This window comes from Acartia tonsa, chromosome 6, assembly GCF_053477335.1.
Source record: "Acartia tonsa isolate MP-2025a chromosome 6, ASM5347733v1, whole genome shotgun sequence".
Classification (NCBI taxonomy): Eukaryota; Metazoa; Arthropoda; class Copepoda; order Calanoida; family Acartiidae; genus Acartia; species Acartia tonsa.
In genome coordinates this window covers 25,319,911-25,427,602 of record NC_137265.1, presented here as the reverse complement: position 1 = coordinate 25,427,602, position 107,692 = coordinate 25,319,911, and the positions used below count along the sequence as shown (strand labels likewise).

Below are 107,692 nucleotides of genomic sequence, written 5' to 3'. Positions count from 1 at the left end.
ATTCTATACATTTTAATTAAAAATAAACCATAGTGAACTGTATAGTAGACATTTATTATAAATACAAAAACATGCATAAATATTATATTAAAACTATAATTATATGTTTAAAATCTTCAAAATTGAATTACATATACATAACTCTGTGCCGTGGCAGATAACCTCTTGAATAGTTTTTGCCACAGTTTTGACAATCTTGCCGTATACTTTCAATAACACCACGACCTTGTCCCCGTCTGCCCCTAGAAATCACCCATTAGCTGGAAAGTTAGAGTTGCCACTAACACTTGTTAGAACATGTCTAATAGCAGCATTTTCAGAAGGAGCAATAGTAGTAGCTACAGGGATACGTGCATATTGTAATGCATACTTGGCATGTGAATAAATTTTTGAGTTTAATGATCTATATTGGTAATGTAAAAGCTTTTTTAAGCCATCGTTAGACCCGTTTGATAAGGTTTTTGAGCGACAAAAAGTATTATGATGAGATATGTTTCGTGACTAATTTGCTCTTAAGATAGCCCAAAAATGGCACTTTTATATAAGGATGCTTGACATTTGCGAATTGTCAGGAATGTTAATATGTTAAAATGCGTTTGTGATAGAACACAAAGCATAAAAAAACTGTGGAAAGTTTGGTTTAGAGTAGTTAGTAGTGTCTGCAATTTATACAGAAATAGAATATCAATTTCTATAGTAAGTTCTAAATTGTTTGGTTGGGCGACCTTATTTCTCTTGTAAAGTTAAGTATAAATCATGACCATTTCAGGGAAGCTTCTAACTGTTAAAAAATATTTCCTCCCTTTTACTTTTCTTGGTATATATTGGTAACTAGAGGCTTTGCCTGTAGCATAAATGAGAGGGGGAAGGAGGAAGTAATATACACTAAAACCATTACAAGAAAAAACATAATCTTGGGCCCTCTGTGAAGCTTCTCTACAATAGAGAACTTAAAAACAGTTTAGTAGTTAGTCTTACAACCAAAAAAAATGCTACTTTATATACAAGAAATATTTGAATAGCTCCTTTTTCTCAATATTCGTTTTAGCCAATATTCATGCATACAAACTTCTACTTAGTATTCTAAATTGGAAATTTCAGATAAAATGGATGATAGAAGTCAAGGCATTTATTATGGGCTTCCATTTTCTGCATCCAGGTACATTGAAACTATTTTCTTGAGACGCTAAAATTGTATCTAGTGATGCTATGTCAGGCGTGTGACCAAGTGAAGTATATAGTAAGAATACTAATTACCGTGGCCTTAGAGACAAAGGTCGTATAATTAAAAAGTCGTCATGTTCAAAAAGTCTTTTATTTATGATTTGCATGCACATGATTTTGTCAACTGGGTATGTGTGAAGCAAAACCGAAAATTTTTGACACTGTTTAGATTAAAATAAAGTGCTGAGGGGTGTTATGATCAACAGGTGGCGTTGAACCCATGAGAAATGTATACACTCCCCTAAATTATTTTTGCCATGGTGGTGCTGACATCCCCATAGACCTTCCTCCGACACGCCCCTGTTTACACACACCACTTGAAATTGAAACAATGACATCAAGAGAAAAAAGTAATGCATCTTAATTTACATGATTGCGGAAAATTTTATATTTTACTAATTTTGTTAATTTGGATATTTACATAAAGATATCATTAAACTTATTTCATACAATGACGTCCAAGCTTTTTTTTTGGGGGGGGGGGTCAATAAATGTTTTATACATTTTTTACTCCCTTCTAAAATATTACCCCAGAGATAAAATTGTCAAATAAGGGGTTTAGAGACGATCAAGAGGAGGTGGTTGATGGGTGTCCCCCTAAATAAAAAGCTTGGACGTCCTTGGGGGGGGGGGGATCCTTTGAGTTAAATTAATTTAGGGTTTAGAAGGAATTTTAAACATCTTTGTCTCTAGAAAGAATATTTTTCCATAATATACCTTTTAAAAAAAGCTTTTTAAAAAATGAATTAACAAAAAAATATGACGTCATGAAATAAGTTACATCAATATATGGTATTACAAATCAAAAAGTTATTATCTTAATAGGTTCTCATCTGTTTAACACTATTTCGATTTTTTTGAGGCGAAGATAATCTATAATTTGAAATGTTCGTCTGTATGTCTGAAACGTTTTGGGGGAAACGTGATTTACTAGGCTCCTATTCAAGATAGACAGCTGAAATTTTTAGTGAAGGTTCCTTGGACATATGCCCATCTAATCTATACATTGTTTTGTCCAGCTGTCTGTTACTTAATACTAAATACTATTATTACTATTATTAAACATACAAAGTTTATACTCCAAAAAAAACTGAAGTGAATGAAAAAGCTAAAATATTCCAGTTTTGAAATTCCCATACTGAAAAACCATGTATAAAATTTTATTAGAGACAATTTTTCACAAATATTATCATAAAAATCATAAAACCAATACCAGTTTTGTTAGCCCGGGCCTTCGAACCCTACGCGGTATCAAAACTGATTTTTATCTTATAATTCTTTTTAATATCTTTAGAAAGCTGACTATAATACCATGCTATATATAACTATTATAGAATTATTATTTTATACTATCAAGGAATATTCACATTTGATACTAAAGAGTAGCTTTCACTTTAAACAAACAAAACATAACATTATCTTTTATCACAAATGAATTACTAATAAAACAATTTTTTTATATTTTGTCACTTGTACATAATGCTAGTATACAGATGAGTCAACTATAATGTTTTTATTAATGTAGTTGCGCAGCTACACTTTAATAACTTTAGTATGTAATAATATTCATAGCTTTTTATGTACTAATTTAAAGAAATGATACTTTGTTAATACTTTTTAGCAGAGCTACCTACTTCTCTAAAACTCAATATATCTGTCTGCACCGTTCTTTAGACCTTGCATTTCTTGTCATTTTGAAGAGAGGTTAGCTAAACCTAGTCACAGCTACTCTTTAATTCAATCTATCTGTAAAATTATTTATGATATCTAACCTTTTATTCTAGGCTGTTTTATTTACTAAGTATATTTGCGATAGCTTTTATTTAATAGATTCTTCCAATTTTTAACATTTACAAAACAGCCTGCTTTATTGCTTCAAGATCCATGTCAGATCTATATAGGAAATAAATGTCTATAAATGAGCTCAAGTTTTCCAAGGAATAAATGTTTAAAACTCATAGTGCTCCAATAATCATCATTAAAATCTCATTGACCAAAGCGATAAGACCTTTATTCTATTTGTTTATGGAATGAATAAAGTTTTTCGTTCCATGTTGATATTTGATTTACATTTAAGTATTTAATCTTGATTTAATAAACAAAAAATATATATTCATAATTTAGAAAATCTAAGAAAACTTTGTTTTAAAAGAATTCGATAATGGCGACACTTCCGTAGTGTTCAAACTTAAAACTAAAATTTTAATCATATTAACCCTTTGGTGATGGTAATGTAAATAAAAATTATAATTGAAGAAATCTTTTCAAAATCATTTAAAATATTAAATATTTACTTCTTTTTTTTAGAAAGTAATGGCGAGGGAGGAAAATTGAAATAGATAAATAGTTATGTACTTATAGAAAACTAGCCAATAGTGAGATAATTATATCGAGCCAACTCTAGTTATTCAATATTCATATGTACATCCTTGCTTAAGCATATGCATGTCTTAATCAGGGATTCATGGATGTAACAATGGAATGTATATTAATTCTATCCCTTACTTCTATACGTTTATCTCTAAGCTGGATCTTTAAATCATTTTAGTGGTGAGCCAGATCGGGGTGAGCCAACTTTCCACCAATGAGAGCACAGCATTTTATAAAATGCCGCGCTGTGATTGGCTGAAATTCGGCTCACCCCGATCTGGCTCACCACTAAAATGATTTTAAGATCCAGCTCTGTTCTTTATTTTTTTTATAAAAATAAATTGTAAAATAATTAAACCCTTATCTTTCTGGTGTAAATACACAAAATTAACAATAGTTACAATCTCTATGTTTACTTTTTTAAGGATAGAATTATTCTAGGGCATGAATAGCACAAAACCTGTCCTAGACCAAAGTTATATGCAAAAAATTATGTTTAGCCGTCTACAAGATACATACAGACATACTAAAAAAATACTGTTTATCTTTTATTTAATTTGCTTCAGCTTCGCTGTTTTGCTTACAAACATAATTGTTAGTATTACATAATTGAGTGATAAGCCAGTGATAAATTATTTCAAGTTTTTCAATTATATTAAATTCAATTTTTAATACTAGAGGACTTTAATCAATAATAAAGCACAACAAATATAGGTGGTTTAATTCAAAATAATTATAGTTTAAATTTTAAATGGGCAAAAAAATATTTCATAGCCGCAATTAAAGTCATTATAATAGATAATAGCTTTTAATAATTATGATTCATTACAATAGTATTATGATTTTAATGTATGTAGATGTTAATTGTATATACTGATGATACCATCTTGTAATATAATGTTCTTCTGATCTGCAGTGTGAATATGCATCATTTTGTTTGCCTCCATGAGGCATTAACAACATAAATTTAAAATTACTTCAATGGGCGATTTCTCTTGGTTTAGTTGTGGTACCCTCCCTCAAAATTAAAGATAAAATTCATCAGGACCTATGAGAAGCATTGTAAAGGAGAACCATATCGGTTCAGCAGTAAGCGATATCTTAAGCTATACACTCAAACTGACAAACAGAATACTACTTTTATATAAGGATGATTTAACAAATTTAAAATACATTTGTAAAAACACTTTTAAATAGAATTTATAGCTTGCCCCTTACACGAACCAATAAAGTAACTCCTTGTAAAAGTACAAAAAAGATGTAAATAATCAAAAATAAATGAAAATAATGGATGTAACCATAACTATTACCAATCATTGCACATTCTTGCATAATTATAAATTTCTAGTCACATTCATTGAATAAGTTGCATTTATTGGACATATTTCCCAATACCATTAATCATGAAAAACAAATTTGGTCACAAATTATTTCTAAATTCAGCCAAGATCTTCAAAAATGTAAAAATTAAAATTTCATTTTTATTTGATTATGAATTCTATTAGTTATTTATCACATCGCATTACAGAAGCTTTCTGCGGATATTAAAAGCAGGATTTAAAAGATCAAATCCAGTTTTGTTAAACTCGAAGAGCCAAAGGCTAACCAAACTGGATTTAATTTTATGATTTTTATTTTCATTTTCATGGAAAGCTATTATAATACGATACGATAATAAATATCTCAAACATTTTGTTTTGTTTTCTCCATGCATCTAATATTATGTTTAAAAACTTTTATTTTAGATATGGGAGTTCTGGAAATCTTCAGGAAGCATTATTAATATTTTTTTTACAACATCTATGTATAATTAAGGAGCTAATCTTTGAAAATAGACATAATATGTCCAGATGGTCCAACTTGAATTCGGATTCCATAGCAGACAAACTTTGTTGTTTGGTTTTACATTTGATTTATTAAAACAACAAAGTTTTTCGAGGATATAATATCTAGAAAGCTAACTTATTAAAGGTTTTGTCATATGTTTCATGCTATTTTAAAAAATAAATTTTTACTCCATATGATTTACCCAAGGCAAGCTTTATCTTAAAAGATGCGACTATTTATGTGAATGAAATGAAAAAAAGTATACCTTTTCCTACCTAAATCTGTACACAATTTTAAACAATTTAAATAAGTCTAGAACGTAGCTCTAATGTTATCCTATTGACTGATTTAGAGAGCATGTCTCTAGATTTTCCCTATTTTATAAAATTGGCCAATAATAGGCTAACTCAACATTTGCAAATAGATATGTGATTGTAGGTAGCGAAGTTTATGAAATTACAGCAATATTGTTTCTATAAAATACTCTTAAAATCATCATATGATCACAAAAAATTAACTCATAAAAACTTGAATGAAAATTAATAAAGGAGAAGCTTCTAACTGAATAATGAATTGATTACAGCATTATCAGTGCAATTATAGCAATGCAGATATTTGCAAGAATATACAGTGGGTTACATCTGTACATAATTATACTAATGCAGATATTTGCAAGAATACACAGTGGTCCACTTCTGGACAAAATTATAGCTATGCAGATATTTGCAAGAACACACAGTGGTCCACTTCTGGACAAAATTATAGCAATGCAGATATTTGTAAGAATATACAGTGGGTTACATCTGTACATAATTATACTAATGCAGATATTTGTAAGAATATACAGTGGGTCACTTCTAGACAAAATTTAGCTGTAAATAAATGTTTTTAAATAAATCTAGCAAATGTGACAGATGTAAGGAGAAGCCATTATAGTTGCAACTCAATGCCATGCAAAATAAATCGAAAAAGTTGTACAAAACAAGCTCTCCAAAAAAGCTAAAATGCTTACCAGATGTATTTTTTTATCAGGCAAAATTCGAAAAATTAAAAAAAATATTAGAATCCATTGACCATTAAGATTGTCCCTTTTACAAATTTTGGTTGATTGTGCGGAGAAATGAGAAAATTAGTAAAATATCCAATAGTTCACCACTTATACTTTGCATTTCTCAGATATTATTCAATTATACTGGGGATTTTATTGTACCTCTAGTTTTCTGTCACGATGCTGGTCTACAATGACAAGAGTTTGTCAATAAATCTGTAGTGCTTCTACAAATGAATATGGTAAAAAATACTTATGAGGCGTTGATAAAAAAGACATAAAAAGGGCCAAAAAACATAGATCCTAAAAGAAAAAGACCCAACGGACAAATGACCCAATGAGAAAGAAGGCCCAATGGAATAAAAGACCCAAAGAACAAAAGAATTAAAAGACCTAAATATGATCTTTCTATTTTTGTACTTGCTCATTTAGAATGACGAATAAATGATTTAAAGGAACTTCAAGGATTTTTTTTATAATGAGGATTTCTTTTAAAAAATCGACGATTTTTTATCAAAAGAGTAAATAATAGCCAAAATAATGCATCTAAACATTCCAATAATTTTAGGTTGTAAGTATTAAGAATATAATTGTTTGATATTAAAAATATTTGTTAAACTAGAGAGTCTTTATGTATAAAATGTGCACTGTACTAAAATAGATCCTGAAATAGACCCTTCCATCCCACCCAATATAAAACATATTACAAAAAAACCATTTAACTCTGAATTCTCTCTTAAACCTAAATATTTTTTATTTACCATTTCTTTTATGTTTAGTTATTGTTCCTTTGCTATTGTTTTATGTGTCCTGTATTTTATGTTTTTTAAGTTTAATTGTTTAATTCAATATAAAATTGGAGAGGTACTTAATCATTATGGAAGGTTCTTTACCTTCAAAACTTTCCTTGTTTCTTGGCACTTCCAATAAATTTATACTTTAAAGTGTTAAAAAGAAATGTCAAAACCAAATCAAAAGAGTTAAAAAGAAAAGAATTTTGTGCTGTTGGATAAAAAGGACTCAAGATTATATTATGTCATCTGATGTTGGATTTATAAGTAGCAAAGCTACTCTATATTTACTTTGTATGTCATTCGGTCAGTCAGTCTATGGGGGGAAACGTGATTTTTTCGGCTCCTAATATTTTTCTTGATATAGACTGATCAATTAAATTTGTCAAATTTTAGACGTTTATAATAGAGACATTATTAACATTATTCCAATGGTGAAGAATTATTATTTAAAAGAAATAATATTGAAATCATTTATTTTCTTGTACAACAATTTCAGTACTAATCCAATTAATCCTAAAATAGCAGCAATCGAATTTTTTCGGCCTTTTGTTATGACGTTGGTTAAGGTAGACCAAATATTTTTCATATATTGGGTTTTATAAATATTAACAGAATTTTCTGCATCGGGGTTGCTTTTTTATGACATAAAAGTGTTTAATATAATATTTATTTCCAATATGGTTAAAGAAAATTTCTGACATTCATAAATGGACCAATCTTCTGCTTTTACTTAGAATCTTTCTCAGTAATTAAAAAATTATAAAGAAATATTAGTAACGGTTTCTATCCATGCAACGTATATGAACGATACAGCTTGTAGTGCCTAATAAAAATGGCGTTATACACAACAAATGAAAACTGACAGACCAGTATACATTGTAATAGACCAATGGTAGAATGTATACGGGTCTATCATTGGTCTTTGCATTGTATGACGTCATTATTTATTAGGCACTATAAGCTGCTTCTAAATGAATCACGAATTTAATTACCTTTTAATACATTTGTATTAAAACACACAAATATTCAGTTACCTTAAACTTTTATAGATATAAAAGATTCTTATTCTTTTAAAAAGTAATAGCGGCTTTACCCCTAGCCTCTAGGAGCTTTCCCAAGAGGTATTTTATTCTTGTTTTTTTTTTGGGGGGGGGGGTGTCCCATCCCCCAAGGACATAGCTTAAAACTACCACAGACAAGTAAATATATTCCCTGAAGAGTAGAACCCAATCAGCGGTTACCGAGATCTTAAACTTTAGACAGACAGACGGACATCATTCTACTTTGTATTGTAGATATTTTTTATATTTTTGGAACCTTGTATTTTGATAATTTTGAACTGTGAGCCAACAACAAAAAATGAAAACAACCTTTTCCTGCAATAAAAATGCAGAATTTTGTTGTTTGCAAGCTAAAGTATTGAAACAAGGCGGGCTGTAAAACTTTTAATTTATTTAGATTTGGTAATTGCAGCAAATTTGTCACTTATTTTGGTTCTACTTTTAGGTGAATTGAAAATTAGAGTCAGAATAGTGTGTATTAAGTCAATATCGACATAAGATTATGAATGACTTTAAAAAACTTATGTCATGATTAATAAAAAAATTTTGTTTAATAACAGCATTAGCTCGTTTCAAATTTGCAATAAGAAATTACCTTAATTGAATATGACTACAAGGGTTCACCAACCGCCTGTCAGAATCAGGGAAATCAACCTTTAATAATTTTTAAAATCAGCTTTTAGTCTAAACCTTACCAAAAATTGACAATCCCTATGAAAAAAAAATTTACAACACATTCAAACAGGTTTAAATTTGAGGCTTAGTGGCGGCTGCCGAGCCCTGCTTTATATTGTAACCCTATAAAAACAAGCATGAATTTACCATTTATACAGTTGGTATTAATATCCGTTCATAACTTATTTGATGATAATGCTAAACTGGTTACAGGGATCACAGTTTCTAGACAATTTTTACAATAGCCTTCCTCAAAGGTAATTATATTATTTACGGAAAAAGTATTCTATATATTCATACATAACAGCTAATTGAACAACAATATCTTTCAGAAAATCTTTTAATAAAGTTTAGTAACATTTTAGGCTATTTTACAGATAGGGTAAATCGAAAATCGATTAATCATGAAAAAATATACCTTTTTGATATCATTTTTTTTTTAAAGCAAAACTTCTCTGTAACTCTGTTTATTCTAAAGTTTGGAATTTTCTTTAAATATTTCAAACTGAAACATATAGCATATGAACTAAAAATATATCTTTATTTGGCCTATTAATTAGTTTTATTTCAAATCCCCAACTATATAAATATATGTACATATTTTAGCCATGAAATAATTTCTTAATATTCAGGCCTCCAACAGATGTATTAAGCAGACTACACAGACCATCTACCGGATTAGGAATATTTTTAACGACTATTAATTATTCTGGTACCCAAAGTCTGAAAAGATGTTTTACAATTTAATTGTTCAAAACCTTAGGTAATTTTAATAAATCATGATTGGTTGGTTTAAACTAGCAGTGTTCAAACTTTTCAATCAATAATGATTTAAATTTGTTTTCCATTGTCTTTTTAAAATTTGTGTTGATATTTTTATCACAGGTTTTACGCCATTTTTATAAAGACTCAATGGATAGTGAAAAATCTTTATGTTCAGCTTAAAAGATATTAATGCTTTTTTATAAATAATTATTTTAAAAAATCTTTAAGAAAAAATAATTTAAAAAATATTTTGATCTAGCTCGCTCAAGTTCAACCCAAAATTTGACTACAACATCTATAGGCAGGAATAACAAAACCTGAAGTTCATTACAGACCAATTTAGTAACCAACCATTAAAACACCAAGCTATAAGTACATTTGTTTCATAAACTCTAAAATAATCTTTGTTACCAGTGCTTTTAAAGAAAGCTTCCCTGGTAGATGGGTCAACCTCAAAATGGGTTAAAAAATAATAAATAGAAATAGTTTACCGTCTGCCCCCTCCCAATATAAAATTTAAGTTCTTAGTACTGGAAAACACCCCAATCCCTAATTTCTAAAAATAAATGAAATGACTTCTCTCTTTAACAATGAAACAAGATAATTAAAAATCTAGTTATAAATTTTAAGATTAACTATTAAGAGACAAAGTTATATTGTATTTTAAAACAATTAATTTTGATCAGGGGAAAATTTATCATTGAAGAAGGGGAATTTTAAATATTTTTCTTTTACTTCTTAAGTAGTTGAACTAAAGTTTACTGCTAGGCCTTTAATATTAGAGAAGCTTTTATTTGTGGGTTTTTATGTTTAAAACTTTTAAATTCCCCCAACCTGTATAGTATATAACTTTGAAAAGAAACTTAAACAATGAAAATCTAAACTATTGTTCTTGGAATGTCAAATAAAACATAATTAATAATCCCGAAAGGGGACTTTTTCATGAGTGATAGGTTTTGAATTTTGTCTCATTTTTAAATTTTGTGAAAGGTAGTTTAAAAAAATGTTGTTTAAATATTTAGAAACATCACTTTTAAAGAAAATAAAAAAAATGGTTTTTATTTTTTTTAATCAAATCGTTGTTACAGTCACAATATATTGCTTTAATTAGTATGTGATAGTTTACAAGTTGTTAAGAAGCTTTTTAAAATGCCTATAAAAAATGACGTCATAGAATACAAATGACCAATGATAGGCCAATACACAAATTAAATTACCAATAGAGGGCCAGTATTCATTTTAATTGACTAATGGTTGGCAAATATAACGTCGTTTTGTATTGGAACTATAAAGGGATCATTGTCAATAATAAATTGCCGTTTTCTTTCTTTTTTACTTCATTCTTCATTTTTCTCTCTACAATTCTGTTTCTTTCTCCTTTATATTCCTTCTCTTTTTTTCTCTTATCATCTAATTCCTTTTATTCGTCCGTGTTTATTTCCCTAAGGTTTAAAACGCTTAACATCATGTTAGTGAATAGTCTAATTTATGCAGGGAATGAAGGGGCATTGAGCTGTTTATTATTGAGCTGTTAATTATAGTCCCCAAAGTATTATAATAACGTTTTTTATTCGTTGGCTTTACAACCTTGGTGACATTTTATGAATTTTGTTTGGTTGGTTCATTTAGTTGCAAGTGACCAAACGTTTCAACCACTAATAGTAATCTACAGAATGAGTAATTTTGCGTATCATGAACTTAAATTTATTTCCCGGAATTTTTCACCAGTATTTAGATAATTTGGACTAAATTAATTGTTTTTTCAATATTTTTTTTATATTAGCGGCTCACGAATAAGAAAAACGAAAAAAAAATTTGAAAGAGGGGCTTATTTTATAGGATCAATTTCTTTTGTTTATGGGAGGCTGATTGAACAATTTGCATCCTTCCCCAAAATAGTTATACATTTTCCCTCGACCTATAAGAAGCTTCACTGTAAAAGAGAATTATATCTGACTGGTGGTTAGCGAGATTTTTTGCCACACACACACAGACATACAGCCTCATATAAGGATACGTTACCAATTAAGAAAATGGACAATTAAAATGAAATTATGATTTTTCACATGCAAAATCCCTCTTTACCGTAAACAATATGTAATAGTACATTTTATGGAATTAATTAATAATTAAGAACCTAAATATTTTAGAAATATTGGGTCAAATATTTCTAAAATACGTTTATTAAACAATTAAGAAAAAAACAATATAGACCTTAAACAATAAAAACCTTTGAAAAATTCTTTGGAATCAGTTTTAAAAATTTCCATACTTAGGTAAAAGACTAATTTTTATTTAAAGAATTTTAAATAAGGCTATAAAATTCCATGAGATCATTGGCAACAGTGATTATCCAAGTGGCGTGAGCCTTTAAGGGATGAAAAAAGGGGGCAACCTTTCATCAACATCGGATACATCCTTGACTGTTTTATACAGACAAAAAATATAGAGTAGCTTTGATAAAGAGAAAAACTTGGAATGCGCTGTATTACTGCAAAATATTTTGCAAAGATTCTTCGTCTAGCCAATCAATCTAAAGTATGACCGCATTTTTAAGAGCATAGTTACTCTTTAAATTATAAATTCCTTTGCAATATATCTAATATGAGGCCGATTTTATATAACTTTTATGATACTTTTAAATTTGTTTGGGGCATGTTTTAAGCCAGTTAGTAGAGATGCCTACCGTAGTCTAGCAGGAATTTTTTTTATAAGGTTTTGTTATTTTGTCCAGCTCGACCAACTACTGCCATCCGCCGGTCAACTAGCCATCAGAGCGTAGACTTTGATCTCACTCCTAAGTAAGTAAATAATCTATCTATCTATTTATTGCTAGCGGAAGATCCCCTAGAGGCATCTAGGATTACTTAAGGAAAGGAAGGAAGGTAAAGTCAATTTAAATTTTAAAACCGAAAACAAAAAAAAGAAAACTTGCGGGAGGAGGGTGTCTTTTTCTATAGGGAAAATTCCTCTTAGGAGGTGGGGGACTGCCATTTACACATCCAGCAAATTTACAGTGGATGTGTTTATGCCAGTGCATTGGATGTATTTATGACAAACTGAATTTTTACTGTATAAATGACAGTAAAATCGATTCTCATGCCATAAATACATCCAACACTGGCAAAAACACATCCCATATTTTTATACATATGTCAAAAATACATCCGACACTGGCATTTACACATCCATACTTTTTCATTTATATGTCATAAATACATCCAACACTGGCATTTATACATCCATAGCAATTTAACACAAAATAATAAGAAAACACACTTGTACAGGGTGTTTCAATAGAAACGTCTTTTTTAAAATCTTAATTATGCATGGAAAATAAAACAATTATATAAAAAGCTTTATATATTTGGAAAACCTATTCTGGGACATTTATGTTTCAAATATTTGAAAATGATTTTTTCAATAAATTATGCCTTTAAAACCGGTTTTCCAAAGGCCTTATTTTTGAAGATTTACCGATTTAAGGTTGAGGAAAAAATGTGCACATTTTTAAATTCAAATTGCGCGGCTTGTATTAATAGTAGAAAAACGTCATGCATATCGTTCGAATCGTCATAAACTCTAGTTTTTGGAAATATAAGTACTATTAAAGTGCTATATGTAGTTTAGGAGCTACATTGAAAAATGTGAGAAATACTGAAAAGGTTTAAGAAATTTGGAACATTTTATCACGTAGCTCCTATACTATACATAGCAAATGAATGGTTCTTACATATCCAAAAACTAGAGTTTATGACGATTTTAACGGTATGCATAACGTTTTTCTACTATAAATACAAGCCGCGCAATTTGAATTTTAAAAATGTGCATATTTTCCAGAATCTATAAATCTGTAAAATCTTCAAAAATAAGGCCTTTGGAAAAACTGGTTTTTAAGGCATAATCTATTGAAAAAATCATTTTCAAATATTTGAAACATAAATGTCCCAGAATAAGTTTTCTAAATATATAAAGCATTTTATATAATTGTTTTATTTTCTATGCATAATTAAGATTTTAAAAAAGACGTTTCTATTGAAACACCCTGTATATTATTTGAGTTATGATATATTTGTCAGGTTAAAATAAAAAAAAACATTATGTGATGGATTGTTGTGACGATCTAGACCTTGTCACAATTCTATATATTGGTCTACCAAAATCAAACACCAACAAGTCAGACATATCCCCACTTCCATATTGATTGTGGGGTCTTGGAGGTCCTGTCCCTTGAATCCCTGTACTTCTATTGTTAAATCTCCTTAATAAATAAAAAAAAGATTAGTTTTTATTGTTTATTGAATTTGATTATAAACCCTAAACCTTATTTTATACCTCTTTGATATATACATATATAATATATATATTAATTAAAATACAAAACGTAAATTACAATTATTTTAATCCCAATATTATATATTTTAAATCGATAACAAGATCTAATGTAATTGTTTATAACCCCCAACTGTTTTGATATATACATTTTACATATTTATATATATACAAATATATATAAACATAAAAATGTAGTAAACTTTTACCTAATAATTTGAGGTTCTTCATCAGTCTCTTAGGCGGCTTCTTTTGAAGTATAACGGCAGCTTATAGTGGCCTTACAAAGTGCCTCACAGCAACTAAAGGTTCCCAGTTGTTTTTGTTGTTACAAAAAAATAGCCTCTGGCTCTGCCATAATAAAACAATGAACTAACAATAAATATATAAATTATAATATTATATAGCAATAATTTGACCACCTGCGGAAATGTATTGATGTTTTGTAGGGAGCATCTTGAGAAAAAGGGAAGTAAATAGGGGAGAGAGATAGGGTAAAAAGTTTAAGACCTATACATACTGTACAAAATATAATTAATTGTAAATAAATATTCATATGAATTAATCTAGATGTGTATTTGCCAGTGTTGGATGTATTTATGACATATCATTGAAAAAGTATGGATGTGTAAATGCCAGTGTTGGATGTATTTATGACATATAATTGAAAAAGTATGGATGTGTAAATGCCAGTGTTGGATGTATTTATGGCATGAGAAAAAGTAAGAAAACATTTTGCCAAAAATACATCAACTGTAAATTTGCTGGATGTGTAAGTGCTATAGCCCCTAGGAGGTTGATAGTTGATGGTCTGCATTGAAATAAATAAATTATATCCGCTTCCATTTTTGTGTTATAATTATTGATTTTTATTTTAGCTTTGCTGGAGGTGATTCAACAGGAGAGCTACACAGAATTGGCTCTGCTTCTTCTAAAAGGTAGATATATATTCATACATAGACAACATATACATAGATAGATACTTATATCTAGATAGATAGTTGTTTGTATAGACAAATTTGTAATCGAATACGAGGAAAATTCATGAATATAAAATTCTTTGGTAAAGTTGAACTAACATGAATATTATGCTAATATCATCCTATAGTATAAAGTATTATTTTTTTGTCTGTAACTTAAGATTTGTATAGCTACTAATCCACTCTAGTTTTCCAGTTTAGGGAAGCTTCAAATTTGTCTCAGAATGTTGTATGCTATTTTCTTTCCAGCTCCACACCCTTGAATACCAAGTTCCCAAATGTTAGGGGCGCATCCGTTAGTCTAGTATAAAAACTTGTAAGGTTTTCATTTTCTTAAGATTAAGATTTCAATAGCTAATGTACTGATAAAGTTCTTTATTATAGGGGACCCTCAGATAGGTTTTGGGATGGTTCTAGGCTGTTTCATTTTTAGATTTAAGCCTTGTGATGTTTCTAGGCTATTTTCTACTCACTTTTTACCCCTTTAAATACGTTGCCCCTAGATGCTAGGAGCGACGCCACTTTTCCTTAATAAATTACTACTTATATTTCTGAACAGTAGTTGAACATTCTTCTACAAAACTTAGCTGCAATTGGAAGTAATCTCCTTTGTTATAAAAAAGATATTTATTTTAGAAGATCATATAAGAATACCCACATGTTAAATGGATTCTATCAGGTGATAATTATTTAAATTAAATACAAATAATTTTAATTTTAAGCAAATTATTCTGAAGATATAAGTCATTTTTATTTCTTTTTCATTTAAATTTAAATTATAGTTGTAAAGTTTGGATAAATTGATTTACATTGCCAAATAATGATAAACAAAAGTTACCACTTTTGTAGTTTAAACCATTGTCTAACAGGTTGAGAGATAGAGGGTTAATAAAACTTTGAGAACGAGTATACTTTACTGTCAAATTTCAGCCTCCACAACCATATTTAGTTCATCTTAGATAATTAAAAAGGATATGTTCGCTACATATAAATACATCAATTCAATCTAATTTCTATTGTCTAGAAACCAATGAACGACAAGAATGACGACATTTACAATACAGGTAAAATACTCAAATTCGAATTCGGTCGAAACATGCGCGCAAAGATGCTATAAAAAGTTAAACCAAGAATGATGCATCTAATCGACACAAACTGACACGACTTTAAACAACTACCAATAATTATACATGTATTTTTATATTATTTTCCAGGCGGACCAGTGCAGAACCCCAAAAACGTGCTAGGAAATCAAATTTTAAGCAAATAGACCTAAACTACTGCAAATGTATAGTACAGCATAAGCAAATGTATCTAAATGCACCAAAAAAACTGTGTAATAATAGATATTAGCGGGAGGCCACAGACTGCACTCGGATATCAGAATTGATACAATTGACCTAAAAATAACTTTGGATTTACAAGAATTAGGCCTATTTAATGGTTCTAATATTCCGACTTGCTTAAAATTCAACCCTCCCCCCCTAAACCCTCTTACAATTAAGGATTTTATTTCTTAGGCTCCATTCTATATACTTTATAATACTAACAGAGGCTTTTAATTTTAATTCATGAATCAAGGTCAAATAAGAATTTTTTCTTGGTTTCAAACCTTGAAGATACAAATTTCTTCCTGTGTTTGCTATTTAGAAGCAAAATGGGACTTAACTTTAACTTGATCTTCAGTCTTTAATAATGTATTCTTTGGTGGAATGCTATTTTATTCAACAAGTAAACACTATACAAAATCAAGGTTATGAACATAATATTTGTATTTGTTGTAGGAATGGGTATGAACCCAGACTTTCCTCGTTTTGGAAGATCTGATACTTTTAGCTTTTTCAATGGAAAGTATCATACAGTCACCACAAATGTAAGGTAAATAATAATTCGGAACAATCATGACTATAGGTAGCACAGCTGTATAACAAGCCTTTTTTATGCAAATTGGTCATTAATTATGAAGCAAAAATGTGATCACATTCTTTTGTAAGACTTCCAAATCGGCCATTCTCAAAATACAGTCCTCTTTAGTATTTTATTTTAATGAAAAAAAGTCCTAATTAAAAAATCTCTTAGTGAATGCACCCTTCTGACAAATAGAATAAAATACTGCTCTGTACCAATACTAATCTTCCCTTTAAATTGTTGTAAGACCGTCCAACAGTTTACGAGATTTTGGATTACCTACACTAACAAATTACAAACAATTATAGTTTTTGATTAGTAAATATTTAGATCTAAAGGAGAGAGGCCCACTTCAGCTGCTCAAATCAAGTAAGATTTCATTATTAAATCTCCAAATCAAGATTATTTTCTGTGAATGGGGGGGGGGGGGGAGTTAACCCTTTACCATATGATTTAATTCGTATGGTCGAGACTGCTGTTTATAACTATGTCAAAAGTCAAATTACCCAATGTTTTCACGACCCTTATCTAAAAGTCATAACAGTGCAGTGTGCATGTACCACCTGTTTATGGGCCAAGGCACTTATCATAGCAGTGTAGTATAAACTAAAGCTGTCACCATTTGATGGGATTGAATGGTGTTAGAAGAAAAAATGTAATTTTTACAGAATCAATTAAAAGCATCCTTAATATAGATTAACTTACTGTATAAAGTTATGTTATTTAAATAACAAATTATTTTGTATAAATTAATTTAAACAGCAAAGAATTTGCAATAACAATTTTTTTCACAGAATCAATGGACAATAACTTATATATATATAAGAGTTTACCATAACAATTTTTAATATGTAGAAAAAATGGGCTACAGTCCCTTTCGTGGGGCGATTCGTCGTATTTTAAAAATGGCTTTTGATAGGTTATTTTAGGTTAGGTTAGGTTAGGTTATATTTGGTTAGGGGATTGCCCTGCACGGTTAATCAATTGGCCCCGCAGGGTTAGAGCCCCCCGCAGGGGCTAGAAATAGAAGAAAAGCTACTGTGAAAATACGAAGAAACGTTCCTTAAGGGCGTTAAAAAACGTTGTTACAATACTATTTCACACCACGTAGACCTTAAGAAAGCTTTTGATTGTAGCTGAATAATATATATTACAGAGATATGGATAGAACACAGTAATAGTGTCTGACTGATTATGACGTAACAAAAAAAATTAGCCAATGAGGGGCCACTATAAATTTTACCATTGGTCAATAACGGCCTCTCATTGGCTAATTTTTTTTGTTACGTCATACCCTGTCAAAATGTTTCTGCCAGCTGGCTAATATAACGATACTTTTCCCCTACCCCTTATGACATTACCATCAACCCATGGAGGAACGTATTTACCAATATCTGAGTACTATATTAGCAACCTAAATTACCGACAATAATTTCCCAGTCGCAATATCCACTTATTTTCTATCCAATTCTAGAGAACAAATGATGCCTCCACCCAAAGCAAATGCGGATGTAGACCACAGATTTTTAGACCATAAGTACGAGTTTTAATTAATAGCGTAGATACATTATAACTAGGATTTGTCTATTCCGTATATGGCTTTCTCGGTTCGTACATAACTTAGTTCAAATTAACCAATTCTAAACGTTCATGTGATTTAAGTACAATCATAAATTTGGTCAAAGTGTTGTCAACTGTTTTGTAAGCTTTTTTAGCAAGAAGCAAAAATAATTACATTTTATCGTTTTGTTAGAGGTTAAGTTATTATTTGTTGATATACCTTTCAAAATTTTACGTAGAATCCTAAAAACAACAAATAGAATGTAGAATCAATGCTTTGAATGGCCTATATCTATGGTGATAAATTAATGTACATCCCCTATTATGAAAGACTTAATACCCCCGCTGTAGGTTACTGTTATGGGTTGAAAAGTTTGGACACTGTCGGTTTGAACCAACCAATTAAGATTTAATAAAAGTATTTAAAGTTCATAAGTTATCGAATTAGAGAACATATTTATAAAACTTTGGAAACCAGTATAATTCACATTCCAATGTCCCCTCCCATCCTCCCTGCCTACATCCTGATTGCAAATTAAACTTTTAGACGTCAAGTCATTAAAAACATGAAAATGTAAAAATAAAAAAATTATATATTCATGTTATACATGCTTATTTTAATTATGTAGAATTTAAAATTTTATAATTAAAGAAATTTCCTAAAATACTGCTAATTTTTTAATCATTACCAAATTTTAACCAAATATCTAGTTTTGTTTTAAATTTTACCTTCTAATTAAAAAGGTAGAAGAACACTTAGATAAATTAAATTATACTCTGTCTTAAACAATTTACAAATTAAGTATTATGTTAACTCGAATTTCATAATTAAAACTGAAAGCGAATATTTCTACAATTATAGTCTACACATCACAGTATATTAAACCGTCATAATGTTGTTATCTATAATACAAAGTAGACTAATGTCTATCCGTCCGTCCATCTGTCTGTCTCTCTGTCCCTTAAAATCTCGGTAACCACTGAACCGATCGGATTCTACTCTTCAGGGAATATACCTACTGGTCATGTGGTGGTTTTAAGCTTTTTTCTTGGGAGGTGGAACACCCCCCACCACCCCCCCCCCCCAGAAAAAAAATCCCCCCTATTTTTTTCCAAGAATTTTTACGAATTCGCCATTTAATCTCGAAAATTTGCGATCCATTCGCATTTTTTCGACTGGGTAGGTATTAGAAAATGTAATTATACCTTTTGGGACAAAGCCCCAAGAGGCTAGGGGCGAAGCCGCTAGTAGTGTAAAAAGTATTTCCATTCCATTTTTAGTTAATAAATACTATGATTGTTTTATTTCCTACAGTTAATGTAGCATGTTTACATCATAAGCAAAATTTTAAAGGTTGATCCCAAAACGTCCTTTTTAGGTAAAAGAAGGGTGTTTCGCTCCTCTTATTCATCTATCTACCGTATGAAAATCATGCGTCAGCCGTTTAGAAGATACTTAGGAGTAGACAGTGACAACAGACAATCATTATGATACTTTTATATTTTTTTTTTTTTTTTTTTAGAAGAGAGAAAAAGTTTACCGAAGATATGAAGATTAGAGATTGTATTAACTACAGATATTAAATAGTTTATAGAGTAGCTGCGCATCTTATGTCAATCAAAATTAAAGTATTTCTTGTTCTACAGTTTATGATATATAATTGATATAAAATATACAAAAGGGGACAACTGCCATAAATCGCAAAATCATAAAATCTTCGATCCTATTAAAAGAAGAAGTTTTGTTTGTTTGTAGATTAAGATCTTGCTAACCACAGTTTTCCATATTAGAGAAACTTCACATAGCTTACAGAAAGGTTTTTGTGTAAGTTTATTTCTGATTTACTGCATTACCATCTATTTTTCTGCCCAAAACCGAGGCCCTTAGTGCTGGTGGTGAAGCCACTAGTATCTACTTTAATACAAAGTAGAATTATATCTGTCCGTCTGAAGTTGAAGATGTCGGTAAACGCTGAACCGATTTGGTTCTACTCTTCAGGGAATATTCCTACTGGTCCTGTGATGGTTTTAAGCTATTTTTTTGGGCATCGGGACTCCCCCATCCCCTAAAAAATAAAAGAACACCTCCAGAAAATTATTTGTTTTCCTCGCCCACCTAATTTTTTTTCGTTTTTATTTTCATTGTACAACCAACAGTTATATATAGGAGTGTGAGTTTCCAATACTTATGGAGGCAAGGGGCGAAGCAGCTGGTATAATATAAAATATGTTGTTTTATCTGTTAGAGCTGAGTAAAAGATCTAAGCTATTTTACTGGCGGGCTAAAAAACCGTAATTACAAAATTGTGTTCTAATTTTTAATATTTACTGGGTCATTTTCAAAGAAATTTAAAGCGAATATACGAACACCGTAAAAGTGTCTAAATATGACGTCAGAAAAAATTAACAACTAACCAATGTGAATACTGGCTTCTCATTGGTTAATTGTTAATTTTTTCTGACGTCATAGTCAGACACTTTTACGGTGTTCCGAATATACTTTAATTATTGTTTCGGAAAGTTTAATGTCTATAGAAAATAGTTTTAATTATATAATTATGTTTAAATATATTAGATAGAATAAATTATTAAAATGTGTATATAATAGTATGTTCAATTCAACAGAAAATAAATAAAGCATATTTAATAACTTGTATTCATTAATCCTACATAGTAAAATATGGAGAAATTTGGAGAAATTTACAAGGATGATTACGTCTTTATAGCTTTTTTTTCCACTCGACTCTAAATAAAGATAGAGGATAGTAAGAGGGGGGGGGGGGGGGGATAATTAGAAAGAGATACATATATATAGCAGAGAATGAAAGAAAGAGGGGACAATGGACTGTTCATTACGCTAGTCTCCAAAGTTTTATACTAACGTTTTCTTTTTCGTTGACCTAACAACTATGGGGACTTTTGATTTGTTGGTTAAGTAAGTTGAGTGTTCAAACGTTTTAACCACAAATTTTTATCTATTTAAGGAGTCATTATGTGTATCAGCAATTTACAGTTTGTATTTTTTCAAAATTGTATTGCTATTTTGTGTAGGCTTCGTTGAAACACATGTAAATAAATAGCCTCATACCAATAAGGCCTCCCTCATGACCTCCATCAAGGAGGTATTCTGTTTCCTGGACGGACAGAGATATGCTAAGGGGGGGGGGGGGGTTTAATGCAACCATCTCGTAATCAGTGATTAAAGGGCACTTAGAATTCGAATTTCGGTCTGAAATTTTGCATGAGTAATCCTTGGTAGGTCTATTTTCCCTAAATCGAACAAAAAGTTGGAAAAGTAACGGCTGGCGGCTGGCAGCTCAGCCGTTTAGCCGTTTTTTGCCTATTTTCAGGGCAAATTCATCATTTATTACGTAGGAATCAACTTTTAAAAACACACTTTTGGTTTAATTCAAGGTAAATGATAGCAATAACCATTTTTTAAATTTCTAGTACCAGCTGCTAAACGGCTAGAACCGGCTGAAAACGGCTGGGAGCTGCCAAGAGTATGAAGGGTAGATATGGCTTGTGACGTATCTAGGGGTAGGTTTTTATGGGTGCTGAGCTCAAAAATACTACCAAAAATTATGGTGGCCCATCCATATGGCAGCTGGGTAACAGCTGCAGCTCAGCTGGGAGCGGCCAAGAGTAGAATGAGTACATAGGGCTTGTGACGTGTCTAGGGGTAGGTTTTGATGGGTGCTGAGCTCAAAAATACTACTAAAAATAGTGGCGGCCCGTCCATATGGCGGCTGGGTAACAGCAGCAGCTCAGCTGGCAGCGGCCAAGAGTAGAATGAGTAGATAGGGCTTGTGACGTGTCTAGGGGCAGGTTTTTATGGGTGCTGAGCTCAAAATTGCTACCTAAAATAGTGGCGGCCCATCCATATGGCAGCTGGGTAACAGCTGCAGCTCAGCTGGCAGCGGCCAAGAGTAGAAGGAGTAGAATGAGTACATAAGGCTTGAGACGTGTCTAGGGGTAGGTTTTTATGGGTGCTGACCTCAAAAATACTACCAAAAATAGTGGCGGCCCAACCATATGGCAGCCGGGTAACAGCTGCAGCTCAGCTGGGAGTGGCCAAGAGTAGAATGAGAAGATAGGGCTTGTGACGTGTCTAGGGGTAGGTTTTTATGAATGCTGAGCTCAAAATTACTACCAATAATAGTTGCGGCCCATCCATTTTGCAGCTGAGTAACAGCTGCAGCTCAGCTGGGAGCAGCCAAGAGTAGAATTAGTACATATAGCTTGTGACGTGTCAAGGAGTAGGTTTTTATGATTGCTAAGCTCAAAAACAATACCAAAAATAGTGGTGGCCCATCCATATGGTTGCTGGGTAACAGCTGCAGCTGTGCAGTAGCCGTTTTTTGGGACTATTGAAGGATAACCAAATATTGAATATTTCAGTATTGATTAAGTTGTTAAACAGCTGAAATTGGCTAAGAACAGTTACCAACAGATAAAAGTCAAAGTTTAAGACATAGCTTGTGATGTGTCAAGGAGGATATCAAAAAATTTATTATTTCAGTAGAATTAAACTTCTCCCAAATAACATTATAACTTTATTTCATGGACATATTACTAGTAACACTTTTTTAATTTCTACATTTCACTGAATACTATCAAAAACGTCTGAAAAAAAGTTATCAACAGCCAAAAGTATATGTTATAGATATAGCGTAGTATATGAAATTTCTAGGGGTAGGTTTTTAACTTTTTATGGGGGTGTTGAGCTCAAAAATACTACTGATAATAGTGGGGGCCCATCAATATGGCCGTTGGGTAACAGCTACATCTGAGCAGCAGCTGTTACCCTAATGCCATATGGATGGGCCTTTCTATTTTAAGGGATTATTGATAAGCTTGGCACCTATAAATCTTACCCAACACATTACAAGCTATGTCTTTAACTTTTACTTTTATCTGTTGGTAACTGTTCCCAGCCAATTTCAGCTGTTTAACAACTAAATCAATACTGAAATATTCAATATTTGGTTATCCTTCAATAGTCCCAGAAAGTGCTTAGAGCTGAGTCTTAAACAACGGCTTACTGCACAGCTGCAGCTGTTACCCAGCAACCATATGGATGGGCCACCACTATTTTTGGTAGTTTTTTTTGAGCTTAGCACCCATAAAAACCTACCCCTTGACAAGTCAAAAGCCCTATGTACTCCTTTTACTCTTGGCTGCTCCCAGCTGAGCTGCAGCTGTTTTCCAGCTTCAATATGGATGGGCCGCCATTATTTTTGGTAGTCTTTTTGAGCTTAGCACCCATAAAAACCTACCCCCAGACACGCCACAATCCCTATGTACTCATTCTACTCTTGGCCGCTCCTAGCTGAGCTGAAGCTGTTACCCAGCTGCCATATGGATGGGCCGCCACTATTTTTGGTAGCAATTTTGAGCTCAGCACCCATAAAAACCTGACCTTAGACACGTCACAAGCCCTATCTACTCATTCTACTCTTGGCCGCTGCCAGCTGAGCTGCAGCTGTTACCCAGCCGCCATATGGATGGGCCGCCACTATTTTTGGTAGCATTTTTGAGCCCAGCACCCATAAAAACCTACCCCTAGACACGTCACAAGCCCTATCTACTCATTCTACTCTTGGCCGCTGCCAGCTGAGCTGCAGTTGTTACCCAGGGGGGGGGGGTTTTAATGCAACCATCTCGTAATCAGTGATTAAATGGCACTTAGAATTCGAATTTTGATCTGAAATTTTGCATGAGTAATCCTTGGTAGGTCTATTTTCCCTAAATCGAACAAAAAGTTGGAAAAGTAACGGCTGGCGGCTGGCAGCTCAGCCGTCTAGCCGTTTTTTGCCTATTTTCAGGGCAAATTCATCATTTATTACGTAGGAATCAACTTTTAAAAACACATTTTTGGTTTAATTCAAGGTAAATGATAGCAATAACCATTTTTTAAATTTCTAGTACCAACTGCTAAACGGCTAGAACCGGCTGAAAACGGCTGGGATCTGCCAAGAGTATGAAGGGTAGATATGGCTTGTGACGTATCTAGGGGTAGGTTTTTATGGCTGCTGAGCTCAAAAATACTACCAAAAATAGTGGCCGCTCATCCATATGGCAGCTGGGTAACAGCTGCAGCTCAGCTGGGAGCGGCCAAGAGTAGAATGAGTAGATAGGGCTCGTGACGTGTCTAGGGGTAGGTTTTTATGGGTGCTGAGCTCAAAAATACTACCAAAAATAGTGGCGGCCCATCCATATGGCAGCTGGGTAACAACTGCAGCTCAGCTGGCAGCGGCCAAGAGTAGAATGAGTAGATAGGGCTTGTGACGTGTCTAGGGGTAGGTTTTTATGGGTGCTGGGCTCAAAAATGCTACCAAAAATAGTGGCGGCCCATCCATATGGCGGCTGGGACACAGCTGCAGCTCAGCTAAGAGCGGCCAAGAGTAGAATGAGTAGATAGGGCTTGTGACGTGTCTAGGGGTAGGTTTTTATGGGTGCTGACCTCAAAAATACTACTAAAAATAGTGGCGGCCCATCCATATGTCGGCTGGGTAACAGCTGCAGCTCAGCTGGCAGCGGTCAAGAGTAGAATGAGTAGATAGGGCTTGTGACGTGTCTAAGGTCAGGTTTTTATGGGTGCTGAGCTCAAAATTGCTACCAAAAATAGTGGCGGCCCATCCATATGGCAGCTGGGTAACAGCTTCAGCTCAGCTAGGAGCGGCCAAGAGTAGAATGAGTACATAGGGATTATGGCGTGTCTGGGGGTAGGTTTTTATGGGTGCTAAGCTCAAAAAGACTACCAAAAATAATGGCGGCCCATCCATATTGAAGCTGGAAAACAGCTGCAGCTCAGCTGGGAGCAGCCAAGAGTAAAAGGAGTACATAGGGCTTTTGACTTGTCAAGGGGTAGGTTTTTATGGGTGCTAAGCTCAAAAAAAACTACCAAAAATAGTGGTGGCCCATCCATATGGTTGCTGGGTAACAGCTGCAGCTGTGCAGTAAGCCGTTGTTTAAGACTCAGCTCTAAGCACTTTCTGGGACTATTGAAGGATAACCAAATATTGAATATTTCAGTATTGATTTAGTTGTTAAACAGCTGAAATTGGCTGGGAACAGTTACCAACAGATAAAAGTAAAAGTTAAAGACATAGCTTGTAATGTGTTGGGTAAGATTTATAGGTGCCAAGCTTATCAATAATCCCTTAAAATAGAAAGGCCCATCCATATGGCATTAGGGTAACAGCTGCTGCTCAGATGTAGCTGTTACCCAACGGCCATATTGATGGGCCCCCACTATTATCAGTAGTATTTTTGAGCTCAACACCCCCATAAAAAGTTAAAAACCTACCCCTAGAAATTTCATATACTACGCTATATCTATAACATATACTTTTGGCTGTTGATAACTTTTTTTTCAGACGTTTTTGGTAGTATTCAGTGAAATGTAGAAATTAAAAAAGTGTTACTAGTAATATGTCCATGAAATAAAGTTATAATGTTATTTGGGAGAAGTTTAATTCTACTGAAATAATAATTTTTTTGATATCCTCCTTGACACATCACAAGCTATGTCTTAAACTTTGACTTTTATCTGTTGGTAACTGTTCTTAGCCAATTTCAGCTGTTTAACAACTTAATCAATACTGAAATATTCAATATTTGGTTATCCTTCAATAGTCCCAAAAAACGGCTACTGCACAGCTGCAGCTGTTACCCAGCAACCATATGGATGGGCCACCACTATTTTTGGTATTGTTTTTGAGCTTAGCAATCATAAAAACCTACTCCTTGACACGTCACAAGCTATATGTACTAATTCTACTCTTGGCTGCTCCCAGCTGAGCTGCAGCTGTTACTCAGCTGCAATATGGATGGGCCGCCACTATTATTGGTAGTAATTTTGAGCTCAGCATTCATAAAAACCTACCCCTAGACACGTCACAAGCCCTATCTTCTCATTCTACTCTTGGCCACTCCCAGCTGAGCTGCAGCTGTTACCCGGCTGCCATATGGTTGGGCCGCCACTATTTTTGGTAGTATTTTTGAGGTCAGCACCCATAAAAACCTACCCCTAGACACGTCTCAAGCCTTATGTACTCATTCTACTCCTTCTACTCTTGGCCGCTGCCAGCTGAGCTGCAGCTGTTACCCAGCTGCCATATGGATGGGCCGCCACTATTTTAGGTAGCAATTTTGAGCTCAGCACCCATAAAAACCTGCCCCTAGACACGTCACAAGCCCTATCTACTCATTCTACTCTTGGCCGCTGCCAGCTGAGCTGCAGCTGTTACCCAGCCGCCATATGGACGGGCCGCCACTATTTTTAGTAGTATTTTTGAGCTCAGCACCCATCAAAACCTACCCCTAGACACGTCACAAGCCCTATGTACTCATTCTACTCTTGGCCGCTCCCAGCTGAGCTGCAGCTGTTACCCAGCTGCCATATGGATGGGCCACCATAATTTTTGGTAGTATTTTTGAGCTCAGCACCCATAAAAACCTACCCCTAGATACGTCACAAGCCATATCTACCCTTCATACTCTTGGCAGCTCCCAGCCGTTTTCAGCCGGTTCTAGCCGTTTAGCAGCTGGTACTAGAAATTTAAAAAATGGTTATTGCTATCATTTACCTTGAATTAAATCAAAAGTGTGTTTTTAAAAGTTGATTCCTACGTAATAAATGATGAATTTGCCCTGAAAATAGGCAAAAAACGGCTAAACGGCTGAGCTGCCAGCCGCCAGCCGTTACTTTTCCAACTTTTTGTTCGATTTAGGGAAAATAGACCTACCAAGGATTACTCATGCAAAATTTCAGACCGAAATTCGAATTCTAAGTGCCCTTTAATCACTGATTACGAGATGGTTGCATTAAAACCCCCCCCCCCCCCCTTAGAGCCTGCAAGTGGTTCAGAGGCTGTATTATGGCCAACAGCGGTTATATTGGTTATTTTGATTAAATGTATAACTTACACATGTACGCTAGTCCAGATTTGATTTTCAATACAAATATTGAAAAATTATTGATTTGTTTGTTGTTTTTTGTAAAGAAAAAAATACGCCTCACCCTGTATATTAGATTAGATTAGACAGTTTATATAATTCTGTTAGAAAATTTAATGCTAGAATATTTTTTAATTGGTTAAATATCATATTGTAAATTTGATTTATTTAATTGCATATTTTGTAAATAAATGGTATTATATAATAATTTGATTTCTCGTATTCATTCGAATCCGGTGGATAGGAACCGGTTCTCATCCATACGAAAAAACTATGTCTAGCATCGTATTATATCCAGTTTTCTACGAATATAGAAATGTACAATCATAAGATTAAAACTAGTTTTTTTAGCCCCGAGGTGCCGGAGGCACCGGCTAAAAAAACATTCTATATCCGCGAAAAACCGTTTATTTTACGATACTAGAAATAACTTTTAAATAATCCTTATATTAAAATAAAAATATGTCTGTATGTTTGTGTGTACAGAAGGATCTCGCTAATCAGTCAACCGATATGGTTCTCCTTTACAGGGTAGCTTAGCTTCAAAAGGTCCAGGGAGGGTTTATAACTAAATTATGGGAGGGTAACACCACCTTCCCAAGAGAAATCGACCCTAGAAAAAAATTATACCTCTCATTTTTTTCTTGCTACTTTTTCTTTTTAAAAACACAATTGAAAATGGAGAGGTCGACTTCCCCCCCTCTGTAAGCGCCTCTAAAGGCATCTAGGGGCGTAGTTGCTAGTATAATATAAAGTCTGGCCGAGATACAGTCGTTTTATTTATAAATATTCCAATCTTCTTTGCATACTAATCAGTAATCATTATAAGATTTATCGGCCTATTGATTATTATTTCACAGTGTATATTCTCGCTTTTAATAATTCATTTTGACTAGCAGAAATTGTTTAATATTTAATTTTAAGATTAAAACTTTTTTCAAATGTTTCAAAATATGTAATACAAATTATGGAACTTTAAAAAAAGATTAGATTTATGACATTACCAAACTTTAGAACAGCTTAAAAGACCCAGCTGTTGCATAAAGTTATAAAAAACTTTATAGATTCGCTGCTCTGTTGCCGAGCCCAATCAGACTGGTATATATTACCTTTTACATTTTTTTTTCGAGACACCATGTATAATGTTTTGTTTTTAATTTTTATCTTCTTTGTAATTCACTAAACCTCCCCTAAATTATATTTAAGTTTAAAATTGATAGAACATTTTCTGTAATTTGAAGATCTATCGGTCCAGTGGTTTTATAGGTTCTAGGTAGAAAACATACACCAGACGGATTTACAGACACATAACTATCTAATACAATTTTAGATATGTATAAATTGTTAAAATCTTTAGGTTTGATAATTTTTCAATTATATTTTTTACTAGAAAATGTTTTTTTCTAATTGGTAGGAAAATTTACAACTTTGATTTAATGCTATTACAAAATTTTGTAACTTTTTCTGTATAAATAAATTTGGACAAAAAAACTGCGTAATTAAAAGGTACTTTGACTGGGTTTTACTTAAAGTATCTGAAACGGGCATCTTTTTTTAAAAGCGAAGCTTTTCTATAATTAGGGTCGGTCCGTCCGTCCGTCCGTCCGTCCGTACGTCCGTCCGTCCGAGATAGATAGCTTTTATTCGTTAATTTAGGCATGTTAGAATTGTCCTATCGATTTCAAACTTTGCATGATGATTCCTGTAGTAGTTGGGTACGATTTAGAAAGCGTAGCAACTCTATAATCATTACCAGAATGTCCGTACGTCCATTTTAAACATGTTGATTTTTCTACTTTTTTAACAACAAATTTTCAAGTGTTTTAATTATCCGTTTGATCTGATTTTTGGTATATTGATTCCTGGGACAACAAAGAACAATATTATAAGCGAAGCAACTCTATAATCAAGTCCAAAAATGTAAGTATGTCCATAAATATTATCCTGTTTTTAAGCAGTTTTTCAACAAATTTACCTACAATTTTGATTCGACATTTATACATTTATGTTCCGATTTTTCAGTTCAGATACTATACAAGTGTTAATGTCCGTTTGTCCTACCATTTCAGTGCTTCGCTTTTATGGATGTTGTCATCCTTGTTATATATAAATCTAGATAAGGCTTTGTGGATTATCGCCATTTTATCTGTTGGAGAGATGTCGGATTCGCGTCCCCAGACCGCATCAATACTAAAGCAATGAAGGTAGAATATACGTGGATATAATGACAGAGGGAAAATTTTTTATCAATTTAGGATGCTACTTTCCCTGTCATTTATTAGTCAGTTTGTTCATCCAGTAGGAGGGGAGTTTCACTTTATTAGAGTACATGATAATCTGACATAATATCCAAATAATCATAAATGAACTAGAACTGTATAAAATAGTACCAACTGCCGCCCGTTCAGGCGTTAGATATTTGGAGTAAGAGAAGTGGAAAGGCTTAGCCATAAATTAGGTATTGACAAGTGATCCTTAACATGGCCTTTGATAGTTCAATGACTGGGAGTCATCCTTTGACTCTAATTTAATTGAAATGTTCCTTTTATTTGATATGACTTTAGTCATTGCAGATATAGTGCAATATTTGTGTTTCGATCTAAAAAAGTCGCAACAAAATTGCGATTAAAAATCACGCAACCTTTACTCTCCACCCATAAAGTTTTAGTATAAATTATCTAATTCTACAAGTCTAATCTTATCTTAATTGTCAAGGGAATTTATGGGAAGAATTGAAACTTGAATCCACGTCATACTAAAGACGCAAAAATCGTTCTCTACAGATTATTTTGGTATAATAATTTTATGGATAGTAGTAGTAATGACGCCTTTTAAACAGCCAGTACAAACTGAAATACGATCTGTATACGGGAAATTAATACTCAGTACTAATTCTTCACAAATTAAACAATAATAATAAGAATTCATTCTTAGATACAAAAAATATAGTTTGGCGGTAAAAAGTGGTTTTTGAAAGTGAAGCCACTCTTTGTGATTTTTTTCGGCAGATATTACAGATATGTAAAAAAAAAAGATTTATTGAGATTCATTTGAACGATGGTTTTTGTGAAGATTCCTGTGTCCCATAAGAATTTGCTTCTGAAATTTCCCAAGAAGATTCCCCCAACGAATAAGCAACTCATCTATAACTTACGGGGTGCTGCCAATTCTAACACTAGCAAATATATAGTCATTGTATTTATTACAACAGTTAGTGTGTTTTTGTCAATTTCGTTTTTTGCTGTATTTTTGGAAATATTTTCTTTTCCAATGTCAAAATTACACCTTTACCGCTGTCATAAACACAGTTTTATTGTCATTTTCACACATGAAATTCAATGACTTATACTGTTAATTCTGTTTCGGCGTTTTAGGATAGTATGATTAATATCATTTTTGTGCTAGATGTTTTTCTTTACTCTTGACGTAAATTTTTTTTGCATACTTTCAACTTATAAAATAATTAAATATTTTATGTGCAAATCTTTAAATTTACATAAAGATAAAGATTAGTTAAGATAATGACATCTTCTTATAAAATAGAGCGTTTCTCCTTTTAGAGATATTAGTGTAATTCCTTACATCTGATTAAAAATTTAGGTACGTTGGAATTGTCGTTTTCACTCCGTTTTCACCTATGATAAGCTTCAGGGAAGAAGAGAACCATATCGGTTAATCGGTTAACGAGATCCTTGCTACACACACACCCAAAAAGCACAGACATCCTATTTATTTTATATACTGATTACATTTAGTGAACATCACTAGAAATTTTTCAATATTTTTACAGAAAAGATTTATTTTAAACTAAACCTTTTGTTACTGCGCTACTTATGAAAATACTTGCCCTCGTCAATTTTACATTAGAGAAGCTATTCTACAACCCCCTTGTTTATTATTTTAGAGGAGATGGAATACGCAAGGTTGCTTTGAAAGATAGACGGCTGATGGTTTAAGGTAAGATTTGAGCTACCAATGAACATCCATGATATAAAAAAAATCTTTTGGTCAGTCGATCATTTGGCTATGCTTTTGAGATGTACTATTTTTAAAGTGGAAATGGATATTATTTAGATGCTATTAGAGATAGAAAGCTTAAGTTTTATGAAAAGATTCTAATGAACAATAAGAATCTGACTCAAATGGTCTGTCGATTTTGCTATAAAATGTAGTGACCAATAGGCGGTTTCTTCCGTAATACTTTTCTTTTAGATATATTTATAAGGGAATAGGATCATGGAAAGAAAACGTAGTAGCGAGTTTAGTCGTAAATGTTTAACTAAAATGACATATCAAAAGCTACTGTGAAAGTGAAATTACGACGAAACCCGCTACTTTCCATGATCCGGGAAATGTGATTTATTTCGCTTACTAGTAAGTTGTCATTCTTGTTTTGTAATAGATGTAATTTTATATTGGTAAAACATATCATGAATTTCGGTGAAATAAATAGTCAAATTACAAAATTAATTAAATAATATATCTTCATTTTATACATATTATTCTTTTGCTGTAGATTTTTTTTTAAATATTATCTTATGTCATTTTGTATGCCTAAATTATTATCCCTATAAAATCTTTAAAAGTAGGTAAATGAATAAATCTTGAATAAAATTTTTAGGGAAGCTTCAAATTGCACCTTATAACTAGTTCAGAACAAAACATTTCTACGTTCAGAACCTAATATAATTGCTTTGTTGTTAAAAATCAAATGAGAACAATTATTTTTCTCGTATTCATTCGAATCCTGTGGATAGGAACCGGTTTTCATCCATACGAAAAAACTATGTCTAGCATCGTATTATATCCAGTTTTCTACGAATATAAAAATGTACAATCATAAGATTAAAACCAGTTTTTTAGCCCGTGCCTTCGGCACCTCGGGGCTAAAAAAATGGTTTTTAACTTATAACTGTACATTCTATATCCTCGGAAAGCTGTTTATAATAGGATGCGAGAAATAACTATTCTTGCCTAAGATGACGTGTAAAACAAGAATTCCTTGCCAAAAAATGGCAATACTTAAAAATGCAAATGATCAATGCTAATGAAAGACAATCCTTTAAAAATCCAGTTTCTCTCCCCCTTCAAGTTGAATGACTGACGCTTCTCTGCGTTTCGTGACAAATCTAGTAGTTTCCTATTTTTTAAGTTCTGTATCTATCTTGAAAACCCCCTCCTCATAAATCTCCAATGTTAGGTAGAACAATTTCTGTCTGTATATATGAAGTTTAAGGTTTCGGTAACCGCTGACAATGGCCATATTAGGGTTTTAGGTTATTTTTTTACAGGGAGTGAGACAACCCCCACCAACAAATGCCTCTCTTCTCCCTCCCAAAAAAAAGACAGGTAATTTTCAAGAAAGACTACAAAAAGAGAAGAAGAGACACAAACTTTTATAGAGTAGAATTGTTTTTTTTACAAACAGTGCAGCGCAGGAAAAATTTAATGGTGCCTATTCAAAGTTAAAAGGAATTTGTTAAAGATCCTTCAATAGAAACCTGTTGTCTCATCCCTCCCTCCCTTTTTGATGTCTATGGTTGTTTACCCCTCCTTCTAATTCTTTTTCTAAAGCCCCTAAAGGTCTATTTCCCTCTCAATTATCTGAAATTTTTGAAATCGTAGTTTTATTTTAAAAGTCCAATAAATCCATTTTATGCTTTGTTTTATTACAGTTTTAAAATCAGAGGCTTGCTGTTTTTAATTTAACTAAGTAGACAGTGCAGCGCCTAGTGTGCGTGCGTACACCTTACAATACCACGTAAGCACGCACTCACACACACACCCATCATACACAAAATCATACACAAAGCGCATACCGGCATCAAAATCTAGGGGAAACCAATTTCCCACCTCCAAGTCTACTCCGCTCCCCTTTCCAACCCCCCAAACCCCCCTGTTTCGACCATTGAAGCGTATTTTGCGTCTACCCCATCCCCATTTTACATATCTTTGCTATTCTACCTTTAAAATATGTGCTATAAAAACAGAAAATAAACCATTTTGAAATAAAATTTTAGAATTATTATTTTCTGTTGTAAATAATTTTAAAATAGTTATTTATCGCATTGTATTAGAGACAACTATCCGCAAAAGTAAATTGAAAATTAAAATTAAACTATTATTAAAACTGGTATCAAAATAATAATTTTTCATTTTATTATTCGTAGAGAATTTTCTATAATAAGATACATGATTTTTTTAGTGTGACTTAGAACCGGATAATAATCAAAGCCATGTTGAAATATCTACTTATTCCAAATTGTATTTTACTGAATTTTTTTTATTTGCTATTTTTAAATCTATGCATTATTCTATTAACGCTTTTTAAGGAAGCACTCCTTCCTTGTAAAGTCTCGTACATACATATAGATAGATGGGTTTGTTTGAAGCAGTCAGAGATAACCTGTCAAAGTGAAAATCTCAGTGAAAGTCCATATATTTAACATTGTCTGCTTTTTATAATATTTATTATCATTTAACAGGATACATTTGCAATTCATTTTTTAGGTTAAATATTATGTTGTTGTATATTTCATTTTCCGTACAACGTTTGGTATGCCATAAACATTTACAGTATGCCTTAACTTCCGCATATGATCACATCAAGTAAATTTTTTTGTTTTTGCAAAAAAAAGTACAAAATTTCAAATAATCAAGGAAACTTTCTAAAGTGCATATAAAAAGGGGGACAAATTAAAAAAAGTATCCAAAATGACGATATATTATGATAATCCATTACTATAATATGACGTCATGAAGGATAATTCGACCAAACGTTTATCTCTTTTTTTATAGGCACTATAAAAAAAGCTTCTTTATTAAGGGAAGGTGTTTCATATTGGAAGTTTAAAATGAGGGAAAGGGCAGCTTTAGGTGCTTTTATAATATATGGTTCTGATGATTTTATAACATGATACATGTGATTTGAGGAAATCTATGCACACCCTTTTTTTCAAGGATAAGTGGTCACTGAATACATTTTATGTTATAAAAGTGTGAATCTTCATTTTATATTGTGCATTTTTAGAAGCATCAATTTTACTTTGTTCTCAGATAAAAAAAAATAATATTTATAACTATTTTAAGCTTAAGTTTTACAAGGATAAAAAATCAATGAAAACAACTAGAAGAAATCGGACATACGTACATTGATGATTTTGAAGTATTATTGCTATATCTTAAGAAACTTAAGTTTAGATTAATTGGGATTATATGAACTATCTTACATTTTAAATGGTAATCCTTATAATAAAGTAACAGGATGTTTGTTTGTCTGTGTGTCTGTACCGAAGGATCTCGCTAACCACTGAACCGATCGGGTTCTCCTTAACAGGGTAGATTCTCTTAGGTCCTGGGAAGGTTTATAACTTTTTGGGGGGAGGGTACCACCACCCTCCCAAGAGAAATGACAAAAAAATTTAAAATCTTTTTAATATCTGGAAGACTTCAACGTAACATTAAGAGGTATCCGTAACATAAAGAATTATCGTAGAGACTTTAACAAACAAAAACATTTAAAGTGCCACTAGAGGCCTCTAGGTGTGTAGCCGCTAGTCATAGATATTGTACCTAATTGTACTAAGAATCGAACTTGCAAAAAATATCATGGTTAAAAAACCTATTAAATGTTTGGTAGTAATTACATGTTATTATTCTTCATTTTTACAGGAATGTAATATTGATAATATTATGCCCAAAATATGAATATTGTTGTCATTCTTTCTATTCTTTATGATTATAAGTGACCCTAAAATTAATTAATAAGGGGTTTGCGTGTACTCAGGCGGAAGAAAAAGAAAGTGGGCAAAAAAAACTAGAAATTCTTAACCGATTTCATTAATTTCAATTCACTTATTTTTGCAACAAATATATGAGTTCGTAATGGTGGCAAAGTCCTTTTCGTCTGTAAATTATAGGGATGGCAGTTGATTAATTAATGCATGCTAAAATCGGTTTACATATTTCAAAAAATTGCATGGTGATTCCTAAATAACAAAAGTGTTTTTTAGGACGGTTATGTAAACTGTTATTAGCTTAGCTTCTATTTGATGCGCATCAAAATATATTTTATTTGACAAATATTTGTAAATGTACGTTTGTCCTGTAATACCTTATTTTTAGATTTAATTTTTTATCTGGAAGCTCTTCATAGTGCCTCTAAAAAAGACGACATACAATACAAATTACTAATGATAGGTCAATACACAGACTAATTACCAATGGTAGGCCAGTATGACGTCATTTTCAAAGGCACTATAAAAAGCTTCTTAATATGTTGTCATCCTTCTTGTGTTTAAATCTTTAAAAAAAATAGAAATATTTTTATTATTGTGTTTGTTAAAAGTTTTAGACTTAAATGTATAAAAAGATTGATCTCTGAACAGCTGGGAATAACATCTATCATGTAAGTTTATTTTCAGTAGTGAATCTACTCTATTGCCAGGGTCTGCACGTCCGTATGCAAGATCGAAACAATAAGGTGCTATATGATGTAAATATGATATTTTCTATTCTAATAATTAAAGCTGTATATTTTTTTGACATTTTTTTATAAAATTTTATTTGCATTCGCAAGTCTTTAAATCCATAAACTCTGAAGAGGCTCTAAAATGCAGAAGTACATCTTCCTTATCATTAAGGTCTGCGTATTCCTGTCCGAACCTAAAAAAATCTATCATTTTCCAAATGCTAATGCAAAAACTTTCATTAATTTTTAAAAAATATTTTGAACTTTTGATTACATAAACTGAAAATTATAAAATTTTCATATTTAACTTCCTTTATTACGTTATATTTCATGCCATTTTGCTTCACTGTAAAATGGAAATTGACGCAAAGCATCGCAAATTCAAATAGCGCGAAGCAACTCCACAAAACTTATTGTGCGTTTGTTTATTTATGTTTTTGAACTACTAATGTTTCTACTAAAGATAAATAAGGAAAAATAAAATAAGATTGAAAATGTTACAAAATTTCAACTTTATTTACGACCTAAGAATGTTTAAAATTTTAGCACTACTATTGATAATCCCAAAGTGAAAAAAAAAGATGCAAATTTATTGCCAAAACATCTATACAGAAGATTGCATAAAATTTGCGAACAAATATGCAAGTTCCACGTGTAGTAAGGGTTTATTTAAGCAATCCAACGAGGCACTCCTTAATTTGTCTTGATTTTTTAAAGCTTTTTTAAAAGACTTGTTTTAAATATTGTCTACGTTATCTAAGGGTAGGACTATGGAGTAAATTATAATACAAAGCATAAGAATGTTTGTCTGTCAGTCTGTAGAAGCTAAATGATGGACCAATTAGGTTTTAGGCTATAAGACACCAGTTGCGTCCCACCCCCTTTTTGAGCGAAGCCACTAGTATTATAAAAAGTTTAGAATAAGGGTATCCAATGTACTTAAGTACAACAAAGACAATGATTTATAAAAAAAAGCAGCAAAAATATACATAAATTTTTTTATACGGACATACATTTTTACTGTTACATCAAATAAATTTTATACTCAGGCACATAATATGAACTAAAAAGGACGTATGTACGCACAGACGGACAGATCATAAAATATAGTAGATACTCTGCTATAGATTCTTATTATTTAATGTAAACTTTTGGATAGGCATAATCAAAAATGCTAATTATACTGTGTAGCAGTGGCGTGCGAACCGAAGGGGGCATTTGGGGCAATCGCCCCCCCCCCCTAGCGACCGAAACGCCCCCCCTAGCCACCGCCCACCCTGCCCCCCCCCCTAAATGTTGAAAAATTATCCATTTTGCCCCCCCCCCCTGGTAAACAAAAATGCCCCTTTTTGCCCCCACCCTACAAAAAGCAAAACTATCCCAGTTTCCAAAAAAAGATCAAGAAATACTCCAAAAAAAAGACAGATTTTATTCATTTAACCTTACCAAATTTTTAATTAGTGTAGAAATTAGGTTATAATCTTTTTTCACTGAACATAACAAACCAGGTAATAGTAAGTATTTTATTTTGTATAATATAAACTTTTTACCAAAGAAAATTTTGTACATCCCCAATGATGATACACAAAATTACCCCTTATATAGATTACAATTAGTGGATGAAATGTATGGAAACTCAACTTAATTAACCAACCAATCAAAATTCCATTAAAGTCCCCAAAGTTGTTGAGCCAACGAATAAGAAAATTTTATATGAAATATTGGGGACTAGTGTAATAAATAGCCCAAAAACCCCTCCCTCCCTGCATATTTGAAGAAAAAAATTCCAAATGGTTTCTGCTTTTTATCACATTGTATATTTTGTTTTTATTTCTATAAAAAACATGTGTAAACAACAAATATTTAATCAAAAAGTTATTTTATATAAAAAAGAAACAGCGTTGATATTTATCTAAGCCTTTTTCTCAACACTGTATGTCTGTCTAAATGAATAACTATATATGATGTCATTTTATTTTCAGGATAAATTTATATTTTTTTTGTGTACATACCCTTACAAAAAGACATGTTTTTTTTATGGCAATTTTCATTAAAAACCCTTAAAAATAACTACACTCTATATTCCTAACTTGATAAAATACGCCAATTTTTTTTAATAGGTTTATTCATCATTCCTGCTGAGATTTTATAAAATCCCCTTCCACCCATAAAAAATGTTTTGTGGTGGGGGGAAGGTTAAATTATCTTCTGTACTTTTTTTTGAAGATGCTTTCTAGCTCCCTTCCCTTCGGTCATTGCAGGGTGGGGAGAAGGGATGGGGGAGAAGAGATGGGGGGGGGGGAGATGTGGGATATAAATGGGAAATAGGGATGGGGAAGAAGGGATAAGAACTAGAAGGCCCATAATTATATAATCCCACCCCTTAAAACGCCCTTATTTAAAATTAGTATATATATTCAAAATGCCCCCCCCTAAATCAAAGTGCCCCCCCGGGGCACTTTGATTTAGGGGGGGACAAAATTTTACAAAATCTTCAAATTGCCTCCCCCTAGACAAAGTGCTTCGCACGCCACTGCTGTGTAGTATTTATTAAGGTGAAATAAAAAAATAATCGAAGACAATATTTTTTATTAAAGTATTGCTATCAAATTCACAATAAGTAAAATTTACTTTTTTTGTATAATTTGATGTATAATGTGATATGATGAAGGAAAAGTTTGAATGATTTGCATTTGAAGATGACAAGTAACTTTACCACTCAGGGTCAATCTAATAAAATTTCCGGTAGATTCCTCTTAGTATTATTTTTAGCGATTTCAAAAATTTGAGTACCCCCCCCCCCCCCCCGACAACAAAATAATAATTTAAGTAAACTATTATTAGGTTGGACAGGAGGAAGGGAGGGAGGGTATATAAGGCGAGACACGAGCCTTGCCTTGCCTCCTTAGTCAACCATGCCAACCAGCTTAGGATCTCAGTCCCTCGCTACAAGGCAGTCGACTAGCCAACAGCTTCAAGCTTTCAGTCTATTTATATACAACCCCCTTATCCCCGCCCCCTTTATGTTCTCCCTCTCGTCCGCTACGTGTCCGCGTTTTTTTACTGTATTGTTTACCCCTTTCCTCTCCCATCTGACCAACAACCCCCTTATCCCCGCCCCCTTTATGTTCTCCCTCTCGTCCGCTACGTGTCCGCGTTTTTTTACTGTATTGTTTACCCCTTTCCTCTCCCATCTGACCAACAACCCCCTTTTCCCAGTCCCCTTTATGTTCTCCCTCTCGTCCGCGTTTTTTTAGCAAGAACAATTTTATTTGTGGGTTGCGTAGCAATATTTAAAAGAAATAGCCTAACCTAAAATAGTTTTTTGAAATTTAGAAAATTAAAGTACCCCCGACAACGAACATCTGTGGCCGCAGCGCTCGGCTCCCTAGCCTATAACCTAACCTAACCTAACCTAAAATAGTTTTTTGAAATTTAGAAAATTAAAGTACCCCAGACAACGAACATCCATGGCCGCAGCGCTCGGCTCCCTAGCCTATAACCTAACCTAACCTAACCTAAAATAGTTTTTTGAAATTTAGAAAATTAAAGTACCCCAGACAACGAACATCCGTGGCCGCAGCGCTCGGCTCCCTAGCCTATAACCTAACCTAACCTAAAATAGATTTTTGAAATTTAGAAAATTAAAGTACCCCAGACAACGAACATCCGTGGCCGCAGCGCTCGGCTCCCTAGCCTATAACCTAACCTAACCTAACCTAAAATAGTTTTTGAAATTTAGAAAATTAGAGTACCCCGACATCAAGTTGTGGACACAGGAAAAAGGCAAGCTTCAATTTAATTCAATAACGTGTCCGTGCTGTGTGGAGAAGCCTCGCTTCGCTCGGCTTCCCCACACAGCACGGACACGTTATTGAATTAAATTGAAGCTTGCCTTTTTCCTGTGTCCAAATCTTTTCCTCCTCCCGCAGACTATCCAGACTGTCGGGGGGGGGGGGGGGTACTCAAATTTTCAAATTGATAAAAAATTTTGTAACAGGAAAACGCCATTTTCCCTTTTTTCGCCCATAGACTACCCACAAAACCCCTCTAAATTATAACAAAATAAATTTATTGATACTTAAATGATTATATTTATCCTCGGAGCCGCTCAGCCATCTCGAAACTGCTAAGTTAGTTTCAGCTGTTTTATCTAAGCTGTTTTAATAAATATAATAGCTATATATTTGCTTAGGACCCACGATGGCTGCAGCTAAGGCTACTGAGCTCTGTTTCTTAGAGGTTGAATTGCACTGGAAAATTTCGGAGGGGAAGGGGGGGGGAATTATAAATTTATTGGGAATTAAGATATTTTGCTTGTTAGACTAAAAGTAACAACATTATTGTTGATATATTTATTAGTAACCGTTCTTTCCCTCCCGGATTTTTACTTTCTTGTTATTTATAGGTTAAGGTGCTGGCTACTGTTGGTATGGTGTGTGTACCTGACAAGTCACGTGACCAATGTGACAGCTTGTCAGACTAGATCATCCGATGATTTGGAACGAAAATCAAGTCATAAGGTACTTGTAAATTTTGTGTAGTTTTAATATGTTTACCATGTCAATTGTCTTTATTATGTAATTTAATAAATATATTCTAATTACACAATCCATATTTTTATAATATTAATATATTTTTTCCAGTAAGGCCGATTATTATCCGCTTGATTAGAAGTGGTTATCAGCCGTACTGAAAAATCAAGTACTGCATCGTATTACAGACAATTTTCCACGAATATTAAAGAAAAGTCGTTTGGATATTATAGTTTTATTTTTTAATGCCCGCAAAACTGTCCATAATGCGATGTGATAACTATTCCCGAAATGGTGACGACACTTACCGTTTGCAGAGATAAAAATTTTCCTAGGACCGAAAAAAAGATAAACTGAACACGATAAATGTTGGTTTAGCGTTTATTGAGATCTTTTATTACAAACAAACAGCATACTTCGAACCTCTTTTATATTGCTTCTTACATAATTTTTTATGAATTGAAATATTTGTAGATTGAAGAGCCTGTATATCATAAAGAAAGTAAGAACAATGATGCTGCCAGCCAAAACTCTATTCCAGAAACAAAGGTACAAACGGCATTTTTACTTAAAGAGCCATTTAAATGATCCTGAAATAATTTGAATATAAAGGGGGAGGGGTTAGTTTTTCGTTTGATTTGTTATTATCTTTGGTTAGGTTAGGTTATTTTGTGTAAGAAAGAACCGCAGGATTAGGTCCCCTGAAAGGGATAGGCATTTAAAATAACTAATTCCCCACCCATCCATTGTTTTCAGTTTTTATTAAATAATGAGCAGGTTTCCAGAGCTCTGCAGTCACTTTTCGGGAAAGCACCTAATAAAGAAGTTAAAATATATTGAATATAAAAGTAGCGAGGCATAGAAAAGGTAGCCATGGGAAGCTTTAGATATTTCATTTATATTACTTTAAACGTTATGAAAGGACGGGCAAACAGAATAGAGTAGTTTTGCTTCTAGCAAAAGTGTAACAAATTAAATAAACAATATAATAATATATCTATTATTGTGAGAACCACAAAAACAAATATAAGTTATAAATATTTGATATGTGAAGTATTTAATCAATAAAAAAAAAACCATGGAACTTATTTTTCTTTATAAACATATAAGATATGAAAATTTGATGACTGACACACAGTAGACTGAAAATGAATAATATAACTTTAAAAAGTACAACCATATTTAATTGTGGTAATACTGATTTTAACAGTTAAATCAATGATTGGTTTTAAGAATTTTTAGTTTTGTACATTCTAACAAATAAGTCATTTTAAAAATGAGAAAAACCCACATATACAAAATATATTCTGTACAAAATAAGACCGCAAGTTAACCTCGTAAGAGACGTGTATTCACTTTCGTATAATAACGCATCTGTTATTAGCAAAATTACACAATAGCAAATGAATAAAAATGGGTGTGTATAAGCGCGAACAAAGAGTAAGGAACATTTTGTGCTTTTTTGACAATATGCACTTCTGAAGATTTAAAAATCTTCTATTTTTGCGGAAATGAATGCTCTTCAAATTAAAAACATAAAATTGTTTTTCAGGATAAAGATGGAAATGTAGAAAGAGAACGCGAAGCAGGAGAAGTAAAGGTATACATTTTATTAACTTTACAGCTACTCTATAATTCAACTAGCAGCTACGCCCCTAGAGGCCTCTAGTGAGACATAATTTTTTTCTTTTTAATCAATGTGAAAATCAGCTGTTTACAAATAAATATCATTAAGGCGCTATTTTTATATTTTTGGCAAATTCTCTTGGAATGGTGATGGCACCCTCCTCAAAATAGCTATAAACCTTCCCTATAAATCTATGAGAAGCTACACTGTAAATTAGAGTCTAGAACCATACCGGTCCAGCAGTTAGGGAGTTCCTTCGGTACATACAGACAGACAAAGGTCCTGTTACTTTATTATAAGGATTAGCGGCTAAACCTTTTGCACTAGGGGCCCTGTGCTCAAATTGAGTATAATTGTAGAATGAGCGGTTCTCTCGTTTGCAAGCTATTATCGGAATACATGTGCATACATACAAACAGAAAGACATCCTGTTATTTTATTATATATGATAGAAACTTTTCCCAATAAATCATTTACCCTGTGAGGCTTTTAGAATATCAGTGAGTTTTTCCTGTTTTTCACAAACAAAAAAGTTATGAAAAATCTGTTTCTTTATTTTGTTAACAGGTTTTATTTCCCTCTCCCAATCCCCCTTCAACCATACTTTGTTTTTTGAATTTGTAATGCATTTTTTTGTTTTGGCTGGATAAAAAGGGTTATTAGAGACCCACAAGATAAGGCTTCCGCGAAATTAGAGAGCTTTACAGGGCTTAGAATATAGTTTTCCAAATATGAGTTCAATTATTAAGACAATCTATTATATCAAACAATCACATAGTACCTTAAATAATAGCTTAATAATATTTTAGTTTAAATTTATTGATTCTTAATAATATGGCGAGTAAGTCTTTAACTTTTTTTCTGTTCCTTATTTGTAAAAAAAATTATTCCTTAAAATATATTTTATGCACTAATTATCGTAATGTACTTTAATAATTTTGTGTTCATGTATTTGACTCCTTTCACCAACTCTTTGGGAGGTTATAAGTGCTCCTCCCAAAAAACAATAAACAAGATTAAGGAGGACGGGGGGGGGGGGGGGAGGTATCCCCCATCTCAAGTGGATAAGTCACTAGAGGCTAGGGTTGAAATAACTCAAAAAAACTATGTATCACTTCAGAAATTGTATTATCTCACATATAGGTTGGTAAGAAATGGGAGTTTCCAGTGGCCCAACTCAAGCTTGGAAACATCTGGGGTACTGTTGAAGAATCCAGGTATGGTAGAACAATTATATCAGTAATAATTTGTTACCTATAACAAGCTATGCGAAGCGTGTTAAAAAATCTAAATTTGGTAGGCGGATGATTGGTTTAACAGCGTTTTACTTGTACTTTTATATCTGCGTGGAGATTAATTTACTACTTATAGCATTTGTTGATATTGAGCTACATAAGTGAAAATCTATGGATATTTAACTACTCCTGAGAAAAATTGTGGATATTTAACTACTCTTAGGGAAATTGTGAATTTTCTAGTACAATTGAGCAAAATGATTATTATAATATGAACTAATGAATAAAACTTAATTATACTTTTTTAGGGGTGGAAAACGCATCCTTGCCTTCCGTGGTATCCGCCATGTCCTTCCGCCAACAGGTGAACGGCGATTCCGTCCTCCTGTGCCCGCCACCGCCAAATGGGCGGGCGTAGTTGAGGCGAAGAAAAACGGTCATGTGTGCCCGCAGCATATGGCAACTAAGCCAGATATTTGGGTCGGGGACGAGGACTGTTTGTGGCTCAGTGTTTTTACAAGGTATCAGTTATTATTTGAAGAAGACGGGGAGGGGGGGGGGGAGGCATTAGGATATATTCAAATTCTTTAAAAAGTTGCTTAAATCACCAGAAGGATTATAAATTACTTCAAAGCAGACAAGAAGTAAATAAAAACAAATAGTAAAATTGATTTTAAAAAAAGATTAAGAGAAATAAGAAAACTCAAATAGATGGGACAAAAAAAAAGTATGATTAGTTAGTTATCGCATTGCATATAAACAGCTCTCCTAAGATGTCTTTTCTTTAAATTTTTAATGAATGAAAGATACAGTTTAAAATTTCAATGCAGAAATTATGAAAAATTAAAATATCGCGAAAGAAGAACCACTTTAAATATCTTAAAATGAACTAATTTCGACAGAACAAAGATTAGTTTTTAATAAAATTTTAGAATTTTTGCAGTTAGGAAACTTATGAATTTGATTTTTATGCAATTAGATATTTGGTAGTGATAAAGGGATATGCCAATGGAAGACAAACTACCCCCCCTTCGTCCTCTAGCGATTGATAAAGTATCTGCTTAGTTTGAATAGATTTGTTGTTAAGACTGTTGTGTATAATTATGATGTAACGTCATAGTTAAAGTGGACATCAGACTGTAAATACAAAGTTTTATAACCAAATTATCTTATAAGTTAGCTCAAAATTTAGGGTACTTTTATGATTCAAAATACGAGCGATGAAGGGATTTTTTGACGATATTATATCTCTAAGAATAGCTTATCCTAAGAAATTTTACTATTTTTAGCTTACTTATTAAATGAATTATAAAAAATATCTACCCTATTGTATAAAAATGTGCACACTTTTTAACCAATAATGTGGACAAATTGTTCTTACAGTTCCTATTAGTCGAATAAAAACATTGAGAGTCTATTTTTTATTTATTGTCAACACGATGTTAAGATTGAACATAGGGGTGGAAGATTAATTTATATGTTCCTTTATTCCTGACTATTAGAATCAAATACCATATTTGGAAATTAATTTTGAATTGCTTAATATTTTCCTATAAACTTCAAAATTTATTTTATTGCACTGATATTTTGAGTTCATGTTAAGATTATTTAATAATTGCTTAATAATAACAGGGCGGGAAGGAACATTAACCCTTAACGGTCGGGGGGGGGGGGGGGCGTTGAACGCCCCCCCTTCCGGTTTTTTCTATCTCATTTTCTGTGTGTTAAAGATAAAGAGCCCATACTGCTTGACTTTTTAAGTATGGGTATGACACACAACTGAGAGTTGGAATTTTTTGAATATCTCCATCCTGGCGGGCACAGGATGCCAGCAAACCTGGCAGGGTCATCCAGGTAAAGAGCAAAAATATTTTTTTGACTAAAACAAAGCATTTTATCATACCAAAATACTAAAAAATCCTCTAGTAGTACATCCTTATATGAAATACAGGTGTTCAAGTCACTTTCAGGTTCCAGGTATGATCCTGCAGGTCCTGATCCTCCAGGTCTCCAGAAATCTTTAAAAGGCTCCTGTGGCCGCAATTTTTGACTTAAAGACTTCAAATTTTAAACTTAAGCTTTTCTTACATGTCTACATAACGTATTAAAATTTCATGAAGATCCGCCGCCGTTTTCCCGCCGACCGCCGACTGCGGCGGCTGGCAGCTGCCAAGTACAGCTGCGGCCGCTGAAATTTATATTTTGATATTTCTAATGTAAAATTTACATAAAAATAAACATTTTCTGGGAAAGAATTTTTCTTCTAGCTTCAAAAATAAGAAAATTACAGCCGTTTGTAATTTTTGAATAAAAAAAGACCTAAAAACAAAGGTTGTTAAATAAAAGGGTGAAGGAAGCGAAAATTGACTTTGACTTATAAAAGGTCGGAAATTCATTATCAAACAGGGGACTTGCACAAAAAAATTTAGACCTCTAGCTCTAATAGGAACTGAGATAATTAGGGGGGGCGTTGAACGCCCCCCCCCCCCGACCGATTAAGGTGCGGCAAGGGGCCCGACTGTAAAGGGTTAAAACTATAAATCACACTGGTTCCCAAGGTTTACTAAATGTGCTCTCTTACTGGTTTGCTTATAAACTTTGGGTATTTTAATCATTTTTTGATTTTTTTTCAAACTAGCAATGTTCAGTATCGTTGATATACAGAAAGATTCATTTTTTAATTAATCGTACAGTCTTCCCCCTGCCTTGAACCGTTATTAGTAACAAAAATTGTTTATCTTAATAATGGACGCAATCGTTCTTGTTTTGTAGCGCAGCTACACAATATGCTGTAGCATGTTCGTACAAACGAGATTGTTGTGTAGAGCTACTATTACTGTAGCTAAATATGTCTTATGATTTTAAACTGTTTTTAAAGCATTTTTGAAAGGTATATTAAAAATATACTCTGACACCTGTAGAATCATACTGCAGAGTAAAAAAAAGAATAATAACCCACTTAAAGAAAAATGGGATCTACTGCAGTTGCTGGTAACGAATATTGCCAAAAATCTATGAATTTTAAAGGCTGCTAGCTTCCAAACGGCTGAATGTACAGATCATGCCCGCACACTGTTTTAAGCGGCATAAGAAGGCCTACAAATAATCTGGAATAGCCCTAAATCAATAATGCATAATTATCTCGCAGTGCAGAGAAATGCGCGAAAAATGCCCATTTTACGCTTTTTTCGGGTATAGTCCTTTCCACGACATATCTCCATAAGGAGCGATTCTTCGTAATTTTAAAATGGCTTTTTATAGGTTATTTTAGGTTAGGTTAGGTTATATTGTGTTAGGTGATTGCCCCACAGGGTTAGGTAAATGGCCCCGCAGGGTTAGAGCCCCCCGCAGGGGCTAGAAATTGGAGAAAAGCTACTGTGAAAAATACGAAGAATCGCTCCTTATGGAGATATGTCGTGGAAAGGACTATACCCCTTTTTTCTTCAGTGAAGCTTTCCCTGTGCATCATTTGATCTTGGCTATTAGGGTGGGTTCATATCGGAATTAGACAAAGCGGGGATATGCAACAGATAAAATTAACCTTAAAAACATTTCTGACCGAAAAAGAATTTTAAAAAATTGAGTTTTAGAACACGACCACTTAAAAATATAATGCATTACTTATTAGTATGCGAAGACGACATTTAAATTTTTTTTTGAATCAGAACTATGGCTTCATGGTGCTCCCTGGAAAGGCCTTGAGGAGCTGAATTAGGAACTTTTGTCCGTTTCAAAATATCTCGTTCCTAGCCTTAGAAATCACTAAAAAAACAAAAATTTTTAAGGTTTGTTGAGAATTGTCCAATTTGTAGAGGTTTTTTAGATTTTCTCAGGCTAGGAACGAGATTTTTTGAAACGGACAAAAGTTACTGACTCAGCTCCTCAAGGCATTTCCAGGGAGCACCATGAAGCCATAGTTCTGATTCAATAAATTTTTGACTCCCATTTACGAATAGCTATACAATTGAATGTCTGGTCGTCAGCGGTATTAAGACTTAGGATAAATTTTAAATCATCCAGAGGTGTATTATATCTATATAAATTGAGTGCAGATCCCCGCTTTGGCCTCAGAAAAAAAATGTCCAAAATCGACCCACCCTATTGGCTATTTCAGATTATTTGTAGGCCTTCTTATACCGCTTAAAATGGTGTGCAGTTAGGATCTGTACGTTCAGCTGTTTGGCAGCTAGCAGCCTTTAAAATTCATAGATTTTTGGCAATATTCGTTACCAGCAATATTTTACCATGAACTGCAGTAGATCCGAAAAATGCTCTGTAAGCAAGAATTTCACCTAAAAAGGAAAGACACATAAACATTCAACCAAATGGACCAAATGTATTTAATATCCTAATAAAAATTGATGTGGTTTGTTATTCTTATATTCAACTCTGCAGTATGATTATATTATACAGGTATCAGGGTATATTTTAGATACTTCTTTAAAAAATGCTTTAAAACAGTTTAATCTATATTTTTACTTTTTACTTAAAGACAATGTAATTTAATGTTTCACGTTACACTTGGATCTAATTGTTTGTGTTTTCCAGAGATTTAGCAGTGAACCGACGGCGTCCTGTAGTTGTCTGGATTCATGGCGGTAACTTTGCGCGCGGATCAGCTGCTGAGTATGAACCTGATTATATTCTAGATGAAGATGTCGTCTTAGTTACTATTCAATACAGGTAACAAAAAACGTTTTTGTAAGGGAAGGGAAGGTGTGGGTTCTTTTACTTTCAAGCTTTGTGGGTTAGGTGTATTCCTTTTCAATGTTTTTGTTGTTTTTATTTTTTATGTTTGTTTTAAAAAATTCAAATGTCCCCTTAGACTAAATATACAAAAATGTACAATTTGTGTTAATCAAAATTATCTAAAAATGTTTACTAGCATAATCACAAGAGAGCCAAGTAACAATTAGATTCTTTAAATAGCAAAACACAATTGACACCACTAAAAAAGGTTATCATGCTGATTTTGTGGACAAAAAAGGAGATATTTAAAACTTGCATTGCATATATCAGAAGAAAAGTAAATTCTATGAAATATATGCTGTATAAATGTATATAGTTATTATAATTCTACACAATATATTAGTACTTTGATCACTAATTAAAAGTTAAATTGTATTGGATGGTGAACCGCCTTTATTTTCCTTGAATTTGTATTTCCTATAGGTACTATGATTCTAATTTGCTTAGCTTATAAATGCTTCACTTATTAATTTGGGAATTAACTGTCCTTTTTTATCAATTACTAAAATCATGAATGATGATTGATAGAAAAGATTCTAAAATAGTAATATTTTTTGTCTTTCTTTTATCAATCTATAAATATTAGGTTTTATTTTTTTACTTTTTTTTATCAATCTATAAATATAGAGGTTTTATTCATTAATTTTTTATTTCACGTCATTAAAAAAAACAATAAAATTAATAAGAACAAAGAATTAAAGAAGTATTTTTAAACTATGATAGATTCTTCTAAAAATAAAACTATTTCTATGTGACAAAAGTCAAGATACTAATATGCGAAGTTACTCTACAAGTCACTGATGTCTGTCTGTTTTGCATTTAGGCCTTTATCTTATATCTTATTAGGAAATCACGCTTTAATTACGCTACCAACATACTTCTTTTTGGGAATTGTGATTTTATGCTTTTTTGTTTATTGGGACAATATTTTCTATTTAATTAGTAAGCTTGAAATTTGTGGTCTCTCCCCTTCCAGCCATTTTACCATTCTCATTTTTTATGTGCGCTGTTTCTAGTCTTCTGGTTATTTTCTGATTGTCTCTATAATAAAATTTCATATAAATTTTACTTTTTTCCATATGATTTTTTCTAACCTTATATTTTATTAATTAGATTACCTATTTTGCATTACTATGATAATTGTCCTAGTTTTAATAAGTATCATTAAAAATACAATGAATTTTCTCATTAATTCAAGTACAGAAACATTATTTCAATGATGACAAATTTTATAGTCAAATAAAGGAATATTTACTTTGTGATTGAAAACAGGATGTTTATTAAGAAAATTCGTATCTCAAAGACTTCAGTTGGAGATGCTTCAATGATAAAATCATACCTAATACTCTAAAGAACCTTCTTTATGTAAAATCAAGTTATTAGAATAGTTCAACCATGTAAACTATTGGTGTCAAAAATCTAAAATCAAAATGTTTAAATTGGATGTACTGGTGTTCTGGTAATATTTGTAGAGTTGGTACACTTTCTGAATTGTACATTATTGCTAAAAGTATCATAAAGCAATGTTTGAAATCGATATAGCGATTCTTACTTGTATAGAATAACCATTAGTGTCAACTGTAACGATGAACGAACCGACCCTAATTTAAATTTTTAAATTTTTAAAAAAGCTTAAAATTCCCAAAAAGTATATTTTAATAATTCTTTAATGAAAATTTTAATGACGTCAGTAACTCTAATATTGATTTTCAATATTTGTACTATCTTCAATTAATTTTTTGATCCTATACTAGATTTAACCAAAACTATTTGATTTAAATGTATTTACTATTTATCCACTTCTCTTCAGATTTTTTTCCTTCAAAATTCTTTTGAAAAAAAGTTTCTTTGAAAAAAAAGGAATGTTATTATGTTGCTAAGACGGGTATACAACAAAAACGTTTGGCCACTAATATTTATAACGGGAAAAAAAGGGATGCTAGAAAATCAAAGGATAATTTTGTTTCATTACTTGTATAGGCTATGATTGTTTATTACCTTAGTTCCCAAAGTTTTATAATAACGTTTTCTTATTAGTTGGCTTAACAACTTTGGGGACTTTAGTAAATTTCAATCAGTTGACTGTTCAAGCATTTAACCACTAATTTTAATCTACAGAAGGGGTAATTTTGTTTTTCATCATTGGGGATGTACATTAATTCCTCGGCCATCGTATTATTCCCTTAGAACCCTGTCTAATACCAGATATTTGTAGGCTAGGAATGTTTGGGTTCCTGTCCAGCGAGGATGCAGGCCTACCTGGAAATTATGGAATGTTGGACCAGGTGGCTGCACTACAGTGGGTCAAACAAAATATTGAAGCATTCAGGTAAATAGTTTTTCCTTATGGCTTTGAAACAGATTAATATCCGCTGGATTATATTAGAACCGGTTTTCAGTCATACTGGAAATTTATTTATAGCGTCGTATTACAGACAATTTTCTACGGATATTCGATAAATTTTAAAAGCTGTGTAAAAAACAATGAGATAAATAACTATTCCAGTGTGGCTTCCGAACATAATGATATTCGCTTAATTAAAAGGGTATTAAGTCATGCTGAAAAAATCATGTATTGCATCGTATTATAGAATTTTATAATATAAAATTATTATCTTAGATTAAACCATTTCATTTGTCCGGGCCTTTGATCAACAGAACTGGAATAAATCTTATTTTCTTTATTATTTTACTACCTGTGGAAAGCTGTCTATAATACAATGCAATAAGTAACTCTGAATTAACCAAGGATATTGATATATATAATAGCAAAGTAGAAAAATAATTATACTTTTAGATCAATTACAAAATATTATTTTGTCTATTTTCAAATGGTTTTTATTTTCTAGTATTTGAAAGATACTAGATTTAGACGTTTGTTCAAAGAATGAACCTCCCCTAATACAAAATATCAACAAAAAAACTTAACTTTCTTATAACCCACTTCAAAAACAATGATACCATTATTAAGTTATTGTTGTTTTTCATAAATTTTCATAAATATTAAATTGTTTTTTTTACCTTCCCTTTTTAAATCGATATACAAAGAAATAATACAAAATATAAAATTCATTCAAAATAAAATAAAAACACTTCTAAATATATTTGTTGTGGGTGTTTTATTGTTATGTTCATCTTTCCGTAATATTATCTTTTTAAAAGCAAAGCTTTTCTATAATCAGGGTCGGGCCGTCTAGAATGGTTAGCTCTTTTCATTAATTTAGACATGTTGGAATTTTGTTGTTGAAAGCGTAGCCATTCTATAATAGTTATAAAAATGTCCGTACGTCCATTCTAAACATGTTGATTTTTAACTTTTTTAACAACAAATTTTTATATGATAGAATTATCCGATTGATCTGATTTTTGGAATACTAATTCCTAGGACAACAAAGTATAATGCTATAAGCAAAGTATCTCTATAATCAAGTCCTAAAAATGTAAGTATGTCCTTAAACATTACCCTGCATTCAAGCAGTTTATCAACAAATTTACTTTCAAAGTTGTTTTGACTTTTTTACATTTGTATTTTATTTTTTCAGTTCTGAACCTATGCAAGTGTTAATGTTCGTTGTCTTACCTTTTTAGGGCTTCGCTTTTATGGATGTTATCATCCTAGTTTTTATACACAAACAGCAGGGAGTTAAATACAATTTTTAAGGAATTTTGTGCTAATTTTAAAAGTTTCCTTTTTAAGGATCTAATTAGATTTTTTTCACAAATATAATTTTTGCAAAATAGTTATATAGAGATCAATATTTTGCTAGTTGACTATTAATTTACCCCTCTCAAACACATTTAATGGAATAAAAACCTTGCGGTATTCTTTTTTTTTCAACTGAACCTAACCTACATTTATCTAACTTCTTAATATGAATTAATAAATCATTTACACAATGTTTAATTTAATGTGTCTACGAAGAGAAAAAGTCAATACCAATTTTTTTTCAGTGGAGATTCGAATAGAATAACCATAATGGGTCAACAGGCTGGTGGTGCTTCTGTTCATTATCATATACTGTCTCCACTCACCAGAGGACTATTCAACAGGTAATCATCCTGATGAAACTTGAAGTTATGATATCAACAAAGGTATCCTTATATTTATATAAGTAACAGTATATTTGTCTGTCTGATCTCCAAAACAACTGATTCCATATGTTTCTCCGTTACAGTAAAGCTTTTCAACACCCTCCCAAGAGAAATCGCCCCAAATAATGACCCCAACCCTAAAATATTAAAAAAATTATGTGTGCCATAACAACTTAATTTTACAAATTGGTTTTCACAGAAAATAGAGGTACAATTGGTAGATAAATATTAGTGTCAGGTATCCTATAACATTAAGTAGTAAGTTTTTTAGTCTGTAGCTTTATATCTCAACAATGCTGATCCTAATTAATTGTACTTTTCAGTGAATTTTTAAAATGGATATTTTTAGGCTATTTTCCTGACCTCTACTCCCGCCCTCCCATGGAGGCTAGGGGGTGAAGCAACTAGTATTAACAATAAATAAAAAAAACTCTATTCTGTTGCATTCTATAAAATTTTTGTAAGGATTTGTAAATCCTGACAAAGTAAATATTCAGAGCCATCTCAATGTCTGGTTCAGCCCTGTGTTGGTGGGCCAGCCTCAAGCGTCCCCTGGAGAGGGCCAGGAAGCTGGCAAAGTTGGTGGATTGTCCACAGGATGATAAACAAGCCCTGGCTAAATGCCTCAGGTATTGATATGCATACAGATCTCTTAAACGGCTAAACTGATCTTTTATGGAAGTTTAGTAGTGGTCCTGGGCAGGTTTTAGGCTGTTTGACGGGGAGTTTAGATTCTAGATGCGCAACCTATAGGAATAATGTAGGAAGAGGACATTGAGCTGTATATTACACTAGCCCCCAAAGTTTTATAATAATGTTCTCTTTTTCGTACTGGCTTAACAGCTTTTTTTTATTGTATTTTAATCTACAGAAAGGGTAATATTGTGTATCATTATGGGGATGTATGTCAATTTATGGGCCATTGTCTTATCTCTTTATATTCATGGAAATAACAATTATAAGATAGTTTTGAATAGTTTCATGTTGATAAATTTATTAACAATAGATGGTTAATTTACCATATAATTATAATATGCAACTTATGACGTGCCCTCACTTCCGCTTATTATTACATCTGCATAGTGCTTCCATCTTCGCAAAAAGTAAAAATTGGTAGTTTGTCAGGGAGGGAGGAGACAACGGTTTGTTTATTAAACAAGTCCCCAAAATTTTACAATAACGTTTTCTTATTGAATTGTTGAATTTTTAGTGTTTTTTTTTCATTAAGTTGAGTGTCCAATCGTTTCAACCACTAATTGTAATCCACAGAAGGGTAGTTTTGTGTAACATTATTGGAGATTGTACACCAATTTATCGGTTAATGTCTTATCCCTTGAGATCCTTGTAGTTTATGCTGTTGTAATAATCAATATGAAACTCGTGCTCAAGTGAATGACCACTGCAGCTCATGCAGCACATGCAGCAAATATGCAGCAAATATCCGGTTATCCGGCCAAATTACCGGATATCCAGCCGGATAACCGGCCAAATTATCACATATTAAAGTAGCAAAAAAAATTTCTTCAGAAATCTTATATAAATTTACATAAAGTTAAACTTGTTCAGAAAAAATGTTCTTCTAGCTTCAATAATAAGAAAATTATAGCCATTTAAAGTTTTAAAAAGCAGAGATTTTTGGAGTAAAGTATAAAAAATTATAGAGCCGGATATCCGGCCACACCGGATATCCGGCCCAACCCTAGTAAATAGTGATGCCTTCTCACGTAAAGAAAAGTTGGAAGCCAAATCCTTTTTCTTTAGATAGAAAATCCCTGTGCTGGTAATGTAGAGTTTCATAACTACAGATACTTTGAAGTTTAGCTTCTATATAGCTTTTACCTTATATGCAACTAGCTAGTCACTTCGCCCCTTTCCTTTAGCAAACCTTTGATTAAACTCAATTTTAAATTCATATTAACTCTATTTCATTAGGATTCAAATATTTTGAAATATTCAATAAAAAGTAATTTGCTGTACAAAAATAGCATTTTGTTTTAAGTTTAGCTGCGTTACTATTAATCAAACAAATTAGGTAAAAAACTTTTTAGATGGAATAGAAAATAAGCAAGCTAAAAGAAAAATGCATTGCATTAGAGCTACTATACTTTTTTATAAAGATTTATTTAGCATATATGAAAGACTTTCTAAACCTCTTAATAACTACTTTACTAAGAAGGTTTTCAGTGAAGCTTACCCCCAGTTCCCTTCCCTTCTTTACCTTTTTTACTTTAAAAAAGGTTTGTTGACTTTTGATTGACTGTTAATTTGTGTGAAATTTATGAAACACTTCTTAGCCTTTTAAATTTTTTTTCTTGTGTAAAAATTCTATATTGGACGTAATTGTCATTGTTGAGAAAATATCACTCTGATATACTCTTTATATAGCAGTGTATTTCTATGCAGTATATGTTAGGGATGGAGGGGACTTTTAGCTGTTTATTATACTAGTCCCCAAAGTTTTATATTAACGTTATTTATTCTTTGGCTTGACAACTTTTGGAATTTTCATTGAATATTTATTGGTTCGGTCATTTAGTTGAGTGTACAAACGTTTTAACCACTAATTGTAATAAGGGATGATAATTTTGTGTATCATTAAGGATGCAGACCAATTTATTGGCTATCGTCTTATCCCTATTGATCCCTGAGAATATGTCCACTTTTCCAAGATTAAAATGTCAAGGAAACAAGAATAGTTATTTATTGCATCGTTTAATAGACAGCTTTCCGCGGATATTAAAATGAAAAAAGATAAAATCAGTTTTGTTAACCTCTTTTTATTAGTGTTATATTGACATTCGTGGAAAATAGTCTGCAATTCGATGCATTAACGTTTTCGAAGCAATACTGAAAAAGTAAAACTTTTCTACTTTAATAATTTATGACAAGAATTTAATTCTATTATTGGATGTTATAAATTTCAGCTGCGACGTCACCCAACTATAACTTTGTCTGTCTGTCAGTTCTTTTATGACCCCATGGGGGAAATAGCATTTACTTGGCAGCTGTTAAAGAAAGATGTCCGAAGTTCTTTTCAAGTTTGAAATAACCTGTAAGGGTAATGCTTCTTATGGATTTTGTAATATCCTTGTTAAATGTTAAATCTATGAATTTTGAATAATTTTTGTTAAAAATCACGCAATCTGTATTCTTACAAAAAGCTTGAGTAACATTTACATTTGTATTAAATTTTAACATTGTATAATCGTCCTATTAAATTAAAACGGGTTAGATTACAATCCTACATTACATAAACAAGGATGAATACTTATAAGTAGTGTAGCACAGCCAAGTTACATTTCAGCGAACACAGTAATAGTGTCTGACTGATTATGACGTAACAAAAAAAAATAGCCAATGAGAGGCCGTTATTGGCCAATGGTAAAATTTATAGTGGCCTGTCATTGGCTAATTTTTTTTGTTACGTCATAATCAGTCAGACACTATTACTGTGTTCCATTTCAGCCTTCTGAATATCAGCTAATTAATATTTTTTTTACAAAATTATTTATGAGCGTACAGACAAATAGTTGGACAAAATTAGAACTATTTTGACACACAAATCTTCACAAGAAACACCATATCTCCTAGATCATTTGCAAATAGACTTTTTCTATTAGTGTAAATAAAATTTACGAGTTACGATTTGGCTGATGAGCGGAGAGACAGACAAAATAGCTTGAAGAGTAGCCTCGCTACCAAAACATAAGATTTTTAGTAAAAACGCGAAACCAAATGTCTCAAGCACAATTGTGGGATGAACAGACAAAGTGAATTATAACGCAAAAACTAGTAAGAACAGCAACTACATTTAGCAATCCTATGAACAGAGTAATTCTTAACCCTTAACGATCCAATTTTTTCTATCTCATTTTCTGTGTAAGAAAGATAAAGAGCCCAAACTGCGTGACTTTTAAAGTATAGGTATGACAAATAACTGAGAGTTGAAATTTTTTGAATATCTCCATCCTGGCGGGCACAGGATGCCAGCAAACCTGGCAGGGTCATCCAGGTAAAGAGCAAAAATATTTTTTTGACTTAAACAAAGCATTTTATCTTACCAAAATACTAAAATATTCTGTAGTAGTACCTCCTAATATTAAATACAGGTGTTCAAGTCAATTTCAGGTATGATCCTGCAGGTCCTGATCCTCCAGGTATCCAGAAATCTTTAAAAAGCTCCTGTGTAAAATTTTAAACTTAAGCTTTTCTTACATGTCCACATAACATATTAAGATTTCATAAAGATCCGCCGCCGTTTTCCCGCCGACCGCCGGCTGCGGCGGCTTCTAAGTACAGCTGCCGCCGCTGAAATTTATATTTTGATATTTCTAATAGAAAATTTATATAAAGATAAACATTTTCTACAAAAAAAAATTCTTCTAGCTTCAAAAATAAGAAAATTACAGCTGTTTGAAATTTTTAAGTAAACAAAGGACCTAAAAACAAAGGTTGTTAAATAAAAGGGTGAAGGAAGCGAAAATTGCCCCCCCCCCCCCCCCGACAAATTAAGGCGCGGCAAGGGTTGAGGGTTAATGTAGAAGTAAGTAGGTCACAATCATAAGGACAGGGATATTTCATTTGATAAAAATTTAGGCGATTTCACACAAAATGCCTTGTTGAGCACAGACATCCCCCATACCATCCAGTCTTCTTGATTTTTAAATAATAAAAAAATGGGGAGGGGTAGCTTTTCGTTTTTTGTGTGTTTTACTTTTGGTTCAGGTTATACTATGGTAGCCTGGCATGATGAGGCCCCGTAGAGATTAGACATAGAACCTCCCCCCCCCCAAAAAAAAAAAAATTAAAATAAATATTTTCAATTTATTTGAAGATAAAGGGAGGAGTTTTGTGTGAAGGCATCAAAATTTGGTTTGTCACTTTGTTATCTTTTTATGTCTTAACTGCAGCAGAAATTAAACTGCACGGCTGTGACTGCTTCAAAGCTGCATGTTTAAGTATAACAGCTTTTGAAAAGGATTTCTGAGTTACTGAGCAACGCAGAAAGCTGGGATTAAAATAGTTTTTTTTATACAGAAGAAATATCCCCTCCATGTGGTACTATGTATTTCAATTTTCTAATCTAATCAGCAACACATCTATTTTTGTCACGCCATTTTCACCCAGGGAAAGAGAATGATATTCTGACAAACAATTCTAAAGGAAAATTTCCCCACTACCCCCTTCACTTTTCCTCCCCTTCTTACCCACCCTTCTTCAGTTACGTGAAACAAAAATGCCCCAACCATACTTTAAAAGGTTTCGTGATTTTTTTTTGTAGAATTGATTGTTAGAATAGGTACCCCTTATTTTCACCTACAATTCAATTTAGAATAAAATACAAGGACAGAAAGGCAGCTGCGATTAAGCCGCCGATTTATTATAATCCCGTTTTGTAGCCTAAAATTTTCCAGAACGGACGAATACCAAAAATGTTAGAATCTGAAGTATTATAATGTAAATAAAGGTATATCACATGTTTAACCTTAAAACAGCTATATGCACTTAAAGGTTTTTGGCCATTTTTCACAAGAATTTTTATTGAAGACAACAGTACATTAATCACACTGTTATATCATTACAAAATAATATACATTTTATAAACATATGACTCATATCATAAAAGTTTGCCAACTTCTGAAATTTTAAATTTTATTTTATTTCATTAATTTTACCATTTTCAACAAAACCTGGTATATTCAATTAAAAAAGCTTTGCATCACTGCTGGAATTTGCTAAAAATCACTTGCTTTCATTTGTACGCATAGTCCCTTTACTTTAGCCGTTTTTCTGTTTAATTGTAATTTATGTTTTAAGAAAAATTTATTGGATGAAGCCATCTCTGATTATTAAGAATACACTCAAAATATACTTTCTGTTTCTATGGTAAAACTATTAGTTAATAAATAATGCACTAGAAAAGAATAAAATCACCCATCAAATACAAATAACAAGGACGAAAACATCATCATCGAAGCATGGAATAATAATAAATAATAACATTCGAACGAGGGTTTATGATATTTATTGCGTATTTTTAAAGCATATCTCAAATAGCAGCTAAATAAATTCTATAGAAATTCTAATGTGGTTGTTTAGTAAGAACTTAAAACAGCCAAAATAAATCCCAGTTCTACCGTTACCTTGAGACAGACATGCGGACAGACCAAGGGAGTTATGGAGTTGATGCGCTACTAAAAAAGTTATCAAGTATGGATAAGAGATATTGCAAGAAAACTTTTATCTTCAACAAAAGAAAAAAAAACTTTTTGTTCATTTCAAAAGAAGTCTTCTATTATGAAAAATACTCTTTTATACAAAATAAAACATTGTTTAATTTTCTGGTAGCAAAGCTTATCTATAAGTGAATGTTTCTGTCTGTCCTTTTGCTTTGTGTGTTTATTTGAGTTTAAAATTATAATCCTTTTTTTATTGGCTTAAATTATGAATTTGCCTTCTGATTGGTCACATTAATGTACCTTTATCAAATCAGCATATACAAAAAGAATTGTTCAATTTATTATATTCATTTTGTTTTCTTTAAAACAAAACTGTTTTTTTTGTCTAAAATAATAATGATTTTTTGGAGTTTTGAAATATATCTTAACTTTTACAGATACGCTTAAATTGGCCATAACCTAACCATCCTTGTTTATTTGTAAGAATGGAAAATTTTAAACTAGAAAAATCGTGCTTTAATAAGAGTAAATAAATAAACATTTGAAAGAAAAATCTTTTTATCACTAGGTGCTTTTTTACTAAAAATAAATTAAATAATTAAAATAAAATAAAATTAAAAATAAAATAATAAAATTAAGGGTAGATACTAACCCCCAAACAATTATACATATTAAGCTATAAGATCTAGTTATGTATAATGTTTTAGATCAGAAGGAATATACTATCCCTAAGCAATGGTTAAAATATACTTTATCCATTTTACCATCCAAAAATATTAATTCCTTTGAATCTGTACTAAATAATTCAACTCTTCCCTAGAAACAAGTATTTCTTTAAATAAAGAAGGCATCCTGTTACTATATACAATTTATTTTTAGGGAAAAGCCGACCGATGCTTTGATGAATACACACCCCAACTTTTATGAATGGAAACATCTGGAGGTTAATCAAGAACCTATGACCTCATGGTCACCCAGGTAAAACTTTTAGGGATAGAAATATCTGGAGGGGAATCAAGAACCTATGACCTCATGGTCACCCAGGTAAAACTTTTATAAATGGAAATATCTGGAGGGAAATCAAGAACCTATAACCTCATGGTCACTCAGGAAAAACTTTCCTGAATGGAAATATCTGGAGGTTAATCAAGATTCTATGACCTCATGGTCTTTAATGTAAAACATCTGTAGATGAATCAATATTAACTAAGATTTTGAGACATGTTTTTTCACTATTTCTAAAAGGGTCACACGCCCCATATTTTTACACATCTTATTTTGCAACATTTAACCATCTAAAAGTAATATTTACCAATCTTTTTATTTTATTTTCAGAGTGGATATTGAAGCAGCCATTCCTTTTATGCCCCAGGTATAATTTTTTTGCAGGGATTTTTAGGCATGGGACAATGGATAATTGGATACAACTAGTTTGAAAATTTAATAAAAGATATTTATAAAACTTTGAGTACCAGTTAATTTAAATTTCAACCCTGACTTATTTGGACAAAATTGTCCTGTTTTGTTCTAACTTTTGAAAAAATGAACTTTTTAGGAACCTATTGATTTGATTACCTCTGGCAACTTCCAGCATGTTCCATACATCACAGGTAAAATTTATTACATGCTAGGTCAGACATGTTACGTTATTAACATGAATAAAGGCCGCGGTGGGAATTCATTGACCTATAAACAGGTTTATAAATCCTTAACATATTCAATTATAGCTTTGCTGCACGATTGTTTTCCCATCAAAGGGTATTCTAAAGTACAATTAGTTACATGATCTATGAACCCCGTATTACTGTCTTACACACTTATTGAATTTAACCAACCAATGATTTTTTTTATTCAATCTTAACCAGACAAATGCCATCTAGCTAAAAAAGATGCGTAGATTTCATCTCTGGCAACCAGAAAATCCGCAGAAATCGAATTAACAAGTTCCAAAAAAGTTTCATTAAAAAAAACCTTACACCAAAAATAACAAACAATAATTATAACGACGACTTAGTTTCTTTTTCCTGTTTAATACTAATATTGAAACTAATTTTCAGGCATGCATGTTTGTTGGTATTGTACTTTTTTTAGAAACCAAAATACAGACATATTTAAAACTACGAATTGTATATTAGTTACTAGAAAGATTATATTTTTTTTCTTGCTTTAAAACAACTTTTTGTACATAAAAACCCGTAATGTCTTCATTATTGACACAAACATGCATGCTGTATAGTTTTAAAAATGTAGTCAAATAAAATACCTGATTAGAATACAAAGCAAGAAATAAAGGTTATCAACTCCCTATGAGCTTTTTGTGTTAAATAGAATTATTAATAAGAATAAAAGAGTTTCAAAAAATAGTAAAATAACAAAATGTTAGGTGAATTGTTAATATTAAATCAATCAAAAAATGTTTTACATTCTTATAATTAATTTCAATAAAACATATATATGCTCAACAAAGGTTATTTATAATTATGAATTCTACCAGACTAAAATATAAAAGGGGAAATAGTTTATGAAGACGACACAAAATGATTTTAAAAATTACTTATTTTTTTCTTTTTTTTTTAATCTTTAACAATTTTAATGTTTTTATTATGTAAATATATAAAGTATTATTCAAACTTAAAGGATTTAATCTTTTTCTTTGTAATTTATATGTCTAAACAGTGTAAAAATGAAGTTCTGAATTACGAATTTTCAAATCATTAGATTTCAATACAGTTTATTATAGAAATAAAGAATAATTTTAACAAAAAAACATTGCTACAAAAAGGCTTACTGTATTATTAATCTGACCTAATTGTATAATTGCATTCATTTTGTTTATTTACCTTGAAAAATGAGTGTTTAAGTGCTGCATTGGTTAAAATCAAACCTAAAAGTGCTCCTTATTCAGTGACAGAGTGAAAAAATATATACCTTGTTTTATAGTTTTTGATCTCTTTTTTTATATATTTTTATCTGATATGTATATCAAAATTTAAAAGTATCAATTTCATTAGATATTCATACTTTGCTAAAACGTCTTGGTTACTTTTTGCACTATATTTGCTCTAAAAAGGATTCTTTATCTGACTTTCACATTTAAAATGAAAGATTTTATGCCAATTATTATGTTGACTGTAGAAAAAAATAATTATTTTGTTTATATGCAATTTTCTATAATAAAATGTGAGAAATGCCTTTTTTCACATGTAGGGCGAAAAAAGTAACACTGAAAATATTTTTTATGTCTTAAGCATGTCCTAAACTCATGGATAATAAACTTTCATAAAAGATTTATTTCAGAATATGTCATTTAGGGCATAAAATTAATTTCGCAAATTAACATTGCAAATGTTTGCCAATAACTTTTAAAAATGATTTCTGCGGATTTTCTAATTTACATGGGTGTTTTCTACACATTTTCCCCTTTCTAAAAATACCTTCCTCATAAAGATTGGCTTCCGGAAAGTATATACTTTCCGAAAATGATATGTGCTTAGAAATCAACTTAGTGACGTAACAAAAAATTGAGGGATGAGAGGAGAGGTGGGAAAGGAAACCCCTAAAAAAGGGATGGATAATAGAACTGGTGGGATGGAAAATAGGACTGATCGATAATTTATAATTTATAAAGAAAATTTAGGAAATAATGTTACAAAGAGTACAAAATACTATAATTTTTATACTCTTTGTAAATCTGTTTTTATCTTTCTTTATTTTTCCTTCCAAAGAAGAATTAATATAGATTTTCTATAAATAAATATCGGGTATAGTCCATTTCGTAACATGGCACCTTATGGGGCGATTCTTCGTATTTTTCACAGTAGCTTTACTCCTAACCTAACCTATAAAAAGTCATTTTAAAAATACTACAAATCGCCCTTTAGAATAAGCAATAGTAATTTAGATTAATTTAAATTTTTAGAGCAAACAGTCATTTGTATAATTTATCAAGCTTCTGTCAGCATAATATCTATGACAAATATAAATCATTATATGAGGGAAGAGGAGTGAGGGGGGAACCGCTTAGTTGGAACGTATTGTTTTAATAGCGGCGATTTACATTGAAGGAATATATACAAAAATTCAAAGCAGATCCAAATCGGTCCAGCGGTTAGCAAGTTCGAAACATATTGTATGCCTTCTTCAATGAATATTTCTCTTTTTATGTAACCCCTTTGTATTTTCCCTAAATTTTGGGGAAAAAATAAGGATGACAACGTCCATAAAGGCGAAGTTCTAAATCGGTAGCAACGAACCTAAACATTCATTAATTAAACTGAAAAATTGTAATATAAACCCTTAACGGTGCTTCCCCCCCCCCCCCCTCCCCGACCGATTAAGGTGCGGCAAGGGGCCCGACTGTTAAGGGTAAATATATAAAAGTCGAAACAAAATTGTAGTAAATTTGTTAAAACTGCTTAAGTAACGCATATCGTTTAAGGACATAATAACATTTTTAGGAATTGATTATAGAGATGCTTCGCTTATAATATTGTATTTTGTTGTCATAGGAATCAGTATTAGCGAGTAACTGGTTAAAAATTTTAGATCATTTCTTTTATATATTTCAATGATTCAGTTTAACAAATACAAAACAAGGATGAACCTCCATAAAAGCGAAGTTCTGAAAAGGAAGGAAAACGAACAATAATATGTGTAGAGTGTCAGAACTGAATAATCAGAATATAAATGTATAAAAGTCGAATTGTACGTTTTGTTGAAAAACTGCTTTACTACAGGATAATGTTTAATACTTACATTTTTAAGACTTGATTATAGAGATGCTACACTTATAACATTATACTATGTTGTCCTAGGAATAAGTATTTCAAAAATCAGTTCAACCGGATTATTATATCACATAAAAATTTGTTACTAAAAAGTTAAAAATAAACAAGTTCAAAATGGACGTTTATAATGAATGATTATAGAGTTGCTTGTCTTTTTAAATCGTACCTAAATACTATAGGAATCATCATGCATAGTTTGAAATCGATAGGACAATTTGAACATGCCTAAATTAACTAAAAAAGCTAACAGTTACGGAGGTATATACCCTAATTATAGAAAAGCTTCGCTTTAAAAAGGATAAGAAGATGAAATTATACAGTCAAACATTTTTTTATTTTTAATAAACTTTATAGTGTATTCAACATTTAACAACAAAGATGACAACATCCATAACAGCAAGACCATAAAATCTCTTAATTACTGATATTTAAATAAACATCATAAATTAATATAAGCTTTGTTATCCGGGACCTTCGGCCCCTTGGGTCTAGCAAAACTGGTATTAATATTTTTATTTTTATTTTCTACAGAAATCTGACTGTAATACGATGAGATATATAACTATTAATATACAAAAAAATACATTTTATAATTTATCACAAAACACCCTTTACGAGGCGTTGCCACGAAAGGGACTATAACCGAAATTTCTTTGATTAATAAGCCAGTATTTTGGAAACCTATATACGATATCTTATGATTTCTATTGTTCAATGCCACTGAATTTGGCATCCAAAGACCAGCAAATAAGTGCCCTTTTGATTTTGTTAATAGAAATAAACCTTACTGATATCTGTCTTAGCTTAAAATGTTGGGGGAAGATTAATTTATCATCTATTTACATTTACTTATACACGGAAATCTTTAGGGGTAAGACAATGGAAGATAAATTGATATATGTCCCTAATGATGATACACAAAATCATTCATTCTTTAAATTAAAATTACCCTGATCTAATTTCTAAATTAGAATCCAAGGTATTGTTGTTAAATACAATAATAACATAAATTTAATATACATAACATAAAAATCACAAAGGTATTTATAACAAAACGATAATTATTAAATTTTTAATTTTTGCTAATGAGAAATAATTAGTATTCATTCCTACTTAATAATATAGAAAGTTTGTGGTGAATAAAGTTAAAGAGTAGTTTCATGAAATGCATTTGAAACGCATATTTTTTGCTGGTTAATGGGTTAAACTATATTTATATATATATCTTTGAAAGAATTTCAATTTTCTTCCACATAGTTTTGAAAATATCAAGACTTGAAAATCGTCTTTTTGTGATATATGCAATTTAAAAAGATGATTTTCAAGTCTTGATATTTTAAAAACTACGTGGTAGAAAATTTAAATTGTTTCAAATATATGCCATATAAATGTAGTTTAACCAATTAACCAGGAAAAAATATGCGGTTCACTAAATTAAGTTCAAATGCATTTCATGAAACTACCCCTTTGCATTTTACATCATAGATTGGGGCAAATTTAGGTCACTATTTTATCTATTTGTGAGGAGACTATATTTAACATTTAAAAGTAAAACTCCTATAAAAAAGTTACCCCTAATCCGCAATTGTAAAAAAATTTAAAAACGGAACATGAAACTTAATGTCATGGTTTAACTGTCCCCCTTTTGAATTTTCAATATAGGGGAGTAACTGCAAAACTAAAAAAAATATAAAGGATTCCTTGTTAGCAAAAACTAGCATAAAGTATTTATAAATCGACTGTTTGATCTTCGATTTATAAAAACTTTCTGCAATTGTGACACGTTTAAAATTTTTTTTAAATAGTACCAGTTTTTCACTGGGCTTGGACCATATGTGGGGAGTTTGGTCAGCCTCCAGCATGTCTGCTTGAGCAAGAACATCCATCTCTGAAACACATTACATGATTTTAATAAAATAACCAGTAGAGATGCTACTTTATAATTGAAATGTAAGTATGTTCAATGTTCATGTATGTATGTCTGAAACGTATTTGAAGAAACGTCATATTCTCGGCTTATATAAGTGATACAAGGCTGAAACTTCTTGTCAACATTCCCATTAATATGAAGCATAATTAAATATAGCATATCCATGGCGGTCAGATTTTAAGCTACTTTTATATTTTTCACATATTTTCCCATATCTTTGGTGTTGCCCACTCGGTTATGACAGAAACTTGAGACAATATATTTGAAAACACATAATCTGGTATAAATAACTGACAAGGTAAAGGAATTTTATTTTGTAAAGGAGACAAACTCTATTGCTTTTTCATGATGATTAAAAAATCATTTATACTCTACAAGATTTTAATGTAACACTAGCACTAGTATCAGCATGGGCTTTCTTTTCAAAAAAGGATGACAACATCCATAAAAGCGAAGCCTTAAAACAGTAGGACAAACATACACTTATATAGTGTCAGAACTGAAACAGAATATAATTGTAAAAAAGTCGAACCAAAATTGTAAGTAAATTTGTTGAAAAACTGCTCGATACAGGATAATGTTTATGGAGGACATACTTACATTTTTAGGACTTAATATAGAGTTGCTTCGCTTATAACATTATATTTTGGTGTCCCAGGAATCAACATACTAAAAATCAGATCAATCGGATGATTAGATCACATAAAAATTTTATGTTAAAAAAGTAAAAAATCAACATGTTTAAAATGGACGTACGGACATTATTGTAATAATTACAGAGTTGCTACGTTTTCTAAATTGTACCTAACTACTAAAGGAATCACCATACAAAGTTTGAAATCGATAGGACAATTCAAACATGCATGAATTAACGAAAAAGCTATCCGTCTGTGACGGACGGATGTATTGACGTACAGACCGACCCTAATTATAGAAAAGCTTCGCTTTTAAAAACAATAAATTATTTTACCTCGCATTCTCTCAAAGCAAGAATGCATGGAGGCCCTACCAAACTCCCGCATGTTGTATCTTCCAAAAAAACTTTCAATCTAAAAAATAATATTAATCAAAGTTTTATTAATAGCAAAACTTTTCTATGCTTAGGGTCAGTCAGTCCATCTGTCGGTTGTATTAGGCAGAGGACCCCATTTGTTAATTTAAGCAATTGATTAAAGCAAAACTTAACAAAAAAAATCAATGCCACATAAGAAAGTTAGCTCTTTTGAAATAACATTTTACCATGAAGTGCACCTGAGCAAAAAATTCCTTAATTTAGGTAAATATGATAATCATATAATAATAACAATAATGACAAATCAAACCCATCTTATCAAAAGCGAAGCTTTTCTATAATTAGGGTAGGTCTGTCCGTCCGTCAAGGAGAGTTAGCTCTTTTCGTTAATTTAAACAGGTTAGAATTGTCCTATCGATTCTAAACTTAGCATGCTGATTTCACTTTCGCCCCCCCCCCCCCTTTTTATATGATCTAATTATCCGATTGATCTGATTTTTGGTATATTGATTCCTGGGACAACAAAGTATAATGTAATAAACGAAGCAACTCTATAATCAAGTCCTAAAAATGTAAGTATGTCCATAAACATTATCCTGTATCAAGCAGTTTTTTAACAAATTTACTCACAATTTTGCTTGGACTCTTTTTCATTTATATTAGGATTATTCAGTTCTGAAACTATACAAGTGTTAACGTCCGTTTGTCCTACTGTTTCAGTGCTTCGCCTTTATGGATGTTGTCATCCTTTTGGAGATAAAAATATGTTTTCAGAAATAAGAAAAGCAAGACCAATCATCAATTATGAGGTTAATTGTTATACTTTTCATAAAAAAATCATGTTAAGAAAAAAAACATATTTCTTAGTTTTTCTGTCAATAAGAAGGGGAGGTAGGTTGTGCTAAAATTCTCCGTAAAGGTGTGAATTTTAAGAACTTAAGATAGAGGTAGAACTCTTAAATTTGACATGGCGGTTGCCTTAATGGGGTATAACGTGGATATGTACTTTATTGTACTATATTTAATCAACTCCCATACAAAAGGGATAGTTTCACAAAGTGCATTTAAAAAAAAATAGTGAACTGTAAGTTTTTTCTATTTTAAATAACGTAGTAGTGCATAATATAAAGTTATTGATTAAAATTAAGAGATTTTACCAGGGATTTTCCTTAAAAAATGAGTTTTTCATTTTTATTTTCAACTTTGTTGCGTGTTATATATGACAAAAACTTTTTTGTCATAAATACAACTTTAGATAGCATTTACTAGTTAATAGAACTTTAAACTTTTTATACAACAAAATACACATAACAACAAAGAATGACCAATAAAATATTCAGTATGGTACTTAGAGTAGTGATCTTTTTATATGTCTTAGTAGAATATATTAGGCATTTGATAGATATGATTGTGATAAAGAATTTTAACATTGACCTGACCAAACTTTTTTTATTTGACAATATCTAAAAGAGTTAGTGATTTGCAACATAAATTACATGAGAATGGTCTTTTTATATATATATATGTTGTATGGTTAGTTGGTATTTCCGCGTGAGATAATGTGTATATTGTAAGTACACCAGACGGTTTTCTTTATTTTTTTTTTTAAAGAATCTATAGAAAACCTGTCCTATAGTGAACCGGACGTTATTTTTTATGTTTTTTAAGTAACTTGTCCCAAGGGGAACCCCTGTTAAATTTTTTTATAACTCTTGTGAAATATGTGGAAAAATATTATCTAAAATTAGTGTTTTGGCTATACATATTTGGAAAAAAATAGACCATTCTCATGTAATTTATGTGGCAAATCTCTTTAACTTTTTTCGATATTGTCAAATAAAAAAAGTTTGGTCTGGTCAATGTTAAAAATTCTTTAACATATAATCATATCTATCCAATGCCTAATATATTCTACTAAGACATATAAAAGTTCACTACTCTAAGTACCTTAACTCTTTAAATACACTTCATAGAACTATCCCTTTAGAGTTCTACTTCTATTTTAAATTCTTAAAACTCACACCTTTAGGGAATTTTAGCACAACCTACCTCCCCCTTTATATATTACTGTTATTAGGAGTAAGACACTTGAAAATCGTAAAACTGATCTAAAATCTTACCATTGGAGGTGCATCCTGTTCAATCCAGGCCTTGCCCGACTCCTGCTTGATGATGGTAGCGGTCTGACCGCCAGGCAGAGTGTACAGAGTAGCATAGTCGTGGGGGAGAAACATTGCCCACCATGTCCGGAGAGTGTGGGCTGGTGGACACCGTCTCAATCGAGGCCGGCTCAACTTTCATCTCCTCCTAGAATAAAATAGAGATGTTAGACAATGACATACAACATGTATATAAGTTAAGCAGGGCGTCCAAGGGGAAAAGGATGTTAGCCCCCTTCAACCCCACCCAAAAAAAGGTCCTTACTCTTAAATGTTTACTTAAAAGTTATTTTTTATCTTAATTACCATTACGAGAAAATATCCTTTGACTATCTTCTAATTCTAAATAAATCAATGCAAAGAAACGCACTGACAAACATCATACTTTTTTGTTATATATAAGACAAATTTTAACAAAAGTAATCACCTCATTTACGAAATCATTCAAATCAGCAATCGTGTTTGTTGTGTCCTGTGTAAACTGTAGCAGAGATCTTGACTGACCAGGGAGCGGGGGCATCTTTATAGCAGCCTAAAATAAATTTTAGGAAAAAAATATTTGGAAAGCAAAATGTAAATAAGTAGGAAAAAACACTTTTCATCCATAATAAAATCCAACTCACAATTTATACATATTCATAGAAATAGATGAAAACTGGCAGCTATGTCCAAAGAGGCCTCTAGGGACACTCTAGGTTGGGGGAGAGTGAAGTCGGCGCTTCCCCATTTTCGATTTTAGCTTTTAAAACGTCGACCGTTTTTCCTTTTTAGTAGCGAAGCTACTCTATAATTTGAAATGTCCGTCTGTCTGTATGTCTGTATGTCTGAAACGTTTTGGGGGAAACGTGATTTACTCGGCTCCTATAAAAGATAGACAGCTGAAATTTTTAGTGATTAAATAAGTCATCATTCTTCATATTTTCACCAAGTTTCATTGAGATATGTCAATTAATTGGGGTGCTAGATCGATTCCTAGATTTTTAAGTTTTCATGATTTTCTCGATTCCTATTACAGATAGAAGTCTAAAATTTACAAGGATCAAATAAATTCCAATTCTGCACACTTCTATAAAGTTTTGGTGAGATTTGCTTATTGGTTGGGGTGCTAGATCGATTCCTAGTTTTTTAATTGTTCAAGCTTTTTTTCAACTCCTAGTCCAGGTAGATGGCTGAAATTTTCAGAAATTGAATAAGTTTACATTTTACATAATTCCACAAAGTTTTTTTAAGATTTAGTTATTGGTTGTGGTGCTAGATCGATTCCTAGATTTCCACATTGCATTATAAATCATGAAAGGTTTCGTGATTTTATGTAAATTTTTATTTTGTGTTTAAAAACTCTATAGTTTATTTTGGATGTTCTTCCATGATTTTTGAGCTTTGCTACTTATGGATGTTGTCATCCTTGTTTTCTCTATTGCTATGAAAACAAAGACCCCAGGGAATTAATTTTTAAATCAACTTCTGGCCCAACAAATTATCAGAGGAATAATATATGTTGAAAAGTTACAATCTTATATTCAGACAAAGAATCTATTCTCAATAAACGGCTTGAAATTTTCTCAAAGTGCATCCACAGAAAATATCACCTTCTTAACCCTTACAGATCGGGCCCCTATTCCCACCTTAATAGATCGGGGGGGGGGGGTCATATTGACCCCCCCCTCTATCTCGGCTCCTGTTACAGTTAGAGACATAAAATTTATTTCTGGTGGTTCATGTGTATTTTTGGAGAAAATTACTTTTTCTAGTCATAGCGGTCAGACCGCTCCTTAGCCGCTTTTTAGCGGCCAGCCGCTAAATATTAAAACAGCTGTAGAGCAGCCAATATTGCAGCTAGGATGACCAAATTTTAGGACGAACTTTTATTTTTCATAACAAAAAAATTACTTTTTCTGATCATCACCGAAAAACGGCAAATAACGGAAACCGCCATTTTCGGCGACTACGGCGGTAAAACGGCGGTTGGCGGCGCCAATTAATATTTTTATCTGTTTATTGTTGCTCAAGGATTTACCAAAAAAAATTTTAGGTCTCTAGCTGTAATAGAAGCCACGATATTCATGATATATGTCTGTAGTAAAAGCCGGACAAAAATCGGTCATAAAGTCGGTCAGGGAGCGGTCAAACGGTCATAACACTACTTTTTTCAGAAGGTCATTGATATCTAAGTATTCACTAAAAAAATTTTAGGTTTCTACTTTATTCACAAAAGTCATAATGTAGAAATTAAGATTTATTTAGAATTTTTTTCTAAATTTGGTGCCACCTAACCGACTTTGACCGGACGCCACGACCAACACAGACCAGATATCCTTATAAGATCAACTCTTTCCGATGTATAATTACTAAACTTAAAAAGTCATGAAGTCACAACTCTCTATCTTACCTACAAAAAAAAATGACATTGAAAAAACAGAGGGGGGGGGGGGTCAATATGACCCCCCCCCCCGATCTGTAAGGGTTAAGAAACTGAAGAATGTAGCTGTTCAAAATTAGTATTTTTTATGAAGTATGTAAAATGGTGAAAAATCGCCTAAATTTTTTTTAAAATCATCTAATTATGTTTTAAAAATCAGTATCTTTCTGAAGATTGCGAAAGCGTGATACTTTAAGTTAAAGATAAATAAAATTGAAGTAAACAAGGATGACAACATCCATAAAAGCAAAGCACTGAAACGGTAGGACAAACGGACATTAACACTTGTATAGTGTCTGAACTGAATAACCAGAATATAAAAGTGTAAGAGTCGAAGCAAAATTGTAAGTAAATTTCTTGAAGAACTGCTTAATACAGGATAATGTTTATGGACATACTTACCTATTTAGGACTTGGTTATAGAGTTGCTTCGCTTATAATAGTGTTCTTTGTTGTCCCAGGAATCAATATACCAAAAATCAGATCAAACGTCGATAATTAGATCAAATCAAAATTTGTTGTTAAAAAAGTAAAAAAATATGTTTAAAACGGACATTCTTGTAATGATTATAGAGTTGCTACGCTTTCTAGATCGTACCTAACTACTACAGTAGTCATCATGCAAAGTTTGAAATCGATATGACAATTCTAACATGCCTAAATTAACGAATAAAAGCTATCTATCTCGGACGGATGGACGGACAGACCAACCCTATTTATAGAAAAGCTTCGCTTTTAAAAACGTTGTTTTACTATATAATATATCTACAAATATATATATCAAATAATATGAAAATACAAATATGAACAGTTAATTCTGAACTAAACCGTTTTTACACTTAAATTTTAATTTGCTTGTAGATATTAAGACAAAAATTGTTTTAAAATTTGACATTGTACCTTTAAAATTATATTTTATATAATAATCTAAACTGTATATAATTCACAAATATCTTCTCATTAATTGTGTACAGACTGATACTGAGACCAAAACACTGTCTGTCGAAATACACACAGATGCGCGGGCACTAACCAATTGACCCTCGGCTAGCATACATTTACTACCTCCCCCTTTTTTGGAACGTCTCTACTTTCTCACCAAATAATATTAAACTTAACATACCATGAAGAGTGAATTGTTTAATTCTTCCTTCCTTTTTAACTCCGCCATTTTTTCATTGTATAAAGACTTTCTTCCCATTTTTTACTGAAATGCAAACTATTTTTTTTTGGAAATATAAGAATGATTCCTCTTAACTTCTACATATAGTTAGGAAGCTACATGGTAAAATGTCCCTACTGACGTAAACATTGACTTGCGAGTATATTAAAAAATATTGGAGAATAGTGTGTGCAAAAATATAATATTGTACTTTGTTGTCCCAGGAATCAGTATAGCAAAACTCAAATCGATCTGATAATTAAATCATATAAAAATATGTTGGTAAAAAAGTGGAAAAATCAACATGTTAAAAATGGACGTACGGACATTTTGGTAACGATTATAGAGTTGCTACACTTTCTAAATTGTACCTAACTTATACAAGGACCAACATGCAAAATTTGAAGTCGATATAAAAATCTAACATGCCTAAATCAACGAAAAAAGCAATCCATCACGGACCGACCCTAATTATAGAAAAGCTTTGCTTTAAAATGTATAACAAAAATGGTCTGTTTTTCTTGCCAAATCCCCGGATTCAAAAATCAAAACATTAATCAGCTGTTTCAACTAACCTTCAATTTTAAAGATATTATAATAAAAATTTTTATGCAAAAAACGTTGATTTTGTTAAATAAAAAGTAAGCAAAAATATTATACAATAAATATTAAATATTTTTTTATATTTTTTAAAAGCAAAAAAAATCTTAATTTCGGAGCTATATTAACAATTCTTAAAATCTTCATACTATCGAAACATCCTATTATTTTTACGTCACACTGATAATTTCTAAGACACTAATACGGTGTTCTCATTAATACAAAACGTATCTAATTCTTATTTATGTCTCGTGTAAATATTTGAACAATAGGTTTATATTCTCTATAATAATTAAATATTCTTATACAACTGTGTTCAAAATTGTTATTGTTTATGTATCTGTATTATTTTCTATACATTTTTATTGGTTTCCCCTTTAAGTGCTTACTAGAGCACACAAAACCTCATCTCTTTACTTTGAACAAATTGAAGGATTGGCAGTAATGCTCGTGGATATCCCCGAAGGGTTAGGCATAAAGGAAAATAAAACTACTCCCTCCCAAAGACGTCCATATTTTTTTGGTGGGGATTAAAAAATCTCTTGGGGGTTTGGGGTAATCTTTATGTCACAAAGACAAGGACGTCCATAGCTTTTTTTGGGTGGGGAGGGTAAACACCTTTATCCCCCCTTCTTGGACGTCCCTGCTCCCTCCCCCATTATTTTAAAATTAATGTAAGAATAAGGTTGGGGGATTCCTGTGCTTACTAAAATCTTTGAAGGACAGAACCGTTTTTTCTTTATAAATTTACTGAAAACATGTCATATGTACATATCCTAGAAAAGAAAAATATACAAAACTTTTAACCTAAATTAGTTTAGCAGGTTTAAACCAGTTTAATAGTTTCAGAAATACGATTACTATTTTGTCCATATAAAAAGAGATGTGCCCAATAACAGTTAGGTCCTTGAAAGGGGAGCAGAAAATCCCTTTTATTGGTACTTTTTTCCTAAAAGTGTTTAACGAGCAAAGGAATCCCTACCTTTTTTTTAAAACAAACTGACATGAGGGAGGGGGGTGGGATTGGTTTTTCTTTCATGCCTAACCCGTTCGAGGGCCTAACCCTGAAAGACCTGTGGTGCGCTTACTCTGCTGAGCTACCCTGTTTACAATTTAGCTTAACATAAATTGACTTAAAGTATAATACAAGAAAAACTACCCGCCTTTATTTCAATTTATTGGGATTAAAGGGGGGTTTTGTGGCCGACTAAGCACTTTAAGGGACCCCATCTTTATATCTTTTTATGTAACTAGCACTTTATGCAACTACACATGGTCTAAGCACTTATTTATTTTAGGAGTAACCGATGATGAAGGATCTCTGAGAGGTTCAACATTCTTCTCAGATCCTGCGGGTGTCAACGAATTCCAGGAAAAGTTTGAAACACTTGGTAAGTTGGAAAATTATCTTTTGTCATCAAAGTGGACTTGTCATACATAACTCTTTCCAGCCCCTTAATTATAAATTTATAGAAAGTTGTATTTGTGGTTTTTCCTCTAGGTTAGGTTAAGAAGTTTATTACAAATTATAAATCATGGGAAGGTAGTGATAGTGCAATTATCGATGCGTCCCCAAAAGTCACAACCACGCATCATTCACCCACTACCTCCTATTATTTTTCAAAACTTTGGGTATCATCCCCCTTGAGCGGGGGAGGGTATGAACTGTTTACTATCAATATGAGAGATTTTAAAACAAGTAAACTTAACTCCTTTTTCACTTTCAATAGACCATGATTTTAACTATTAAATTAAAACTTTTGTTATATAAATGTATGGACCTAGATAAGAACCGGAAAGCTTTATGTGATTTCACTTTTAATCTAAATTACGGTTATATAAACATAATCCTTATTCTGTGTTTTTTTTCTTCTAAGTTTGGACATTATCTCTAATCCGCAAAAATGAGAGAATGTATTATCCTAATTTCAAAACTTTCATCACTGTGCACGCTTTCCCATAAATTTTCTTCCTTTTTGTTTCATATAAATGTCAATTTTGCCATTTGAGGTTTATAACATATTCAGTAAATGTAAAGATTTATATATAATTTTCTTCTAGGTCCCCTAATGTTTGGATTTCATGACGGACAATCCGAGGCCCCTAAAATAATGGCTAAAAAGGTAAATATTATCTTTTTTTGTGGACATTTCTGTCGGGATGGAGTCAGGGATCTTAAATAGTTAAGCCCGTTTACGGGCCAATGGATCCCCTTATTCTCAATATTAGTGTCACGTTCCAGACAGGGAAGCAGTGGTTTCCATTTTTAACGTCCTTACTAAGACGCAGTTGGGTCCAGACTCGAACCAGACACCTCTGTAGAGAAAGCAGGCATTATTTACTCCAATGCCGCAGGTTTTTTACTATTAAAATTACTTTCAATTATTTAAGATTATAGATTAATTTCAAATCTCTACTTTTCTTAAATTAAATCTGTAATTAATTTTATTTATTTTATAATTTATTAGATTATTAATTATTTGAAATATCATTCTCAATAACGAATAAGATTTTATAATTTATTATTTTTATAGAAATCAGATTTTATTTTTTTTTCTTCTGAAATCTTTAGTTGGTTTACTTTCAGAATTAAAAATTATAAACTTTTAAAAACGCAAAAAATTCTCGAAACCTGATTATAGAGTATCAGTGCTACGAATTAATCTTATTTTTAGAAATGAAATGAAAGGCTTTCGGCAAGTATTTATTTTAAGTTATTTAATTTTCAGATTGACGCACATTTAAAAATAAAAGCCAGGGATCTAAAGAGATAAGACAATGGCTGATAAAGTAATGTACGTATAATGTATATCCCCAATAATCATACATAAAATTACACTTTCTGTAGATTGCAATGAACTAGTGGTTGAAACGTTTGGACACTCAACTTAATAAATAAACCAATCAAAATTCAATAGAAGCCTCCAACGTTGTTATGTAAACTCATAAGAAAATGTTTTTTAAAACTTTTGGAAACTAGAGTAATAAACAGCCTCCTCCCCGATTAAAACCCAGGAAACCCTAAAAATTTTTCAACGTTTTACCTGTTTCATTTTGGAACACATCTATGGTTTTTCCAGAAATAGCTTTTTACCGAATTGACAGTTGAGATGTCAGCCATGGTAAAATTTCTAATGATTAGATGATCCAACAACATTCCAAGACAAGTTTCATCCTTAAATATCAAAATAGATAGTTAGTTTTACCAGGGCTAGGCACCCGCCTGTAATTCTCAGAGAATCAACCTTTACAATTTTAAAAATCAGCTGGAAGTCTAAACCTGACACAAAAAATTGCAATCATTCCTTTCAGGTTACGAGATATTGAATTAAGTTCTTCTAAATAACAGATAGATTTATCTAAATGGGCAAAAAAAGCTCTTTTGATTAATTTAGATTAAATGGAAATTCTATTTTATTGGATTTTTTGGTTGATGGTGTTATTTTTAGTTTAAAACTAAAAGTAATACTTTATCATAAAGCCGGAAAATAAATCTTACTTTATATCCTTACTAGCGGTTTTTCCTCAAGAGGTAAAATCGGGTAATGTAATTCAACTACCCCCTCCTCAAGTGTCACTAGAAGCCTATAGTGGCGTAGCAGCTAGTCTTAAATATAAAATTAACATGATGTGTATATCTGTCTTTATATATTGAATGATCTCGCATACCGCTGAAACTATAAATGGAATCGTCATTGGAGATACCCCCCCCCCGCCCCCCCCCCCTGCATTGTTTTCTTATTTTTCATTGGCTTTATATTCAACACTAATCGTTTTCATCTATTATATAACTACCAAATGAAATAACATACCAAAATCTTGCATCACCCCTTTTCTCTAGGGAAGGTCAGGAAAACAACTATAAATCATCTCAAGATATCTATGAAGCTTTCTGAAGAGTACAACTAATTCGGACCAGCAATTATCAAGATTTTTAGCTTCAGACAAATAAAACCTTACCAAGTTACTACTTTACGTAATATGTACAATTTTTTAGGTGAAAGATTTTTACCTTGCTGACCAAGAACTAAGCATGTCCACAGCCTCCCAGCTTATTGATGCAATCTCTGACAGCAGCTATGCTCATCCTATTGATACCACTGGAAAGGTAATTAACAGAACACCCATTAATTTTTCTAAAAAAAAGATGGCAACATCCACAAAAGCGAAGCTCTGAAACGGTAAGACAAATGAACACTTATAGAGTGTCATAACTTATTAAGAATAAAATAAAGGGTGTTTAAAAAAAACCAATCGCTCACAATTTGAACCACCATAAGTACTTCAAATCTTGGAGATAGACCCCATAATGTTTAGAGTTTTTGATGGGGCATGTAAAAACCTTTCTTTAGACACCTTAAACAGGTTTCTACCTCAATCCTAGCCAATTTGGGATAAAAAAGACAGACCCATCCAACATTGAGGCATGGCGGCTCTGTTTAAATCTAGTTCTTGATGTTTGTCAGGTCTTTCTTTTTGATGCCAAATTGGCTAGGATTATGTTAGAAACCTTGTTAAGGTGTCTAAAGAAAGGTCTTTACATGCACCATCAAAAACCCCAAACATTATGGGGTCTATCTACAAGATTTCAAGTACTTATGACGGTTTGTTCTTTTTTTAAAGAGACAAATTTGGTCTTAATACTATTATAAAATATGCACTTTCGGCGTAGGGCAAATTTCTCTGCAAGGGCTAGGTTTCGAGCTGTAGTGCTCTGGTAGGGTGAGTAGATTTAAAATTCAATATTGTTTTATTATTGTCATTGCTTGGGCATGAATTGTATTATTTTTTATTTGTTTTGGACAAAAACTGTAAGGTTTATATTGAAAAAAGTGAAGCGGTTGTTTTTTTAAACACCCTTTATGTACAAATCTACACAAAATTTAATGTAAAATACAAAATATTGTTAAAGGACATACAATTTAGGATTCAGATTATAGAGATGCATGAACAAATGGACTTTTTGATAACGAAAATAGAGTTGCTACGCTTTCTGCGTACCTAACTATTACAGATAAGGTCATGCAAGATTTAAAATCGATAGGACAATTCTAAAATGTCTGAATCAAAGAAAGAGTTATCCATAAAGGACGGAACGACCCTAATTATAGAAATGCATTACATTGACTTTCGCAAAGCGTTTAACATTTATTTTCTTTTTATTTAGATCCATGCAATGAAAAGCCGTGCACCTGTTTATGTCTACCATTTCGGATACAGGTCTAGTAATTTGATTTTAGTATCTAAGCTCATTGACGTCCAAGGGGGGGGGGGGTAATGGGGCGATTACCCCCCCAAAAAAAATTTTTTTTTCATTTAACCCCCCCTCCCCCCATTTAGGAGGGGGTATTTACCCCCCCCCAAAAAACAATTTGGGGGGGTAAATACCCCCCCCAATATAAAAAAAATCTCTAATAAAAAAAATTTTTGCGCGCTTCGCGCGCATTTTTAATACTGTATATTTAAAAAGTTTAAATTACCCCTAAATTAATTAAACTAAATTTACCCCTGCTAACAGATTTCAGGAGGGATAATCCCCCCCCCCTCAAGTAAATGTTACCCCCGGGGTAAAAATTTTTGGGGGGGGGTAAAAAAAATTTGCAGCGCGCTTGGCGCGCCATTTTACCCCCCCCCCCCCTTAAAAAATGTTTATCCCCCCCCAAAAAAAAAGCTTGGACGCCCATGTCTAAGTTACCATATAAATTAAAATATCTGCCAATTTTGCTGTAGTTTGTTATTCTATGATAGAATGTGATTTCTTTGTTGATATTAAAGATAGATAACTGATTTTTTTTACATAATTCTTGTCCACTCTAAAGATTTAAAATGGATGGCCAATTTCTAAGAGAAAAGTGTTATTTTCTCTGTTGCTAATAAATATATAGATGTCGTAGATATTTTTTTTAAAATAATTTTTTTTAATGAAACAGTTTGTTCTAAATAAAAAATAAAAATACCAATTTGATGTATTTTTTCACCTTTTCTCAATCAAATTATGAAAAGGTTATTACATAATATTAAAGTAAAATCTCTTAAATTGCACATTGAACCATCGATAAAAATCTATTTAGGAACTTGAATCATATTTTCTTAGATGTTTTATCCTAACCTAAAATAAAATAACCTATCAAAAGCTACTGTGAATATACGACGAAACGCCCCTTAAGAGGCGATGTCACAAAACCAACAATACTCGAAGTTGCCTATCCCATTCGGAAGTCGAACCTATTTTGGGGTTGTAATGGGATTTAAATTTTTAAAGAAGCATAATTTAGTTTGATAAACTTAAAGGGATACATTAGTTGGTGACTAATTTTTATTGATAGGATCTTACCCTTTTACTTTATGGTACTTGAACTAAGTTGTTCCATTTTGCATGATAAACAAAATAAGTTTTAAAAGTTTTGATAAAATGCTTGACATTAATTTAATATAATATATGTTTATATTGAATTCTGATTAAGGTAAGCTCTTGTATAACAATTCAGTCATTTTTGTAGCTTTAAGAAACTGCAACTCATATTGATTTTTATCCTTCCGAATTTTCAAAAAGGCTTTTAGATCGTTTAATTTCGTGGTTATTAATTTAACTAAAATCATATTTTTCAGGGGTCAGTTTTCTATGACCCAGTTGAAGCCGAACCACTATCCCCCGGAGTTGACTGATAGCGCTGCTGCCAATGCTCAAGGAAACTATAATCATAGATATTTACCCTATTTTAGGGGACCTCCTGAAAATCCATACTTCAAGGGATGTGTTTGTGTGTGTTTGTGGGGGGGGGGGGGGGTTAATTATTTAACCCCCGTGCCATCTCGGTGACCATAAGAGATATTAAAACAAAGTATAAAGCAAAGTTGATCGAGAATAAAAGTATTAAAATCAATTTTACCTTCCTTGAAACTGTATTTACCGTTAAAAACGGCGATAACGGTAGAAAACCTAAAATAATAAATAGTTAATTGGAAACATTTTTTTTCTTCTGAAAGTGGATAAATCTAATATGGGAGATGGTATGTTAAGAATTAGTAGATTTTTCAGAGATCATTATAATTAAAATAATATTTTCATGATTATATTTGTGTATACAGGTTCAAGTCCCTACGGGGTGAGTAATAGTGATGATCTTATGTATCTATTCCCAATTATGACAGGAAAGGATTTTAAACATCGAATTAAGCAACAATTTGAAAGGGTTTGCCAAGTATGTTTAATTTGAAAATAGTTTAAATAATGATGCTTTTTACAATGCCTATAAAAAATGACGTCATACTTGCCTACCCCTTGCCAATTAAAATGTATACTGGCCTGCCATTGGTAATTTAGTCTGTGTATTAGCTTACCATTGGTCATTTGTATTGTATGACGTCATTTTTTTTATAGGCTTCGCTGTTAGGACTTCCAGACAAAGTTAAAGCAAGGAAGTATTTGATTTATGTAATAGCTTAAATACAAAGCCCCGAGACCTACTTTAAATGTTCCGCTCTGTGTTGTTATCAACTGTTTCATATAAATATATTAAATAGGTTTAAAATAAGTTTAAAATCCTTAAAACAGGTCTATTCCGTCCTTTGAACCCTGAAGATTTGATATTTTCTTCAAGATTCATCAAGCTAGTTTCAGCTTTTGCCACGTAAGTATCATTTCTATTGTACGATTATATTTACGTACGTACGACTGACTGAATGATTGTCTGACTAAAAGAGATTATCTAGAGACGCGCTCTCTAAATCAGTTTATAAGAAAACAGTGGAGGAACAACCCGGTCATATAATTGGTTAGGATATGTACACATTTCAATAATTTTTTCTTTTCATTCGCATAATGAGTCAGCTATAAATTATCGCATAACTTAGGATGAAGCTTCGTTAGGTTAAATTATATGATGTATAATTTCTCCGCTTTTTAATGTGAAGCTTATGTCTAAACATTATGAAAAGTCAGCTATGAATGGTCGAATTTCTCAGAATAGCGTCGGTTTCGTCGCTGGTATTATTATAATGAATCGTGTATAAGTTTGACTAATTTTTTGGGTCAGACGGACCATCTATATATATATATATATATATTATTTCTATTATATGACCGTAAATGTGCCTCTAGAAAATTCAAATTACACTTGAAAAAAGTTTCTATGTCAAGAAAAATTAAGTAAAATGATAAATAAAATTTATTTTGATGATGATTATTTTTCTTTCTTTTTTTCCATAGAATTAAATTCAATGAGTTACAATTCAATTTCTATAAAAAAGCAGAAAAATTAAAAATTTAGTTTAATTAATATATTTCTGAGCAAAACAGTTCTTATCTAGGTATTTTAAAGAACTGTAATATTTAGTTATTACATCGTATCATAGACAACTTTCCGCGGATATCAAAATGATTAAAACTAGTTTTGTTAACCCCGAGGGGCCGAAGTCCCGGGCTAACACAATTGGTATTGATTTATGATTTTTATTTTAATATTAGTGGAAAATTGTATTAAATACGATGCTATTCATAATTTTTCAGTATGCCTGATAATAATCGGTTTCGAAGGCATACCGCTGCTACCTGCCATTTGAGGGGTAAAAACCCGAAAAACTTGCTCATACAGTTAATAATATCAACATTTGTAAACAGCTGAAAAACTAGAGATAATTTGGGGCGTAGATTCACCACCTTTTGTATGGTGCCCCTGTACATCCTTTTGCTGATATTCGACACAGGAAGAGGGTTAAAACCAACTCCAACTCCCATGAAAAATTTTATAACCTCCACGTTTTTTAGAACTGGAAAACCGGAGATCAATATGGGCGAAGAATTGCCCCCATTTGTATGGGACCCTGTGAATCCTGCTAATATCTCTCACCTGGACATTGGAAATGTTATTGAGATGGATCAAGGACTGCCTAATCACAGGTCAGATAATTTAGATTTTATTTAGCAGCGCTGGTAATACTTACCTATATTATATTATTGTCTTTTGTTTTTATTCGGTGGGGATGTTTAACTAATTTCTATATGTGCATAATACAAGAAGGAGCTAATAGTGTTCACAAAAAAATGGACATATGTTTTAACCTTTGGCCGAACTATGCCGATTGACGTCATATAGGTTTTCCTTGGCCTTACATTTTTAAAGGAAAGTGTATGACGTCGAATACCGAGCCTAAATCATATTCTAGTCTTATAAGTTTCATAGAATCTGGTCTATTAGCTATTGATTAGAATTTAAACTGTATAATAATGAATCATTTTTTCCCAGACGTATGAGTTTTTGGCAGTCTATGCCAGTGTACTGGAATTGCAATAGGGAGGCCTACGCTCCAGCCCCACCCCCAGTAAGAAAAGAAGAATTGTAAATCGAAGGTTGTAAAACCCCCTCAATGATATAAATTTTAAATTTCCACTTGTTTAATGTAGATTTTTTGCACATTTTTTTTTATCATTTTTCTACTTAAATCATACTAGGATTGGTTAAGATGGTAAAAGATTCCCACAAGTTATATCAAACCTGAGGGGTAGAAAATTTAAATGGGTTAATTAACAAATAGTAATATTTAATATTCGTCATGACTTCAATTTTTTAAATGTTCCTTAAAGTATATTACTTTACTTTGTTATCGTTATTGTAATATAAACTGCCCAAAATTTACCATAAATAAAAAAAGCTTTAATTTTATGATAAGTGCCATTTTTGATGACAGGCATATTCAGGGTTCGATTTTGTACAGTTTTTAAGACCAAATAGTAATTTACCTTTAATTTTTAATTGTTATTTGACCTTGGCTTTTTTAAAATTTGGTGTATTTTTGGACTTATGTGTATATATCTGTCAACCCAATTATTTTTAAAAACCCAGCTTATTCTATTTATTATAATGAATTTTTACAGCTAATGTATTTTATATGATAAAATGATATCCAAATAATGTATTTATTACATATAAATGTCAAGTAGTTTTATTATAGTATTTCATTTCGTGTTATGTTTTACCAATAATAAATATATTTTTAAAGTTTGAATGGCACTATACTATAAATATCATATCATGGTATGTGTTTAATTGCAGGGATCTAAAGGGATAAGACAAAAGCCCATAAATTGATGTACATCCCCAATGATGATACACATAATTACCCATTCTGTAGATTAAAATAAGTGGTTAAAACGTTCGAACACTCAACTTGATTATCCAACCAATTAAAATTTACTAAAGTCCCCAACGTTGTTTAGCCAACGAATAGGAAAACGTTATTACAATACTTTGGGGACTAGTGTATTAAACAACCCATTGTCCTTCCTCTCTCTCTGGTTTTATTGTTTTATTTTTAGAAATATTGTTAATCTTGAATTATTAATGATGAGAGAAGGAGGAGATATTGGACTGTACACAAAGTTTTATAAGCGCGTTCTCTCTGCGCATTTGGAAACTTTAAATAAATCTTGATTGGGTGGTACAATTATTATCCCAACAATAATTTTGATTTTGTCCATCATAATTTAAGGTTGTACAATGTACATCAAATTATCGACAATTGTCTTTGGTTGATGTTTGGTTCGAGTCCTGCTTAAGACCGCAACATAACTAAAATCTTTTTTAATATGATTACTACTACTGCTTTGTTAAATTCATGCGGAAGGTGGCTTAGACTGAGTGAAACTGAGGGTGGCTAAGGCTGAAGGAAGCTGAGGCTGAGGGTGGCTTAGACTTTTGTGGATTAGGGTGGCTGATTTGAAATTTGGTGGCTTAGGCTGAATAAGGCTGCGGCTAAAGGTGCCTCAGACTGATTAAGGCTTATGATATCTGAAGCTAATAGTTGTGGAGACTGGTGAAAAGTTGGGTGATTAATTGTAATTTGGTGGCTGTGCCTTGTTTGTGGAAGCTAAGGCTGCCGAGCCTTTAGAATTACGAATAAGGAAAACTGACTAGAATATTAGAATACTGTAATATGTCACATCAAAAATGGGATTATAAAACTTCATAAGAGATTAACCCTTTACAGTCGGGCCCCTTGCCGCACCTTAATCAGTCGGGGGGGGGGGGGGGGGGGGCGTTCAACGCCCCCCTTATTATCTCAGTTCCTATTAGAGCTAGAGGGCTAAATTTTTTTGTGCAAGTCCCCTGTTTGATAATGAATTTCCGACCTTTTATAAGTCTAAGTAAATTTTCGCTTCCTTCACCCTTTTATTTAACAACCTTTGTTTTCAGGTCTTTTTTTACTTAAAAATTTCAAACGGCTGTAATTTTCTTATTTTTGAAGCTAAAAGAAAATTTTTTTTCCAGAAAATGTTTATTTTTATGTAAATTTTACATTAGAAATATCAAAATATAAATTTCAGCGGCCGCAGCTGTACTTGACAGCTGCCAGCCGCCGCAGTCGGCGGTCGGCGGGAAAACGGCGGCGGATCTTCATGAAATTTTAATACGTTATGTAGACATGTAAGAAAAGCTTAAGTTTAAAATTTGAAGTCTCTAAGTCAAAAATTGCGGCCACAGGAGCCTTTTAAAGATTTCTGGAGACCTGGAGGATCAGGACCTGCAGGATCATACCTGGAACCTGAAAGTGACTTGAACACCTGTATTTCATATAAGGATGTACTACTAGAGGATTTTTTAGTATTTTGGTATGATAAAATGCTTTGTTTTAGTCAAAAAAATATTTTTACTCTTTACCTGGATGACCCTGCCAGGTTTGCTGGCATCCTGTGCCCGCCAGGATGGAGATATTCAAAAAATTTCAACTCTCAGTTATGTGTCATACCCATACTTAAAAAGTCAAGCAGTTTGGGCTCTTTTTCTTTCACACACAGAAAATGAGATAGAAAAAACCGGATGGGGGGGGCGTTCAACGCCCCCCCCCCCTGACCGTTAAGGGTTAACATACAATTTGATTAAACGATGAAAGGACTATAAAAAATTTTCCAAGAAAAATTTATCTTTAATTTACGCTGATGACATCAAACATATTTGTTAATTTTTCAGGGCACGCCGTATGCTTTTTAATTTTTTGTATGTTTCTAAAATGGGTTAATCGGTCTATGCTAAAAAAATCAAACTATCATCGACCGTACCCTCCCCCTAAATGCACGGTAGATCCTATAATAACAAAAGCTTATCAATCATAAAGGTTGCTATCAGTCAAATGTCTGTTATCTCGCAGCATACATAAACGCGCAAAATATGATTTTTACGCTTGTGTACTTTTGTCAGGCGTTACATGAACTATAATGGATCTTGGCTATGTCAGAGCATTTGTAGGCATTCTTATATTGGTTATAACGATCTGCGGACAAAATATGTATTTTTTCCGTTTTCCGTTAATGGATGTAGAATATACGTGGATATTATGACAGTGGAAAAATTGCCATAAATTTAGCTGGCTTACATGGAACTAGTTTATTGTTCGTTTTGTTCATCCAGTAAAAGTGGAGCGGATGGGATAAAGAGGTGAATTCGTAATTTCAGCCTGCTGCAAGTTTCATTTTATTAGAGAAAATGAAAATCTGGTGTAAGATCCAAGTAATAATACATCCATTCCTTATAGGTTCTTAGTTTTAAATTTTTTTTTCGATTTCAGCAACTGTGAAATAGACAGACTTTCATAAGTTAATGATAGAGTAGACTTAATATTCAATTCAAAATGCAAACAGTTTTTTAAGTATTTATTATATTGGATTAAATGCAGTTTTTGAGTAAATAAGATTAGATATATATACTTTATTTAGAAATGGTTAAATATATTAATAATTCAAAACTACTGATTATTTAAGCTGGAAAGTTCTGAAGTAGCAGGATGTCTGTCTGTATATCAGGACACCAAGCAACAGGATGACTGTCTGTTTAATTAATACAATGTATTAATTAACTATGCACTTTGAAGGGGTAGAATATCTGCCTATGCAAACTAGCTAAAGTAATAGGATGTCTGTAAATAGCTGAATTGGTCTTAATAAGACTCGAACCCAAACCAGATAATGTTCTGTGTTAGGACTCTCAATATCAACTGACTATAATATATTTTCTCTTTATTCTTTCTGAAAGCAATTGAAGAGTAATTAAGAGTAACAACTAAAACATGTCTGCAAACTTAAATATATGACATTTACCCCCTTCTGAAACCATCCAGCTAGGCATGGTTTCACCATCCATCAGGCTGATCCAACAAACTGGGATCAACGTCTTCACTGGGTGAACCTACATCGAAATTAACCCCGGCCTCAAGTCCTTCATCTCCTTCACCCACTGGAGGAGGAGTGTTCAGTGCCCCTCCACCAACCTCAGCCGAGACACCCACTGTTGCCGCCATGACCGCATTACTCGCTGCAGCAGCCACTGGCCCTCCTACAGCAACCATCACAGCATCATCTACAGCCGCGGCAGTATCATTCGCAGCCGCCACCTCTGCAGCAACCGCTGACCCATCTGCCGACATTGCCACCTCCATCTCAACACCACCAGCGACCTGAACACCTCCCGGAACCATCATCACCCCGTTGTTAGCCTCAGCACCGCCAGAAGTCCCAGCCTGTTGCAGCTGCCAATATGCCGCAGCCGGTAAGTCATTGTTTATTCTGCGCTGGATCTCGGACAACTCGCTTAAAATATTAGACAGGTGCCTTTGCACTTCAGCCTCCTTTTGCGCCATCTCAGAAATAGCCTCTTGAACCTTAGTTCCCTGCCCTGCCAAAACACTTTCTACCTGTTGCCCCACCTGTTGTCCCAACTTGGTTGAACTACTTTCCCAATTATCAGCCACTGCTGTCTGTACACGCTGTACCAGATAAGAAGCCTTTTGTTGTGCAGTAGTAGTTACCATTTGCTGGACTTCCGTATCCACCTTCCTAATACATTCCATTAGATCCTTCTTATGCGTGGCCAACATGTCTTTAATCCGTTTATGACCGTCTGTCTGCCAAAGTTTCTGTGCAACGTTCAAACTTTTGACTGATTCTTTTACAGCCTCACGAATTTTTTCCTCAACCATAGGCTTTAAAGTTACAGCAACAGAATTACTGATTCGACCTATATCTTCATCACTGAGCGGCGCCAAACCACGTCTGTCATTCTTGCGCTCAGCCTTATTCCTCTCGACTTCAGCACGCAAATCTGGTAACTCCCTCTTCTGTTTAGGTCCAAAAGAATCTGCCCCAGCAGGACGCTTGACCACGCCCCTTCTGGAAGTACCTTCCCCAGCATCATCATAAGCCTTGCTGGCTCCCTTAGTCCTGACCGACCCAGCAGCCTGTTTTGGCACAAACTTACCAAACCTACGCCGTCCCTCGCCAGAACTGGTATCTGCCACCTTTTGTTCAGGCTTGTCCGTTGGAGGCTCAGCCCAACTGTCTAGCTCCGAACCACTCTGTTCACTAGGCAGACGATCCCGGGAATCAAGCTCAACCTCAAGGCCCACGTTGCCAACATCGTCCTCGTCATCGTACCCAGGCTCATACCTGGGCGACTCTACCTCATACTGCCTCCTCCGAGACCCTTCTCTATCATCTCTTCTATACACAACATGCCACCGATTAGCTCTACCAGCATCTCAACAGACGGCTCACGCTCCTCCCGCCGTCCAGACGCCCGCTGATACCGCCTCTCGTTTCCATCTCCATTTCCTGATAATAATCAATAATTAAATGTTATAATATTTTAACATTTTGCATATATAAGACGACATTCAAAACGAAATACTTTACACAAATTATATTTATCAGGGATGCCAAATTTAAATTACTGCCTCCCCGAAGGATAACGAGAAAATTTAATGCAGTTACACAGTTTTCCCAAACAACCAACACACAGCAATCCAACAACCACCCCCGCAGCACCAATCACAGCCATAACAAAATGCTGCCAACTATTAGTCAACCAATTAATCGAGGTATTATATAGATGTACAAACCAATCTTCTGTAACCTCTACAACAAAAGCATGTGAATTAGCAGCCAATTCCGAAAGTTTAGCCTCTTCCACAGACTCCAACACCTGTCCTATCTCTCCCTTATCCAACAGATGCTCAAAATTCAACGGTACCTTCAGCCAACTATCCTCCAGCCGTTTAGTCTGAACCAGCTGCATTCCTGCCCCCTTGTTGCCCAGATATAATCCAGGTTTAACCCTCACAAATACTGGATTTTTCCTGCACTCAACAGCCATCAACAAGGAAACATTTTTAACTAATCTTGTAAACGGTTCTACAGCAACAATTCTATTGTCCATGGACAAAGAAAAATGACCAAGATAACACGGCAAATTCGCTCCTAAAGTCACATTCAACCACCTTTTTTTACACACAGACACAAGTTCCATCTCCCCTAGATGTTGTACCAACAAATTTCCTACTTGTTTGATGTTGGAATGAAACAAATTATTCTCCCAACACCCCTGTTCTGCCTGCAAAATCCTTTCCACCTGATGGTATGAAGAAGTCAGCTGTAATAATAAAGCACCATCCTCCTCCTTTCTACGCATCCAAGGAAAAAAATTCTTTTTAGCTGTTGTAATCCACAAAAATACATCCGGAACGTTGGTATGAAAATAATGCAAATCAGTCAGAAAGTCAGAAAACTCCACTTTTTTCCCCAGTTTCAATCCCAACGAAAAATGTGGAGAGATCGCCAACCAACTTTGGCCACCCTGATTACTAGCATCATCCGCCATATTAGAAAATGTAAACAAAGTTAAATTTACAATTTCAACAGTCCGAAAATAACTAAAATGACGTCTATCTTCATGTGATTTATTGTGAACTATCACTCGATCAAGCCCAAGCCGCAGATCAGACTCCAGACAATGTGCACCAATGAACTGATCCTCAAGAAAACAACTGTTATCAGGTAACATTGAAATTTGTATATTTTTCAAATAACTTGTAATTTGAACTTCTTGGAAAGTATTAGGCACAAAGGTATTATTTAAATAAATACCATCTCCTCTGCACTGAGGGTCAATTCCATACGTCATCATATCATCATACAGAATGGTACCATTTATGAAATAAGTCATTGACCGGTCATAAAACGCTACAGGCAATTGTCGTCCATCTATGTTTAACACCTTTTGTTCCTCCATCCTTTTACAATCTTCACTAGAAATTAATTCATCACTACTAACCACAGCTGGTGCCCCTAAATGTATATGGCTATATTTGCCACAATACCAGGTATGAACCGTTCTGTCGACGTGACATTGTACCGCAGGCAGAAATCTCACTCCTACTTTTTTTAACAGGTGACCACTGATTGTTCCATTAAACTCATGCTGTCCAAACACTGTACATTCTGAAGCTCTCAATCCAGGACCGTCGCCATCACACTCCTTTACTAGCACAGGTACCACGTCAGCCCCACAGGATATTAAATACAATCCCCAAATTAAAAAATATTTACCTGATTTGAATTTATTATTATGACCAGACATTATTAGCTGATAACTGTTCACAAGTCCACCCGCAAATATCAACTGATTTAGCCTTTCATTGTAGAACAACTTTCCACCTACTAGCTTTGTCAGCACATATTTGTTATTAAAATAATCAAATAACAATTCATGAACTCTTATTATAATATATTTTTATAATATATATTTTTTTTTAATACAAAAATAATTATTATCAGTTCTCCTTTCCCTACTTTTTCCGTCCTCGAGTTCCTATCTGAACATGTACCACAGGACCCCCTACCTGAGATCTTAACCTCCTCCCAGTGCACACTGGTCCGAAAACGGAGATTTGGGTCAACAATTCGTTTTTAGCCGTTTTTTGGCCGATTTCGATGCCCAATACGGCAAATTGGGGGTTTTAGGGGTCAGGGAGTCCATTTATGAGAAAAAAAATATATGACCTCGAAGGTCAAAGACCTTTAAAATGACCTTTAAAGTCTGATTTTGCCGTTCTCGTGGTTTTATTGGACATTTAGGGGGGGAAGGAGGTGTCCAATCAAGGCGACACTAAAATACGTTTTTATAGGGGATTGCATTAGCTAAATTTCATGTGAAGTAAAAATTTTTGTAAAATAAACTGGTTTTGCACCAGCTGAATTTCAAATTTTGCCTTTATTTATAGTTTTAACCCATTTATATAAATATATATATATATATATTATATTATTAAGACATACTTTTAAAAAAGAATTTATTTGATACTTTAAAGTCTTGCAAATTGTAATTTTTAATTAATGAAATATTTAAAATTATTAAAGCCCAAAAAATGTGTTTATGTTTAAATAGAAGAAGACGAACACACACACGAACGCACACACACTAACACATAGTTTCGACCAATCAGAGGCAAGAGATTTTTCTTAATTGTCCAATGAGAACTCAGTATTTTGGCTTCGACTAATAGGAGACAAGGACCTTTGCTTCGACCAATCAGAGGCACACACACACGAAGACTTATAAAGAGTAGGCTGAAAGAATAATATCAATTATATGAATATAAAACAATAAAATTGACATTTAGAAATTTTTTTTAACTAATCTACATGAAATATAACAGATTTTTATACTATTTAGCTATTTCGTATGTTTTCATTTTGTTTCTCAGATATTACTCCGCAAAAATAGATCCTTCCCCCCTCTACGCTTTCGGAATAATTTTAAATTACAACATCGATGAAATTTAATCGATCTAATAGTTTTTAAGATATTGCACAAAACGAACAAAACCGGATGCCATATATATCGTGAAATATGAAGTTAATTACAATATCAACAAATTCTCTTTAATAAACATGCGAAAAGCTCAGAGAGTACTCAATAAGAAAATTTTGCCAAACTTACCCTTATCTTAAAACTGAGAAAAAAAAACACATTTTTGCATTTTGTACCATTTTTTGTGTTATAAATAATTTTTGAACTTATATAGAACTTATTTTAGTTGGACAATTTCCAACATGCGGATATTTGATTTTATCAGATTTAAGCAAGTATAGCCAATTTAACAATGTCAATAATACGTTCTTAGATTTTAGAGTTCTGCAGCTTTGGCCCCAAATTATTTCAAAAAACATATTATCAACATGGGTTGATATTTAAAATATAGGTGGCCCAGGATGTCTTTGAAGGCTGGCAGGTCAACTTTTGTCTAAATTGATGGGTAGGAAAAATTGAATTGTTGACCCCTCCGGACCAGTGTGCAGTGTCCCATAAATATTTCGCCACCTGTGACCCACTTTTCTTAATTGTTACTAATCTTTCAGGCGAAGATTGCGGCGGCGCCAGAGTCAAAAACGACTGTTCCGATGGAAGCTCAACCTCGTCAAAATTACCCTCAGCTACAGGAGCAGGCACCACAGAGTCATCTGTCACTCCCACCTCTACTCCTTCGCCTACAGGTATATTTTCTCTATTAATATCCCACTCATTTCCATCCCCTGAAACTCTGTCATTATCAACCGCAATCTCACTCTCCTTCTCCTTAATCTTGTCACTCTTTCTTTCCTCTGCCAATTCAAAACCATCATTTTCAGGTGACAAATACACAACATCTTCACTCTCTCTCTCCTCTACAGTTTCCCTCTCTACAGGCATATTATCAACTTCCAAAAATATCTCATCGGAAGGGCAAATTTCAGGTAAAGGAAAAACGTTAAAATTAACCTCCTCTCCTAAAACCTCCGTTCGAGCATGAATTTTTCGAATTTTATCTCTAGCCACAACCTGATTTTTCTTGATGGGATTATTCCCAAAAGGTGCCAATTCATACAATGCATCCGAAAATTTCTTAACTACAATAAAAGGCCCCCCATAAAAAGACTGTAATTTCTTGGACACGTCAGTCTTCACAATATTGAAGAAAGCATAACAAACATCTGTCACCCTCAATGCCTCCTTCTATACTCTGTTTATTTTGAACCTCTAAATATAATTTGGATTTCGTAGAAATTCTCTTAATTACGTCCTCCATATTTTTCAGAAATTCCAAATACGACCGCGAGGATGAAGATTCAACAGACGGAGCTGGTGATAGAAAATCGAGGGGAATACGTGGCTGACGACTGAAAACCAGAAAAAATGGAGAATAGCCAGTTCTTGAACTCTTGGAACAGTTAATCACTAACGTAGCCAAAGGTAATTTTTTAGCCCAGTCCTTAGTTCCATGGTTTTCATCTACTTTCAAAGCAGCATACAAACTCTGATTTTGCCTCTCTACAGGATTCGAATTTGGATTCCTGGGGGGAACTAGAACAGTATCCACCCCCAATCCTTTCATCACCCCCTTAAACACACTGCTTGTAAAATTTGTACCTCTATCCGATCTCAAAGCCCTAAATAAGCCATAGGTAGGTACAAAATTTTCCAATATAGCCCTTACAGTTGTTTCAGTTTTAGCGTCAACTAACGGACATGTAAAAACATATCTAGAAAATAAGCAAACCATGATTAAGACAAACTTAACCGTCTGTCCCTGATGATAACATGGAGTCCAAGGACCAACTAGGTCCACTGACATATTAGCAAAAACTTCACTACTTTGAACAGAATGAGTTATAGGTGAAACATGTTTAGGATTACTTCCAGCCTTTTTCAAACATGTAATACAACTTCGCATTCTCGATTCCACAAACTTGTTCACGCCAGGCATAAAAAATCTCTCATTTATCTTACGTATTGTCTCCTGAACACCTCTATGTCCAGAACCATATCCACCATGAGCTGAATCAAATATATCATTATATAAGGAAAGAGGCACTACAGGCCTCTCGACAAAACCCCCTTCGGCCAAAGGCTGTCTGAAAATTACAACCCCCTCTAGCACATACATGTGGCCAATAAGATTGTACAATAGTTCTTTTCTGCCCGATAACTCCGCCCTCTCATAAGAAGACAACTGTCTCCTTTCCAATATCCATAACCTTATTTCATTTAGAATCTCGTCCTGCTGAAGACTACGTTGCCAGACAAACTCAACATCCACCTCATCCTCTGCAGAATGTACCTGCATAATGGAATAAATTTGATCCAGAAATGGTGAATCATCCAGGTAAGGATCCAAAATTTTATTATCTGTCTCTCTACACTCCTGACAATCCTTCAGTTGATGTTCCTTACAATCTAACTCAGTTCTCGACAAATAATCTACGTTCACATGCTTAGTCCCCTGTCGATGGATAACTGTAAAGTCAAAACTTTGCAAGAAAGTTATCCATCGATAGGTGACACCATTTATTGATCCTTTAGCCCAACGTTTATAGTGCACCAATGAAATACTGTCTGTCCGAACCAAAAATTCACGAAACCTACAAAAGTGTAAAAAATTCTTTAGTGTATATACTAATGCACCTAATTCTCCTTTATAAGAAGGATAATTTTGTTCCGCAGCATTACACTTTTTACTACAGACACCGAACACTCTTTCTACACCGTCCTGTTCTTGCGAAATAATCCCTGCAAAATACTGAGAACTATAATCTACGTCCACGATAAAAAGATTAGGATTATCCCATTGAGGATAGCCTTTACACATCTCAGTCTTAAACATTTCCATAAATTCAGTCCATACTCTATTCAATTCTTCTGTCCACTTAATTATAGTGTCATTCCTGTGACTATAAAACATGCACGACCTCTTGGCATAATCAGCAAAATATCCTCTGTAATAATTGGTAAATCCCAAAAACTTCTGTAACTCCTTCCCTGTTCTAGGCTTGCCCCAATCCTTAATCCGTTCCAAATATGCAGGATTCATTTTCAATCCATCGGCACTAATAATATGCCCCAAATAATGGCATTCTCTAGTCAATAAATCACACTTATCTAAATTCAATTTCAGGTTGACCTGCCTAAGAACTTGAAACAGCGCCTGCAGATGCTCTACATGTTCCTCTGGACTTGATGAAAATACGTTCAGATCGTCCAAATAACTGATACAGAATCCATACATTCCTGGCAGGATAGACAGCACCTTATCCATCAGAGCACAGAACATGCTGGGTGCATTACACAACCCAAATGGCAACCTGTTAAACAAATACATCCTGTTTGCTGCACTAAAAGCCGTCAACGGTTTAGAGTCTTCATCCATAGTCATCGAATGGTAGGCAGCTGTCAAGTCAAGAGTACTGAACACCTTGCCAGAACCCAGCTTCGTCAGATTATCAGAAATCAATGGCAGCGGCCACGCCACCCGCTTAGTCACGTTGTTCAAATTGCGGAAATCGATGACAAACCTCAACTTCGCCTCTGCTCCAGGTGCAGCCTTCTTTTTCACAGCAAAAATAGGACTAGACCAATCAGAGAAACCCTCTTCAATAATGCTGGCGTTCAACCATTTGGTTAACTGTTCTTTCAACTTAGCATCGTACTCTGGATTCAACGGAATATTTCTGGCCTTCACAGGTTTAGCTCCAGGTAACAATTCTATATTATATGTCATTAATCGACAATCACCAATATCTGAATCATTCATTGAAAAGATATCAAAATTTTCCAAACAAATTTTAATAATCTTAGGTTTCAATTCTGGATTTTCTTTAATCATCTGGTTTTCATCTAACTTCAATTTTTGAATAATAAACTGTACTCGCTCATGCATTTTTTGCCCCGACAACTTTTCTGGCTTATCCAACTCATTAATTGTTTTATTACAGGTGACATCTTGATTATCCATGACGAAACAATGCCCCATCTTCACATTTCTCAGCAAGGTAATAGGTTTTATTGACGCATTAACTACATTAACCACGCAGGACCCATCTTTCCGTGGCTGATACACTCCCTCAATAATCATAATCCCATTACCACTTGTCATCTTAGAAGAATTAGGAGACACATACCAAAACCCATCATTCTTTAATCCAGCCACATGCACAACAGCTGTAGATCCTCCAGGATAAAAAATAGTTTTGTCCAGCAACTTCACATTATACTTCGTTGAATATAACTCTCCAAACCCAACCCCCTCCTTTATCCCTGGCAAGGTAGGTTTAGATGGAATTTCAGAATTCATTCGTCCGGACAAAATAGGAATTTTCTGTATCTCCGCCACCACCTGTTTCTGTAAACAGGAATTAATAGGAACAGATTCCCCACAAAATTCAAATTTATCCTCATCCAAACAAATATTAATTTTATTCTTTTTCAGGAAATCAGATCCAAGATTCACCAACCTACTCTGTCTTAACCTCTTTTCGAGGAAGCTTTGTGTTTATCAAGTTCGAAATTAATTCCTTATCATTATCCTAGAATTAAGCGCAAATGTCGTCTTTTTTGACTTTCCTTTCATAATGTGACGCGGCATGGATTGTTTATATATTTGATGCGCACGTTCGTTACTTTTGAATGAGATATGAGTGTGTGAAGATTTCGGAGAACAAAATTGGGCCTATCATTGGTCTCATAGTGTGTGAACGACCCTAGTATACCAGGGATTTGAAACCATAAGAACTTCAGGTAGAATTTGTTAATTTTATTAAGAAGAATGGTGTATAGGACGATTATATGTAGTTTTAAAAAGGCTTTAGCCAGCTAAACATGAAACTTAATAATGATTAATATATGTTTTAGTATTTTTTATGTGCCTTTATTTTTGCATTTAACAATGATTTATTAAACCAAATAATTTTCCTTTAAAGCCAAAGTTTCCAAAGATTCTTAACCGTAGAGAAAAATGATTTTTAAAAAGCAATTAAGATTACGTGGTTATAAATAACTGGAATTATGAACTAATTGATTTTGTAATTTCAGGACTTTGAAATAATTTCATCAATAAATCTATAATCAAACCTGCTGTTGAAACTTGATGGTTCCTGGTATTGGGGGTTTGTATGTTCGCCAACAGATCTCGAAACCTTCCCGCTAATTCGGAAGTCATACTCAACCAAAGTGTCATGGTTGAGACAATTTCAAATGATTGGAGTTTGAAGGAGCTGCACAAGCGAATTTCAAAGAAGTGAAGGTTGAAGTTTAGGCATTAGCAAATTTCAAATAACCTGATGGTTGAAGGAGCTGCACAAGCAACTTCAAATGGTTCTGAAGAATAGGCATTAGCATTCTTCAAAGAATCTGGAGAATAGGCGTTAGCATTCTTCAATAGATCAATAGCATATAGTGTATTGATGCAAAAAACATTGACAATTTTTCTGTGAAATAAGTACCTAGTGAATCAATATGCCACTAACCAAAAAGCAGAAAATTGAGCGAGCTATCGCTATTGGCAGTGAAAGGCTAGAGGTGTTTGACGAACAGTTAAAAGTGTTTTATGACAATCTAAAAGCCTGCCAAAGTTTTAGTTCATGTGAAAATGTGAATGTAAAATCAATTCGTGACATTTTTAGTGAGGTCAAGGACCAATCTGACCTAATAAAAAGTCTAAAACCTGCCGTGGAGACTAGTGAGCTGCGCGAGTTCAAGCGTGATTTGGATGAAGCTAGTGAGCAGAAAACTGTTGCAGATAAAGTTTATGTGTCGTTGGAGCAGTGTACAAAAATTCTGTACTGGCTTGACAATGATTCAGACGACGCGAGGTCAAGCACTGTCGCCAGGAACCTCGACGTCATTGAGAAGGTGAAGATGGACATGGGACTGCTTAAAATTTCCGTGGAGTTGCGCCAAGAAGTACGTGATATGTACCGAAGGCTTAGAGAGATGGAACGTCGTTCATCTAACTTGGATGAGAGTGGGACACCTGCCATGCTCTCCAGAAGTATGTCTGCCGTGGATATTCGGAGTTCCAACCCGCAGTATGGGCGCTGGGACAACAGTTTGTTGCCGTCCTTCGACGGTACTGACACGGATTACCCAAACTTTAAACAGGTCTTTAAGGATCTATGCTCTGGTTACGGATTTGCTGACCAGAGGTTAAGTCTGATGTTGTGTATGGAGAAGGTGATAACCAACCCGGAACTACGCAAGCAAGTGTCAGCGATTAGAGATCATAATGAACAATGGTCGTTTCTTGATCAGATGTTTTTATCAAACACTCGCCGGTTCATGAGGATTTTAACTAAGCTGAACAAGATGAAACCTGTGGATAAACCTGTGGACGTGGTTAGCGCAATTGCTACCTTCAAGAGCATGATGCAGGAAGTAGAAGCCATCGTTGGTTCTGCAGCTAAGGATTACAACCACCTAACTCTTATTCATATTTTTAAAGACAAGTGCCCTGAAAATTTGAGAGAGAAAATTATGATGGAGCTAGGTAGCATGAACCAACCAAACATCCAGAAGATTGTAGAACTACTGGAGAGGACCAGGGGAGCCATGTTGGCCGGTGATATGTCCTATGACACTAGCGCCGGCAAGAGAAATCGTGACAGAGCTGCCGCCGCGCAAGTATCTGGCCGCAGCGACAATAAGAATGGAAAGGCTGGAAAGGACAAGGCTTCCAAGTGGAACAGTGCATGTCCTGTGGAGAGCTGCAAGGAGAAACACCCGATTTTCCGTTGCCTCACGTTTAAGAAGATGGATGTGGTTGACCGAAAGAAAGTTGTCCAGCAGAAGAAGTTATGTGAACTCTGCCTGTGTGACGGCCATGCTGCTGACAAGTGTAATAAATCGGATAAGCTTGGTGTGTGTGGCACCAATAATTGCGACAGATATCATTCTAGGTTGCTCCATGAGGCTAGTGCTGGTGTGAATACAGTCTACAAGTCAAGTTCTGCACCCAGCCCCTGTACCTTCTTACTTCAGTTAGTTCCTGTTGTAGCACCTGGCGGCGGCACCTGCCACGCCACTGTAATGTTTGACTCTGGTGCAAATTTGCCACTTGTGTCTGAGAAGTTATCCAACAAGTTGAAGCTGAAATCTACCGGCAGATATACAACTATTTCTGTAGCTGACGGCAGTGAGTCTTCCTGCCGCAATGTTGTGTTTTATCTGAAGGATAGGGACGGCAATTTGAGGGAGTTTGAGGCAGCTGTCATGCCTACCCTCGGCGGGGCCAACGAGATGCGCTCGGTCCACCCCGAAACTGCCGCCGAGATATTTAAAATGCCGCCAGAAAGATTTACATATATTAGTGGAGGCTTAGATATCATCATTGGAAATACACATCCTGACGTGTTTCCATCAACCTACCAGAAAGTGGGCCAGTCTATGTTGTGGCGAACCATTTTTGGTAGTGGTTTTATCTGTACGAGTGCTGACGGTGGAGCTGGAGATCAAAAGTCGGCATATAAGGCTGTCAGTGTCAGTGGAGGCACCTTGCCAGACTTTCTGACGTCTGAATCGTTTGGCGTACAGCCGCAGGCACTTTGTCCAGGATGTACCGCCTGTCAAGAGTGCAAGGCTATGGCCGACGGCACTACCTGGGACCAGCGTGAGAGGCAGAGGATAATTGAGGCAGGTTTAACACTAGACTTGCAGTCCAACAAGTGGACAGGTCAATATGCTTATATTGAAGATCCTCACACTTTGCCCTACAATGAGAGTTTAGCCCGCAAAATTGCTGAAAAGGATCGTGCCAAGATGGTCAAGGAAGGTACCTATGGAATGTATGTGGAGGTATTCAACGACGCCATATCCAGAGGCGTATTTCAAAAAGCCACGCCTGAAGAATTGCAGTATGAAGGGCCTAAGTCTTGTTCATCAATAGTGGTTGCTTTCAAGGAGGATTCAAGTTCCACACCCATGAGATTGTGTGCAAATAGTTCTCTGACGTTCAAAGGTACCAGTTTTAATAACATAATGCTGGGAGGCCCGCCGCCAATGCAGAAGATTTTTTATCATTTGTTGCTTTTCCGTGGTTACAAGGTTGGTATAACCGCGGATATTTCCAAGTTTTATAACTCCATCCTGGCCACAGAGTTCGACAGCCAGATGAAGAGAGTTTTATTTTCCCCGACGCCAGACGGTCCACTTGAAATTTACCTGACTAAAGTTGTGAATTTTGGCGAGTTGGCTGCGGGAAACTTGGCAGTTACAGCCCTAAAGTTGACGTCCCGCCTGTTCGGCGGAAAGAGTGAAGCAGAGGTCAAGGAGATGTATGGAGAGGGGCAGATAAACGGTAGTGAAATTGTTGCTAAACCTGAATTATGGAAGGAGCCACAAATACCTACCTACCCTGATGAGGATTTCAAGTTACCTCAGATTCCAGTTGCAGTCAAGCTTGAGAAGCACAGCTTCATAGATGACGTTATTTCGGGAGCAGGATCGAAGCCAGAAGCCAAGGAGATGATGAAAGAGGCCGACAGAATTATCGGCAAAGGTAGTTTTTCCTTCAAACAAGTCATTTATTCTGGAGATGATTGCCAGCCAACCAAGGTTCTCGGGCTGATATGGAAGCCAGCCACCAATGTGTTGTCCATCGCCACAAGAGTCAACCAAGATGGTAAAATCAAGGGAAAGAAGGTGAAAGAGGATGCTGATTTGTACAACCTCCAGGACGCCTTGGACGAGAATCTGACAAAGAAGATGGTCCACAGGTTCGCCGCCCAGACCTTCGACCCGATCGGGCTTTGCAGCCCTACTCTGTTGAGAATTAAACTTGTCCTGCCGTAAACATGTTTGCTGAATTTGGGCTGGCAAGATTTCATTCCAAAAAGTCTACGGGATGAACTTGTTAAGTCGCTGGAGGACAGAGCTGAGGTCGCTAAATTGGAGTTTGACCGTTGTGTGGTCCCGGAGGAACCAACTGGCCTTCCATCCTTGATGATGTTTTCGGATGGGTCATCAGAGGCTTATGCATGTATGGCATATTTGAGGTGGCCAACTAGACAAGGATTTGAAACGTTTCTGCTAGCCACCAAGTCAAGAGTTGCGCCGGTCAAGTGTGAATCAATTCCACGCCTTGAATTGATGGGTTGCCAGATGTCCACAAGGTTGTCAAAGTCCATCAGAGATGCCCTGCCCTTTGATGTTATCAGAGTGATGTACTTTACTGATTCATCGTGTGTTTTATCACAAATAGTTTCCAACAGTGCTATGTTGAACACATTTAATTCTCATCGCATTGGAGAAATTCAATCTGCAACCAACAAGGATGACTGGAGGTGGGTCCCGGGGACACACAATGTTGCAGATTTGGGCACCAGAAGCACCTGCAAGGTATCAGATTTGGGACCAGGTTCCAGGTACAGATTGGGCCCAGAATGGTTGCGCCAGGATGAAAGTGCGTGGCCGGTGAAAACTGCCGAACAAGTCAAGCAGGATTTACCACCAGAGGAGTTGAATACCAAAATGGTTAAGTTATGTTCAATGAAAGTTGCCGGAGAAGCCGCTGAAGATGTCTTTAGGTTTAAGCACAGGAGATCATTTGGACAGGCCAAACGTATTATGGCAGCTGTCCTGCAAGTAGCGAACACCTGGTTGAAGAAGCTAAAGAGCAGACAAGAAGGTAAGACTACAGCCGCTGATAGTCATGTAGCAGCCGCAGATTCTGTGTACAAGCCGTCTTTGTACAATTTTATGGCGGCGGCGGAACTTTTCATTGTGTCATGTAGCCAACAGGATGAGTGGATAAATGACGCTAAAGGCAATTATGCGTCATTGAATCCATAAGTGCATGAAGTATCATTGACCTGGCCTGTCGTTGGTCCCGGAGGAAATTATGTGACCAGGGAGATGAGAATTCTTAAAATGGTTGGTCGTGGAGAGCCCGTCATTGACGCCATTACTGGTGGCCGTAAAATGATATTTGAAGACATGCCAGGTTTAATAATTTTGGAGCCTGGTAATTGGTTAGCTGCTGTTTTTATGAGAGAAGCGCATGTTGAGATTCACTCTGGTGTCCGTGGAACTTTAGCTGAGAGCCGCCGTTGGTGCTGGATTGTGAAGGCAAGGAGGTTGTCCATCATGGAAGTGAAGAAGTGTTGGCCCTGCAGTGTTGAGAGGGCCAAGGAATGTCGTACTACCATGAAGGATGTGTTACCTGACAAGTTGGTCCCGAGCAGGCCTTTTGAAGCTGTGCAAGTCGACCTGATGGGTCCGCTGGTTACGAGGAGAGCTGCCGCCAAAACGAGGAGTCAGACAGCAACGAAGAAGGTGTGGGTGTTCGTGGTGGTCTGCAGGTTCTCAGGGGCGTTATGGTTAGATGCCTTGGAAAAGTATGATACCAGCAGTATCCTGTTGTCCCTGCGCAAGTTGGAGGCTGTTCATTGTCTGCCGAAGGTTATAGTAAGCGACATGGGCACACAATTATCCGGTGCTCGCAAGGTTTTAGAGCAGAAGTTGGGCAGCCAGGTAGAGTTTTCTTGGTCTCAGATCCCGGCCCACGCCCACCATTTTATTGGGCAAGCTGAGAAAATGGTGGGATTAACAAAGAGATTGCTGTCCAAGAAATTGGTGAATAGTTCTGTTAATTTCAACGAGCTCCTGGTGTTGTTGGCAGAGGTTAGCAAGTTGATGAATAGCAGACCATTGACGATAGAAGCTGCGAACGACGTGGAGAATTGGCGGCTGATTACCCCTGGCCAGCTGCTGGGAAATGTTGACCGCCAGCCATTGTGCAATGTGGCGATGAAACCGGAGGACCAAATTTCCTCCAGGTTGAAGTTGTTAGAAGATTTGTCTGCCCAGTTTTGGACTGCATACCGCCAGGAGATTCTACCGAAGATATTACGGATGTCCAAGTGGAAGGATGAGATGGCGGAGCCACTAGCCGACGGAGATATAGTTCTGGTTACGAGTACCAATCCGCTGATGAGATGTTTGCGGATGGGCCGAGTGACGAGGATTGAGGATGGGAGAAAGACTGCAAGAGTCTTGTTCAGGCTGACAGATAAATCTCCCCTGGAAGAACATGCTGTATCAGTCAGGCAGTTGTTAAAAATTATGATTAATAATTGATTCTTATTTTATGGAAATTGAGTTTTTTTTAGTAAAAAGCCACATTTTTCATATGCCTATTTTTATGCCTAAAATAAGAATCAAATGAAATGCGATTAAATTTTATTCTATTTCATATGCTCAAATTTAATTTTATTGAGTTTAATTTCTTTTCAAAAGTACAATTCATTATAAAACTTACCTGAAAAGTTTACCAAAAAAGAATAAATGTGTCGAGGTTGCGTGATTCGATATTTATTCTAAGAAAAAAATCAAGTATTTTTTAGCAGATTTTTTAAAAATTATATATGAATTTCAATCAAGTAAAACATTTTATTCAGATCAAGGAATGATTGAAAATTCATATTTAAAGTCTCATAATTTTTACAAAGAAAAATTGGTATTTTTTTTATAATTCCGATGAAAATTCTAATGAAGATATTATTATTTTGCTATTCTTTAAGTATTAAAAAGTTTTATTGTTGATTAAGATAGTACAGTTCTTATTCATTAAGTTTGAAAAACTTTCTGCCCAAGGATTTTGAAATATTTTTTCTTACTACTCTTTTTGATGCTTAACAAACTTAGTTTTAAGTACCTATAAATCTTAATTTTCTTGTCTAAGATTTATTTCGTTTTATTTTACCATTATTTGTTTACATTTCAACCTGATTTCGTAGGTACTTATTGATTTATTGATAATGATTTATTACCTATTGATTATGAAATGATTATTATTTAGTATAAGTTGTTATATTTACAACATCATGATTAATAGGATTATCCATTTTAGGATTTGTGTATGTGATCTTGTGAGTGTCATGTGCATGGAATGTTGTATGGTACAAACCAATCACCATCCTTCTATCCTAAATGTGAGGTATTATGAGTCCTAGTGAGGAGTATAATATTGTGTATGCATTTCACGGGGTTTCATTTAGTTAGGAGCAAAAATTGTCACGGTTTTCGGGATGTGGCCATTCTCATGTGATTATGGTGAGTTGAGTTTAGTGAGAAATGTTGCTAGTGCTCAGCGCAAAAAAAAACTTGAATCTCGTTAAGGAAGTTAATTTGACTTTCAAACGGGGGGTGTGTCTTAACCTCTTTTCGAGGAAGCTTTGTGTTTATCAAGTTCGAAATTAATTCCTTATCATTATCCTAGAATTAAGCGCAAATGTCGTCTTTTTTGACTTTCCTTTCATAATGTGACGCGGCATGGATTGTTTATATATTTGATGCGCACGTTCGTTACTTTTGAATGAGATATGAGTGTGTGAAGATTTCGGAGAACAAAATTGGGCCTATCATTGGTCTCATAGTGTGTGAACGACCCTAGTATACCAGGGATTTGAAACCATAAGAACTTCAGGTAGAATTTGTTAATTTTATTAAGAAGAATGGTGTATAGGACGATTATATGTAGTTTTAAAAAGGCTTTAGCCAGCTAAACATGAAACTTAATAATGATTAATATATGTTTTAGTATTTTTTATGTGCCTTTATTTTTGCATTTAACAATGATTTATTAAACCAAATAATTTTCCTTTAAAGCCAAAGTTTCCAAAGATTCTTAACCGTAGAGAAAAATGATTTTTAAAAAGCAATTAAGATTACGTGGTTATAAATAACTGGAATTATGAACTAATTGATTTTGTAATTTCAGGACTTTGAAATAATTTCATCAATAAATCTATAATCAAACCTGCTGTTGAAACTTGATGGTTCCTGGTATTGGGGGTTTGTATGTTCGCCAACAGATCTCGAGAACTTCCCGCTAATTCGGAAGTCATACTCAACCAAAGTGTCATGGTTGAGACATACTCGTTACCTCAGGTACATAAAATATCTCCGTAAACACAGCTTGAGTTCCAGCAAATTTAAATTTCAACTCGACATATCCAATAATATTAACTTTCTTTAAATCTACTGAATACGCTGATAATTTAGCAGGACAGAACTCAATTCCATGTTTATCAAGAATTTCTCTAGATATTAAAGAATTAAAATTATTTCCTGTATCAATAATTCCTAACTCCTTCACCGTAATATCAGCCCCTGGCACAAAAAAATCTAAATCCGCACAAATAGGCATTTTCGTTATCTTCAAAAACTTCACGATCTCTTGAAAACCCTAGTCATTTCTATCAATATACCTTCGAATTAAAATCTTAATGCAGTATAATTAATATATCCATGTTAATTAATTTTAAATTTTAGATATACATCATTCCACTACACAGCAGTCAGCCCTCCATCCGTCACCAGCCGCCAACATACTGTTCGATTTATGAAATCCTGTACAACTTCCAGACTACCAGCATCACACAGCTACACACCAAGCCTTTTCTCATACAAGTAAGTACCTCTCAAAGTTTTAATATTTACTACAACTTTGCATAGGTACCTAAATATATATATATAAATATATATATATTGTTTTTATTGACAACCACTAACACGATCACACCTTGACTGAAGAATAAGCAAGACAGAAATACTTTATAAAGTTGAGAGCAATTATCTGAATACAAAACAGCAAAATTAACTAATTACACATAGCAAACCCAAAAAAAAAATCAACTACAGTACTATAGCCTATATAATGAATACGAATAAAAGAACGATCTATAAATTTCATCCCAAAATGAAATTTATATATCGAATCAATCATATCTATTACATAGGATATTGCTGAAAATTGTTCCTAGCTATGTCAGCAATCATAGCCTCATACTGTTTCTCATCTCTGCTCTTTTCAGAATCCACAACAGGCCCCACCTGATTGACTGTCTTCTTCAGAAACTGCTCAGGTATTACCCTATTATTAGGCACTCCAGGACCTTCTTTCTTTTCGCTACCTGCTGAGAAAAACCTAGCTTTGGTCTTTCCTATGCAAGAATCAGGAGCTGGCGGCTTACCGTCCCTCTTCTGCCAGCAACTAGCCACTACATGACCTTTTTTCCCACAATACCAACAGATCATAGTTTTAGCCTTCAAATTCAGAGCCCCAATCACGTTCTCAACCTGATCCCAAGGAATATCATCATCCCCTTCAATCCACGCATTATTATCGCCAATCTCAGTCCTGCCCTCCAAATCAGATACATGCACTTCACTGATTACAGGCCTAGCTTTTACCTCCCTGGAATCCTCTAGCTTCAACCCTTCCATAGCCTGAGAATAACAGGACGTTACATTTTCAGGTGAAACGTGTCCAGAACGGGCCCAGCTTATGTAATGCTGACCTCTGTGAATCAAATAAGTCAAGAAAGCACTGTAATCTTCCAGGTAATGCATAGATTCAATGAAATTAGCCATATCTCTAGCTAAATCAGAAAACAGCAAATTCTTAGCCACATTATTATAGAAATCACGCCAAGATTGTCTAGAAATTTGACCAGGATGCATAAGCCTAAACAACCGTAACTTAGCATTGAAGAATCCATCCACATTTTGACCACTTTTGTCTGGAACTTGTGTCTGTGTGTAAAAAAAGGTGGTTGAATGTGACTTTAGGAGCGAATTTGCCGTGTTATCTTGGTCATTTTTCTGTTTCAGGGCATAAAAGTACTCAGTCGCAGTTTCAATATCAGCAAAAGGTATCACCAACCTTCTTATCAACAGGTAATAACCTAAAGCACTTAGGGAAGCATTGGCTTCCGGCGTAATTAGCCTCCCCATCTTCTTTCCTTTGCACTCAAATATCCTATTGTACAGAACGTCCTTGAAAAGCATAGGATCCTCCAATTTTGCGAACCGAGCAACCCTCCATAATGATAAGAAATAATCCTCAAAATCAATGTTTCCATCCCAAAATGGAGCATCCCGCACAAAATCACTATCCCACTTGACTCCTCTTACAAGACAAAACTCCTTAAACTGTTCCTCTACAGTCTGTTGACTTACACTACCGCCGGCCACCTTTTTATAAGCCTTAAGCACTTCAGCCCTTTCCTCAATTAAAGGAAATATATCCAACAATTGATTCTCATATTCGGTCAGACAACTCTCACGAACATTCATCCAATTTCCATTCCCAACCGGACCCAAAAACTCAATCTGCGAAAACTTCAGATGTCCAGGAGCACTTTTCACCCTTTTAGCCTCGAAATTGGTAGAATCCAATTTAGCCTCCACACTCAAACAATTAATGAAAGATGCATTAAACGAATCATCTCCCGTCAATTTGACTGCAGATACACTAGCCCCCATACTTGTCTCATACAAAAAACCGCTAATATCCCCATCCGATGGCAGTTGCGCCACCTTTTTCTTAATAGTAGCCAAATCAACATCATAGCCTAACTTCTTATGCTCATCAGAATTCTTGAACTCTTTCACCTTATTCTCCAGCCGTTTATTCGCCGCCGTTAGCTTATCCACCTGACCCTTGACAGTCGTATGCTCCTTTAACATTGCCCTAACATATTTTTTTATGCTTTCAGGCACAACGTCATTCTCCACCTCGCCCAACGCCGACTCCACATTTGCATTGGCACCTGCACCAACATCCTCAGCCACATCATCATCCTCCTCCCAATTTTCGGGAGTTGCATCATCATCCTGACTGTCAGTCTCCCGAGGACGCTTAGGCGGCCGTCCACGCTTGCCTTCACCTTTACCCCGCTCTCCTTTTTCTCCATCAGCCATATCCGAGCACTAGAACTAGATTCGCCGTGAAATTTAGATCAGAAGAGTTAAAGAATGAAATTCCACAAAAACCTAAAATATAAATCAAGTTATAAATATAAAAAAATAAAACAAAACTGTGAAAAATCCGAGATAAAAAATCTCAAAAAGTGATCGAATTCAAATTAAACACCACTTCCCCCACCCTTAACTCAGTAGCAGGTCTAAATAACACGTAGCACAATAAGACTGCGCCAAATGTGAAATAGACAGACTTTCATAAGTTAATGATAGAGTAGACTTAATATTCAATTCAAAATGCAAACAGTTTTTTAAGTATTTATTATATTGGATTAAATGCAGTTTTTGAGTAAATAAGATTAGATATATATACTTTATTTAGAAATGGTTAAATATATTAATAATTCAAAACTACTGATTATTTAAGCTGGAAAGTTCTGAAGTAGAAGGATGTCTGTCTGTATATCAGGACACCAAGCAACAGGATGACTGTCTGTTTAATTAATACAATGTATTAATTAACTATGCACTTTGAAGGGGTAGAATATCTGCCTATGCAAACTAGCTAAAGTAATAGGATGTCTGTAAATAGCTGAATTGGTCTTAATAAGACTCGAACCCAAACCAGATAATGTTCTGTGTTAGGACTCTCAATATCAACTGACTATAATATATTTTCTCTTTATTCTTTCTGAGAGCAATTGAAGAGTAATTAAGAGTAACAACTAAAACATGTCTGCAAACTTAAATATATGACGTCACAACATAAATATATGACACAACATTATACTGAGAACCAGAACCCAAACGTCTAGTTATTTAAAGCAGCTTTTTTCATTAAGACAGACGGACAAAATCTAGTTACATAGTAGCTACGCTGCTACACATCTAAAACTTTTATCTTTTAAAGTAAGAAAATTCTTAAGATTTTTTTATAAATATATTTTATTCTACACAATAAATATATTTTTGATAATAATATTTTAAGATTTCATTACTTGGATCTTGTCAGGAATATGAAGGAAAGTTTATATGCTGCAAGCGACCAAACAGCCATAAACCTAAGTTTATACTTTATTAGAACCAGAAAATTATGTCGTACAAGCTATCAGAATTAATCAATGCACAAAAATACACTTAATTCGCACAGCTAGAGAAAATGCGCGTAAAATAGCACTAAAGCGATGCGTTCCAGATTATTCAGGCATTACATACTGTTTCTATCGTTAGCAGCATTTTTAAAATTAGCAAAAAACGACCTTCCTTCATATTTGCTACAGGTACTTTATAGACTATCACATCAGTACATTTAATTAGAAAATAACAAAGATTTTTTGGCTAAATCAATTTTCTGTAAATAGGGCGTTACTCCCCTAGATCAAAGCCCAAACAAATACATTTTGAAAAGAATAGGGGATTATTGTCTATATCTAGCACAATAAAGGATTAAGCTTTTTTTGTATATCTAACATTAATTCAAATTACTAAGAGAGTTTTAAAAGTAATACAATAATTACCTTTTTAAATAAGTATAAAACAAATTTAAAAATACTTAAGAATCTATCAAATATTTAGTGATTTAATTTGTTTGTTTTTAAAAATAAAATAGATAGTTTATGATTCTAAAATCAAAAAATATTTTGTTAATTAATTAGTTGTGGATTAATTTAACCCTCATTGTCATTTACATTCCTGATTATAAAGTAATTAAAAAAATATTTCTTTAAAAGACATTTTTTATAAAATAAAATCTTTGAATTAACACAGAAAAAATATAGTACATATTTTTTGGATAGTTTAAGACGCTTTCATTCCCCATATAAATTTTTATTGTTAATACAATTTATATAATTAAAACATACGTGAAATATATTATCTACTCCTCTAACA

At 33.6% G+C, this 107,692-nt stretch overlaps 4 protein-coding genes and 1 long non-coding RNA gene across 6 annotated transcripts; 3 read left to right on the top strand and 2 right to left on the bottom strand.

Annotated features, from left to right (window-relative positions):
• The first annotated feature begins 1,105 nt into the window (after positions 1–1,105).
• On the top strand, positions 1,106–20,961 carry LOC145323322 (uncharacterized). Of its 2 annotated transcripts, XM_080165751.1 has the most exons (14): positions 1,106–1,159; positions 5,340–5,365; positions 9,214–9,256; positions 9,632–9,681; positions 10,024–10,065; positions 12,499–12,565; positions 14,975–15,034; positions 15,713–15,755; positions 16,101–16,140; positions 16,291–16,326; positions 16,864–16,954; positions 17,315–17,353; positions 18,459–18,521; positions 20,068–20,961. In XM_080165751.1, exons 1-14 carry the CDS (start codon positions 1,107–1,109, stop codon positions 20,126–20,128), a joined length of 714 nt encoding a protein of 237 aa, XP_080021877.1. In that variant the 5' UTR covers position 1,106; the 3' UTR covers positions 20,129–20,961. The 2 variants fall into 2 exon arrangements, with proteins under 2 accessions (XP_080021877.1, XP_080021878.1); XM_080165752.1 differs by lacking the exon at positions 16,291–16,326 and having other exon boundaries at positions 16,861–16,954.
• Positions 13,819–14,470, bottom strand: LOC145323321 (uncharacterized). The gene is made up of 2 exons (XR_013880919.1): positions 14,306–14,470; positions 13,819–14,025 (listed from the first exon to the last, which is right to left on the bottom strand). It is a non-coding gene; the product is annotated as an uncharacterized LOC145323321 (long non-coding RNA).
• Positions 20,962–35,856: 14,895 nt separating the features above from the next.
• Positions 35,857–82,469, top strand: LOC145322218 (venom carboxylesterase-6-like). Its single transcript, XM_080164074.1, has 22 exons — positions 35,857–35,915; positions 40,387–40,501; positions 40,988–41,062; positions 42,066–42,113; positions 43,284–43,357; positions 43,684–43,896; positions 47,924–48,058; positions 50,340–50,453; positions 52,076–52,174; positions 52,714–52,845; positions 59,275–59,373; positions 59,731–59,767; positions 59,951–60,005; positions 73,763–73,855; positions 74,526–74,587; positions 76,462–76,572; positions 77,632–77,684; positions 79,074–79,154; positions 79,555–79,617; positions 80,021–80,095; positions 81,232–81,363; positions 81,710–82,469. Coding segments are annotated over exons 1-22 (1,965 nt in total). The 5' UTR covers positions 35,857–35,913; the 3' UTR covers positions 81,807–82,469.
• On the bottom strand, positions 64,994–72,149 carry LOC145323320 (uncharacterized). The gene is made up of 5 exons (XM_080165750.1): positions 71,826–72,149; positions 68,711–68,815; positions 68,245–68,431; positions 66,083–66,161; positions 64,994–65,070 (listed from the first exon to the last, which is right to left on the bottom strand). The coding sequence occupies exons 1-3, from the start codon at positions 71,901–71,903 to the stop codon at positions 68,264–68,266; spliced, it is 351 nt and encodes a 116-aa protein (XP_080021876.1). The 5' UTR covers positions 71,904–72,149; the 3' UTR covers positions 64,994–65,070; positions 66,083–66,161; positions 68,245–68,263.
• An 11,049-nt stretch (positions 82,470–93,518) lies between the features above and the next one.
• On the top strand, positions 93,519–94,633 carry LOC145323031 (uncharacterized). Its single transcript, XM_080165418.1, has 3 exons — positions 93,519–93,799; positions 94,039–94,095; positions 94,533–94,633. The coding sequence occupies exons 1-3, from the start codon at positions 93,610–93,612 to the stop codon at positions 94,631–94,633; spliced, it is 348 nt and encodes a 115-aa protein (XP_080021544.1). The 5' UTR covers positions 93,519–93,609.
• Positions 94,634–107,692: the final 13,059 nt, after the last annotated feature.

What these genes read in the sequence shown, in the direction of transcription:
- LOC145322218 (XM_080164074.1), top strand. An exon ending in CAAAATATTGAAGCATTCAG is followed by an intron (nt 50,454 to 52,075) that starts GTAAATAGTTTT and finishes ATTTTTTTTCAG; the next exon opens with TGGAGATTCGAATAGAATAA. An exon ending in ACCAGAGGACTATTCAACAG is followed by an intron (nt 52,175 to 52,713) that starts GTAATCATCCTG and finishes GTAAATATTCAG; the next exon opens with AGCCATCTCAATGTCTGGTT.
- LOC145323031 (XM_080165418.1), top strand. Translation starts at nt 93,610, where the DNA reads ATGACAAACCTCAACTTCGCCTCTGCTCCAGGTGCAGCCTTCTTTTTC. An exon ending in CTTCACAGGTTTAGCTCCAG is followed by an intron (nt 93,800 to 94,038) that starts GTAACAATTCTA and finishes GTTTTATTACAG; the next exon opens with GTGACATCTTGATTATCCAT. An exon ending in TCTTCACATTTCTCAGCAAG is followed by an intron (nt 94,096 to 94,532) that starts GTAATAGGTTTT and finishes ATTCTTTTTCAG; the next exon opens with GAAATCAGATCCAAGATTCA.
- LOC145323320 (XM_080165750.1), bottom strand. Translation starts at nt 71,903, where the DNA reads ATGGGAAGAAAGTCTTTATACAATGAAAAAATGGCGGAGTTAAAAAGG. An exon ending in TAAACAATTCACTCTTCATG is followed by an intron (nt 68,816 to 71,825) that starts GTATGTTAAGTT and finishes AATTTATTTTAG; the next exon opens with GCTGCTATAAAGATGCCCCC. An exon ending in TGAATGATTTCGTAAATGAG is followed by an intron (nt 68,432 to 68,710) that starts GTGATTACTTTT and finishes ATTTTATTCTAG; the next exon opens with GAGGAGATGAAAGTTGAGCC.
- LOC145323322 (XM_080165751.1), top strand. Translation starts at nt 1,107, where the DNA reads ATGGATGATAGAAGTCAAGGCATTTATTATGGGCTTCCATTTTCTGCA. An exon ending in GACTTTGATCTCACTCCTAA is followed by an intron (nt 12,566 to 14,974) that starts GTAAGTAAATAA and finishes TTTTTATTTTAG; the next exon opens with CTTTGCTGGAGGTGATTCAA. An exon ending in CACAGATTTTTAGACCATAA is followed by an intron (nt 18,522 to 20,067) that starts GTACGAGTTTTA and finishes TTTTTTTTTTAG; the next exon opens with AAGAGAGAAAAAGTTTACCG.